General features: G+C 43.5%; 1 protein-coding gene across 4 annotated transcripts; it reads left to right on the top strand.

The window, feature by feature from the left end:
- Positions 1 to 2,434: 2,434 nt before the first annotated feature.
- Positions 2,435 to 99,174, top strand: LOC137518305 (ATP-binding cassette sub-family B member 5-like). Of its 4 annotated transcripts, none has more exons than XM_068235974.1 (28): positions 2,435 to 2,490; positions 11,689 to 11,796; positions 19,858 to 19,921; positions 20,039 to 20,189; positions 24,473 to 24,515; positions 35,974 to 36,165; positions 37,109 to 37,280; positions 38,700 to 38,824; positions 40,392 to 40,566; positions 42,444 to 42,557; positions 45,516 to 45,626; positions 48,032 to 48,157; positions 55,435 to 55,638; positions 58,931 to 59,101; positions 59,196 to 59,357; positions 62,686 to 62,838; positions 65,305 to 65,448; positions 72,802 to 72,906; positions 73,742 to 73,819; positions 74,657 to 74,740; positions 78,983 to 79,186; positions 83,289 to 83,389; positions 83,996 to 84,136; positions 85,847 to 86,003; positions 86,089 to 86,286; positions 90,834 to 91,040; positions 95,215 to 95,361; positions 97,888 to 99,174. In XM_068235974.1, the coding sequence occupies exons 2-28, from the start codon at positions 11,723 to 11,725 to the stop codon at positions 98,083 to 98,085; spliced, it is 3,801 nt and encodes a 1,266-aa protein (XP_068092075.1). In that variant the 5' UTR covers positions 2,435 to 2,490; positions 11,689 to 11,722; the 3' UTR covers positions 98,086 to 99,174. The 4 variants fall into 4 exon arrangements, with proteins under 4 accessions (XP_068092075.1, XP_068092074.1, XP_068092073.1 ...); XM_068235973.1 differs by lacking the exon at positions 2,435 to 2,490 and adding an exon at positions 5,912 to 6,136; XM_068235972.1 differs by lacking the exon at positions 2,435 to 2,490 and adding an exon at positions 6,657 to 7,172.
- Positions 99,175 to 124,076: the final 24,902 nt, after the last annotated feature.

The following is a 124,076-nucleotide window of genomic DNA, read 5'->3' as shown; positions in this document are numbered from 1 at the left end:
ATTTCCATCCACTTCGGGTTTACTTTATGGTATAAATACCAGAAAGTTAATGCTAGGTACACAGGATGCAATTTTCTGACAGATTTACTGTCAGATCGACTATTTACAACTAGTCTGATTTTCTTTGTTTCCCTCTATGAAAAATCTTTTGAAAATCAGATCGGACATGTTGGAAATAGTCGATCTGACAGTAAATCTGTCAGAAAATTGCATCGTGTGTACTTACCATAGGGATTATCTGACACATAAGGCATATGTTTAAGTATCAGACTAAACAATTAATCTAAATAGCCGTGTATCATATACAGAGGTGGGACAAGGTTCTCCAGCACCCAAGGCTGAGACAGCAAAGTGCGCTCCTCCATACCTGTCACCTCAGCCGTCACACACTGATTGCTATTAGACTAAGAGGGCCACAGGGCCCACAACCTCCCCAACACCTTAATATCTAGTTATATGTCTTGCAGTCACTGCTATGTATCCCCTTTTCTTATTTCTTTCTGCTTCAAACACAATTAGGAATGACAGCTGAAAGAATTGTGCGCCCCCTCCTACACTGCGCCCCGAGGCTGGAGCCTCTCCAGCCTATGCCTCGGCCCGGCCCTGATCATATAATTCACTCACTCATGCATATTTCATCAAGTTTAGATGGCCACAAACAATACAAAAAAAAAAAAAAAGATCAATTTTTATGGCAACTTGATAAAAAAATGATCGGTTGTTCCAAAAAATCAAAAGTTTATTTTTATTCAAGCAAGAAATCGGATTTTGCGCTTTTTTAAAAAAAATATAAGTCGATCAGGAGTGGTGCATTTTTCTGATCATTTCTATGAAAATTGCATAGCTTCCAACTGTCCCTCTTTTGGAGGGACAGTCCCTCTTTGGGAACCCAATCCCCTTGTCCCTCTTTTTTCCTCATTTGTCCCTCTTTCAGGACTCATGTACAGATCTATGTAAATATTTGTATTTTTCTACTGATAAAATGGCTGTAATAAACTCAAAATGTTTTTATATCCTTTAAATTGATATTTTTCTTTTTTTCAAATGTTAATATGAAGGGAAATGAACCAGGATAGAAATGACCAGTGTGCAGGGCCGGGCAGAGGCAGAGGCGAGAGAGGCTCCAGCCTCAGGGTGCAGTGTTCCTCAGAGTTTTCAATCTTTTTTCATAATTGGGGAAAACTGAACAGGTTTGTCCTGTGCTGTGTGACAAGCTGATCTGTGACAGAAAGCAGATGGCAGCAAGAGGTTAGCGCTCACAGCAAAGTATTCCTACCAGGCTCCTGTCACATGTGTAGCACCCGTTCGCCTCCTCTATAACAATATGTCAATGAACTTTTCATAGAGGTTGGCGCTCGTGGTGCTTTTCAGGAATTGGTCACTGTATGCATATCATAAAAAACTAAACATTCACAATTTAAAGTCCATCCATCAACAAATAAAACATTAACGATTCTTCATAAAACCGGGTTGCAAATCTTCAGATGTATAGAGGCCGCCACCACACCCTTTGTGTGCCACTCACCGCAACAAACAGACCAACCAATGGTCTATATGCACATCGGGACCGTTCCCGGGTCGTCCCCCACCTCTCTGGCACCAATGAGTTGCAAGGTCCTCCCTTTAGTCCGACAGTCCTCTTGTTTACCTCAATAAAAAGCCTCATATAGTGCAATATTGCTTTAAAAGGTTTATTGATAAAAAATAATACAGCTTGCACTCACATGCTCCTCCTTAAAATGCTCGCTCAGAGTAATTTGTTTAAACGGGACCATACGTTTATCCGGAGCCTGCCAGCCCTGGCCATCAATCACGGGGGAGAGCCCGTTTAAACAAATTACTCTGAGCGAGCATTTTAAAGAGGAGCATGTGAGTGCAAGCTGTATTATTTTTTATCAATAAACCTTTTAAAGCAATATTGCACTATATGAGGCTTTTTATTGAGGTAAACAAGAGGACTGTCGCACTAAAGGGAGGACCTTGCAACTCATTGGTGCCAGAGAGGTGGGGGACGACCCGGGAACGGTCCCGATGTGCATATAGACCATTGGTTGGTCTGTTTGTTGCGGTGAGTGGCACACAAAGGGTGTGGTGGCGGCCTCTATACATCTGAAGATTTGCAACCCGGTTTTATGAAGAATCGTTAATGTTTTATTTGTTGATGGATGGACTTTAAATTGTGAATGTTTAGTTTTTTATGATATGCATACAGTGACTAATTCCTGAAAAGCACCACGAGCGCCAACCTCTATGAAAAGTAGAAAGCAGATGGGATCCAGTGAGACACCCTTTGCTCTTCATACATGTGTTCTATCCCAGTACTGTACTCGGTTTCTTTTTTTATGTAAGTGTTGTAAACTCCACCCTTCTGCATCATCACAGCCAGAGCCCCCTTCCTGCTGTCAGCTCTCACTTCCTTCTTTCCCTGGTGGGAGAGGAGACTGCAGAGCAGAGCTGTGAGCACTGTGAACACAAACCGCTATTTGCCAAGTAAGTCTGGAGGAGAGTGTTGTTCTGATGTTGAGAAGAGCACAGTGGGAAGTTCAGTGACACTGAGGAATATATCTATTGTATCAACTTCCCACCACCACTGTCATTTACCAGACCTTGTGTAGTGCTGAGAATACACAGTTCGTTTTTTTAGGTGATGGCTCGATAGATCATTTCCGACATGTCCGATTTCCTTTTTGATCCTTTCGCCGCTCGATTTCTGACAGAAGTGAATGAAAAAAAGATAAGAAAAACGAACAGAAAATAAGAGAATCGACTGCAGAATCGAGCGGCAACAACGATCGAGAGCTGAAACGAGAAAATCTCTTATAGTCAGTAAAAAGCTGGCCGTACAAGTATCAATATTGCAGCGCTGGGTCCCCAGTTTGAATCCCAGCCAGAGCACTATCTGCAAGGAGTTTGTATGTTGTCCCGTGTCTGTGTGGGTTTCCTCCGGGTACTCTGGTTACCTCTCACATCCCAACAACATACAGATAAGTTAATTAGCTTCCCTCTAAATTGGCCCTGGGCTATGATACATGCACTACACGATACATACATAGTCATATGACTATGGTAGGGATAAGATTGTGAGCCCCTCTGAGGTGAGGGACAGTTAAGTGACAACATAATATGCTCTGTACATCGCTGTGGAAGATGTCGGTGCTATATAAATACTAAATAATAAAATAAGAATATACATTTTTTTCCAGACAGTCCGAATTTGCCAAGGTTCTGTTGGCCAATATGCCCAAATGATCCACATTTGATTAATTTTCCTCAGTTTATCAATAGATAGTGTAACTGGGCAAGTTGGGAAATCCGCATAGAGCAGACTGGGTAAGGAGCTCTTTGGGACTGACAGTCAACTAGCATTGATGTACATTGAATGGTTCATCACTAGCATATCAATGGATTTGTGATTTACTTCCTGCTGAATTGAGATTGAGAGGACAACGTGGTAAAATGACCAATTCTAACCTACGTGGTCCACGTCCATCTGCTGTGTACTGTATTTAGCATGTACCGAAGAGCTGATAACAATCTTCATCGCAAAGATAAAAAGTACAGTGGGATAATTTTCAAGCAGGGAGGGGAAACAGCAGGGTCGGCCTTAGGTTTCAATGCACCCTGAGCGAAACTGGATTTTGGTGCCCCCCCCCCAAACCTCTTTGCGCGTGTACACACATACGCACGCACACACACAGGCCCAAATATAGCACCAACAATTTGCTCGTTATAGCTGTGGTGCTTCCCTCCCCAAAAAATGCCCTCAGCCTCAGTATAGGTAGGTAGGTAGCCAGGTATGGGTGCCCTCAGTATAGGATCTCATGTGTAGGTGCCCTCAGTGTTGGTAGCCAAGCATAGGTAGTATAGTTGTCACAGTAAAGGTAGCTAGTATAGTTGCCCCCAGTGTAAGTAGCATAGTTGTCCCCATATAGGTAGCATAGTTGCCCCCAGTGTAGGTAGTATAGTTGACCCATATAAATAGCATAGCTGCCCCCAGTGTAGGTAGTATGCCCCCAGTGTAGTAGCATAGCTGCCCCCAGTGTAGGTAGTATGCCCCCAGTGTAGTAGCATAGCTGCCCCCAGTGTAGGTAGTATGCCCAGTGCAGGTAGTATGCCCAAGTGTAGGAAGTATGCCCCAGTGTAGGTGGTATGCCCAGTTTAGGTAGTATGCCCCAGTGTAGGTAGTATGCCCCCAGCGTAGGTAGTATTCCCCCAGCGTAGGTAGTATGCCCCAGTGTAGGTAGTATGCCCCAGTGTAGTAGCATAGCTGCCCCAGTGTAGGTAGTATGCACCAGTATAGTAGCATAGCTGCCCCAGTGTAGGTAGTATGCCCCAGTGTAGTAGCATAGCTGCCCCCAGTGTAGGTAGTATGCCTCAGTGTAGGTATTATGCCCCCGTGTAGGTGGTATGCCCCCAATGTAGGTAGTATGCCCCCAGGCAATCCCCCCCTTCTTCAGCAGCGGGCTGGGCAGAGACTGACTCACCTGACTTCCACGCTCCAGCGCCGACATCACTCTTCACTCCCCGCCTCCGCTCCATCTGTAGTTAGAGCAGGGCTACAAGAAAATGGCCGCCGATTGTCCACATTTGTAGACCACGGCGACCACGTTCTTGTAGCCCTGCTCTAATTACAGACAGAGAGGACACAGGGAGAGACAGCGGGGCGGCAAGGGACGACAGGGCGCATGCGCCCTTGAGAGCTGGCGCCCTGAGCAACCGCTCCGGTCACTCATATCAAAGGCCGGCCCCGGGAAACAGGACACTTCAGAACCACACATTTAAAGTAAATATCACCACTCATGGTCGGCCAAAGCAACCCTGGGACCCCGGGGCAATTAGATGAAACACATATTAGCCCTTATCCAATTAACATTTCTCCTGAGTTCTCTCCTAGGAGATCATTTTTCATCTTATAAATACTTTTTACCACTTGGCAAATTAAAAAATAATAAAAAGTAGGTTAAAAAAGGTAATACTTTATCAAACTTATTTTTAGTACTTTCTTGCTTGGTAGGAGCGTTAAAGCGGACCTGAACCCAGAATTTCCTCTCTGCTCTAAAAAATAAGCAACAGCATAATAACAAATTGCAAATTAGCTGTTGTGTCGAGGCAGCCAGCTGACATAGCTGAGAGATTAATTACACTGGTGATTAGCCACAGATGAGGGGAAATTAGACAGGCTAAACTCCCTGAATACACACAGGGTGCATTTCTCTTTGTTTTACTTCTGTTCTGTGCCAGAGTTCAGGTCCACTTTAAATGTATTTTACTGGTAAGGTTTGGGAATATCTCAATGGAAAAAAATCAGGAGGAATGGTAACAGGATATGGATCATTGAGTTGTGCTTTGCTCACTAAATTCCATAACTTGGAATTTTTATAACAACTGAAATAATTAATCAAGTGCACTAAACCCATATCAAACAATCAAAAAGTGGTTATAATCACAATAGGGTCATAAGATGTGTATGTAAGACAGCCAAAAAAAAAGGTTAGAAGTTCAATCTTTATTGCTATTCCATAAAAGCCTATCAAAGGCCAATACCCTAACATACAATGAATTATACACCCTTTGACTACCAAAGTGTAGAAAGTAAACAATCAGTTCCACTGCCCTGAGACACTAGATGGGAAATATAAGGGGTGCTGATAAGTTGCTGGATTTGTCCAGAAAATATAGAACCAGTGTAATGAAATAAAAGATTTATTCAACACTAGTAAAAAGGCCCGCTCGTTAAAAAAGGGGCAATAGGCCATGGCCGCTACCATCCACAATGCGAGCACAGACGTGTCCCACTTGCCCATCCCCCACCGCTGCCCAGAGTATATGCAACTTTCTTAGCAGTTGGAAAAAGCTGTTATTTCCCACAATGCAATGAGGTTCACAGACAGCAAACTGTCAGGTCTGGAAGCAGGGACACACACACACAGGGACAGGACACAGAGACACAGGGGTTTTATTATATAGGATATTTACCCCTGAGACTGATGCAGTTGGTACAGTGTAGTCACATCTTTTCTAGACCATTCAAATAAAAGTATTTTGGTTGGGCCCCAAACCAGCTCTCATCAGGATGTTTGCTGTCAGAAATGTCCTCAAACCAGGTGTTTCTTCAACTCTGAAGGGGCCAGATCATGTGAGTAGGGGTGATGGTGGACCAGTTGGAAACCCATGGTGTTAAATTTGATAGTCATGATGTTGGCCAGGTTCATTGCACAAAAAGTATCCCCTTGCTCACTTTTCCACGACGTTTCCTCTTTCGTAGGAAGTCCACCAACAGAATAGTGTCCTAGTCACTCCAAGACCTTTTGGGCCAAATTCTGTATGTGGTACTCTTCGGCCGTGGGGACCCACTGTGCTGGTTGGTTGAGACTGCTGGTTAGTTGAGTTCTGGACTATACTGTACTATTATGACAAGATGACCCATTCAGTTATGATGGAGGAGGGAGCGATAATGACCACCTAACACAGCTATTTGTTGGGGGGGGGGGGGGCTGAAAGTGGGGACAAGCTGATACTGCTATCGTGGGAGGGTACAAAGCTTCCCTAATGGTTTCTGGAGTGGTGGGGGCAAAGGCCACCAAATGATGCTGCCTGGGGGGAGAGGGCACTTATTAGTACTGCTAAACTATGAGAGTCAGGGGGGGGGGCATGATAACGTTTGCCCATTTTATCTAGAACTGAATCCTGTCCATTAATCAACTTTCTTATACACAGATACAAATAAGTTTAGCCATTGAGTTCCTACACAAGATTAAGCAGTATTTGCTTTGGATGCTCAATAGACCACCTGTTAAAAGAGAGAGCGATGAGACTGTTACTGTCATTATAACCACTGAACAAATTATATAAGCTCATCCGATCATAAGTGAGATGATTATCTGGCCATGGGATGAAGCGGAACAGTAAATGTCTATAGAAAATAACTGGCATCCTTTGTAGGACAAGCACAAGCTCGTAGTATAGCACTACCGCAGGATAGGAAATGACATCATACTCTGCTGAGAATGAAGAGCTGAAAGCATTGCATCGGGCTTGCACAATCTTGGCCTTTGAACACCTTCCATTTAATAATTAAATGAGTTGAGTCATCACATGCGGCATATCTATATAAAATTGTGAGGCTGATGGATTCTTGGTTATTCCCAGGACAAAATCTCCGCTAGAAACAGGTCTGTAGCTAATTCCATTTTATCAATTGCTGAAATTGGAAACGCTTTATTTCTAGCCTTGCATTTGTTGCTGTGTCATGTGTGGCCGGTCATATTACACCACGATGTATAGAATATGCCAAGTCACAAAACAAAAATACTCACTTTATTAAGATGTATTCATATTATGTATTCATATTATTAATACTTAGATCACAGCCAATATTGCAACTTTCCTGATGAGACTTGTGAAGGTTTAATTGCCGAGATTATTTGTATCGTTTTAGTCTTGGTAACCCAGAGGGAAGATTTCATCAATCATTCATAAATAAACATTTCTTTCTGTTTTAGTTTTGGGTAGAGGTGTGAACAATGAGTTTTTATTGCTGTTTGTGCCCCCATACTGCTCTTGTGACTTTTGAGGTACAGCTGTCATAGCAATTCAATCTAGTTCTTACATGCATTGCCAGGGGTAAGGTTAAGGTTTGTTTCAACATGCAATTAGGGCTAGTGCAATGTTATTGGTTTAAGTTATGAGTACGTTTAAAGTAGACCTGAACTCAGGACTTCCTCTCTGCTCTAAAAGATAAGCAACAGCATAAAAACCTTTAAAGAAAGACATTTCTTTGTTACAGCTGATACAAATACTGCAATCAATCTGCAATGTGTCTAGTTACTGCTTTCATAGAAGCAGACATGTTGTTAACATCCTGTGTTTACAAATTAGCTGCTCTGCCTTGGCAGTCAGTTGACACAGCTGGGAGATCAAATTACAACTTGTGATTAGTTAAAAATGAGGCGGGATTAGACACGCTGAGCAGTGAAGAAGAATGAAACAGAGAGCAGGGTAGGGGTTTTCTCTAATGTTCCCACTGATATACTGTATATGGTAAAATACATGAGGGTGCTTCGTCACTGTTGTCAGATTTCTACTACCTTTTGCAAGTCACAGCAACATAGTAGAGAAGTAATCTAATGGTAGCCATACATGGTACAATTTTTTTCATACAATCTTACCATTTCTATGTAATATAAGGGAACTGCCTGAATTATCCTTTCAGTATATTCACTTAATTTACGCTTAAACTACAAAGAAATGGTAAGATTGTATGAAAAAATTGTACATGTATGGCCACCATTAGACTCATTTTACTCAGGAAGAAATGTACTTCTTATTTGTATGCGTTAACATGTATTTTAAATTTTAAGATTTTCGCGACAGTGGTCCTTTAAGCCAAGGATTGAACTTCATCCCAATCAGTAGCTGATACCCCCTCTCCCATGAGAAATAATTTTTTCTAGAATAGACCATTAGGGATATCTACATGGCTGATATTTTGCCCCCCCCCCCCCCCCCCCCCCCCACCCCACCCCCCCCCCCATGTGATGTCATGACCATGGTCCCTGACAGTTCCCTGTCTGTGAACCTCGTTGTGGGAAATAATGGCTTCCATCTGCCAAGAAAGCAGTGTCATGCTACGTACACACTTGCGACTATGGTCATTTGAAACAGCAGCTTAACGATCGTTCTGCGGCAATCAGGTAAAGAACTTTACCAAACGATCATTAAGTACAACGACAAACGAACGATATCGGCCCGATGAGAAAATTCAACAGGATGGATCGTATCGAGCGACAATCGTTAGAAAAAACTATAGTGTGTACAGTTATCTGCCGAGAACGATTGTTACAAGGTCCAATACGCCTGTGTTGGATTCTGCCCAGCTTCCGTACTTCTTGTGTAGGGCGACCCGTAAAGATTGTTACATTACAAATTTAAAAAAAAAATTGTTTTCAAGTTAACTATCATATATTTTTATCTATATTTAATTCCATTTTCGTGGGTTTTTTTTATTTTATTTTATATAAACATGTACGCAACATTTCCCTCTGATCGTTCTTTTCTGCAAGAACGATCGTTAAAATGTGTATGATGATCGCTGCATCCCATCGTTGCATTCCAATCGTTCCAATATTGTTCATCGGGTAACTATCGTTCCTTGCAAACGATCGTTATCGCAAGTGTATACGTAGCATTACGCTGTGCATAGAGCTCTCAGTAAGCAAATGTACCACAGAGATCACCTGGCAGGACTAACGATGTCACCATGTGATAAATGTCAGAATGTAAATTAGAGAGAGGAGAGATTTTACAATGAGCAAACACTGACTACATCATTTATACATAATTATTGTAAAAAAAAAAAAAAAAAAGTTATATCTCTTTTTTTTATTTATCTAACTCATTTATATAGCACAAATCAGACAATTGGCTTCACAGGGAGTTAAGTTTGCAACTGATAATTGAATGACTTTTTAAAAAAAAAATTCTAAATTACAAATGATATTTCATGGCAAAGGTCAAGGGGCCCATCACTGTAAAGCCTCATCTACACAATACAATTATCCATCAGATAGATGGATCTGATAGATAGATCTAATAAGAAATTGCATCATGTGTAGATGTCCAAATTGTTTCAGATCAATTTTGCGATAGATTTTGCTTTGATAAGTACCCAAAATCTATTGCAAAATGTTGGACCAGTTGGAAATGATCTAATAGATCAGTCTAATAGATCCAGATCTGATGGAAAATTGTACCGTGTAGATGAGGCTTTACACTCTTGATTGTAAAAACTTATGAAATCTTATATTGTAGAATTGGTAAACTGAGTGAATAAGTGGTAAGATTGTACAATCAAGATTGTGTTATTAATGGTCACCTTTATACCTGATACACACCATGCAATTTCCTGTCAGATAGGTGAGTCGAATCGATTATTATCGACAGGTCCGCTCTGATTTCCAGTTGTTTTTCTGATTGATTTTCCGATCAGTTCTATACAAAATTGATCAGAAAAACTATCGGAAATCAGATCGAACCTGTCAAAAATAATAAATTCGACCCGCCTATCTGATGATAAATTGCATGGTGTATACCAGGCATTAGTCAGAAGAGGGGAGATAAAGTTAGTGTTAGGCAGAGGACAGAGTAAAAGTAGTTAAAGTTAGTTAGTAAAAAGTTAGCAAAGGAGAGGTAGACAGAATTTTATTAAGATGCCCATTAATGCCACAATATTTTCTTTAGATGTGATCATGCAATCTGATTTTTACTATCGAATTGTACAGAAAACCACGCAGTTTGTGGAGAAAATCGACCTAATATGATTCTGTGGTCGGTTGGAATACAGAATTTTGTTGATTGGAATGTTGGATTCTATGATTGTATCTGAAGAGAGAAAGTGCTCTGATCAACCTAAATGGTTTAAGGAGGCGCCCTGGTGGTTTATAAAACCGTTTAAAAACGTTTCTATGTCTTTTCCTAGAAGGGGTCCTTACACCCACTACCCACTACTCTGCACTACTCTGATTAACCACCCTGGCGTTCTGATTAAATCGCCAGGGTGGCTGCGGGAGGGTTTTTTTCAAATAAAAAAAAAACTATTTCATGCAGCCAACTGAAAGTTGGCTGCATGAAAGCCCACTAGAGGGCGCTCCGGAGGCGATCTTCCGATCGCCTCCGGCGCCCAGAATAAACAAGGAAGGCCGCAATGAGCGGCCTTCCTTGTTTTGCTTATATCGTCGCCATAGCGACGAGCGGAGTGACGTCATCGACGTCAGCCGACGTCCTGACGTCAGCCGCCTCCGATCCAGCCCTTAGCGCTGGCCGGAACTTTTTGTTCCGGCTGCGCAGGGCTCAGGCGGCTAGGGGGGCCCTCTTTCGCCGCTGCTCGCGGCGAATCGCCGCAGAGCGGCGGCGATCAGGCAGCACACGCGGCTGGCAAAGTGCCGGCTGCGTGTGCTGCTTTTTATTTGATTAAAATCGGCCCAGCAGGGCCTGAGCGGCGACCTCCGGCGGTGTTGGACGAGCTCAGCTCGTCCAGACCGCTCAGGTGGTTAACCTGTTTATGGGAACAATCAATAATTACCTTAAGATTACTTACAGAGTCTCATACTGTTTCCAGTACAGGAAGAGTTAACTATGCAAAAGAGGTTCTTTGAGCTCTGCCTAAAGTTGTTGATAGCACTGTCTTTTGAAGCTCTTATCTCAACTGTCTGAGATTTTCTTCTTTGTTTATGGTTTTTCTGCAGAGAAAAGTTCAAAGGGTCACTAGCCTGCTCTGTGAAATCATTTAAAATGCTGAGTGTATTGTGGAAACTGCAATTATTAGAGAATGATGCAACGTTATAAAAAAAAAGCTATATACCTGATATTGCGCGCAGTGGGGTGCGCCAATAATAGTGCGTGGTGCGACAATGCGATGTTAACATCACACCACGCACTATCATCGGCGCAATGTAACTTTGTGCGGCTGTTAGTGCACGCAAAGCTACTTAAGGGGCACTAAGTGGCTTTTCACTCTGGCGCTAACACTTAGCGCCATTTAGTTAATCAAGCCCAGAGTGTAAAAGGGGCCCGCAATTCAACCAATCAACCAACCAAACAAGATCAATCATTTGAACTTCAAGATTAATCGACAAAGGAATTCAATAAAACATTTTTCAGTATGTCACTTTATTCTTTTTCGCCTTACAGCTGTTTCCTGTATTAGCGCTACATAAAGAAGAGGATGACTGACGTTAAGGCAAATGGCTTTGAACTGACTAATGGTCAGCCTATAACAGAGGATGAGGAGGACGTCATGTATGTATAATTTTCTGCGACGCCTGTATATGTACAGAGATAAGAAAACCAGAGGCCTAACCCAGCTTCTAAGTATCACCTTAAAGGCTTTATTAAAATGGGCCTGTATGTTTCTAATTGTGTGAAACCGATCACAACAAACATGCCAATGGATATTATGCTAACCTGTTCAGGCCCGTAGGATTACACCCCCCTAGTGACCAGGCTATTTCTTACACTTCAGGCCACTGCTGCTTTAAGGCCTCGCTGTAGGGCCGCACAAATCAGCACACAAGTGATGCCCCCCCCCCTTTTCTGCACACCAACAGAGCTTTTTGTTTGTGGGCTCTGATCGCTGCTGGGTTGTTTATTTATTTATTTGTTTATTTTTTTAAAATAACATTTCCTATTTTTGTATTATTTTTTTTCCCTCCCTCCCCCCCCCACCAGCCAATGATAGCGATCGGCTGTCATAGGCATCAGACGAGTGGGGGACAGCCGAGTGAAACAGCTGTCCCCAGTACAGCGCTGCCGTAGATCACAGTGCAGTACAGTGTAAATAGACAGCGCCCTCTAACAGTCTCCTAGCGGTGATCGAGACTGGGTGCGCGATCCCCTGCAATCTCCGACCCCAGGACTTTATGCCAATTGGCGTTAGGCAGTCCTCAGCAGGTTAAAGTGAACCCAAGCTGAGAGTTACATGGAGGCTGCCATATTCATTTCCTTTCAAGCAATACCAGTTGCCTGGCTGTCTTGCTGATCCTCTGCCTCTAATACCTTCAGCCATAGCCCATGAACAAGCATGCAGCAGATCAGGTGTTTCTGGCAATATTGTCAGATCTGACAAGATTAGCTGCATGCTTGTTTCTGGTGTGATTCAGACACTACTGCAGACAAATAGATCAGCAGGATGCCAGGCAACTGGCAATTGATTAAGAAGAAACAAATATGGCAGCCTCCAGATCCCTTTTACCCCGTCATGTACAGACAGAAATGTCCATTCTGTCCAATGTTCATTGCAGCAACATACAGTAATTTAAAGTTGCAACCTGCTCAATAATTACAGACACCAAATTCAAGTCAAACATGTCATAATAGCAATGCTATATGACATGCTTGATGTAATGGAGACACTGAAGGATTAGCACCCTGTACAGTAACAGGGATCAGGGCATGGATCTGTCATAGTGTGGACCAGGACCTCACCAAGCCTTTGAATCGAGGTGGCGTATCACCTGTTTCTGAACCTTGATTGTTATCCATGAACCCACCTGGAGAGGCAGTTAGGTCTGAAGACGCGCTGTGAGCCAGTGGTGTAGCTAAGGAGCTCTGGGCCCCAGTGCAAGTTTTACATTGCCACCCCCCCAACCCCCCCCCCAGCCCCCCCCCCCCCCCCCCCGCAAGCACTCTATACATAACAATTGATATGGCGCACCAAAACCTGCAAAGGACAACAGTGTCAGAGGTGCAAGAAGGTGGTGGGGTACAGCTTGTTATTGATTATTATCAATCAAAGCATCTATAGAAGTGATCATTAGCAGCACAGGACCAATAAAGAGCTAATACTGCATTTGAGAGAGGGCCCTACAGGGCCCCAATGCGGTGGAGACCTCTGCAACACCTATTGCTACGCCACTGCTGTGAGCAGTTGAGTGCAAGTTCAGCATTGTAATCTGTATCAAGGTCCAGGACTGTTGCTATAAACATGTCAGATGAGTGCAGAACAGCCTGGTATGTAGATTAAAATTTAACTATTGTCCCTGATAAGTCATTATCAAACACAACTGTTAATTATAAAACACTAGTGAAAAGCTTAGGTGATAGATTACTGGAGATCCTCCAGAGATTACACAGCAGAACAAATGAAAAACGTTGCCTTATGCAGTAGTTTTCCTAAAGCAGCCCAAGGAAAATGTTTGACTCACTTGAAAAACCTAGTAAGTCATAGTTGGCTATAAACGAAAAAGTAAATGCTTTGTTCACATGCTAGATGGTTCTTGGCCAAACAGTCGGTAGGAGCTGTGTCTGCCAAGAATCTAGTGTGTGTATAGTGGCCCCCAATGCACTGATCATCTTGTGCAGCTTGAGGACATTGCTCTCCTCTGTACCCCTCCTGCAACAGAAAGCACCACTAGACTAGCGGCGCGTCTTGGCCCTAAACTGTCAGCTAAGGGATCAAGTTCTGATCCTTGTGGGTGACAGCTCTAATAAGTGTGTACAAGACTTATAGTGTACCTACACGGGATGAAAAAGTATATTTATACTTACCTGGGGCTTCATCCAGCCCCATGAGGTGCGTCGGCTCCCGGTTGCCCTGTTGTCTTCTAAACACCCCCTCCCCCGGTAATATGGTCATCCTTGGCCAGTCATACACTTCTGTGCATGCGCGGCCTACTCACGCACGCACCCCCGCCGTGCTCCCTAACACAGGAGCATTCTGCACCTGCACACAGTACTACTGACCGGGCCATGCATGCGCAGGAGCGTATGACTGGCCACGACTGGCCATATTACCAGGGGGGTTCGAAGACAACAGAGCAGACAGCAAGGGAGCCCACGCACCTCATTAGGCTGGATGAAGCCCCAAGCAAGCAGGTTTCCTGTGTTCAATTTCCATTTCTCAATAATACTGCATGTGAACTTACTGCCCGTACGAATGTAATTCTGCATTATAATGGATTGGGTTATCCTAACTTGCTGTATACAGTAGGTAACTGGATAATGTGTGACTATGTGCTCATTGCATAGACACAGACCAGACTTTGTAATAACGTGTGTAATAATAACCTGTGTTGTGTGCACTGCAGGACACACTGGGCTTGATTCACTAACCAGCGCTAAGCCGGTTAGTGAGCCCTAACAGGTAATTGGTGCAAATCTAAATCTGGGCGTTAGGTGATTTGCGCTCAAACATTGAATAAAGTCCCGCTCAGTGCGTGCAAAGCGCGTATCGCGTGTAATAGTGAGCGGTGCGACTATACGTCGCACCCACTGCCCTGTAAACCCCACACCCGGTGAAATGAAAACGGCGCATTTGGTGCCCCGTAACGGAGCATCAATGCGATGCTTTAAGCGCACCCAATGCGCCATTTACAGAGCAGCTGGTGCGCAGTTATCGTTGCACCGCGCACTAATACCCGCGATGCGCGCGCACTGAGCGGGGCTGTGCGCGAAGTAGCTCTGCGCGGCCGTTAGTGCGCGCAGAGCTACTTATGAGGCACTAAGAGGCTTTTCACAGCAGCGCTAACACTTAGCGGCGCTTTGTGAATCAAGCCCATTCATTACAATGCACATTCTAAATCGTGTACAGCGTGAACTGAGAATGCAGCTTAAAGAGACCCCGAGGCGGGGTTTTGACAATGCAATCCACGTACAGAGGTTGTGTCTGCCTATACTGCCCAGCCTCTGTTGCTATCCAGATCCCCCCTTAGCCCCCCCTGCGCTCTGCTATTCCCCATAAATCCCTCCAATCAGCGGGGAGGGAAGGGACACGGGCAGGGACCAGAGCTATGCAGGAGGCGGGGGGAGCGCCGAGACTGACAGTACATAGGTAAACACAGCCCGCTGCGACACGCTGGTTGTTGACAGCACGGCTGTGATTTATGGGGGATAGTAGAGCGCAGGGGGGGCTTAGGGGGATCTGGATAGCAACGGAGGCTGGGCAGTATAGGCAGACCCAGCCTCTGAATGTGGATAGCATTGTCAGAACCCCACCTCGGGTTCTCTTTAAAGAGAACCTGAGGTGGATCTTCGGGGGGCAGATGGGACACAGAGCCATGTTCTCTGCCTAATGACATGGCTCTGTGTCCCCCAACCACCACTCTCTGCGCTTGTCACTAACTCAGAGGTAAACAGAGGGGAGAGGAATTCCCTGTTTAATATGCCCACCAGGGCATTCCTGCAGGGTTTCCTGAGCTGCCTTTGGGCAGCTCTCTCCCCCTGGCCGCGCCTCCTGCCGCTCATCCGCCTCCCTGCACGCTATGAGAGACACACAGTCTCTCCGTGCAGCGTGGTGACCCAGGGGTCACGCAAGTGAAAGTGGGCCATTGCGGCCCATGGGAGCAGCGGATCAGGTAGCCTACTTTCTTTTTTTTTTTTTTTTTTTTGAGCCCACCTCGAGCTTTCTTTAAAGTGAACCTCCAGACTAAAAATCTACTCCGCAGTACTGAAAAGGCTTGATGTTTAACAGTTTCACAGCATCAGAAGTTTGTTCTTCTTACTCAAGCTTAATTTTTAGCTGCACAGAAGAAAACTGCCCGGGCATTTTTCCCCTGATGCTGTGCAAAGCATGATGGGATTGCTGATGTTGTTGTTCTCGTTCTGCTGTTTTGGTGCACATTTTTTTTTTTTTAATTTTGAATTTGAGATGTGAAGCCTAGCGTGTGCAGCTGGGAGGGGTGACCAGGACACAGGACAGTTGGAACTGTGTCTCATGCTCCCCGTCTCCTCCTTTCAACCAAAAAGATGGCTGCCCCATGACAAAGATGGCTGCCCTTATGAAATCACAAACAGTTGCCTGTTCTTTTAAAACAGGGTGGGTGAGAGGTTATATTACCCATCTATTTTAATTAACATAACTGATGTAACTTAATGACAGTATGTTTGTTTAGGCTGAACTTCCCCTTTAAGGACCTGTCTCTACTCCTCAGTTTTTCTGTGCATTTTGTCCACAGGAAAACTCCAACCAATGTTATTCAATGGCCTAGTTCACACTTGAATGCATTTTTCACATGCAGAAAAACAATTGAGTGCAATACAAAACTGTCAGGCTGGGTGCACATTTAGCAGAAACGCTAGCGTTGCGGGAAACGCTGTGTTTTTCCGCTAATAGAAGTCCATGGGCCGCTGAAAAAACGCATATAAAAATGGATATGCCTTTTCTATGCGTTTTAAAACCTGCGTTTTCAAAAACGCTGGTTTTGTTGCATATTATGCAGGAAAACTGCCAAAACGCACATAATAAAAATCAATGGGAACGCAATGGTATGCGTTTTTCATGCATTTTTATATGCTTTTTTTTTTTTTTTTAATTATTATTTTTGCTGTATTTTCGCTTTCTGCTGTCTTCCAAATGATTTGCATCAATGGAAATTTAAAAACGCATGGAAAACGTGGATATGCATTTTGTATATGCGAACCGCAAATGCATTAAACCACACGCAAAACGCATAAATAACGCATCGCAAACACACCCAAAACGTGGTAAAACCATACAAAAAACGCACACAACATTACCATAAAACTTGACATAAAACACAGCCTTTTAGGCTATGTCATATCAGCCTCACACCGAGAAATTGCGTTCTCTGGAAAAACGCAACAGAGTTGCATTGTGTGTAAAGGCTCATACACACGGGGCACAACTGTCGCCACAAACACGTGGCACGCGCATGTTGCGGCGACAGGTCCCCTGTGTGTATGAGGCGCGCGCCACGAACTGTCGCCAGTTAGAGCTGTCGCCAGGCGATTGACGTGGCCAATCGCCGGCAACAGCTGTCGCCGCAACTGTCGCTAGTCCACAACGCGTACTGCGTGTGTATGCGGACTAGCGACAGCAACCCATACACAATGCACGGAGCTTCCGGCAGAGGGGAGGAACCTTCCGCGACAGCTTCCACCGCATCTCTGTCCCTCTGTGCGCCGTGTGTACGGAGGGACCTGGCGACGAACTGTCGCTGCTTTTTTTTTTGTCTCTTGTGAGACATCTGTGCCTCGTGTGTATGAGGCTTAAGACATCTAAAGCAACACATACAGTGATGCTTACAGTCAATGAAAAGTATACTTTGCTGCAACTATAAAAGCGCATGCTGTCCGTTACTGCATTGTATGCCTTGGGCTATGCCAACAGATCCCTCACACCCCTCTGCTCAGGGCCGGATTACCGACCAGGCAACAAAAGCAGTCACTTGAGGCCCCATTCAGAGTCAAAGGGGCCCCATCAGCACATAAACCAGCCCTTGACATCCTGTCAGCGGTGGCTGGATGGTATAATGGTTAACTCTGAGCAGTGCAATAACTATGGAAAGATGCATATCATTTTAAAGGGAACCAGAGAGGAACGGGGGGTTGAAAAAAGAAAATGATTTTATACATACCTGGGGCTTCTTCCAGCTCCATAAGCCTGAATCGCTCCCACGCCGCCGTCCTCAGCTTCCTGGATCCGCCGGTACCGGGCCCGTCACTTCCGGCGGACGCGGCCAATTGTCCGCATCACAGGGGCTCCCTCCATACATGTACGCATGCGGCAGCGCAGTAGGCAGCCACATGCGTATCTGTATGGAGAGAGAGCACCCTGTAATGCGGAGAATTGGCCGCGTCCGCCGGCCGACTTGCCGACTCGCGGCAATGACGGGACCCGGTGGCGGCGGATCCAGGCAGCGGAGGACGGCGGCGTGGGAGCGATCCGTGCGTATGGGGCTGGAGGAAGCCCCAGGTATGTATATTGAATCCTCTCTGGTTCCCTTTAAAGCTCTTTTTCTCCTCTTTCTAATGATATATAAACCGGCGCCCTTTGCCTTTTAGTTTTCGCTATTTTCACGATCGAAATAGCGGCCACGGCAATTTCGAACGCGAAAATAGCAAAAACTAAAAGGCGTAGGGTGGCAGTTCTATCATTGTAAAGAGGAGAAAGAGAGCTTCAAAATGATATGCATCTTTCCATAGTTACATTGTATTACACAGGATGACTTTTCTCCATAGTCGGCAGCTCGATTCAGCACAATGCAATGAAATATAAGGAACCCAGGGGGATATAATTACAAACACCATGCTGGTAGGTGTGAGGATGTAATTAATTAGTTGAGGGTATGCTTAAAGGCATACCCACAGGCACTGCTCGGAGTCCCTTTAAGGGCTCTGCCTTTGACACAGGAGGAGGCACCTATTCAGTAGGAGACCTTAGGCAAGTCTCTCTAACATTGCTACTGCCTATAGGGCGCGTTCTAGTGGCTGCAGCTCTGGCGCTTTGGGTCCGCCAGGAGAAATGCGCGATATAAATGTTATTTGTCTTGTCTTGTCAAATGATGCCGTGCGCTGCTGATTGTCTTTAGAGCCAGGCTCTCCTCCTAGGTCTCCTTCCTGCTACTGTGCGCTCTGCGCTCTGCCACTGCCCACTCCTCCCCTTCTCACAGAGAACCACAGCTGCAGCAAGAATGATAGCAGCAGATGGCAAACACTCACTCACCTATCCATGATCCAAGCGATAGAGATCCCGTCATCTTAAACCAATCTGTCTCTTCTACAATGCAGCCGCTCGCTCTGAACTTTCTGATTCTCAGATCAGACAGGAAGTAGTAATAGTAGTAGTAACAGAGAGGCAGCACTCTAGAGGAGACAGATGGGCTCCGGATGATGGGACCTCTATTGCTTGGATCGCAATAGGTGAATGTAAGTCATCTGGTGCTGTCATTCTCTCCCGCTGCGTCTGCCTTCTCTGCTGCATGGTGGCTGTCTAGTTTGGGAGGAAATCAGTTGTTCGGTGGTGGGGGTGGTTATGTAATTCTGTCTGGGGAACGGCTTCCAATTTGGTGGTGTCCAGAGCTTTCTGCTATTGCCAGGCTGGAGATGCAGGGGGAAAGTGCTGCTGCTGTGATATCTGGCGCCCTCTCCACAGGGGTGCCCCAGCCCCTGAGTGCAAATGTCCCAGCCATTCATCTCTCATTCTGCATTTTGCCGCTGCTATTCCCTGCATTGTGCACCCACAGAGGAAAGCAGGCTGTTGCCCATAGCAACCAGTAGCTCGGCTGCCCCGGTGTGTGCGGCATGTTGCTGTGCAGGTGCATCTTCTGATTCTATTACGACATGATGGGGGGCCCAAATCAGTTACTTTGCTTTGGGCCCCATTTAGCCTTAATCCGGCTCTGCCTCTGCTAACCTACTGAAGCAAATGCCTAAGCTAATTACAGTTACGCAACATGTGCTTGTCACTGTAAGTTATGGTAAAATTGCTGTGCATTTCCTAAAACTATGCGGTGCTAGTTTACATGATGCTTCCAGTCCATCATTTTCACTTGTATATCTGAATATCAGTAAGTCAAGATCAGTGAAATCCTTTCTTCAACGTATTTGTCTTTGTTTTCCTAGGAATGAAAAAATGAAAAAGAAAGTAAAAAAAGAGAAAATCAAGACTGTTGGTCCAATTCATATTGTGAGTCAATTAAAATATTTCATGACAAATGTGATTTGTGTACATCTATATAGCTATATTTGTCCGTGTGGCATTGAGTTTTTATATTGTCTTCCATTCTTCTTTGGTTCTTGCTAGTTTCGGTATGCCACTGGGCTGGATATTTTCTTTATGATCATTGGAATCATAGGAGCCATTGGAAATGGAGCCTCCCAACCTCTCATGCTCCTCGTGTTTGGAGAAATGACAGATAGTATCCTGTGTTATAACTCATCCCTGCAAAACACATGTAAGTTTTATTTTATGTAATGCTAGGTACACACCATACAATTTTCTGGCAGATTTACTTGCCAGATCGATTATTTCCACAATGTCCAATCTGAATTTTGCTACATTTTTTTAATTGTTTTTCTGATCGATTTCAGTAGAAGTGAACGGAAATCGATCGGAAAATTGATGGGAAAAATGATCGAAACATCGAATAATTGATCAAAATACAGATTGGACATGTTGGAAATAATTTATCTGGCAGGTAAAACTTCCAGAAAATTGTATGGTGTGTACCTAGCATTAATATAAGTTTATCAGATGTCGGAAATGGGCATTATTCAGCTGGTTAAAGGGGAACTTCAGCCTAAACAAACATACTATCATTAAGTTACATTCGTTATGTTAATTAAAATAGTAATTAGTCTCTTACCCACCCTGTTTTAAAAGAACAGGCAAATGTTTGATTTTATGGGGGTAGCCATCTTTTTCATGGGGGCAGCCATCTTTTTTGTTGAAAGGAGGTGATAGGGAGCATGAGACACAGTTCCAACTGTCCTGTGTCCTGATCACTCTCCCAGCTGCATGTGCTAGGCTTCAAATGTCAAATTAAAACTTTAAAAAAAAATATTTTGCACCAAAACAGCAGACCGAGCACAACAACATCAGAAATCCCGTCATGCTTTGCACAGCATCACGGGAAAAATGCCCGGGCAGTTTTCTTCTGTGCAGCTAAAAATGAGCCTTGGGTAAGAAAAATAAAATTCTGATGCTGTGCAACTGTTAAAGAAACACCAAGCCTTTTCAGTGCTCCTGAGAAGATTTTTAGTCTGGAGGTTCACTTTAAGGAATAAATAAAAGCTTTCCAAGATATTCAAGTATAGCTTTTCCAGTCTGCAATGCTTCCTTGAATCTCGCAGTTTGTTTGTGGGACAGAGATTGACAAACTCATTTGAAAAAAAATTGTGGTCAACTACCAGATACTAATTCCTTTGCGTTACCTTTCCTGCTAATAACTGGGGTGAAATTTAAATACAGTAGGAAATGTTTTATGAGAAACAAATGCAATTTCTAACCATTTAGGGCCCTTTTCCACAGAGAGCGATTTGCTTGAATTCACAAATTGCTAGCGATTTTTAAATTGCTCAGGTTGCTACTTTAACATAGGAATTGTGGAAAGTGTTTTCCACTATAGCGATTAGATTTTCTGTAAATTGCATTTGATTTTTGGAGTGATTGTGCTTCAGTGTTAAATGTTAAGTGTAAAATAAGAATCGCAATCGCACAGCAAAACTGATGAAAAATCGCAATCGCTTGCATTTGTGATTTTCTTTTGTGATTGCTTCTGAAAAAGGGCCCTTACTGCAATGGTCTATTAAAGCCTCATTTCATATCTTAATTGTTTTCATAAATCTGTCTAGCAGCAACTCTAGATCATACAGTGGCTTGCAAAAGTATTCAGCCCCCTTGAAGTTTTCCACATTTTGTCACGTTACTGCCACAAACATGAATCAATTTTATTGGAATTCCACGTGAAAGTCCAATACAAAGTGGTGTACATATGAGAAGTGGAACGAAAATCAAACATCATTCCAAACATTTTTACAAATAAATAACTGCAAAGTGGGGGTGTGCGTAATTATTCGGCCCCCTGAGTCAATACTTTGTAGAACCACCTTTTGCTACAATTACAGCTGCCAGTCTTTTGGGGTATGTCTTTACCAGCTTTGCACATCTAGAGACTGAAATCCTTGCCCATTCTTCTTTGCTAAACAGCTCCAGCTCAGTCAGATTAGATGGACAGCGTTTGTGAACAGCAGTTTTCAGATTTTGCCACAGATTCTCGATTGGATTTAGATCTAGACTGTGACTGGGCCATTCTAACACATGGATATGTTTTGTTTTAAACCATTCCATTGTTGCCCTGGCTTTATGTTTCGGGTCGTTGTCCTGCTAGAAGGTGAACCTCCGCCCCAGTCTCAAGTCTTTTGCAGACTCCAAGAAGTTTTCTTCCAAGATTGCCCTGTATTTGGCTCCATCCATCTTCCCATCAACTCTGACCAGCTTCCCTGTCCCTGCTGAAGAGAAGCACCCCCAAAGCATAATGCTGCCACCACCATATTTGACAGTGGAGATGGTGTGTTCAGAGTGATGTGCAGTGTTAGTTTTCCGCCACACATAGCGCTTTGCATTATATGCTTGTGGCAAACTGCAAACGGGACATCTTATGCTTTCCTGTTAACAATGGCTTTCTTCTTGCCACTCTTCCATAAAGGCCAACTTTGTGCAGTGCACGACTAATAGTTATCCTATCGACAGATTCCCCCACCTGAGCTGTAGATCTCCGCAGCTCGTCCAGAGTCACCATGGTCTTCTTGACTGCATTTCTGTTCAGCACTCTCCTTGTTCGACCTGTGAGTTTAGGTGGACGGCCTTGTCTTGGTAGGTTTACAGTTGTGCCAAACTCCTTCCATTTCTGAATGATCCCTTGAACAGTGGTCTGTGGAATGTTCAAGGCTTTGGAAATCTTTTTGTAGCCTAAGCTCGCTTTAAATTTCTCAATAACTTTATCCCTGACCTGCCTGGTGTGTTCTTTGGACTTCATGGTGTTGTTGCTCCCAATATTCTCTTAGGTCCAGTGCACACCAAAACCGCTAGCAGATCCGTAATACGCTAGCGGTTTTGGGAGCTGATTTCAGAGCGATTCTAGGTATGTTTAGAGAGGTTTTCTAAACATACCTAGCGGTTTTGGGTGCGTTTTTGTGTAGCAGATTACACATATTGTTACAGTAAAAGCTGTTACTGAACAGCTTCTGTAACAAAAATGCCTGGCAAACCGCTCTGAAGTAGCGTTTTTCAGAGCAGTTTGCGTTTTTCCTATACTTTACATTGAGGACGAAACGCTTCCGAAAACCGCAAACGCGCAGCAGGAGGCGCGTTTGCGGCTTGGCAAAAACCGCAAACCGCCGGTGTGCACCATCCCATTGCAATACATTAGCCAAGCATTTTTCCAGGCGGATGCGGCCGGCTGATCGCTCCACAAACCGCTCGGTGTGCACTAGGCCTAAGACAACCTCTGAGGCCGTCACAGAGCACAGCTGTATTTGTACTGACATTAGATTACACACAGGTGCACTCTATTTAGTCATTAGCACTCACCAGGCAATGACTATGGGCAACTGACTGCACTCAGACCGAAGGGGGTTGAATAATTATGCACACCTCACTTTGCAGTTATTGATTTGTAAAAAATGTTTGGAATCACGTATGATTTTAGTTCCACTTCTCAAGTGTACACCACTTTGTGTTGGTCTTTCACGTGGAATTCCAATAAAATTGTTTCATGTTTGTAGCAGTAATGTGAAAAAATGTGGAAAACTTCAAGGGGGCCAAATACTTTTGCAAGCCACTGTATGTTTTCAACACGTGCTATGTGTACCCCAGGAGCAGGGCCGGTCCACCCATGAGGCGGAGTGAGGCGGGTTCCTCAGGCGGCAAAATTTGGGGGATGGCACCCGCCTGGCCAAGGGTGGGGGCGCCGAGCTGAAGGGGGTAGCGAGCAGGAAGGGGGTATCGGGCACAGTGGCGGGGAGGGGTCACTTCCCCATTGCAGTGTGATTTGCGGGGATGACGCAATACAAAAAGGTGCAGCAGATGGACAATGTCTGAAACCTGACTCATTAAACTCAATGCTTTGGACCATCACTGGGTACTCAGAACAGAAGGATGCATATATAAAGGGTACTAATGAGGCCTGTTACACATCTACAAAGCGTGCAGGAGCTGTTCTCCTGCACGCGTTTTACTAGCCTGCGGCTGTCGTCGGGAACCTGCGGTGTGACGCTGAGTGGCGGCGGTAGTATCAATTAACCCGACGAGGAAACGCCGATTCCCGACGATAAAATGTGCCGTCATGCGTCGTACCGCAACGCATCGAAACGCAGCATCGGGTGTGAAAGGTAAAATGAAAGTCTATGGACTTTCCTTTTACCTTGGTTAACGCAAAGTATAGACTTTGCGTTAAAACGCCGAAAAAGGGCTCTGGTGTGAAAGAGCCCTGAGTATGGCTCTAATACCTATTTGTAGTTAATGCAGTGTGTAAGTTTGATAAATTATTTGTAGTTTGAACTATATAGAACATTACTTCTGAAAAAGGCATCTTTGTGTCCAACCGTGGTTCAGTCATGGCCTTGTCAGCGCTGATTGGCCACCCATCCTCTTCTGTATACAGTGTTGACCATTGTTTGTATAACCAGAATAATATCTTTTTAACCGGAACATGGAATTTTCTCATCTATTTCACAGCGGCATGTGAGAAGTTCAAACCCCTCCCAGAACAGATGACTGAGTGAGTTGATGTGCCTTTTTGGGGATATTTTGTTTGCTTGTTTACAATAAGACATGCCTGTAAAATCTCTCATTTTACATCGATTTTTGCCATACACTGTGCAGTTTTCTGTACAACTCGATCATAAAAAGTGTGTGTTGTCTGATGAAAAAAACTGTACTGTTAATAGAAACTTTAAGACCTTTTTCACAAGAGATATCCTTCCACAAGTGGACATCAGTGTTGTAGATGGCACTGGTGGCAGTGGCATAGCTAGAGATCATGGGGCCCCATAGCGAAACTTACACGGGGCCTTTAGATGGAAGCACTCTTAAAGGAATCATCAGGCAAAACAAAAAAAAACTCTTTACTCACCAGGGGCTTTCTCCAGGCCCTTGCAGCCACCTGTCCCATGCTGATCGCTCCACTCTCCACCTCCGTCCCGGGCTCCCCGCACGGTGCAGAGGCTGACCTCGAGGTCGTCCTTACTGCGCCTGTGTGAAGCACCACTGTCATTCAAGCCCACATTGTCTGCGGCGCAAGCCATGGTTAGCGTGGGATAGTCGGCTGCAAGGGGCTGGAGAAAGCCCCAGGTGAGTAAAGTATTTTTTTGTTTTGTTTTGCCTGATGATTCCTTTAAGCAATGCCACCTGCCCATACCCTATGGATATGAGTTAAAGGAAGTCTAAACTGAGAGGGATATGGTTGTTTCCTTATAAACAATACCAGTTGCCTGGCAGTCCTGCCGATCTCTTTAGCTGCAGTAGTTGCTGAATCACACACCTGAAACAAGCAGGCAGCTAATCCAGTCTGACTTCAGTCAGAGCACCTGATCTACATGCTTGTTCAGGGACTATGGTAAAAGTATAAGAGACACGGGATCAGCAAGATAGTCAGGCAAATGGTATTATTTTAAAAGGAAAAATCCATATCCTTCTCAGTTTAGGTTCCCTTTAATTGGGCAATTTTATATTATCATGCAATCAAAACTGCACATATGCACCGATACAAAGTCAGGGGGTGGAGAAACACCAGAAAGTTAATGGTGAATACATTAAGTACCCAGTATACCCCTTATGCTCCAGGGCCCCATAGCAGCTGCGATGACTGCTATAGCTATTGCAACACGGCGGGCATGTAGCGCCTGAGCAATGGTGCTCTTGAAGGCAGCTACATTTCTGAGTAAATCTAGGGCTCTGTACCGGAAGCAGGAAATTTGGGCGCATGAGGCAACTGGACAAAAAGGGCGCCGCCATTCACTCCCATAATAAATATCGTTTAAATCGGCGCCCAACAGGAAAAAAGGGCGCCGGAGAAAAATAACGTTTTAAAAGCGGCGCCCGGAGACTTTTAATGTTTTATAACTGTTTCTCATGATTACACATTATTTAATGATTTATAATTTTTAAAACATTATTTTTAAACGAAAAACAGTACAATATTTTTTAAAACATTACTTTTAAACGAAAAACCGTACAAAATTTTTTTTTTTTTTTTGCATTTTTAAACGAAAAACCGCACCATATTTTTTTAAAACGTTATTAATGCTTATCACAGGGGGGTCTTAGGTTTAGGCACCAACAGGGGGGTCTTAGGTTTAGGCACCAACAGGGGGGTCTTAGGGTTAGGCACCAACAGGGGGGTCTTAGGGTTAGGCACCAACAGGGGGGTCTTAGGGTTAGGCACCAACAGGGGGTTCTTAGGGTTAGGCACCAACAGGGGGGTCTTAGGGTTAGGCACCAACAGGGGGTCTTAGGTTTAGGCACCACCAGGGGGGTCTTAGGGTTAGGCACCAACAGGGGGCTCTTAGGGTTAGGCACCAACAGGGGGGTCTAGGGGTTAGGGATAGGTACAGGGAGGGTTCTGTGTGAGAGTAGGGTTAGGTATAGCTTTAGTAAAATTCTTATTAATGTTTTATAAAACGTTATTATAAATTTCAATTTTTAAACAGGGAAGATTAACGTTTTTTAAATTGCCGATTTTATACACATTATTTAATGATTTATAACTTTATAAAACATTATTTTTAAACGAAATATAACACAATTTTTTTTAAACGTTATTCATGATTATCTTTTAAAACCCTGCGCCCTTTTTTCCCGGCGCCCTTTTTTAACGTACGCCTCTGTACCTCTGAAGCCTCATACACACATACGTTGTTACTGGGCCAAGGCAGCAAGTAGATTGTTCCTCTCCTTACCCACACCAGTCGCAGCCACTCCATGGTGTGTCATGCCAGTGTTCCTCCTCCTGCCCAGGCGATGGCGACACATATTGAAGGACCATACGCACCATGGAAGGTGCATGGAGCTGTAATGTAATAGATCCTGCTGAGAAGTGTTTTCATTCATGTGTTTTGTTAGAATGCAAATTTGCATGCGCCAGGGGGTTGGTTTCCATTGCATGTCAATTTTCACTTGCATTTTGCTACATAGAAAAAAACTGACAGACTCCTGCATTTTTTGCATGCCGCGCTCCTTCGTGTCTAAATCGAGCATAATGATTTTCAATGTCTCCGCTTATGAAAAGTGAAATTTCACATAGATCAGAGTTGTTTAGATTTACTTTTTATTTTTACCTAATTTTTATATTATATCCAAGTTTAAAAACTTATGATTTATGTTTTGTTTGAGTTATATGTGGTAAAACATACATATAATTGAATGTAGGATACAGTAATGTTATTTCAAGTCTCATGGATGTTTGAAAAACACAGCATAGCAGTAGTATGTGCCTTGGATAACATTTTGGACATTAAAGGGGCACTATGGCGAAAAATTGTAAAATTTAAAATATGTGCAAATATATACAAATAAGAAGTCTTGTTTTTTCTAGAGTAAAATGAGCCATACATTACTTTTTCTCCTCTGTTGCTGTCACTTACAGTAGGTAGTAGAAATCTGACAGAAGTGACAGGCTTTGGACTAGTCCATCTCTTCATAGGGGATTCTCAAAAAGGCTTTTATTCTGTATAAAGATACTCCCTATGCTACATGATTTCTGTCATTTGGCACTGTATTGGCCTGAGGAAGCGGGCTCAGACCCGCGAAACGCGTTGCCTGTGCTCAAATACAAATATTTTGTAAGTTTACAGAGATTTCGTCATTGAGGTAAGATACCTCATTTTTCTTTTTCGTTTTTCTAAATAGGATTTAAACAATGATGCTGGCCAGCTTCCCTGCTCGCTACACAGTTTTTTGGCAGTTGGACAGAGCAACTGCCATTCACTAAGTGCTTTTGAAGATAAGTGTAACGAGCGCAGCCGCGGCGGACTGCATTGCCACCGCGGCTGCCTCTGGGCCCCTGCCCGTCCCTCCGGCGTCTAGGACGCCAGGGACGGGACTTTCTTTTCCCTGCAAGGTCGCTGTCTTGCGCGGGCACGCTCATAGACAGGACCTTTATGTAAGGAGGAGGCTCGTCAGCTGACCTGCTGGTCAACTGACATCAGAGGAGACTCACGGCGCCCCGGATTGGCTGGCAGCAGGGGGCGTGCCAGTGAGGTCTCCTCTGCTTCTTAAGCCTTTGGGCTTCAGTCTAGCGCTTCAGTCTAGCGCTTCAGTCTAGCGCTGTCTGCTGTCGTGAATACATTCAGCAGTAGTACCGTACTACTGCTGAACCGCCCGCTGCCCGCCCTCCCTCAACGCATCACTCTCCGGACTCCTCCTCCTCAGTCACTCACTTCACAGTGCCGCCCACTGCCAGCCACCCACTAGTACCACCGGTACTGTTTTACTTCCTGAAACTTTTGTATGGGGAAGCGGGCAGAGAGGGGGAGCGCTAGCGGAGGGGGTGGGGGGAATTTCCAACACCCCCCCCCCCCCCCCCCGCGATCGGGGCATGCTCCCCCCTTATGCCTGCGACCCCATAGGGCCCCCAAAAGCGGGATGTTCAGGGAGTTCGGGGTTCGGCCCGAACATGCCGAACATTGCGGCCATGTTCGCCCAACACTACTGTTAACTAGTCCCTTGCCAGCTCCTCTGGTAAGAACTAGTCGGTCCATTCAAGTAGTCTCCTAGTAGAACTTCCCGGCCATCTAGTAAAGGTCTGTTATTATCTGTCTGATTGGTTCTTGTCTTTCGCCGGCTCCCCTGGCAGAGACCAGCTATACTACCTCTGTATTCTCTGTCTGTACCTTTCCCAGCCCCACTGGGGAGGTTTTGGTCTAATCTGTCCTGTTAGTGTACTGATTGTACCTTACCAGCTCCTCTGGTAAAACTATTAAAGTTACGGTTGCACCAAACATTACACACTCAGCTCTTGTGTTGCTATACTGGTATTATTGGTGATTCTGCAGATCACACATAATCAGGTATAGCGTCTGCATTATTGGTGATTCTGCAGATCACCACATAATCAGACATCTGAGTTGCGGCACTAAACCGTTACAATAAGTAAATCCCTGAGAATCCCCCCATGAAGAGATGGACTAGTCCAAAACCTGTCACTTCGGTCAGATTTCTACTACCTGCTATAAGTGACAGCAACATAGGAGAAAAGTAATTTATGGCTCATTTTACTCTGGAAAAAATGTACAGTACTTCTTATTTGTATATGCTTGCACATATTTTAAATTTTACAATTTTTCACCATAGTGCCCCTTTAAGGTACCCATACACTTATAGATGTGTGGGAGATCAGGTAAATAAACAATATCTTCCAGATATTGATCGTGCACTTGTTCTACCACTCTGCACTGTCAAAGTGGCCATATATCTGATACGGAAGCAAACCACTCCACAGATTTTATCTAGGTGTTCCATTTTAATAGTTAGCCATGCATTCAAGTGGTTGAATCAAAACAGACACAGGAGATATTTGTTTGTTTCAGAGTGATTAACTTCCTTTATTCCTCCCGCTTAAAGCCAATGGGAATCATTAAAATAAAAATTACCCACATACTTACCTAAGGAGAGGAAAGGCCTATAGAGTCTTCCTGTTCTTCTCTCAGTCCCCGGTCCAGCGCTGGCTCCCTGCTAGCAGTATTCAACCAGTGTGGTCAAATATTGCTCTCTCTGTCGCTGAAGGAGGCTGTGGAAGCCCCAAGTGCTCCCGCATGCGCAATATGGAGGTGCAAATCTTGTGGGAGAGCTGGCAGGCACTCGGGGAAAGCTGTATTTAACTGTTTTAGAAAACACCCGGCAAACCATGTGCTCAAGACAAAGGCAGGGATAGATGCAAGCAATCAGGAGGACAAGAAAGATCTGGCACTATGGTTTATTCTGAGCAGCAAAAAGGACCGTGCACCTTCTTGGCGCCCACACCTGCCACCTCTCTCACACCCAGGTACAGCTCAACACTGTGTGATGTTTCTTTGATGTCTGTTCTAGCCATGCTTGTTGCAAGTTGAACGCACTACACATCACCCTTTTGTTTTTTGCTGCTCAGAATAAACCATAGTGCCAGATCTTTCTTGTCCTCCTGATTGCAATATGGAGGTGCCTGTCTTTGGCTCTATACGACCCAGAGCCTTCCCTTTCCTTAGGTAAGCATCTGGCTGTATTTTTTTTAAAATCAATTCCCATTGACTTTAACATAACTTTAAATAGCTTAATTGACGTAAGAATGTAGGGGAGGGGAATTTTAATTAGTAGGGGATTTTTATATACAATTGTGATGAGATCAAGAATCCATGGCCCATATGCAATTCACTTTTTCTCCTAGGGGATCATTTTTCATCTTCTCTTTAAAATAATTTGTTTAGCATTTTGCAATTAAAAAAGTACTACAAGTAGTAGAAAAGGTACTATCAAATTGATTTTGTGTATTTTTTTGCTTGCTGGGTGTTTAAAAGGCATTTAATGGACAAGGTGTGGAAATATCGACTTGGAGAAAACGTGAATTCCATATGGGCCCATATGTATTAATATATTGTTAGTATTTCTGTTCTGCTGGCGTTGCGTCTCTGTGGTCAGATTTCCTGTAGCATGAAGTAGGTTCTTGTGGTTGCCGCCATTGTGAAGAAAGAAGACATCCACAGGCGCGTCTACAGTCTATTTCTGAATAGCTTGTTGCTGTGTCAGTTGGAAGCTAGCTGGTCAGTTCATGGGCATTGCTGTATTTGCTCTGAGCTTAGTAGGTTAAGGCTCAACACACACCATACAATCTTGGTTGTTCAATCTTACCACTTTCATGTAGTATAAGAGCTCATCCAATTACTCATTAAAAGTATTTTCAATCTGTTGGCCCTTATACTACATAGATTTGGTAAATCTGTACAACCAAGATTGTATGGTGTGTGTTGAGCTTTAGGGTGATCACTTCAGACGGTAACATTATGCAAAGCATATAAGCATATCGCAATACATACATACATACTTCCAACACATTGGGCAATTCCCAATCGATTGCAGCATGACATCTCTCAAGAACTGGCCTCACAACGATGTGGCTCAGTCCGCCTGTCTGCCCCCCAAATGTTAACTGCCCTCCCTGCCCTGCCATATTTATTTCCTTGTAAACAATTCCAGTTACCTGGCAGCCCTATTGATTTTCTGGCATAAGTAGTGTCTGAGTCCAAACCCTGGAACAAGCATATAGCTAATCCAGTAAAACCAGCTGAGTCAAAGTACCTAATATGCTGCATGCTTGTTATTATTTTATTATTATCATTATTATTTAGTACTTCTATAGCACCGACATCTTATGCAACGCTGTACAGAGTATATATTGTCTTGTCACTAACTGTGCCTCAGAGGGGCTCACAATCTAATCAGTGCTATAGTCTTATGTCTAAATACCGTATGTATCATGTAGTGTATGTATCCTAGTCTAGAGCCAATTTTAGGGGGAAACCAGTTAACCTATCTGTATGTTTTTGGAAGTGGGAAACCAGATTGCCCAGAGGAAACCCACGCAGACACGGGGAGAACATACACACTCCCTGCAGATGTTCACCTGGCTGGGATTCGAACTGGAGAGTGGAGACCCAGCCTTGCAAGGCGAGAGACCGCTAAGCACTACGGCACTGTGCTACTTGTTTAGGGTCTATGGTTTAAAGTGTTATAGACACAGGATCAGGACTGCCGGGTAACTGGTATTGTTTAAAAAGAAATAAATGTGGCAGTCTCCTTATCCCTTTTACCTCGGGTTCCCTTTAATATTGAACTTACTGCATGCAACTGCTAGCTTTGCACTGGCCAGTGTAGAACCTCAATAATATGCTGAGGCTATCTGTTGCCTCAACATGATTCTGGGGGTCCCAGTCAGGACTGATCCAGCAACGACCCAGTATTTCTTATCTTTATACTGTATACAACGTAACTTTCAATTGTAATACCATTTGAAAATATCATAGCTCCAAAAGATTTTCATATCGAATTTAAGGTCTAGTAGTCTACTGAAACAGTTGAGTAGTGATTGGGTACTTCGTAACCATACAGGATACAATCGAATCAAAACATTTTCCATTTTTTTTAAAATGAAAATGATTGTATTAGAATAGTAATCAACAAACATTTTTTTTCGATCAAGAAAAAACTATAAATTTTTCATCAATCAGATGAGTTGTAAAAATGAGATAGGAACTTATAAAAAAATCTATATTTTATTTGATCGTTTATTTGATATTTTTGGAAAAATCAATTATAAGTTTTTGGTATATTGGTTAGATTTTTCTGATTATTCGATCAAGTGAAAAAATCAAACAGATTTCTCTGGTAAAAAAAAAAAAAGTAAAAAAAAAAAAATGTAATCATTAATAGCCACCTTACACAGATTAATTTAATCTTGCATAGTCATTCAGTAGTATAACCTCACACAAGTCAAAAATTAATTTGATTTGTTTGGTGTCCAATTTTGATTAGATCTTGACTTTCTATTATAAATGGCATTTTCTATGGCAAAATGGCATTTTCGATTTCAAGAAAATTTTCGAGAAAATACAATGTATTTCCGCAATATTTCCAAAATCACAAAAAAAAAAAAAAATATTTTTACCACAAAAACATGAAAAGTTGATATTTGTACTGCAAAAACGCGAAAAATTACAAACTTATTTGAAAATTATTTCATGTTTTCACACAAAAGTCGAATTTAACATTATTTTTTGTGAAAATTAATGTGAAAAGAATTTCAGAATCTTCGTTTATTACTATACAAAATAGTATTTTTATTAGTGAATATAATAAATAAAACATAATATCACTACAGATTCCCTTGAACTACATGTATAAACAGTATAATATGAGCATTAAGTGAAATTATCTTATGCTTCAATATTTTAAAATTTAACAGTGAAACTAAAGTCTTGTCATGATTTGTGGTAAAAATGATTGTGAAAGCAGAGTGAGGTCTCACATGCCACAAGGCTTCATATTTCACAAGGTCACGTGCCACATGGTCTCATATACCACAAAGCTTTGCACATGACAAGGACTCACACACCACATGGCTTCACACACAACCGCCGCTTGAACATCATGCTTGTCCAGGGAAGTGGGAAAGACAGGATGAGGTCAAGAAAACTCCCAGCATCACTATTTAATGAACTAGAAAAGGGGTGGTAATCTCCTTGCTCAGACATCCTCCAAACCCACCCCAGTTAAGTCACTGTTCGCACACTGCATCTTATTATTGTTGGCGACCCAGCATGTTGCACTGCAGAATGACACTGCAGGGACTTCTCCAATCCACAAAGCCTGGACTAAAACTTTGGGGAATCCTGGATTGTCAAAGCAGTAATCACTCGTCTCTGGTCACCTCTTCTCACTCCCGCTTACAAGACTTCTCTCAATCCTCTCCCCTCCTCTGGAACACCCTCCTTCAACACTTACCCTTTTTAGGCACAACTGGAAAACTCCTACCTAAGACACTTTGGCAACTGACTACCTCTTCTACCATCTCATACACAGCTTCCCTTTACCTACTGTCGTATCCCTTAAACCTTTAGACTGTAAGGTCTTTTGGCCAGGGCTGTCTTCCCCTTTTTTCTCACAATGCTTTGTAATGTGTGTGTATATTTTTCACGCCATGTAAAAATCTGTAGTTGATTTGTTCACCGCAAAATCGGTAAACTACCATTGTCTTGTATTAAAGGATACTAGAGCTCAAATCTTTTTGAGAAATGATGGGAGCAGGCATATACTGTTACCTATGCTGATGCCTACAGCCCCCATTCTCCTCTCATCCTCCCGTAACTCACCTAAAAAGCACCCCGGGATTCTCTTCCGGTTGGCCGTGTCGGGACTTACTGCACTGGCGCCGGGCTGCGCGTGTCCTACATCGTGCGCCCGTGGCGGAGAGCGCACTGCGCATGCGGATGAAGTCATGTGCATGAGGTAGTGACATCATACGGATGCGCAGTGTGCTCCGCAACCCGGCCAGCGCCTGTGCAGTGAAGATCGACCCGGCCGCCCAGAAGAGGATCCCGGGGGGGCTTTCAGGTGAGTTAGGGTGAGCTGAGAGGAGAACATTTCTCAAAAAAATATGAGTTTTGGTATCCTTTAATTGTTGTATTGTTTATTTTGTATTGTTGTATGTTGTTGAACAAGGCTATGGAAGATGCTGGCGCTATATAAATGAATAATAATAACTGTGTAGGAAATATACTGCTGGTCAGTCCTCACTGGCTCTTGTAGCCTGCGTTTATTTGTGTAGCCAAAGGTGAGGGTGATGAGCAAGCACCACTGTATAAGAATATGGTATGCACACCCACAATCAAGCATATGCCATCAGTGTAACTGGGTGCTAGGTATGATAAATAAGGCTAATAGCCCCTACAACACTTTAAAAGTAAAGTACACCTGCACACCAAAATGTATGTTGCAAAAAGTATTTGTATTAAATATACATAATCAAAAAGATAGACAATCACATTTAACAACAATATTGCACAAGCTGAGACAAACACTCAATATAGACACTCTGTCAATGGTAATACATCATAGAAATCAGTATAATTTGGAGCATTAAGCAGTTAACAGCAATAAGTCCAACATAAATAGGACAAAGTGATGCCGGGGATGCCAAAAAGTAGAAAACTATGGTAATAACCAGACAGACCCTGGAAATACAGCAATTTTAGATTCTATTAAAGCAGGCGTAATGTAAGCTGGGAGGCACAGGATCCTATAGAGTCTGTAGCAGAGTGTCAAATGTACAGACTCTATAGGATCCTGTGCCTCCCAGCTTACATTATGTCTGCTTAAATAGGATCTAATCAGTATTCTCTCATATTCATGTCTTATATACTGTATATAAATAGCAGAGATATCAAAAGTCATGGAATGTCTATTGGGGAAGGATGGGCTACTTTGAAGTACAACTTAGCACCTTCTGGAAGACCCCCATTAGTTAAAGGACAACTTAAAGAGGAACTGCAGCCTAAACAAACATACTGTCATTAAGTTACATTAGTTATGTTAATTAAAATAGATAGGTAATATAATCTCTTACCCACGCTGTTTTAAAAGAACAGGCAAATGTTTGATTTCATGAGGGCAGCCATCTTTTTGGTTGAAAGGAGGTGACAGGGAGCATGAGACACAGTTCCAACTGTCCTGTGTGCTGATCACACCTCCCAGTTGCTAGGCAACGTGAATAACAACATAGGAAATCCCATCATGCTTTGCACAGCATCAGGGAAAAAATGCAGCTAAAAATGCAGCTAAAATGATGCTTTGGTAAGAAAAACAAAGTTCTGATGCTGTAAAACTGTTAAAGAAACACCAAGCCTTTTCAGTTCTGCTGAGTAGATTTTTAGTCCGGAGGTTCACTTTAAAGTGAACCTGAGCCGAAGCTTGGGTTCAAAACAAGATCTTAGCCTGAAGAGAGGGAAGCCTCAGAATCATACTGATGCTTCCCTCACTTGTCTAAAGGGCCCCGTTGCAGAGCGCGGCAATGAATAAGAAAGAGGAGCTGCTCTGACCCGATAGGATTAGTGACACTGCCTTGTCACTAATCTTTCAGGGGGGGCCGTGCTCAGCGACAGAGGACATCAGACCACCGAGAGAAGCCTCTATAGTATAGGATCCTGAGGCTTGCCTCTCTTTAGGTAAGTATCTGATTTTGTGTCCCTCAGCTTTGGCTCAGATACACTTTAAAAGACCACTCCAGCGAAAAAAGTTAGTAGTTAAAATCTGACTGAACCTATTCTACATATCCGTTCTACATAAATGCTATATATTCAGTGTAAACTTTATTGGGGAAAAAAATGGCTTACTTGTCAATAAAAAAATAAATTACATTAAATTTTTTTTTTTTTCCTTTTTGAACTTAGATGTTCAAACGTACAGCTTGATCAGCATTAAACAAAATTCAGAATAGAGCAGGTCGGGGGAAGGGACAGGCATGGTGAAGTGCATTATTATCCAGAAGCGTCTATAATCGTAGTCACAGGTTGCTGATTTTGAGGGCAACAGAAACTTGGATACTTGGTGTATATGTAATAAGCATGTTTCTTCCCACATATGTAGGTAATATCCACAACACTGTGTTTTGTGATTTGACAAATGCTGTTTTCTCTGCTCTTTCCTCTCTTCAGGTATTCCCTGTATTATGTGGGAATTGGAGCAGCAGTTATACTTTGCGGATATGTCCAGGTCTCTCTCTGGGTTTTGGCTGCTGCAAGACAGACCAGACAGATGAGGCAGAAGTTTTTCCACTCCGTCTTGTCACAAGACATCGGCTGGTTTGACGTCACTAAGTCGGGAGAACTGAACACTCGTCTCACAGAGTAAGAGGCTCTATGTTTAGATTTTTATTGTTCACATAGTCCCCGGTTAACGAAGAAGATAAAGACTGTAGGTTCATTCTTAACCTGAATCCGTTCTTTGGACGGAACCAGTGGCATAGCAATAGGGTTTGCAGAGGTAGCGACTACACCGAGGCCCCTGCATTAGAGGCCCTCCTTCATCCATCTTATTAGCTTTTCATTGGTGCTGTGCTGTTAATGAACACTTCTATATGTGCACTGAATAGTAGTGATCCTTAACAAACTTTCCTTACTCTAAAAACACCTCTCTGACACTGCAACTGTCCTTGCTAGGTTTAGGGGCCCCATATCAATAGAGTGCTTGAGCCCCTTTTAAAACTCGCACTGGGGCCCCAAGCTCCTTACTGCTCGGAAATCTGTGACATCTCTGTCCCCTGTACCTCCTCTGTGCCCCCCTGTGCTTCCAGTGTCCCCCTCTGTGTCACCTCTGCCCCCTGTACCTGCTTATACAAGTTTAAAAGGCATTTTTTGTTTGAATTGAGTTTTCTCCTAGGTCATATTTTTTCAAAATTATTTTGATAGCGCATTTTCGCCAACTTTTTGGTACTTTTTCAATTGCAAAGTGCCAAAAAAAATTTTTTAAATACCAGATTAAAAATGATCTCCTAGGAGAAAACTCAGTCAGGAAATAAAGTTAATTGTATATGGGCCCTGGTGTTGTTTCTACTTATTTCGGAACACACATCAAATAAACATTCCGCAGTGATGCTCCTTGACGGAGGTAAAGATTTCGCCACCTGAAATAAATGTAAGAATGTAAATCAAGCCATTTATTAAGCAGCATTCAGTAAATTTTTTCTTCAAATTTATAGTGTGATATATACAGTATATATATATATATATATATATATATATATTTGTGTGTTAGTTCAGAATAATCAAGTGTTCTGTTGTTTCTTTCAAGGGATGTTAACAAAATAAATGATGGCATCGGAGATAAAATTGGACATCTTGTTCAGAATGTTTCAACCTTCGTAGCAGGGCTAATAGTTGGGTTGGCCAAAGGCTGGCAACTTTCACTGGTAATCCTGGCGACTGGCCCCTTGTTGGCAGTTTCATCTGCCATTTCCGCTAAGGTAAGGGGAGATATTTTATAGTGAGCATTGTAGGCATTATGGGTGAATTTTTTTGGAAAGAGGAAACCTGTGGTGTTTACAGTATGTAACATTTGTGAATAGGAAGGTAGGGCTGAATTAGGAATAAAGGGCGCAGGAACCCTTATGGAATGCTATGGGGTGCCAAAGTTTGCCTTGTTTGCTGCAAATCGCAGCTTTTATAAGGGTCGTGATATGTGGCAAAAGAGGTAAATTTCAGCGCGTGGAGGCGCCCAATTCTCGGCACAAAAGATACATTTCTGCACCGGAGGCTTGCAAAAATGCAAATTGCGGCATTGCATAGCAGCTATTTGCATTTCTGAAAGCCTCAGTGCCTGCAATTCTATCAGGCGTTTTTGGGTGCCAAAATTAAGCTTGTTGGCCAATAATCAGGCACCGAAATTTACCATGTTTGCCGCATATCCCTGTTTTGTGGCGGGGGGAGGGTTAAGGTTTGGGGGGGGGGGTAGGCACCACCAGGGGGGTCTTAGGGTTAGACACCACCAGGGTGGGTGAGGGTTAGGCATTGGTAGATTGAGGGTCCTGTGTGAGAGTAGGGTTAGGTACAGCCATAGTGAAATATTGGTAAACATTGCTGATATTTTACTGTTGGAATCTATCAGTAGAATATTGCTGATTTTAGCAGCTGGGTTACCAGGTTTTGGGCTTTACCAAGAAGGGTGTGGGGGGGGGGGGGGGGGGGATACAGATGTGTGAATGTTGTAGGGTGTATCAAAGTTTTACTGGGGGCCAAGAAATGTGTAGTCACTCACCTAAACAGAACACAGGAAACTGACACTTACACCAGTGGATGTTTTTGGAAAAGGAAATGCTACTGAATGGGTTCCAGTTTTAACTAGGTACTGTAAAGGTACATGCACACATTTGATGATTGCTCAACTACCTAGTATGTGCACAGCTTACGGCCGATGGTGCTTAAAGATCCAACTTGTTGGATCCCTAACGACCCCGGATGTCCGAGCATGGCCAATCGCAATGATGTTTTCACCCCCCCGGTCCACACTGATTGTTGTCCCTCCACCTCCTTCTATAGCTACAGAAGGAATGGCTTGCCTGTAGACTAGCAATGCGTCTGTATAGCATTGGTTACCAATTTGTCACCTGAGGAATCATTTCCCAATCCCCAGTGTGTGACAATCATGGCATGTGCGTACTTAGCTTAAAGGAGACAAACTCAACAACAATTATTCAGGTCATTTTTGTGAGTATAAAAACGCTGTCTTCTACTGAGTGCCTGTGCAGGACTATAATAACATTTGGGTTGTGACATTTTTCAGCTTGAAATCTGAGAGATGCAATTAAAGACACACGCATTCACACATGGAAAGTAATTTTGTAATTGTAACACTGGCTATGTACTAACAATTTGCAATTGTTTAGATGCTGGTATCCCTGACAAGCAAGGAACTTTCTGCATACGCAAAAGCTGGTGCAGTGGCTGAAGAGGTCCTCTCCTCCATACGGACTGTGGTGGCATTCGGTGGACAAGAAAAAGAAATACAAAGGTTTGGAAAATCTTAATTTGTAAATAAGTATACAGAAGCTTATAGAATTGATGTATCTTCCATTGGGCTCTGAAATCTATTGGTGGTGGGATTCTGCTGATGTTTACTTAGCAAGTGGGGGGACCTGCTGTATCTGTTGTCACCTGTAGCTTCTGATTAGCCCTCCTTAGCATGTTAACGGAGGATCATCATAGTGACCATTGGTCGGCACTTCCCAATGGCAAAAGTGCTCAGGACTAAATAGAGAATATACATGACCCACATAGCTTAAAGAACAACTGAAGTGAGAAGAATATGGAGGCTGCCATATTTATTTCCTTTTAAATAATACCAGTTGCCTGGCAGCCTTGCTGGTCTGTTTGGCTACAGTAGTGTCTAAATAACACCAGAAACAGCTATGCAGTTAATCTTGTCAGATCTAAAAATAATGTCAGAAACACCTGATCTGCTGCATGCTTGTTCAGGATATATGGCTGAAAGCATTAGAGGCAGAAGATGGACAGGATAGCCAAGCAACTGGTGTTGCCTAAAATGAAATAAATATGGCATCCTCCACACCCCTCAAGCTACAGTTGTTTTTTTAAATAAACCTGAGATGATCAAATAAAAAAGTTTCATGCATACCTGGGGCTTCGTCCAGCCCCCTTCACGCTGATTAGTCCCTCGTCATCCTCTTCCGCTGCCTGTAGCCTCCACAAACTGGCCCGGAGTTGGGGGCTTATTGCGTATGCACAGCCCGGCCGTGCGCGTTCCCCCATCACGCTCCCATAGTCAGGAGAGTTCTGCAGCTGCACAGTACTACTGCGCAGCTGCCATGGGAACGAGACAAGGGGGGGGGGGGGCACTTGGCCACACTGCGCCGACTGTCCCCAACTTGCCAAATTACCGGGTCCAGATTGCAGAAGCTGCAGGCAGCGAAGGAACCTGACAAGGGAGCGATCAGGCCGAAGGGCGCTGTAGGAAGCCTCAGGTATATATAAAACTTTTTTTCCTTTGTCTCAGTTACACTTTAATGTAGAGAAAAGAAGAAAGATGTAGTGTGCTGCTTCCAAAAGTAGGTGTGGTCACAAAAGACTGAGGGTCTTGGTGTATCTAACCAGGTTTACATACTGCAGCCGCTATGTTATCATATGTGCCCAAATAATACATCTCAGATGTTAGGCTAAGTTCACACTTGCAATTCGTATATATTGGTAAGCCTCAGCGCCCAGGAGTTTATCACAGTGCCTCCAGGCAAATTTCCCTTCTTTGCCGCATTTTATAATGGGCGCCTATGGTGTCTCCCGTTTTGAAATTTGTTTAGAAACAGTTACCATGTATTACTTTTAAATATATCAGTCAAGAGGTACCCTAGATAATGTTTTATCTAGGGTACCCCCACTTCAGGGGGTACTTGGTAAGTACAATCTTTTAAAAGAGCTACTGATATAATGCACTTGATCTCCAACACAATATTCCTCTAGAATAAAGGGTTTCAGCAGACAAGCAAGCCTATCCCATGCTGTTCTTGATATTTTCTTAGAAACAGTTACCTGTATTTAATCAGTTTATCACTTTGTATATTCAGGTATTCAAGTAATTTGAGAGAGGCCAAAAACTTTGGCATCAAAAAGTCCATCACATCCCAGCTTGCTGTTGGAGTAATGTTCTTTATCATCTATGCCTCCTATGGACTTGGATTTTGGTATGGAACTGTAATTGTGCTTAGTGGAGAAGGATCCACAATCGGAGATGTCCTAGTGGTAAGTTCCAAAATTTCTACCGAAGAAAGATAATGCTTCTTTTAGAAATTGCCGGTCCAATAATGATTGAACCGTACTTTATATACATTTTATAAACCAGTGTATTATAGCCGAAAGTGTACAATGGAAAGCAAATGTTCAATATGTTCTTTATCACAGCTCTTCACCATATTCCGGTACGTGAAGACCTCCTGAAATTTTGGGGGCAAAACTACCTGGCTGCTATGTACAGCAAGGTGTTCTTTAATTAGCCAATAAACTTTGTAGGATGTGACTAAGCATCATGCTGAGCGACCAATGAGATAGTGGGAGAGTATTACACCTTTGTTTACAAAAACTTGGATGGGAGTTGACTGTGGTGTCTCCAGATGATGCATGTTGTGGTTTAGAACTTTGCAGTTGATTACTGCCAAATAACTCCTGACCCCAGCTGCCTTTGTGGAAAGCCCCACAGAGATGCATGTGCTGCAACTGAGTTGGGTGGATCAATGGCTTCTGGTTACTTGAGCCACATAATAACCAAGTTTAACCACTTGCCGACCGCACACTCATAACGTGCGTCGGCAAAGTGGCAGCTGCAGGACCAGCGACGCAGTACTGCGTCGCCAGCTGCAGCCTAATTAATCAGGAAGCAGCCGCTCGTACGAGCGGCTGCTTCCTGTCAAATCACGGCGGGGGGCTCCGTGAATAGCCTGCGGGCCGCCGATGGCGGCTCGCAGGCTAGATGTAAACACAAGCGGAAATAATCCGCTTTGTTTACATTTGTACGGCGCTGCTGCGCAGCAGCGCCGTAAGGCAGATCGGCGATCCCCGGCCAATCAGCGGCCGGGGATCGCCGCCATGTGACAGACCACATCCTGTCACTGGCTGCACAGGACGGATAGCGTCCTGTGCAGCCCGGAACACCAGGGGGAGGCAGCAGGTAGGAGAGGGAGGGGGAATTTCGCCGCGGAGGGGGGCTTTGAGGTGCCCCCCCCGCCACCCACAGCAGGCAGGAGAGATCAGACCCCCCCAGCACATCATCCCCATAGGGGGGAAAAAAGGGGGGCAATCTGATCTCCCTGCCTGCACCCTGATCTGTGCTGGGGGCTGCAGAGCCCACCCAGCACAGATCAATCAAACCAGCGCTGGTCCTTAAGGGGGGGTAAAGGGTGGGTCATCAAGTGGTTAAAAGCAAGTCAGTAGCAGAAAGTGTCATTCAATGTCCTATTTATAAAGCTCTGCTGTCATAATGTCCGCAGTGCAGGTGGGTTGCGTTGGGGACAGAGTGGCGGGACTGCACGGCAATGATTGTTGAAATCTATGTCCTGTCAGAGCTGCGCAGCCACAAGCAGGGTGTAGATTTCAACCACGCTTGTCTGGAAGTGGTTAATAAATGTTTGTTAATTGTTTTATTTACTTTAAGGAGTGTTAAGTAGTGAGAAGCCTCTGGATCGTCCAGAGGCTTCCCTGATCCTCCTGCAGCCCAATGATCCATGACAGGGTCCCTCTTCACCTATTTAACAAAATTGGTCTCATAGATTTGTTCTGGTCCTGGATGGAAGAGTGCATCTGGACTGGGCATGTGCAGCCAAGGTCCGCACATGTCCAATAGAATAGAACACTTGTGCATAGAGGAAAAAAGCCATGCACAAGCAGCATCTTTGTACTGAGCATGTGTGGACCTTTCCTACACATGCCCAGTACGGACACGCTCATCTGAACCTGGGAGCTTGGCCAGAAGATGAAGAGTAGCTTGCGCTGGAATGGTGAGCTCTGTGAAGATCTGAGAAGCTTCTGGACTATTCAGAGGCATTAAAATATTGAGGTAATTATCTAGCTTTTTCACCTCTCCCCACTGCAAGTTTGCTTTAATTTGGTGTTTATTTCATTCACAGGTTTTCTTCAGCATCATATTTAGCAGTTATTGCATTGGTCAAGCTGCCTCTCATCTTGAAGCCTTTTCAGTGGCAAGAGGAGCTGCTTATGACATATTTAGGATCATTGATCAGGTAAGAGAATAATCATTTTTATCTTAAAATAAAATGTCTCCCTTTCGAGGTTTTACTGTTGTTCCCACTGTTCAGGCATTGAATGGATTTCCTGTTGATTTATCATGACAGAAAGTGAAGATAAATGCCAACACTGTTTTTAATAGAGCAGGGAAAAGTTATCATTTCTGTCTTGTTTACCATGCTGACTAGTAGAATTGCTCATGTGCAGCACAACTCATCAAAATGCATGTGATCTAAATGACAAGGGGATAGATTTGTACAGCACTGATTTGCAGTAATCACTTCCTGTTTGACCACATGGTCAAAGCATCATGGTACCCAGACCTACTGGATTAGCCATCTAAAGCACTTTGAGTCCTATGGGAGAAAAAGCGCTATAGAAATGTTATTTTAATGTTAAAGAAGTCTTGTGAAATCAAAGCTCATGTAACTAATGCTAGATGTGTAAATGCCCAACGACCACTGATGGGCAGTCCTATCCATTGCTTGTGACTTCTGTCAGGGTGGAAACTTTTTACCAAAGTTTGTCATTGTTGGTGGTTTGTGAATTATATGGTGACACAATGCCAGCAAATGCGCAAAAGCATCATACTTGTCATTGGGATTTAAACAACTAATGGTTGTGTCATCCATCTACCTTTACCTTCTCCCTTTGGCTCACTGGCTACCTATGCAAAGGGGAGGTGGGCTTACTAGCTATCTATAGTTACCTGTACTAGGCATCACAACAGGCTATTCATATTGGCGGTATCTCTGGCTACCTAATACTGGGGGCTACCCTCAACCACTTTTGAGTTGAAAGTACAGCCAGAAAAAATAAAAACCATTACATCCAGTTATATGTTAAAAAAAGTTTTTAAGCACCTGACGTTTGCCTTCTATAGTCTAAATCAGGTATGTCAAACCGGTCCTACGAGGGACGATATCCTCACACATTTTTGATACAGCTCAAGTGAATTGGTGGGTCTGAATCAGGAAAGGTGTGGTCCATCAGGTAGTACACATTCCTTTCTTTCTCAGTCCATCCTAAACACTGGCATGGATCTGGCCCTCCAGGCCTGGAGTTCAACACATGTGGTCTAAATGCACTTGAGAGTGCAGACCAGGGAGTAATCACACTTTTGAAGCCAGGCTTACAAAGTGACTGAGCATTATTATAGGTAGTGGGAGTACATTGAGAGGACTGATCAGGAAGCCCTACTTGTGTTCTGTATTAGACAGTGTCAAGCCCTCTGCTCAACCCGCGCTTTAGCAGTCTCTGCTCAGTCCACACTGGACTCCACCCTACCCATGCTTGTCCCACTTCCCTTCAGTCTCACTCTTTCCCCTTTAATCTGCGTGCCACTTCCTGGTTGAACTTGACGGATGTAAATCTTTTTTTCAACCACACTAACTGTGTAATTTAAAGGAGAACTACCACTAAATATTTATTAATTTTTGTTCTGTAGCCAAGACTTTCTGGGTGAGAATCAAGGCGCTAATGTACAGGGTCATTATTAAAATGGACCTGAACTCTTGCACAGGACATAAGGAAAACATAACAGAAATGCACCCTGTATGTATTTAGAGAGTTTAGCCTGTTTAATTCCCCCTCATTTGCGTCTAATCACAAATTGTAATTTAATCCCCCCGTGTCACATGACTGCCTATGGCAGATAAGCCCATTTGAAAGCACAGGCTGTAAACAATAGGTCTGCTTCCATGAATCAGGAAGTAGAAACTGTGAAAAATTATTTTAGGATTTGTAATAGCTGTTAGAAATGCATGGGTTTTTTTTGTTTAAAGGTTATTATGCTGGTGTGTATCTTTTAGAGCAGAGAGGAGTTCTGAGTTCAGGTCCGCTTTAAGAATATACTCCCGGGCCCCTTGGTATACCTCCTGGATAAGCCCTCTGGAGGACTGAGAACTTATACTCAAAGAATGTTAAATCACATTTTCAACAATTCTCAACTCTGCCTCTGAAAATGAAGATGATAAGGAAAGACTCATACTGTCATTAAGGGGGTTCTCATGAGGTCTTTATTATTATTATTGACAAAAATGTAACTCCTGATTGAACTCCTATTTGATGACCATTGCCCAGCCTAAGCAGTGGTGTAGAGTCCAATATGTGTGACCGGGGATTGGGTAGGGACATAGCTGGAATTATCTCAAGGGCCAACCTAATTTAGAGACCCATCTGAGGCACATTACTAATTATTGACAGCAGGAACTGAAACTGAGGTGACAAAGTTTATTAAAATGTTTAAAACTTTCAAAAACCTGTGGTGCTATGTTCCCCAGCTGAGTCTCTACAAGGGATTCCCTTGTTAGCCACTCAGATCAAGTGAAGAGAATAGAGGGATTGGTCCTAGTAAAATCAATCCGAAACTTTAATAATTCACAATGATAACATAAATAATATTGAGTAGGTACTTACCTCTGGGCCCTAAGGGAATTAGGACCCTGCTGTTAAAATGCACCTCCCCCCTCCCCCCACACACACACCTACCTTTATATTTCCCCCGTTTATAATGAAAAATCTTGTATTGAAGACATCTGATGGATGTTACCACACTCTCACCATATATCTACCGGACAAAACTGTCCCTTGAAAGTACATATATTTTTAGAAGTTTGATAAAAATGGAGAATTAGATTGTATATGTGTATTAGAAAATCTTTAGAAATTACACTATGTTCATTGCGGACTATATTAATAGCTATTATACAGTTTTACATTCCATGGCTTGTACTACTAATGACTTCTCCACTAATAAAAACTGTTTTCAAAAAATGCACCTTCCACAACATGTTGTTAAATGCACAATGACAACTATTACCCGCTCTCACCCGACCTGTTTCGGCCTAACACTGTCCTTAATCGATTGCTGCCTTACTGCCAGGGTACTATGGAATGATCAATCATTTTTAGCAAACTTAACTATAACAATTTAACTTTATTGTATTTTCCAGTCTTCCAAAATCAACAGTTTTTCAAAGGAAGGATACAAACCAGATAATATTAAAGGAAACGTGGAGTTTAAAAATGTGACTTTTTGCTATCCTTCAAGACCAGGTGTCGAGGTAAAAGATTTAGTTGCAAATAGTAGTTGTTTATATTTCATTATATCACTAGTTAAGCTGAGCACACAGTTACTGACGGAAGCGGGAAAAAAGGGCGCAGGCAGCTAGTGGACAAAAAGGGCGCCGCCATTCACTCTCAGAATAAATAACGTTTAATGGGCGCCGAGCGGGAAAAAAGGGCGCCGGAGATAAATAACGTTTACAAACGGCGCCCGGAGATTAACGTTTTCACAATTGCAGATTTCATAAACATTATTTAATGATTTATAATTTTGTAAAACATTATTTGTAAACGAAATATAGCACACTATTTTTTATAAACGCTATTAATGATTAATAATTAATTAGCGTTTACACCCCGCGCCCTTTTTGTCCGGTCGCCCTTTTTGAACGTACGCGTTACTGACTGCTAAGCAATATTTTTATTTTGTATTTGAACTGGGTAAGTGATAGGGATGGCAAGAGAAATTTATTTAGAAAAAATAGTCTGGGCCCAATTCTGGGGAATGACAATTAACCTTCTAGTACGTTTTTGGAATGTCAGATAAACTCAGGAGGAGAAACTTTCTGGAGGAAACCGACGCAAACATGGGGAAAACATCTCATGCAGAGAGTGTTCTGTGAAGAAGGAAACCTAAGACTCTAATGCTGCAACTGCCAGTCACACTGCCAGCGCGCTGTTCATACTTTGTGGTTTTCTTTCTATTAATATTTGGCTTTACAGAAATACTTCAGAATCCTGAAGTGCTTTAAAAAATCTCACCGTTCGCAGTGCATATAACACAAACTGTGTCATTGAAATGCGGTGCTGTTAGAAACATGTAATCGTATACAAAAATGCATTTGATGTTGTAGTGTGTATGAAGCTTGAGGGCGGTTTCACACCTGATTTTTGCGTTGGGGACTTGGGGTGCAATGCCTTGCTACAACTGCATCCCACCGCTTCGCATGAAATGACAAACATTTGATTCTTTGTCAGAGTGCGCCGACTGGATCATAGCACCGCCCCCCGCCCAGTAACATACTCCCTGCTAGACCAGAAGTATGTCACTGGCATTCCCGTTATGCGCCCATTGACTTCCATTACCCCAAGCACAGTAGGTTAAGCACACTCCTTGCTGTAACATGCTGCAGGCTTTCCATCGGTATTGCAGCAAGATGAACACTTCCGGCGCAACATGACGTGGTAAGTGTAAAAGGCCCCATTGACTAGCATTGCCATTGCATTACTCTGCGGTAAAACCGGGTAACGCACAGAACACTTGCAATGCAAGTGGAAAAGGGGCCTCAAGGAAATCTGAAATGAGAGGTATATGGAGGCTGCTATATTTATTTCCTTTCAAACAATACCAGTTGCCTGGCAGTGCTGCTAATCTTTCTGGCATCAGTAGTGTCTGAAAACAAGCATGTGGGTAATTCAGTCCGACTTAAAGAGGAACTTCAGCCTAAACAAACATACTGTCATTAAGTTACATTAGTTATGATAATTAAAATAGATAGGTACTATAATCTCTTACCCACCCTGCTTTAAAAGAACAGGCAAATGTTTGATTTCATGAGGGCAGACATCTTTTTGGTTCAAAGGAGGTGACAGGGAGCATGAGACACAGTTCCAACTGTCCTGTTTGCTGATCACCCCTCCCAATTGCTAGGCAACGTGAATAACAACATAGGAAATCCCATCATGCTTTGCACAGCATCAGGGAAAAAAAGCCCGGGCAGTTTTCTTTGATGGGTGGAGCTTAGCTAAAAATGCAGCTAAAAATGATGCTTTGGTAAGAAAAACAAAGTTCTGATGCTGTGAAACAGTTAAAGAAACACCGAGCCTTTTCAGTTCTGCTGAGTAGATTTTTAGTCCGGAGGTTCACTTTAAGGCCATGCACACATCACATTTTTAATAGCAGATTTGATCACTCTGGTCGAATCTTCCAGAAATCTTTAGCAAACAAGCCCCATCAATGGTCATTTTTAATCAATTCACAGCAAAAATCAGTTGAAAATTTCATTGGAGTAAACTGAAGATTTTGGTCGATTGGACGTGGCAGTAGTTCGATGGCCCATAGCGCTGCACTTTATCAATCAGTGCAACGCTGCAATTCAATAGATTGTCAATAGATTTCATGGTGAAATCTATTGAAATTCTGTGTGCAGTGTATAGGGGATTCGATTCCCCTAGAATCAGATTCAGATCAGAGTGGGATTGATCTGTTTGCCACATTGGGTAGTAATCTAGATGTGTATGGGCACCTTAATGTAAGGCCCTGCTTTTTACCTCATACCAATCTGTGATATGGAGAGAATTCTGCTGCTGTGGTTTTATCTAGGCATTGTTACTGGAAGAGTTTCTTATGCTGCAATCACTGTTTCAGTGACAAAAGTCTAACTTTCATTTCTGTTTTGTGAAGGTACTGAAAGGGCTGAACCTGGAGGTGAAATCTGGCCAGACAGTGGCTCTGGTTGGACAAAGTGGATGTGGTAAAAGCACCACAGTGCAGCTGCTGCAGAGGCTGTATGACCCACAAGTAGGAGAGGTAAGCAAAGATGCACTATCCCTTCTATCTGTATTTTTATATATATCACCTGACCTTTGTGCAGGTTCTTGTACTTTATTATTGCAGTTCTCCCGCTCAGAAATGTAGCTTTTGTTAATAACCTGTTTCCACAAGCCATTGCAGATCATCTTCTTAGTAAAGTTACAATAAACCATTGCAGATTGCTGTTAGTGCTTTATTACCCCACAGTTTTGTTCCCAGTATCAGCAGCCCTATTGCTCTAAATCAGTGTTTCTCAACATTTTATTGGTATGTACCCCTTTTAAAACCCTGTACTCGCCAAGTACCCCCTAGCATAGTAAACATTATCACAAGTACCCCTTGACAAATATATGTTTAATCGTAGTACATGATAATTGGTTGTAAACAATTTCCTAGCATTTAATATTGCTTTTAATTAGCTAAAATACTAATTTGGTATTGTTTAACCACTTAAGGACCAGCCTATGCTGGCCCGATCTGTGCTGCGTGGGCTCTCCAGCCCACCGCACAAATCGCTTTGAAGCCAGGGCGACCAGACTTCCCCCCTTTTTTCCCCACTAGGTGGATGTCCTGCCGGGGGGGTCTGATCGCCGCCGGCCATCTGCGTTTTGCGGGGGGGGCTCCTCAAAGCCCCCTCCGCAGCCATTTCCGCCCTCTGCCTCCTTACCTCCCTCCCTTCCTCTCTCCGTAATGCGCAGGACAGAACTCCGTCCTGCGCATTGAAGGATAGGCTTCCGCCTATCAGATGCCGGCGATCCCCGGGCAATCAGAGGCCGGGGATCGCCGATCTGCCTTATGGCGCTGCTGCGCAGCAGCGCCGTATAATGTAAACAGCGGGGGTTTCTTCCCCGCGTGTTTACATTTTGCCGGCGAGCCGCGATCGGCGGCTCTCCGGCTGTTCACGGAGACACCCTCCGTGAACTGACATGGAAAGGCCGCTCGTTCGAGCGGCCGTTTCCATGGTAACCCACTTAAGACCTGCTGACACCTATGGGCGTTAGCTGGTCGTTAATTTAAATAAGATTTATCATTTTCTAAAACTCTAAATTTGTTATTCTTGGTTAAGTATATCAAGCCCGAGTACCCCCTGGAACCATCAGAAGTACCCCCTGGGGTACGCGTACTACACGTTGAGAACCTAGGCTCTAAATCACAGGTGTCAAACACAAGGCTCGAATGCGGCCCTCCATGCCATGCCATATGACCCCCGAGAGCTTCACACGTGCATCATTGTAAGCAGTAAAAGAACGACAGTACACTGCCTAGAGGTGGAGTGCAGGAACAAGCTGTGGGACCCCTCAGCAAATTACCATGTGGCCCCTCTTGACAACAAACACCCTTGTGTGCCTAGCAACCCCCCACCCTCCCCAGCTTACCAGAAAGACTATGTGGAAGGAAAGTATCTTGCCTTGGCCACATTTCATTTTGATCCTTTTCTGCCAAAGCTGCACTGATGCAGTTAAAGAGACTGAAGCGAGTCTACATTCTCTTTTTTAACTTGTATTAATTTTAAGCCCCATAAGCCAAGCTAAACCGCCGCTATCCCACGGCAAAACGAGGAGTTTATACCGAAAAATCCCCTCTGCAAAATCCACGACTTTCTTGGTCGCGGATTTTGCTGCTCATGGAGGCAGAGCTCTGAGCTGCAGCTCTGCCTCCATGCGCGTCAATCTGCCGGCAGATCTCCGCCTCTCACCCGCCCCTCTAAGTGAAGAAAGACTGAGAGGGGAGGGGAAAGACGGCGATCAGCGGGGCTTGATGCGCGAAGAGGCAGAGCTACAGCCCTAACCTCTGCCTCAAGCAGGAAGCACTCCCCGGACACAGGGGAGGGGATTTGGGGGGTATAAACCCCTCATTTTGCCGCGGGATAGCGTCGGTTTAGCAAGGCTTATGGTGCTTAAAATGAATACAAGTTAAAAAGAGAATTTAGACTCGCTTCAGAGTCTCTTTAAATATTAACCAGTTCAGCCTTCAGTCGTTTTCACTTTATGAATCCGAGCAATGTTCACCTCCCATTCATTAGCCTATAACTTTATCACTACTTATCACAATGAACTGATCTATAGCTTGTTTTTTCCGCCACCAATTAGGCTTTCTTTGGGTGGTACATTTTGCTAAGAGCCACTTTACTGTAAATGCATTTTAACAGAAAGAATAAGAAAAAGACGGAAAAAAATCATTAATTCTCAGTTTTCAGCCATTATAGTTTTAAAATAAAAAATGCCTTCATAATTAAAACTCACGTATTGTATTTTCCCATCTGTCCCGGTTATTACACCATTTAAATTATGTCCCTATCACAATGAATGGCGACAATATTTAATTTGGAAATAAAGGTGCATTTTTTCCGTTTTGCATCCATCACTATTTACAAGTTTAAAAGTAAACAAAAAAAAGAACTATTTCATCTTTACATTGATATTTAAAAAGTTTAGACCCTTAGGTAAATATTTACATGTTTTTTTTTTTAATTGTAATGTTTTTTTTTTATATATATTAAACATTTTATTTGGGCATTTTTGGGAGGGTGGGATGTAAATAGTATTTGTTTGGGGTAAATATATGTGCATTTTTATTTTTTTTTACATTTAGTTGTTGTAGTTTTACTTTTTGGCCACAAGATGGCAGCCATGAGTTTGTTTACATGACGTCACTCTAAGTGTAACATACGCTTAGAGGGACGCATGAAGCCAGAAAAAGCGAAGCTTCCGAGAGAAGCTGTCGCTTTTTCAGTGGGGGAGAGGAATCAGTGATCGGGCACCATAGCCCGATTCACTGATTGCCTGGATAAGGAACTACGGGCCGGGAGCGCGCGTGCACGCGCGCGATCTGTCGCGGGAGTGTGCGGACGCGCACGTGGCCTCCTGGACGTAGGTACTACGTCCTGGAGGCATAAATGGTTAAACTGCTCCACTGCAATAATTCCCCCCCCCATGTTCGCTATGGTTATGCCACTTATTTTAAAATTGGTCAATAAATGTTATATCTTAATAAACAATTTGGCCCACGGCTTACACCATGTTTTAGATTTTGGCCCCTTATGTGATGGAGTTTGACATCCTTGCTCTAAGTAGTCCTCTTAATAACATGAATGTTATTTCAGAAGACACAAACAGACAAAAGGGAACACGAGGTAAAAGTACTGAACGTACACCTCTGACATTCGCTTGATTTGTTTGGATAGCGCAATAACTGTGAGGCAATCCATGTAGATTTGTTCACACTTGCTAAAGTTCTTGCACCCAGCATTAATCAATATGTGGTTCACTGCGGTTCACATTACGTGCAATTTTTTGTTTGCGTTGTATGCTTATAAAAAATAAAGACTTCACTGTCCGCACGAGTTCTATTTTTCTACATTGTGCTGCTGTGGAAAAACAAGAACATAGTTTACATACAAAAACATGAGGCAATACGTGCAAAGTTTCCACACATACAAATTTGAATTCAGCAGCACTGCTACTGGTGTCTGAAGACACTTTGGGGGCTTGTTTTGTTTGAGGCTCCATCCGTGCTATGCACCAAACGCTAGGTGCATAGGTTGAATAAATTATGTAAAGAAATGATTTGCTTGACCCTACTCACTGCAGACAGTGACTGCAGCCATGAAGTAAAAAGACATTTACTCCTTGGAAGGAAAGCAATGACAGCTTGGTCAATGTAATAAAAAGCAGAGATGTCACCTCGTCGAAAAAAAGGTTTGTATGGTCAAAGCCATGGTGTTTCCAGTAGTAATGTATGGTTGTGAGAGTTGGACCCTAAGGAAGACTGAGCGCCGGGGAATCAACGCCTTCGAAATGTGGTGCTGGAGAAGACTTCTGAGAGTCCCTTGGACTGCAAGAAGATCAAATTAGTTAATCCTTAAGGATATTAACCCTGACTGTTCATTGGAAGGGGCAAGGTTGAAGATGAAATACTGTGGACATACAATGAGAAGGCAGGATTCATTGGAGAAGAACCTGATCCTGGGGAAGATCAAAGGCAAAATGAGGAGGGGATGGCAAAGAATGAGTTGGCTAGATAGTATCATAGAAGCAATAAGCATGAGTTTGAACAAACTTCGAGAAGCAGTAGAGTATGGGGGGGGGGGGAGGGGGGTTGGCGTGCTGTGGTCTATGCAGTTGCAAAGAGTTGAACAAGTCTGAAAAGTGACTGAACAACAACCCACTGCCCTTACACGAGGATTACGGCCTTGTTTTTTGTATGGTAGAAGGATGACTGTATCTCAAAGGAAGTCTTTCTCGAAGAGCTGGAATATGGCAGAGTACTGGCCATCCTTCCTTTACCTCAGGATGTCTGTGAGCGACATATAAGGGTGCTGGTTATTGACATCAGATCCTGTGAGGTGATTCCTGCTGACTGGGACAAATGGAGTATTGTCATGGATCACCCAACAAAAGAGCATGACTAATCGTCACCCAGCTTCGACCAGTAATGGCCATAAATCAATCTTATTGACCTGTTACACATATATGTTTTGTTTGTGAAAGCAGTACAATTGTGAAAACTCGGACATGCTCGGGGGTTGCCTGTTGTCTGATTAGTTGATAGTGATGAAGTTCCAGGGTCAATAGTATTACATGGAATCATGGGAGTCCTAATATGGAGTGAAATAAAATTAGTTCCTGTTTATTGTCACATTTTATGAAAAATGTTTTTATTGTTTTTTTTATCTTTGTAAAACAGGTAAATATAATATCAACATTACATTACTCCATAAATCTCCCCGATCCCCACCCCCGCGCCACAGCAATGTACATTGTTCAGGAGTATATTATTTGGTTATTAATAAATCAGATGCAATGCTTAGGGTAGGAACACACTAGGCAGAATCGCATATGCATTTTTCACAATGTGCTATGGAAAATGCATATGCGATTCTGCCTAGTGTGTTCCTACCCTGAAAGTTATTGGGAACATGGTTTAAAAAAAAAAAAGCCAGATACTTACCTAAGAAGAGGGAAGGCTCTGGGTCCTATAGAGCTGTCCCGCTCCTCTCCTAGGCACCGTTGCAGTGCTGGCTCCCTGGTAGCAGTATTTGACCAATTTGGTCAAATACTGATGTCTCCGCCGTTGAAGGGAGGCTTCGGAAGTCTTCGAGAGCCCGAGTGCAGAGGCAGAGGCGAAAGAGGCTCCAGGATCATAGCGCAGTGTAGAAAGGAGACACACAACTCAGTCAGCTATCATTCCACTCTTGTATTTGAAGCAGAGAGAAATAAGAAAAGGGGATACATGGCAGTGACTGCAAGCCAGATAACTAGAGATTAAGGTGTTGGGGGTGCCTCTTAGTCTAAAAGCAATCAGTGTGTGATGACTGGGGTGGGAGGGAAGGAGGGGCTCACTTTGGTGTTTCAGACTTGGGTACTGGAGAGTGGAGAACCTTGTCCCGGATCTGCCGAGTGCTCCCGAAGACGGACCGATCCACACTGCACACATGTGAGCACCCTCACTTGCACACTCGCACATGCCCAGAATGGAGCCGCCTGTCTTTGGGAGGACTTGGTTTCCAAAGACTTCCAAGGCCCCCGTGGCGGGGGATTCAAACGAGGAAGCTAGCGCTGCATCGGTACTGGAGAGGAAAGGCTCTATAGGACCCAGAGCCTTACCTCTCTTTAGGTAAATATCTGGCTTTTTTAAAAAAAAAAATTGAATCCCAATGACTTTAATACAATTACGTCCATTTTGAACATGGATAACTAACGGGTCCAAATCTTATAGAATTTTTTCTTAAAACCTCTGTTCTCATATACATTTTTATAAATAAGTAGATTTGTGTGGACATAAGCTAAAAATTCTGCATTAGTTGGCGCTGAGGCATTATTTCCATTTGAAAGTACCACTCTAGCGAGAGGGATGTAGAGGCAATACTAGTTTCCTGGCTATCCTGATAATTAATCATCTGCCTCTAAAATCTTTAACTGTTTTTTATATAAGCAAATATACCATACAAAACATTACATTAGCCCAGACATCTCCCCATACCCCCCCTCCCCCGCCAAAGCAACATACATAATACTTTTAGCTCTAGGCCCTGAACAAGCATGCAGCAGATTAGGTGTCGCTGACATTATAGTCACATCTGACCAGATAAGCCGGATCAGTGAATTGGCGCACAGCGCCTATGCATAAAAATGGCGCCGCATTAAAAAGATACGCTTATCGCCATTTATCGTTTGTACTGCATAATAATGACGCACAGGGAAAAAAGAAGAAAAACCGCACACACTATGGTTATTTATCAATAGTGCCGTACATATGCCAAACAGCAGACGTTATTGCGCACAGTAACTTTATTTATCAATAGCGCCCTACATAAGCCAAACTGCAGAAGTTATTTAACTGCAAAACGGTGAATGGATTTAATGTAACACTGTTAGGCACCACCAGGGGAGATTTAGGGTTAGGCACCACCAGGGGGGTGCTTAGGGTTAGGCACCACCAGGGGGTGCTTAGGGTTAGGCACCACCAGGGGGGTGCTTAGGGTTAGGCACCTCCAGGGGGTGGTTAGGGTTAGGCACCACCAGGGGGGTGCTTAGGGTTAGGCACCAGCAGGGGGGTCTTAGGGTTAGGCACCACCAGGGGGGTCTTAGGGTTAGGCAACTCCAGGGAAGTGGCTAGCGTTAGGCACCACCAGGGGGGTGGTTAGGGTTAGGCACCACCAGGGAGGGGGTCTTAGGGTTAGGCACCACCAGGGAAGTGGTTAGGGTTAGGCACCACCAGGGGGAGTCTAGGGGTTAGGGATAGGTACAGAGAGGGTTCTGTGTGTTAACGCTAATTTTTAATAAAATAAATAGAGCCACATAACGATAAGACTTCAACGTTTAATAGCGATAAGCGACAAACGGATTAGCGGCAACACTGTGCGCCATTATTCGCAGGCGCCATTTTCAGATGGATCCAGATAAGCTGCATGCTTGTTTCTGGTGTTATTCAGACACTGCTGCAGCAGGACCTGGTATTGTTTAGAAGAAAACAAATATGGCAGCCTCCATATCCCTCTCACTTCAGTCGTCCTTTAAGCGTAAAACAGGAGTAGCCTAGCTAGGGACATTTTTCAAAATCGAAAATAGCATTTTCAATGCGAATTTGACTTTGGTGAATATTGGAGCTCAACACTACTAGAAAACGCAAATGGATCCTAGAAAGCGATTAAAATATATATGTGACATTTAGCTGCTTTAATTGTGTAGCAATATTTAAAGCAAGTATTTACTACGATTGTTTGGGTTCTTTCCATCTATTGATTATGTACTGCATATCCTCTCTTTTATCAGATACTGGTGGATGGCCATGATATACGATCTCTGAATGTCAGACAATACAGGGAGTTAATTGGTGTGGTCAGCCAGGAGCCGGTACTGTTTGGGACCACTATTAAGAACAACATTACATATGGAAGACTAAATGTGACAGATGAAGAAATTGAGCAGGCAGCTAAAGAAGCCAATGCCTATGACTTCATTATGGAGCTTCCAGATGTAAGTACACAGGAGGTGTCCACAGTATAGAATTCCATCACATTGGAATTATACATCATCCCAACATGCAGAGACAGCCTGTTTCCCTGCCATGCACTGAGTGAGGAGAACCAAAAGTCTGAAACAGGCTGTCTGCATGTTGGATTGATGAGGCTCTGTACATTTTTTTTTAAGCTATAGGCTTGCTATACACCAGCGGTTCTGGATGTAATCCTGGCTTCAGGGGCTTAAAGAGATCATGCATATTCAGTAGTGATGTATTGTGGGTAACCACAGTTGAATTATCGCAAATACCTTCTGTTTTAAGAAGGCACGTTACACTGCTTTTTAGTAGGAGGGCTTTTTGGTCTCTTTTAGTCCCCTATACTTTCCTAGTGGTTTTGGATCATGCCGAGCTGCTTGGGTATTCTGTTAAACTAAGAACAAGCTTATGACAAAAGAATATCTTCTTTTGACAAGCATGGGGTGTGTACACAGCCACTACATGGTATCATCCTTATTCAGAATGTTCTGCTTTCACTGATGGGTAACTCGATACAATTCTATACAATAAAATGCAAGTGTCCCTGCATCATCAACTGAATGGTTGTGTGTCCCTGGCTTTTTTGTGCTGAGCATGTGCGCAGCCAGGGCAGTTAGGACACAGGGCCGGATCTGACAGTTTGCTGTGTGTGGTTCACAGAGGTTCTCATTGCATTGTGGGAAATAACAACTTTTTCCAACTGTCAAGCAAGCAGCTCCCTCTGTGCATATACTTCAGACAGTGGTGGGGAACGAGCAAGCGGGACGCGTATGTGCGCGCATTGTGGGGGGTAGCGGCTGTGACCTAGCGCCCGTTTTTTAACAGGCGGGCCTTTTTACTAGTATTATATATTACACTAGTGACCTTAGCCCGTTTAAAAAACGGGCTAGGTCTGTCACCTCTCCGCGCACGTACCCGCCGCGCACGCACACACGCCTGCACTTTCTGGCCCCGTCCTCCCTCAGCTCTCCTCAGTGTCTCTGCATCCCTCCCTGCACATGCGCAGTGCAAAAAAGCACTAACACAGGGACATAGCAGACGCAGAGACACAGGGATATTATATGAAGAGATGCACATCAAGAATGATGAGCCTGTGTTTCTGTGTTTACTGGCACAGGTTGCACTGCAAATGACATTGACCTGACAAGCCCTAAAATGTGCTGCCAATGCAGGTCCAGACCGTCCAGCCAATTGTAAAGTACAGTTCTCAGTAAGCCTTTGTAAATAGAGCAAAGTCCAATACGGTCACAAAAGACAAGACCTTTGTGTCTTGTGTATTATTGCTTTACCCCATGTCCCAGAATTGCACATATTGACACATTTGCACGTTTTTTTTTATTTTAAACATTAAAGCTGTGTTATTCAAATAACATGACTGCTACATGTAAATCTTGCTTAGCAAAACCAAAGAAATAGTGCATGCCAATTTTTTTGCATCCCTCACCTGGTTCACATGAGACTATATAGTGAGGGGTTAGCTTTATTCATGGCTGAGCCATTACAGTCAAAAGAAAATAAATATGGCAGCCTCCATGATCCTGTCACTTCAGGTGTCCTTTAAAGAATTAGGTCCAGGCCTGATGAATTACTTGTGTTGTCAAGTGCTCTTTGTTGCTCTCTAACTTTAGTAAGCCAACCTCAATACAGTTTCTTATATAACCAGCATCTCACATAGGAAATAGAGCTCATTGGATTTTTATGGAATTTGTTAGTGAAGAATGATGAAACTTTGTAACACGGATACAGTGGCGCCAGAAGAATAAAAATGTCTAAAACGTTTAAAATTTGTGGAGGCAGTGGTGGACTTACTACCTCCAAACAAACACAAAATATGCCAACAAAGTTTAGCAGAACAAATGTATTTACATACTCCAGGGGAGAATGCAACGCGTTTCGCAGGTATGACCCCACTTCATCAGGCAATAGGTAGGAGTAGGTACAGCGCAGGTCTGTAGCTGGGCTGTGATGAAACTTTATAAACTGGGTGACTTTTCTAATGACGAATGACACGGTAGTAGGTCACTGTGTTCTACAGTGGCACTGCATTGTATTATATCTTACCACCATAGCAGCTCTTGCTGCCATTATTAATGGCCAGCACAGGAGGGCTCCTAGAGGATTGGGGAAGCCTCTGCATCATCCAGAAGCTTCCCACTGCTGAAGCATCTAACTTTTCTTTAGGGGGGAGCATTCTATTTGCCTTCTTCCAGCACCGCGGATCTCCGTACATCACAGCATCAGCACTCTCTGCTACCCTTCCCCGAGCTCCCAATCACATGACTGGCATTGGTCATGTGATAGGGTGCCAATGAATGGCAGTATAAAGAGTGTGCTGTGATGCATGAAGTAGACCTGAAGCAATGGAACAGGTAGTGGGTGTAATATGTGTAATATTACCTGCTTCCAGTGGCGTTCCTACCATGGGGCGGCAGAGGGCGCCCCGCTCCGGATGTCGGGTGCCCCAGGGGTTGTCATGAAGGCCTCCCACAGAGGGGGAAGCAACACAGAATGGAGGGGTGGTGGGGAAAGCGGCGGAGAGGGGGGACGGACCCCCACCTCCCTCACCTGGGTCCCCTCCTTCTTGCGCTTCCCCACCTCCTAATTAGTAGCAGCTTTAGATATGCGGCAGGAGCGAGCGGAGAGGACTTACTCACCTGCTTCCTGCGTTCCAGGCGATGGCGCACAGCGTCATTGTCATGTGACGCTGCTCTCCGCCTTCTCCACCGCCCACTGTGCTTCCTGATTAACGGAATCACGCCGCAGGTTGTGGCCACGCCCATTTTTCCAGGGGGGGGGGGTTCTTTTAATACCCAGCGCTGGGTGCCAAAAGCCCTAGGTACGCCACTGCCTGCTTCCAGTGCTGTGAGTCTCCTTCATGCATCACAGCACACTCTCTCTGCTGCCGTTCACCGGCACCCTATCACATGACCAATGCGAATCATGTGACCGGGAGCTCGGCAAAGGGCAGTAGAGTGTGCTGATGCTATGATGTAGAGGAGATCTGCGGCACTGGAAGCAGGTAAATATACCACTTCCTGCACTACTCTGCATGCAGATGGGAGAAGGGCCTCCAAAGCCCCTGCAAGCTACCCCTTCTCTCTTCTCCATATCAACATCAAGGTCTTCTCCAGCAAACTCTTTGTCTTCACATTATGTGGCCAAAGTGTTTAAGTTTTAATTATCCAGCTCATTCCAGACTATGCTAAAACATTTTGTATCATTATAATTCAATTCATTGTAATACATTTATTTGTTATTTCACTTCTACAGAAATTTGAGACTCTAGTAGGAGAAAGAGGAGCTCAGCTGAGTGGTGGCCAGAAGCAAAGAATAGCCATAGCCAGAGCCCTGGTCCGCAATCCCAAGATACTGTTACTGGATGAGGCCACCTCTGCGCTGGATACCGAGAGCGAGTCCATTGTGCAAGCTGCTCTCGATAAGGTTATTCCACCCCTCCCCTTCACTAATTGCCTTTTCTCAGCTACAAGTTTACTAGTGACCTGAACCTGCATTATATCTGTATATACTTTTTCAGGCCAGTGAGGGTCGCACGACCATTGTCATTGCCCATCGTCTGAGCACAGTGTGGACTGCAGATAAGATTGTGGTCATAGAGAAAGGCTCTGTGGCTGAAAAAGGAACCCATTCTGAGCTAATGAAGAAAGAAGGAATTTATCATTCACTGGCAACAGCTCAGGTACTGCTATTGGGAGAACTGATAGACATCAGGAGTTTATCTACCTGTACAATCACCCTTCCCACGCACACACACTGCTATTTTAATACTTTGGGGAAATGATTTGCCTAGGAGTGTGACTTGCAGGGATTTGTCACATCTACAAATCCTCTTGTGTGATGTGCCGTAAGGGCCATGATGTCACAGGCCGGACCTTGTTGCAGCAACTAGTCTTTGCAACAAGTTGTTAAGCAACCTCTTTTTACCCAGTGGCTGGAGATTGAGAAATGACAGTCACTACTAATGTAATGGTGTGTACTCACTGTGTGCGTACACCAATGGACCGGACTGCACAGACGTGTGTCAGTTGTGTAGCTGACGATGCACTATGTTGCTATACTGGGAGGCGGAAGGACAACAGAGCAGCGTCTGTGTGACATCACGCGTGGGGCAGGGAAGCGGCGTGAACAAAGCAATTGGCCATTGCTGAGGGGGAACTGGACACACGCCTGATTACTGGCTGAGGTGGTCGTTAGCCAACTTTAGTCAGGCATGTGTACGAGCCTTAAAGTGAACCTCCAGACTAAAAATCTACTCAGCAGCACTGAAAAGGTTTGTTGATTATTTAACAGTTTCACAGCATCAGAACTCAGTTTTTCTTACAAAAGCCTCATTTTTAGCTGCACAGAAGCTAAGCTCCGCCCCATCAAAGAAAACTTCCTGGCCATTTTTCCCCTGATGTTGTGCAAAGCATGATGGGATTTCTGATGTTGTTGTTCTCGTTGCCTAGCAACTAGGAGAGGTGATCAGGACACAGGACAGTTGGAACTGTGTCTCATGCTCCCTGGCTGTCACCTCCTTTCAACCAAAAAGATGGCTGCCCTCATGCAATCAAAAACATTTGCCTGTTCTTTTAAAACAGGGTGGGTAAGAGATTATATTACCTATCTATTTTAATTAACATAACTAATGTAACTTAATGACAGTATGTTTGTTTAGGCTGAAGTTCTCTTTAAGTCTACTGCCAGTAGTTGTTTGAGAGTCGCCCAACTAGTTGCAATGATTATTTTATGTGGCGGAAGATGTGTAGACACTTTATACTTTCTAATTTAAGAAAGGAGAAGAAAGCGCCGGCACTGCTGTCATACACTTTATTTCAATATTAACCTCCCTGCCGGTTATCCCGAGCTCAGCTCGGGGTAACCTGCCGCGGAGGATTCCTCAGGCCCTGCTGGGCCAATTTGCATAATTTTTTTTTTGTTACACGCAGCTAGCACTTTGCTAGCTGCGTGTAACTTACGATCGCCGCCGCTCCGGGCCGATTCGCCGCAACCCGCCGCATCAGAGGGTGCCACCCCCCCCCCCCGAGACCCGTGCGCTGCCTGGCCAATCAGTGCCAGGCAGCGTCGAGGGGTGGTTCGGGACTCCCTCTGACGTCACGAAGGCCGATGACGTCGGTGACGTCATCGCGCCCGTCGCCATGGCGACGGGGGAAGCCCTCCTGGAAATCCCGTTCAGAACGGGATTTCCGGGTGGGTATATGCGCCGGCGGCGATCGGCGCATTCGGAGGGACGCCGCAGGGAGGGGGGAAGCATGTAGCTAGCGCTAGGCTAGCTACATGCTAAAAAAAAAAAAATAATGCCAAAAAACACCCTCCCTGCCGTGCGCAGCAATTTTTTATAACGGCAGGGAGGTTAATAAAATCGTAATCCATACAAATTGAAGAGACACATACCGTGGATGGCTGTGGAAGATGCGGTGGGTGCGCGGTGGGTGCAGAGCCTGACTGCCGTTTCGCGCGATTTATATGCGCTTCTACGGAGGCTACTGGTATAGCCTCCGTAGAAGCGCATATCGCGCGAAACGGCCGTCAGGCTCTGCACCCACCGCGCACCCACCGCATCTTCCACAGCCACCCACGGTATGTGTCTCTTCAATTTGTATGGATTACGATTTTATTAATATTGAAATAAAGTGTATGACAGCAGTGCCGGCGCTTTCTTCTCCTTTCTTAAATTACGCTGTGACCTTGGCCTGAGCACGCTGAAGATGCACTCCGCATATACCTCCGTCTGAGGCTGTGTAGCGCTCCCCCCTCCTCTTTCCCTCTTCTCTCTTGGATGTGTGATGGTCTCTGCAGTGCCAGCAATTTCTGCTTCTCTTCTACTACCATAACTTTATACTTTCTGTGACCAGGAATCTAAAGAGACCTTTGACTTTGCTAGTCTTCCTTCTAGCAATTCACCCATCTGGATCTCTGTCCTCCAATTTCTTACCTGCGGAAACTTCAAATGCAGTTTCCACAGCGTGGTGTCTCTGCCCTCCTTGTACATCTTAAAGGACATCTATTGCAAAAAATGCCTATGTTGCTGTCAATAATAGTAGGTAGTGGAAATCGGACAGGTTTTGGAATAGTCCATTTCTTCATGTTGGATTCGCAGGTATTTTTTTTATATACAAAAGCGCTTACTGAACAGGAGTCGCTAAGTACAACTGCCACAATAGTGTGCAAACAAGTAGGGAAGCTGACACCTTTGTATAGATACTTTCCAGGGAGTTCGTTTATAAAGTATAAAGGAAATACTGAGACTCTTCAAAGTGGAGATGGACTAGTTCAAAATCTGTCAGTTCTGTCAGCATTTTACTGCTTACTGGAAGTTCATCAACATAGGAAAAAAGTAATTTATAGTGCATTTTAAGGTAGGAGTAATTAACATTTTAAATTTTACAGGTTTTTTTTTTTTTTTTGCAACTTTCACAAGAAATTGTAACATTTAAAATACATGTACAAATAAGAGCTACTACGTGTCTTCTAGAGTAAAATGAGCCTTAAATGACTTTTCTCCTATGTTACTGTCACTTACAGTAGGTAGTAGAAATCTGACAGAACTGACAGGTTTTGGACTAATCCATCTTTTAATGGGGGATTCTCAGCATGGCCTTTATTATTTTTAAATACACTCACTGAAAAGGATTTATACAAGGATACAGGCCAGCCTTCCTGCTCACTGCACACTAATTTGGCAGTAGGACAGAGCAATTGCCATTCACTGAGTTGTTTTGAAAATACAGATACTTTTGAGACTCCCCCATGAGGAGATGGGCTAGTCCAAAATCTGTCATTTCTGTCAGATTTTTACTATCTATTGTAAGTGACAGGCACATAGGAGAAAAGTAATTTATGGCTCATTTAACTCTGGAAGAAATGTACTTCTTATTTGTATATGTTTAGATGTATTTTAAAACTTTACGATTTTCATGATAGTGGGCCTTTAAGTGTGAGTAGACTCTTTCATTCTGTATATTGCAACAAAAAGTTAGCTCTTTTCTGTTGTTGTTATTTTTCAGACCATACAAACAGCAGTGGAAGGTGAGGCAGAACCAGGATCACCAGATAAGCCATTTGTAGGCATGCAGAGGCTAAACTCCAACATATCTTCTGGAAAATTCTCCACGTCTGACAGTGGGGAGGAGGAAGACGTACCAGAGGAAGTGGAAGAGGTACTCCCTTTATTAGAGCACAGATAATGTACTATTGAACTGTGAATAAATGCTGTACATCAGCTTGACTGACAATATTTACTATTTCAAATTATGGTTAAAGATGTCAAAAGATATGCTCAACCTTAAAAGATTGGAATGTATAGTATTGAAGTAAATTCTATGCAAGTGTAGCTGTGTATTGCATAGCGCAGAGTCTCCTTTCTGGTGTCACAATTTTAAGAGAACATTTAAAGAGGAGCTGTCAGCCATACTATCTCAGAAAACAAAACACATATATAAGTAGATAAATACTTGCTCTACTTACATAACATACCGTATGTATTGTGCTGTCCACGTTTTGATTGTAGTGATTTTTCTACAGTAAAAGAAAAAATAATCCTTCTTAGCATTTCCCATTTTAACTGTGGCTATTTGGAAGCCAATCCTGATGTAATTTTTTCCACCCTTACTCTCCTCTGCCTGCTTTGCCTGCCCTTCTTTACTATAGAAAGTGCATTGTCTTAGCATGAGAAATATTGGCCAATCAGAGATGAACAGAGGTGTGGGAGGAGAAAACAGGAGGGAAAAAAGCTTCAGCCAATCAGGCTGCATTAGTTAAGTCGGAAAGTAGAGAAGCAAAAAAAGGACAACCCAGCATGCCCTGCAACATCCTTTATGTGGTAATGCACCAAATAAAAGTCAAGTAAACTGGGGAATGATTATTTATCAACAAGAAAAGTAATAGTGATTTTAACTTTTGGATTGCCTGGTTAGCATCCCTATTACTTGTTTACCAGATAAAAATAAAGAATTGATTGTTTTATTTTATGCCAGACAGTTACACTTTAAAGTTTGACTCCAGCCCATGGGTCAGTCTTCTTAATGTGGACACAGCCAGCAGCAAAAGCCTAACATTTGTTCTAACAGCTTTTTACACTACTAACATAAGTATACTGTATTTAGTTCTGTTTGTGTTTACCCTGTTCATGTTTTTTGGTGACTCAACAGGAATGTAGGGGAAATCTATTAACTCAGATAAATATAAAAGCCTGCTCACTCTCCTCTTATGAAAGTTACTTTTTTAGGCTGAAGATAGCCTTTGGACCTGATTTACTAAGCCAAAGATCACAGATCTTTCAGCTTAATCATCCAACGTTATGCAGGAGAACAGAGGCGCCAAAAGGATAAAAGGAAGCTAAATGAGCTTAAAAACCAAATTCTTGGTAAATAGAGGAGGTAGTGGTGGACTTACCTCCTCCAAAACGGAGCAATAGCATATGTGGTCAGTAGAAGAGCCAGGCACCTGGCTCTTCTACTGACCACATATGCTATTGCTCCGTTGCTATTGCCTGGTGAAGCGGGATCAAACCTGCGAAATGCGTTGCATATTTGGAGTTCATAAATAAAATATATTGACTGTCTTTACTACAGCCGTTGTGTGTCTACTTGGAGGAGGTAAGTCCACCACTACCTCCTCTATTTACCAAGAAATTGGTTTTTAAGCTCATTTAGCTTCCTTTTATCCTTTTGACGCCTCTGTTCTCCTGCATAATATTGAGTCCACCCTGGGTGGAGGGTTGAACCCCCTTTTTCTCATCTACAGAGAGCGACTTCTTATTCCTGAGTGGGGTCAGGAAAATCTCCCCACCTGCCTTTACAGTGGTTGCCTAATTGTAACCCTGGTTTGTGAGTATTAATATTTACTCTATCTAGTAACCATTTACCAGTACATATTACACTATTGGGGCTCTTACTGTTCCTTGTTTTAATCATCCAACGTGGCAGTGATCATACCTCCCAACTTTTTGAGATAGGAAAAAGGGACTCTTAAGCCCCACCCCTGCCATACCCCTAATCACACCCCTGGAACATCCTTAGTCACGCACACAATAATGATTTCATAAGAAAAGTACATTGTTTTATAATTCAAACCACAATAACCCTTTCTATCTTGGTTCATTTTCTTTCATATTATCAACTGAAAATAAGAAACATATCTATTTAAATCATGAAAATGAGATTTAGAGTCAATTAAACACTTTTTTTCAGTAGAAAACATATATATATATATATATATATATATATATATATATATATATATATATATATACTCAGATCTGTCAATCAGTCACTGAAAGAGGGTCAAATGAAGAAAAAAGAGGGACAGGGGGATTTAACTCCCAAAGAGGGACTGTCCCTCTGAAAAAGGGGAGCTTTGGTGTGCATACTTCATTAACTGCAAAATGAAAATAGCTAATTTTCCTAATTAAAGAACTTTTTGGGGGGGAAAGGGGCGGGACTTGGGATTTTTATATAGACAACATTACTCTAGTACAAAAGACGTTAGGATAACTATATACTGTATAAGCAAATGGGAATAAGAAATAGGCTTTGATTGTATGTTATGTCACACTGTGATTCCGTATGAGAACTCACCAGCACATCCTGCCTGTGCATTTATTGCTTGTCTCATTTTTCTTACAGAAAGAGCTTCCAAATATTTCATTTTTCAGGCTCCTTCAGTTAAATAAATCAGAGTGGCCTTATATGTTAGTGGGAACCCTTGCTGCCGCTCTCAACGGAGGAGCCCATCCCGGGTTCAGCATTCTATTCTCCAAATATGTAGCTGTAAGTATTTTCACTTCAATGTATGTTATAATAAAGAAAAAACTACTGCCTGTATGCAATGCAGGGGATTTCTGCTGTGTCTCTCAATGTAAAGCATAGTTTCCAGCTAGATTTTTTTTTTTTAATTTTTAGTTTTGAATTACTGTTTATGAAAATGGGTCAGGCACATGTTTGAGGGGTGGGGGATTTATTGCTGTCTGTCTCCCCAATGGAGAATAATTCCATGTCTTCTCGTCACAGGGACCACTTTGTAGCTTTCTGACTCATATATACCAACTGGTAGTCCAGGGGACAGCGAATGAGTGATAGAACAGCAATACAAATTGCTCAGGGATTGTAACTTTTACCTACTCTCCCAAAACTATTTTATGTACTGTGCTGCTATATCTGTCTCTTTTGGAGACATTTCCACACTTCCTTTCTGGACATGAAGTGATAGAAATTTCACTGGTGATGATGCAGGATAGAAATAAAAAAATACAAAACAGGTTCTAACCCCTTTCCACACTATTACAAAAGTAAAATGTATTTTCTCTGCTGGGCTAGCACCCTAGGCAGTCTCCTTCCTTCATGACAATCATATTCTGGCTCCTCCTCCATTGTGCCTCCCCAGACACATGTGTGATGTTGGTGACTGACTTGTTTGCTTTTCACAGCTCCTGTGAGTGCCTGATCTTGCCCTGCAAGTTGTCAGTCCTGACCTCAGACTGTCCCTGACCCTGCTCTGCCACTTCAGTCTGTCAACATGTGCAGGAGCCGTTCTCCTGCACGCGTTATACAGCCTGCGTCGTGTCGTCGGGATGTTGCGGTGTGACACAATCAGCGAGGGTAGCTATTAATTCACCCGACGAGGAAACACTGGCTCCCAACGATTAAAAGCTACCGAGTGCGTCGAACCGCAACGCACCGAAACGCATCGTCGGGTGTGAAAGGTAAAATGAAAGTCTACGGACTTTCCTTTTAACTTGGTTAATGCAAAGTATTGACTTTGCGTTAAAACGCTGGGAATGAGCTCTAATGTGAAAGAGCCCTGATCTCAACCTGTGACCTTGACTTCTCTTTGCTAGCTTCCAGTCCTGACCTTGATCCTTCTCTGCAAGATGCCAATCCTGACTTTAGCCTATTACCCTTCTCTGCTGCGCCTCTCACCAGCCTGCTCTTGGCTGGCCTTCTGCCTTCTTCACACTTCACTCTTCTATCCTACTTTTCTCCAATTTGGTAACACAACCTGAGAGGTTTTTTTTTCAGCAAAGGTAGCCCACATTCCATTGAGGGTAGAAGCCCATTGACTACTTAATTCTGCATATAGAGGGACTGAGAAAAAAAGAAATTGAATATTTTTCTTGAGGGTCTGGGTATAGTGAGAGTTAACCTCCCTGGCGTTATGATTATTTCCAGATTTAGGCGTGCAATTTTTTCACAAGCTTTTAGACCCTAAAAACAAGAAAAAAACATACCACAGAGAGATCTGCAGCAGCTCCTGAGCTTTCGGATTTCTCTCCTGAGCCTGACTCGGGATTACCTCTAAGGAGGATAAAGTGGAGGAGGCTGTTTATTTCCAAAAAATCCTAGTGGATAATTGTGACTCTCCAACCATTGAAGTGGTGGTAATGTCCAAGAAATTGACCTCTGCGTTGAAACAAAAGTCATCTTAATGTTTTACTGTATCAATGGTGCTTAAAGGATACCCAAGGTGACATGTGACATGATGAGATAGACATGTGTATAAAGTTGAAGAGAAATCGAGAGCCCAATATAGTGTAGTATGTCAAAATTGATTGGATAAATGAAACAGTGAGATGGTAATACTCACAAACACGGGTTACCACCTAGGTAACCACTCATTAGGCAGGTGAGGAGATTAGACCTGTCCTCACTCAGGATTAAGAAGTCGCTCTCTGTAGATAGGAAGAAAGGGGGTAGATCACCCCTCCACCTGGGGTGGACTCAAATATATTGGTAGGTGAACAGAGGCGCCAGAAGGATAAAAGTACATAAAATTTTTAAAAAATTGCTGGGAGGAAGTGGTGGACTCGCCTCCGTTAAAGCAGACACCAAGGACTGTAAATGTATAGATATACACATTTATTGAAAATACCCCAAAGATGCAACGCGTTTCGCGGGCACAGCCCACTTCTTCAGGCAATAAGCCGGGGATAAACAACAGCAATTCAGTTATAGCAAGCAGAGCACCTCTGTAAAGGTGCTCTGCTTGCTATAACTGAATTGCTGTTGTTTATCCCCTGCTTATTGCCTGAAGAAGTGGGCTGTGCCCGCGAAACGCGTTGCATCTTTGGGGTATTTGCAATAAATGTGTATATCTATACATTTACAGTCCTTGGTGTCTGCTTTAACGGAGGCGAGTCCACCACTTCCTCCCAGCAATTTTTTAAAAATGTTATGTACTTTTATCCTTCTGGCGCCTCTGTTCACCTACCAATATAGACATGTGTATGTACAGTGCCTAGCACACAAATAACTAGGCTGTGTTCCTTTTTTTCTTTCTCTGCCTGAAAGAGTTAAATATCAGGTATGTAAGTGGCTGACTCAGTCCTGACTCAGACAGGAAGTGACTACAGTGTGACCCTCACTGAGTAGAGATTCCCCTTGTTTTACCTCTTTCCTGCTCTCAGAAGCCATTTTCTGCTAGGAAAGTGTTTTATAGTTGGAATTTCTTATCAGTGAGGGTCACACTGTAGTCACTTCCTGTCTGAGTCAGGACTGAGTCAGCCACTTACATACCTGATATTTAAGTCTTTCAGGCTGAGAAAGAAAAAAAGGAACACAGCATAATTATTTGTGTGCTTGGCACTGTACATACCCATGTCTATCTCATCATGTCACTTGTCACCTCGGTTATCCTTTAACTCCTGTATAAATCTCTCACAGAGGGACCTGGGTCACCCCCCAACGACACCCCACCATACAATCAGGATATCACCGGTAAAGCGATACCACCCTAAAATATGGGGGTGGTACCGGTCCACTGATGTGCCCCACACTCACTCCCGTTGCCACCACCCCAAGAATAAATTGGCCACCATTGGATTTATATGATTGGTAGATACATTTTGTTACATTGAGACGCCGTTCCCATACTCTATTAAAGCAGAATGAAACCCAGCATTTCTTCTTTACTCTAAAACATTTTTTACAGCATATTATATACAACCAGCATTTTTTTTTTTTACGAGAACAGCATTCAAAGGGTTACACACAGGACTTGAAAGTTCAGTGCAGAGAAATCTGGACGCACCTCGAAGTGGTGATAATGTTATCTTGTGTTTACTTAATTGTATCAAGTGAGGAATGTGACACATTCTCTGACTGTGCAGAAGCTCCTGGACACAGACAGAAACTCAAAGCATTTCTGCCTTCAATACATAATGAATAAAACCAGTTATTAATAAAATTCAAAGTCAGTTCTCAAAGCAAAAAACTGTACTTTTAGGAATTTGTAATTTTTAATAATACTGATGCACAAATGCAAATACGATAACCGTATGGCATATAAAAAGTAGGAAAACATGTTTTTATTGAATATTATGTAAGGCTTTTATATGGCTTTAAAATGGCAACTGCTGCTAACTGATGGGGTTATAACTATATGAATGGTTGAAAAATGTATCATTTACATATGTATTGTAGAGCGGTTCTCTATATGCATTTGTCGTCATTAGTTTTGTTGTTCGAATTTGGCATTGCAGTGTTCGGGAAGCATTCAGCACTGAACAGCTGAATGGGGTGCACTTCATTTAGCCCCAGCACTTCCTTCTCTGAGCTGAGAGGAGGAAATATCAGAGGTAAATGAAACACCCCATGCAGCTGTTTAGTGCTTAAAAAAAAGACTGAAGCCATTTTAAAAATAGGTTTTTACCTTTTATTTAGCTTAAGCATGTAGGTCCCTGCTAAAAGGCAGTTATCCCGCGGCAGAACAAGGGTTTTATAACCCCCAAATCCCCTGGCCAAAAATCGGGAAGCGCTTCCTTGTAGAGGCAGAGCTTTGCGCTGTAGCTCTGCCTCTACTCGCGTCAATCCCTGCTGATCGCCGTCTCTCTCCGCCCCTCTCATTCTCCTTTCACTGAGAGAGGCGGAGATCCGCAGGCAGATTGACACGAATGGAGGCAGAGCTACAGCCCAAAGCTCTGCCTTCCCGGGCAGCAAAATCCACGACCATGAAAGTCGTGCATTTTTGCCCTAGGATTTGGGGGTAAAAAAACCCTCGTTCTGCCACGGGATAGCGACATTTTAGCAGGGACCAACATGCTTAAAGGTAACCAGAGACCATCCTAAAGAAAAGATTTTATACATACCTGGGGCTTCCTCCAGCCCCATACGCACTGATCGCTCCCACGCCGCCATCCTCCGCTGCCCGCAACTACGAGAACGGCTCTCGTCGCTGACGTCATCGGAGCCGGGCTACGCAGGAGAAGTGCGCCCTCTACGCAAAGAGCGCACTTCTCCTCCGCTAGACTGGCTCCGACTGACCGAAGAGCGGGGAGCCGGTTCTCGTAGTTGCAGGCAGCAGTGGATGGCAGCGTGGGAGCGATCCGTGTGTATGGGGCTGGAGGAAGCCCCAGGTACAGTATGTATAAAATCTTTTCTTTAGGATTGTCTCTGGTTCTCTTTAAGCTAAATAAAAGGTAAACACACAATTTTTAACTGGCTTAATTAGTCTCTTTAAATAGTGATAATGAGTGCGTTCGCACAACACTATTTGTTACACTGGGGTCACGCCATCTGCGCTCATGCACCTTTATACCCTGTTAGTTGTCTGCTTATCATGAATTTTTTTTTAATTTCTGTATTTTTGCACTTTTTTATGGATTTTGATTTTGTATTAATGTTTTCCTTGTTTTTATATAGCCTTGAGTTACTCTGTTTATTAAGCACTTTCTTCAACCTTATTGTCTTAAAGCATTTACACCTTTTTGGCACATTGCTTTGGTATATACAGTATAGATAGATAGATAGATAGATAGATAGATAGATAGATAGATAGATAGATAGATAGATAGATACTGTAGATAGATAGAGTATAGAGAACTAGTAAGATAGATAGATAGATAGATAGATAGATAGATAGATAGATAGATAGATAGATAGATAGATAGATAGATAGATAGATAGATAGATAGATAGATAGAGATTCCTTTTATCAGGCTATATATGTAATTATATTAATATAATTATACAGACAGATAGATAGATAGATAGATAGATAGATAGATAGATAGATAGATAGAGTATAGATAGCTAGATAGATAGATAAAGATAGCTAGTTAGATAGATAAAGATAGCTAGATAGATAGATAAAGATAGATAGATAGATAGATAGATAGATAGATAGATAGATAGATAGATAGATAGATAGATAGATACTGTAGATAGATACTGTAGATAGATAGAGTATAGATAACTAGTAAGATAGATAGATAGATAGATAGATAGATAGATAGATAGATAGATAGATAGATAGATAGATACTGTAGATAGATACTGTAGATAGATACTGTAGATAGATACTGTAGATAGATAGAGTATAGATAACTAGTAAGATAGATAGATAGATAGATACACTGGCGAACTGAGGGGGCTATTCCGGGTGTCTGGAACCTCCCCCCCTGCACTGAGCTGTGTATTCAGCCAGGGAAGCCCGCATAATATAAACAGCCTCATTCTCCCTCCATTCTTACTTCTGGTGCTTCCCTCCAGCTAATAGAATGAGAGAAGCAGCCCAGCTTCCCTCACAAGAAGATGCAGCCTGCAGTGAGAGAATGTTGATTATGGAGTCCTGGACTCTCCACAGCACAGAAGTGTCCGACATGATGAAATTAGAGTGCAGGCAAGCTGGTAAATATGCACAGCATGATGCAGAGCTTGCCTGGACTCAGGGTCCGTGGGCAAACATCTGTCTGGTCTCTCCCCATTGTTATAATGACTGCATGTGTGGGTAAGGTGTTTAACAAGCTGAAAAGTTTTTGACAGTCCCTAGACTCCAGGAGGGCTTCTTTCTGACTTGTGTGAGAGACTGACAGGGACAGGAGTCCGATTACAGGCAAGTAGCCTGTCTGATGTGGGACTGCAATACAGATAAGTTCTCTGCTCCATCTTAGGCTATTCTCAATTTCTCCACTCCTCTCTCTGGGCTAGTGCAACGCCAAAATGACAATAGCAATCGCTAGCAATTTGTGAGTGTGATTTTGTGAAGTGATTTTCAGAGCGATTTTTGAATGAATTGCTCAAAAACATGCTACATGCAGTATACCTGCGATTTTGAAAAAATCACAACGCTGCTGTGGGAACACCCACATAGGGTAACATTAGTCAAGCGCTTTTCAAATCACTGTTGATTTGAAAAACGCTCAGAAGCACTCTTGGTGTGCACCAGCCTCCTTCATTCACCTTTGTTTCCCTCTTCCCCTAAAGCTGGCTGTGTGTTCTTGTCATACAGGAAAGCTAAATAAAAGTGGAATCCTGGTGAGGCAAATTATTATTATTTAGTATTTATATAGCGCCGCCATCTTCCGCAGATGCATATATCCCTGCATCATATGGGTAGCTCTTGCGCTATGTGACACTATGTGGCATATTCCACTGAATTGTCCAAACTAAGTCTATCTCCTGTTCCTCTCTTGGGGAGTTGTTCCAGCGCTGTACCCCGTTCACATTTGCTGCTACCGGAAGCCCTCAGAAACACTCGTGTCCTTGAGTACTTCCAAAGATAGGCAGCTCCGTAATACGCCAGCGCACTTTTGTGCATGGGCAGTATGGAGCCACCTGTATTCGGAAGCACTCGGGGACATACGTGCTTCTGGACCTTTCAGGAACCCCCCCCCTTAAAAATCCTGCGTTTGCCCCTGAGATAGATAGATAGATAGATAGATAGATAGATAGATAGATAGATAGATAGATAGATAGATAGATAGATAGAGATTCCTTTTATCAGGCTATATATGTAATTATATTAACCAGTCCTATTTTTGTATTTTCCAGCATTATCGTATGTGCAGTGTTGTGTTGTCCATATTATATGGTGTATTGATGCCAACCTCAGTTATTACACAGCTACCTAAAATTGCTTTGTTTCTACTTAGATTTAAATGGTGTGTAGGGTATTCTCCTTTAATAAAATATATGATTTTGATTGTTACAAGTCGCTATTGGGCTTGATCTTTTCCTGCTTTTCTCAGTATGTACTTGCACTACCCATTAAGCAACTCATATGTATTTATTTTTAAATGTGTTTTGAAAGTTATCCGGAGAGCCCACATGGTGCCACAATCATCAGTAGCCTGACAGTGTCCGTGGACATATATAATCTTTATTAACAATCTTGTATTTCCATTATAGGTATTTGCAACTAATGATAACGATTTAATACAACGTGAAACAAACCTCTACTCCCTCATAACTGCTATGCTCGGTGTAGCGTCCTTCTTTACATTCTTCTTGCAGGTAAAAACATTTATATTAGGCTTATAATGTAGTGTTTCATCAATACCTAGGGCCCCATTAATAAATGGGATCTACCAGTATATCCACTTGCCTCTTTCCACCTTAAAGGGGCACTATGGCAAAACAATTGTAAAATTTAAAATATGTGCAAACATAAACAAATAAGAAGTAAGTTTTTTCCAGAGTAAAATGAGCCAGAAATGACTTTTCTCCTATGTTGCTGTCACTTACAGTAAGTAGTGGAAATCTGACAGAAGCGACAGGTTTTGGACTAGTCCATCTTTTTATGGGGGTTTCTCAGGGATTTATTTATTTTTAAAAGCACTTAGTGAATGGCAGTTGCTCTGTCCAACTGCCAAAAAACTATGTAGCGTTCCAGGAGGCTGGCCAGCATCATTGTTTAAATCCTTTTTAGGGAATATCTTTATAAAGAATTAAAACCCTGCTGAGCCTGAGAATCTCCTATTAAGAGATGGACTAGTCCAAAACCTGTTGGTTCTGTCAGATTTCTACTACCTACTGTAAGTGACAGCAACATAGGAGAAAAGAAATTTATGGCTCATTTTACTCTGGAAAAAACGTACTTCTTATTTGTCTGTTTGCTCATATTTAAAATTTTACAATTTTTCACCATAGTGCCCCTTTAAAGTTTTCAATCAAGAGGAAGGTCCCCAATTGCCCTCCAACAGCCTATAATGACCCCAGGAGGAGTGGGGGTATGCATGTCATTTCTGTTTTCTCCTGAGTCTCATTAATGCTCCTGAGGGTGGGGGAAAGAGGAGTTTAATCGGAATCCAGGTAATCTATCCTTACTTCAATATATTTGTGTTGACAGGGATTTATGTTTGGAAGATCTGGGGAAGTTCTCACAATGCGGCTACGACAGATGGCTTTCAAAGCGATGTTACGCCAGGTTAGTATAGAAGTACCAACTCCCTCATCTCTATGGCTATCATTCATAAAGCATTCCCGCATGCGGTAATGCTGAAAACAGCTGACGTTACCGAGCACTTAGCAAAATGTACATTCATAAAAGCTGTTACCGCATGAAAAGCTGACATTCCCGAGCAGAGCAATATATTACCGTCTTGTGCAGTGATTATCTCAACACATGTCACTAAATGTCAATTCATAAAGATATCAGGACGTAGAATACCGATCCCTTGGAAGAGGCAATAAGCATGCGGATAACAGCTAAGTTAATGGAGACAGACCTCCCAGGCAGCAGCAGTGAGAGCAGAACAAAAAAGGGCTTTCCAGAATACCCAGGCTGTGTTTTTTAACCTCTTGGGTACCTGTTTTCAGATATATTTCACATCAGAAAGCCTGCATGTGTAACATTTCTTGAAGTTCTTCTAAGCTGTGTCAATTAAATAGATTGTTTAGAAAGACTAATAGACAGATTCAGTGCAGATTCAGGCAAACAGAGGCAATTTAAAAAAAAACTGCACATCTAAAGGGAAGCTGGGGCTGCCTCTTTTATTGTAAGACTGTCTCTGCACGGAGAAAATGTATCAACTCAGACAGCTTTTCATGTTACGCCAGCCTACCGCCAGCCTAGTTCGGAAAATAACCGCAGTGCTATCGCAACTGTAAACATTTTTATGAATGAGCACACAGAAGTCTAAAATACCGAATGCTGTATTTTCCCGCCTGGATTTTTTTACTGAACACACTTTTATGAATGATAGCCTATGTGTAAACTACATATACTATTATTATACTCGCTATACTCTTTTCTTTCTTGTAGGAGATCTCTTGGTTTGATGACAAGAAAAATAACACAGGAGCTCTAACAACCCGACTCGCCACCGATGCTTCTCAGATACAAACTGTAAGACCACCAGATATGCTTTTGTTGTTTTTGTTGAGTCTTGAAGATGCTGTCCAAAGAAGGTTCTGGAAACTTGCCATTTGTAGTAGAGGTCCAGCACTGAGTGACCTGTGTTCATGGCTGAATTAATACATTTTCCACCCCTAAGCCAGCTTTCTTGTTGCTAACCTTTCATGTTCAGCTCTCTTTATCCATGAATAACATTGCATGTACACAATTCCCTCTCCTTCATATATCGCTGCCTTGGGCAGGTCCCTTCTTCCATGTGTGGCTCCCCATTTACAGCCTCCTTCGTCTACTCGCAGTCTCCTCCTCCATATACAGCAATTTATATTCCATGTCACAGGCCAGCAGCCACCCAAGATCCAGGCCTCAGTGGCCTTTCCCAGAAATCTGGCCCTGCCTGTATTTCAAGTTCCGGGTTATTGTGTTCATCAGTCTACCAACCACTGACTTAGTCAGGCATCTGCAGTCGCGTCTATCAAAAAAGGGCGCCTGGAAAAAAGGGCGCGGAGTGTAGCCGAAATTGTACGTTTGAATGCAAAACCATATTTTCGTTTAATATGTTATAAACGATAATTTAGTGCTAAATAGGTTAAATAAACGGAAATAAAATGGCAAAATACCGTCTATAACAGTAAACGAATTCTGAAATAAAACGTCAAATAGCGTCTATAGAAAAAAACCGCTATTTACACTTGTATTAAGCATAGTATTAGAATGGTAGGTTTTACAGGTATTTTACTACAATTATACCTAACTTTAGGGTCACAGATATATCTCCTTATCCCTATCCCTCTCACCTAGACCCCCCCTTTGTGTAAATACACATAATTTAATAAATTGTATATATGACATATATTGTACTATAACTATACCTAACCTTACTCTCATACAGAGCCCTGCCTGTACCTATCCCTAACCCCTAGACCCCCTGGTGGTGCCTAAACCTAAGACTCCCCTGGTGGTGCCTAAACCTAACCACCCCCCTGGTGGTGTATATTGCACTGTAAGTATACCTAACCCTCCCTGTACCTATCCCTAACCCCTAGACCCCCCTGTTGGTGCCTAAACCTAAGACCCCCCTGTTGGTGCCTAAACCTAAGACCCCCCTGGTGCTGCCTAAACCTAAGACTCCCCTGGTGGTGCCTAAAACTAAGACCCCCCTGGTGGTGCCTAAAACTAAGACCCCCCTGTTGGTGCCTAAAACTAACCACCCCCTGGTGGTGCCTAAACCTAACCACCCCCCTGGTGGTGTATATTGCACTGTAAGTATACCTAACCCTCCCTGTACCTATCCCTAACCCCTAGACCCCCCTGTTGGTGCCTAAACCTAAGACCCCCCTGGTGGTGCCTAAACCTAAGACCCCCCTGGTGGTGCCTAAACCTAAGACCCCCCTGGTGGTGCCTAAAACTAACCACCCCTCTGGTGGTGTATATTGCACTGTAACTATACCTAACCCTCCCTGTACCTATCCCTAACCCCTAGACCCCCTAGTAATGCCTAAACCTAACCATCCCCACTGCACAAACACGCTAAACACATATAAACAATAATATATTTAAACTTAAAATACTTCACTCCAAATAACATGAATAAAATAATTTATATATTTGTCATGGAATAGGTAGCCTTAAAATCACGTATACATTAATAATATTAGAAGTAGAAAAAGGTATATATAATATATATACACATACAATACAATAGATAACCTTACAATCACTTATGCATTAGAAATCTTAAAATAACAGTAATATTTAAAGCGATATTTTAGTAACTATAATCAACGCATTATAAGTGTAAAAACAAAGTTAATACCAAAAGCGATGTATTTCTAATACAATCAGGTTGAGAAACGTTATTTAAGCATTATACATATGAAAACAAATTTTAAATGCTAAAAGAAGTGTAAACGAAATTTTAGTTGTAATAGGTTTGTAAGCGTAATTTTAAAACGAAAAAACTAGTTAAAACTCATATAAGCGAAATTTACAAACGAAAAAATAAGTATAATACAAAGTCAAAACGAACTTGTAAACGATATTTGTTATAAACTTTATCCTGTAAACGGAGCCTTTTGTTAACACGATCCCTGTAAAACGCTATTTCTCGGGCGCCCTTTTTTCCTGTCGGGCGCCGAATAGCCGATATTTTGCATTGCAGTCTATGGCGGCGCCCTTTTTGTCCACTATCCCTGTGCGCCCTTTTTTGCTAGCCCGTCTGCAGTCAACTCCAAATATCTGTGGTGGGTCATACCAGAAATTATACAACAAGGCTGTACTAGTTTGTTTTTTACCAATTTTTCTGCTATTAAGTGGTAAGATTCACATCTTGCCTCAGTTATATTGGATTGCAGTGGCTGTTTATAAACTGTTTATTATTGCTTATGTAATTCCAGGGACTTTTAATGGGCCTTTTTTCATGAATAACCCCACACTGTTCAGGGTTTCTTTGATGCAAATCTGAACTAAGCTTTCCCTCACTTAATCTCATCTCTGCCATATTATTATATAATAACATTTCTTGCAATAGCAAGCAAGTAGGGTCCGCACGATGTCTCCGCAATTCAAAAGTTTATTCAGGACATATCCCAATCAGATAAAAGAGTACTCCGACTGACATGACATGCTGGAGACATCGTGCGGACCCTACTTGCTTGCTATTGTGTCCGGGCTGGGCAGCCCTTGTTCCAGCACTGTCCCCCCCTTCTGTGAGTGGAGCGGTATTCTTTTTTGGTTTACTTGGAACATTTCTTGCAACAGTGTATTAAAAGGTGGAAAAGGGTGAGGCAAAAGGAAACTAGAAGAAAATACTGTGCCCTCTTAACAAATCCCACTTTAGTACTATTCTTCTTATAGTCATCCCATAATAGGGCTGTGTTTTAGTGGGATTTCAAAAGACACTCTGGTTTCCTCACACTGCCAAAAACATATTGGGAGATTCATTGGTGTAACAACAATTAGGCCCACCTGCAAAGCTTTGATGCCCCCACTTCCATTGCCTCCCCTTGTTGCCCATTATGGCCTTGGGGCCCAACTCACAAGGGTCATTAAACAAGTGTGGCCATCATGATCTTCATAACTATAACAAGTGTAGCCACAAAAAACACCTGATTTGAAGTATAGTCCCCTGTATCAGAGGAAGGTTATGATATATTCATTGGTGCCCTCAGATTTGCCTTAGACTATGATGGGGAGGTTAAAGTTTGACTATGGTAGGGAGTAGATCATGACATGAGCTCCTTTGAGGGACAGTTGGTGACATTTATTCTGTAAAGAACTGCAGATGTCAACATTATATAAATACAGTACACAATAACAATAATAAATGTTTATAAATACATTTTTGATAAAAAGTAAAGTTATACCTCATAGCGTTATAGAGAACCTATACTGGGAGAAATATTAGGGCTGGGCTGCCATTGCTGGTCTTATCTAAAAATTGCTATTTGCCAGGTTTTATGGTAATACAGCTGCTTGTAGACTGGAAATGATAATTTTAATCTCCTAAAGAAGAATGCATGGAGATGTATGTGATCAGCAGGGCCGGATTTAGGCCAAGGCCTCCTAGGCCATGGCTTAGGGCACCACAGGAACAAGGGCACCAAAGCAGCAGGCTAAACTGGGGCAGCATTTGCAAGTTTGCAAATGCTGTAATGCAAGGAGATCAGGCGAGTAACTGATCGCAGTACTCTGCTGCTAGCCGCCTGTGTAGCAGACACCTTGTTCCCTGTGCACGTTTGCATTGTGGCTGGTGGCTATGGACTTGGGCAGCATTGGAGATGGAAAAAAGAGGAACCTTCTGCACTGGAGATGAGCTGATGGCTGCCGTGGTGTGAAGGCGAGCTGGCTACCTATACTTAAAGGGGGGGGGAGGAGGGATTAAGGGAGTCATCTGGCTACCTATAGTGAAGGGAAAGGGGGTATAGGTCACCTGGCTACCTATATCACGGGGGGGGGGGATGTCATCAGGCTACCTATACTAGAGGGAAGGGGGGAGGGGTCATCTCACTACCTATACTGAAGGGTGGCAGATGGTGACAGTGGCCTTGGGCGATAAAAAGTACAAATCCGGCCCTGGTGATCAGATGACTGATTTGTAAGTCTTAGATTGGCTGTCCATAACCATGTGATTATGTTTCATTTCTGCTTGCTGTTTTAGTGTTCAGAGGAAGCAGAAGATGGATATGCAAAATTTGTTTATGTTATTTAGTAAATTTATATAAATTTTCTCTTTAGGCAACTGGATCCAGACTTGGTTTGATTGCAGAAAACTTTGCTGTGATTGGGTCCTCCATTATACTGTCCTTCGTGTATGGCTGGGAGTTGGCCTTGCTGGTTCTGGCAATGGCTCCTGTCCTTTTTGCCTCTGGGTTTCTGGAGCTTAGAGCTCTGACTGGCTTCGCTAATCGAGATAAGAAGCAACTTCAGCAAGCAGGCAAGGTAATGGTATAGAAGTCCTTTTCCTCTATATCACTAATACACCTAAAGTAAAATGAGACACGTCAACTATATCTTAATATGTTGACTGGATATGGAATCTTGCAGATGTACAGTCAGCTTAAAGGTGCGTACACACCTTTGACTCAGGACCCCGGATCCCCTTGGGCGACATGTAAAAAGGTGTGTTTTTCAGCTGTGCAGTCGACAACTCTTTCTGTTGCTTTGTGGGGGTGGAGGGACCATGGAGCGATATGGGGGAATGGACGTGTACAAAGAAGTTGGCCGTTGCTTCGCCAAGTTGATCCGCCCAGTGGATCGCTTGCAGATTGGTGGTTGGGGGCCGCTCTACACATGCTTGACTATAGTCAGGCATGTGCACCAGTGATGCTTGCGAATTTTTGCTTATAGAAAATGATATTTTTGATTTCAAGAAAAGAAAAAAAATGACTTTTCAATGCGAAAATTTGCTATTTTTAGCACGAAAATGAAAATCGATTATTTTAACACAAAAACAAAATAGAAAAACTGCAAACTTATTACAAAATTATTTTTGATGGCATTTTCGCTCGGAAGTCAAATTTTTAATTATTTTGAGAAAATTAATGCACAATAAATATTGTCATTTTCACTCATCACTGGTGTGTACGAGGCTTTAGAGAGCTTTAGAAAAAATTAAAATGAAACCTACAGAATAATACTGATGATGTTTTGAGATGGTAAAAATGAGTGGGATTCTGTATTTAAATGCCTTATGTGAATGTATTTCTTTTAAATCACATGCCTCAAAAATTGCATTGAAGGCATTGGGCTCGATTCACAAAGCGGTGCTAACCCAGTTAGAGACTTTAGGCATGATAACCATTGCACCATGCTGGTGAAAAGCCAGTTTAGGCGTGATAAGTTTAGGTGTGATAAGTTTAGGTGTGATAAGTTTAGGCATGCTAAGTTTAGATGAGTGTAGATAGTGTGCAAAGTCCCGCATGCAAAGCAGCACCATTAAACTCTATGCAAAGTGCACCAGACTTTGCTAGCGCAAAACTTTTGATCAGCTGTGCACTGCGGTGCTAACGCAGTTGGTGCTTAAACTTATCATGCCTAAACTTATCACACCTAAACTTATCATGCCTAAACTTATCACAACTAAACTTATCACACCTAAACTTATCATGCCTAAACTGAGTTTAGGCATGATAAAGGGCTTTTCACCAGCGTGCTAACTGTTAGCACCGCTTTGTGAATCAGGCCCATTTTGTTAATGTCATGTTAGAAGATACACTATCATTGGTGGTCGCCTTCACCCCACCAACAGCCTGACTGCCCCCTCCTGTCCCTGGTAATCAACTAAGCAGTCTGCCAGGTCATGTGGTGATTCACATGGTACATATAATGGAGAAAGAAGCCAACTAAAATCCCTGCTGAAGTGATGTCTCCTTAGGGACTAGCAGTCAATGGACTGGCTGTTGAGATGCGTGCACACAAACAATTACAGGCATTGGGACTCAATCCCACAGACAACAGTTTGGGGTCAAGTTCTAATCAGTACAGATGCTTCACTAGCCTACAGGCTGGCACTCTGTTGTTATGGAGCGGGGAGGAGGGCCAACATACGGTGCACGATGGAGAACAAAGGCCTCAGTCTGTGGTGATCTGGCACTCAGGATTCATCTAGCGTATGTACAAGCTTTTATTTACTAAGGAGTTCAAGCAGGGGGATTGCAGTCAGCCCAACACCAATTTGAAAGAAAAGAATGCTATTGGCTGCAGTGGAGCAGAGTAGACAATAAAGTATTTTCAGACATCTATTTGCACCTATTGCTATACATTGCCATTTTAAATAGTAGCTATCCACAGCCACAATTAAAGTCAGGTGCAGCCATTTTTTTTCTTGGTGAACAGCTGTCTGAGCCTTTATCTAAGTCCATGGAGCTGCAAATTGTCACTTTAGGGTAGGGTAGGAGATCATCAAAGATAGCTTTATTGGCATGACCAAGATTCATACAGGCATTGCCAAAGAAGGGGGAAATGGGGGACATGCAGGGCCGGTTTGAGCAACAATGGGGCCCCAGGGCAAAATAAACCTGGGGGGCCCCCCCAACATATACCCTGGAACAAAAATCGGCATTAGGGGACCTTTTTTGCAGCTGGTATAGTCAAGGTGTCAAGTCCCAAACGGTCGGAGCTCGACATTCTGGCTATCCCAGCCTGCATGGGGGACAAGGGGTTAAAAAGTTTCAGAAGGAGGGACCCCACATAATTTTTTTTTTTTTTTTAAATTCCCACACTCTAAACATAAAAAAAAAATTGGAAAAATAGGAAAAAATGCCAGGGATCTTCATACAGCCATATTGCGGCTGTATAGCGATCCCTGGCCAAAGCGCTGCGGCTGCGTATAGACCCCCTGGAAACCCCATCAGGAAATTTATTGCGCTTTCGTTTGATGCATGTAAAATTACATTACCGTTAGGTTTGCTACTAAAAGTGACATTTACCGCATTTAAAAGTATACTTTTTTCCTTCGAAACTTTAAAATCGGTTTTCTCAAAAACCATAAGGTCTTTTTGAAAAATTGTTTTTTCCTCTTATTCCTAATGATCTCCTTAACATATCCTGCAAATTTAGGGTTTCTAGCATTTAAGGTGGATTTGCTATTAACCATTAAAATCGGCAGGTTTTTAAATGTGTATATTTTTTCCTTTGACACTTTAAAATTGATTTTCTCAAAAACTATAAGGCCGATTTGAAATTTGTTTTCCTCTTGTAGCCACTGGGGGCCCCTACAAGCTCTGGGGCCCTGGGGCAGCTGCCTCCTTTGCCTCTATGGTAGCGCCGGCCCTGGGGACATGGAAGGGGTGGGATAGGGGTACAGTGGGTTAGTAGTTCCTGGACATTTTTAGGTTTACAGTTTATTTATGCGCCTCTTAGTCTGTGGCATGCTGTGACATAGTGTGCAGTGATTGTCACTGTGGATTCCTCTTCTCCTAGTAGAATATAGAGGTTTCTCTCATCCTCTATGTGAAGCAATGATTAAAGCACTGATTGCCAATGTAAAAGAAAAGACAAAAAAAGCTTTTTACAAATGGAGATCTTAAAGGAGGCAATATGATTTTTAAAAGTGTAAAATAACAAAGTGGCAATTTGTTAGCAAATCACTACTTTTGTTTATGAATAGGCCCCTTAATAGTCAGTAGGCCTAGCCACCTGGGAATTATTATTATTGATTTATGAAGCGCCAACATATTCCGTGGCACTGTACAAAGTTGTAAACAAATATGGGGTACTAAATCATACAGACAATGGTATATACCAGTATATAAAATACAGAGTTGGTACAAAGTACAGAATCGGTACAAAGTACAGCATTGGTAACTGTGACAAAATAAATAAAAATGAATAAATGTGTAACAAAATCCAAGACACAAAAGAGTGAGAGAACCCTGCCCTTGTGAGCTTACAATCTAAAGGAATGGGGGGGGATCAAGAGGTGAGGTATACAATAAACATACCTACAGGCAATGTGTTTTAGGTTATCTAATAGGAGTACAACTTGACCAGATGTGAAAAGGGAAACTGGCCTAAGGTAGGGCGTATGCTTGACGGAAAAAGTGAGTTTTGAGGGCATGCTTAAAGATATCAAAGGTTGGAGAGTGACGGATGGGTTGTGGCAGATGATTCCAGACGAGGGTTGAAGCACATGTGAAATCTTGTATGCGTGAATGCGAGGAAGTAATTCTAGAGGAGGACAATGGAAGGTCATGTGCAAATCTGAGATTTTGGTTTGGTTGGTATTTGGACACTACTGATATGTACACGGGACAGAGATTGTGGAGAGCTTTGTAAGTTAGAGTTAAGAGTTTAAACTGGATCCTCTGGTTACAACGGGAATATCTATGAGACATTTTTTCAGGTTTGCATTTGAAAATAATCCATGTTTGATAACTTGTTCTCTGGTTGAACTCGATGGATGTTGTTCTCTGGTTGAACTCGATGGACGTTGTTCTCTGGTTGAACTCGATGGACGTTGTTCTCTGGTTGAACTCGATGGACGTATGTCTTTTTTCAACCCAAGTAACTATGTAACTTTTTTTTTTGGCTGAACAATCAGATCGCTACAGAAGCTGTGGACAACATCCGGACGGTGGTGTCACTGACCAGGGAGAGCACATTTGAGGAGATGTATGCAGAGAGCCTGCAGAAACCTTACAGGTCAGATAGTTGTATTGTTATATATGCAGAGATTGGCAGCCGAGGGGGAGGGGTCAACACCTTCAAAGGGAATACGGAACATGCACACAAACTATCAATAATTATTTTTAAAAAAATCACAATTTAAAAATCAAATTAAAACTGACAGACCCAGGGCATAACTACAAATCACGGGGCAGAACTTTGATTGGGCCCCCTATATTCACACCGTTTCACTTGCCTTCCCCTTGGTGACCCTCACAGCTAGGGGGCCCATCTCACAAGGGTCATAAAACGAGTGTAGACATCATGATTTTCACACCCATGACAAGTGTAGCCACAAACACTTGATCTGAAGGCTGGACTCCTTTATCTGAGGCAATGAAATAATTGTTGGAGCCCCCTTACAGCTCTGGGCCCCCTGAGTTGCAGGGGCTGCTTCCCTGTAGTTACGTCCCTGGACAGACTACTTGTCATAGATATAACAATTAAAGACAAACAGCAATTTTTTGCGATAGTGATCCTTTAAGTATTTTATCGCTAAAGAACAATATATTACTCTACCAGTGCGTCTGATCAGTCAGCACTTAGTGATGTGTCTTTTCTTCCTTCATGCTTCTTTTTCAGGAATTCTCAGCGAAGGGCTCAGGTATACGGCATCTGCTTTGCCTTCAGTCAGTCATTCATACATTTCACCTACGCCGCAAGTTACCGCTTTGGAGCTTATCTGATAGAAGCGGGAAGGATGAATGTAGAAGAAGTCTATATGTAAGTATTTGCTGCATTTTTTATTGCCTTCTGTTATTAATGTAGCTATTTCACATATAAACATGTCTTGATACTAAAGCCTTGAACACACACTAGATGAAACTCAGCTGAGGTGGCCAATAGTGCCCTCCTCTCCCCAGAATCCAGTGCGTGTACAGCTTCCTTAGCCTTGGTCAGCCTGCTGAATGGACTCAGCTGAGCCCTGGTCGAGTGCATTGTTCTTCCCGCTCACTTTGCCTGCCGTGCAGTGCTACTCGTGTGCCATCCGTTCGCCCTCCTCCCCGCAGAGCAAGAGTACACATTGCTAGCTTCGTACATTTGAAAGCACCGCAAGCTAATTTGGGCTTGGACAAAAACAAAAAAAATGTATCACTATGAAGGGTGCAGAAAATAGCTGGTAGTAGAATATCGGAAAATGTACAGATAATTCAGTACCTTTTTCATACAGTGAAATATTGGTAATAATTTCAGATATTTGACTATAATCTAACCTGTCCCTACTCTCACAGAGAACAACTCTGGTAGTGCCTAATCTTAACACCCCCCCCCCCCCTTCCCCGGTAGTGCCTGACCTTAGACCCTCCCCTCGATGAGCAACAAGCCTTTACCCTACAGCCACTTAACCTTCACCCCCCCGCCGTACCTTAAAGAGGAACTTCAGCCTAAACAAACATACTGTCATTAAGTTACATAAATTATGTTAATTAAAATAGATAGGTAATATAATCTCTTACCCACCCTGTTTTAAAAGAACAGGCAAATGTTTGATTTCAAGAGGGCAGCCATCTTTTTGGTTGAAAGGAGGTGACAGGGAGCATGAGACACTGTTCTAACTGTCCTGTGTCCTGATCACCCCTCCAAGTTGCTAGGCAATGAGAACAGCAGCATAGGACATCCCATCATGCTTGGCACAGCATCAAGGGAAAATTGCCCGGGCAGTTTTCTTTGAGCTTAGCTTCTTTACAGCTAAAAATGAGGCTTGCCGCTTATGTAAGAAAAAGTTCTGATGCTGTGAAACTGTTAAAGAAACACCAAGCCTTTTCAGTGCTGCTGAGTAGATTTTTAGTACGGAGGTTCACTGTAACTACCGGCGTCAAAAGGGTGCCTGCTAAAAAAGCGAATGACGGGCCACCTGCTATGCAAAGAGCAGCTACAAAAAGTTGGTGCAAAAGTTTGCAAAGCGGGTGGCCCACGTTAAGCCTCAGCACCAGGCATGGTACTATATAGTGGGCCCCCAAATTAGCTTGCGCTTCTTTTAGCTGCTCTGTTCTAGCCTGCAGCCTTGGCCCCTCAATGTCACCCGAGGGATTTACCGTAGTCCCGATGCCTGCTGGGTGACATGCCTTGTACGGTGCTTCATGTGGTACAAAGTTACCATTTTCCAAAGTTTTCTGAATGCTGCTACAGACATATGGTCATGGTAGGGATTAGATTGTCAGCCCCCCTTCGGAACAGTCAGTGACATGACTTTATGCGGTGTAAAGCGTTGTGGAAGATGTCAACGCTATATAAATTAATAAACACCGTGATTAGGAATGATTGTCAGATGGGGCAATGTCTTCCCTTCAAGTTTTATTTTTTGGGGGGTGGGATTGTCTTGCATTTAACTGTTGCTTTACAGTGTTGTGTGATAGGCTGCTACTTTGACAATAAAGCATAATAAAAATAGCAATATTATGAAATGTTTTTTATTTTTTTATTTTGATACAGTGTGTTCTCCCTTGTGGCTTATGGTGCTATGACAGTAGGACAGACATTGTCATTCGCTCCTGACTATGCTAAAGCCAAGTCTGCAGCTTCTCACTTGTTTGCCCTCTTCCATTCTGAGCCAGCCATAGACAGCTACAGCAAGGAAGGAGAAAAACCAGTAAGTGCAAAACTACCCTATTGCCCTTATTCTTAATATGTTGTATTTATGTTTCTAAGGTTAACATCGTTTTTATTTTCTGTAGGAAATGTTTCAAGGAAATTTAGAGTTGCGTAAGGTCACCTTTAACTATCCATCTCGTCCAGATGTGCCAGTGATTCAAGAATTAACGGTTAAAATATCCAGTGGTCAGACTGTGGCTTTTGTGGGCAGTAGTGGATGTGGAAAGAGTACTTCTGTCCAGCTTCTGCAGAGGTTCTACGATCCCCTCCAGGGGGCAGTGGTGAGTTTCGTTAACTCTGTTGGTTAGGGGTTAAATTGTAATTATTACGTTAAAAAAAGTTAGATACTTACCTAAGTAGCGGGAACCCTCTGGAGAGCTCAGAGACTTCCTGATCCATCCAGGAGTCCACCGTTCCTGCGCAGGGTTCCTCTGAATATCTGACAAGAGCCTACTGCAGTAGGGCCGTGTTTGTACATGGATGGGAGCACGGCCTCAAACAAGAAGAGGGTCTCGGCCAGCAGCGGTGGGGTGGAGGAGGACATGGGAAACCGCTGGACCATCCAGAGGCTTCCCTCTACTTAGGTGAGTAGACGACTTTTTTAAAGTTACAGGCAGGGTTGGTTCTCTCATGAAGCAAGGTGAAACACTTGCATCGGGCACAGAGATTGTAGGGGCAGCATGTTTGTACTGTGTGTTTACACTTACAGCATGCAGTCAGAGTAGGAGGAAAAGCGAGAAGAAAGCGAGCGAGGGGAATAGGTCATCACTGGGGAAAAGCAGGTTGTTGTGCTGTGTGAGGGGTCTGAGAGTGAGTGAGGAGGGGGGAGGCAGGAGAGCAGCAGTTTTCCATTTGACTTGCACAACAGAAGGGAGGAATGAGCACTGCTGTCCTGACTGAGGAGGAATGGAGTGGCTGAGGGTGAGCAGTTTGTTTGTCACAGACTCATAGCCAGCCAGTGTGTTTAGAGATGAGCGTAATGACCTAATTAAGATTTCGCGAAATTTCGCGTAATTAGTGTAATTACGATTATGGCCGTAAGTACATAATCGTAATGAAGAAGGATTTCGCGAAATTTCACGTAAGCGTAATTTTCGCGTAATTTTCGCATTACAATGGTTATTTGTTCATGCCGTAATTTCGCATTAAACGCTACCGTAATTTCGCGTTAAACCGTAACGCTCCGTATAATATAAAAAAGCCGCCGACTTTAAGGGTTAATAGCAAAGCCCCCTTAAATGCTAAGAGCCTCAAATTTGGAGAATATATTAAGGAGATCAGGAGGAATAAGAGGAAAAAAATTTTTTCAAAAAGACCTTATAGTTTTTGAGAAAATCGATGTTAAAGTTTCAAAGTAAAAATGTATACATTTAAAAACCCGCCGACTTTAACGGTTAATAGCAAAGCCTGCTTAAAGTTTAGGAACACCAAATTCCTAGCATATATTAAGGGGATCAGTGGGAATAAGAGGAAAAAAAAATTTTTCAAAAAGACCTTATAGTTTTTGAGAAAATCGATTTTTTTAATTTTTAAGGGCAAAAATGTCTTTTAAATGCGGAAAATGTCAGTTTTTTTTGCACAGGTAACAATAGTGTATTATTTTCATAGATTCCCCCAAGTGGGAAGAGTTTTAATTACTTCGTTCTGAGTGTGGGAAATATAAAAAAAAAACGACGTGGGGTCCCCCCTCCCAGACCTCTTTAACCCCTTGTCCCCCATGCAGGCTGGGATAGCCAGAATGCGGAGCACCGGCCGCGTGGGGCTCCGCACCCTGACTATACCAGCCCGCATGGTCCATGGATTGGGGGGTCTCGGAAGGGGAGGGGCAGCCAAGCTTTCCCCTCCCCCTCCGAGCCCTTGTCCAATCCAAGGACAAGGGGCTCTTCTCCACCTCCGATGGGCGGTGGAGGTGGAGGCCGCGATTTCCTGGGTGGGGGGTTCATGGTGGAATCTGGGAGTCCCCTTTAAAAAGGGGTCCCCCAGATGCCCACCCCCCCTCCCAGGAGAAATGAGTATAGAGGTACTTGTACCTCTTACCCATTTCCTTTAAGAGTTAAAAGTAAATAAACACACAAACACATAGAAAAAGTATTTTAATTGAACAAAAAACATAACCACGAAAAAATTCCTTTAATATTCTTAATTAACCATTAATACTTACCTGTCCCTTTAAATAAATGATCCCACGCAATATCCTCGGAAATGTTCTATCAGTTACAATGTAACAAAGTTATTACAATGTAACAACTTTGTTACATTGTAACTACGCCGCACCCGACGCCACTCGCCGCTCAGCCGCCGCATACGCGTCCGTGCAGGACGCTAAGTCCCCGCAGCTCCCGCTGTCCACCCCGCCCACATCTGTCACCCACATGTCACCCACATGTGGGTGACATGTGGGTGACATGTGGGAGAGGCGGGGAGGGCAGCGGAGCCGGCGGGGACTTAGCGTCCTGCACGGACCCGACAGAGCTCTGAGCTATATAGCTCAGAGCTCTCTAAAGCATCTTTGTATTTGGGCTCCAAGGAGCCCCATTGGTCCTTAGCAGACCAATGGGGTTCCTTCAAATCAGAAGGAACCCCATTGGTCTGCTAAGGACCAATGGGGCTCCCTGGAGCCCAAATACAAAGATGCTTTCGAGAGCTCTGAGCTATAGCTCAGAGCTCTGTCGGGTCCTGCAGCACAGACGTGGTGGCGGCGGCGGCGGTGAGTGACGTCGGGTGCGGCATAGTTACAATGTAACAAAGTTGTTACATTGTAATAACATTTCCGAGGATATTGCGTGGGATCATTTATTTAAAGGGACAGGTAAGTATTAATGGTTAATTAAGAATATTAAAGGACTTTTTTCGTGGTTATGTTTTTTGTTCAATTAAAATACTTTTTCTATGTGTTTGTGTGTTTATTTACTTTTAACTCTTAAAGGAAATGGGTAAGGGGTACAAGTACCTCTATACTCATTTCTCCTGGGAGGGGGGGTGGGCATCTGGGGGACCCCTTTTTAAAGGGGACTCCCAGATTCCACTATGAACCCCCCACCCAGGAAATCGCGGCCTCCACCTCCACCGCCCATCGGAGGTGGAGAAGAGCCCCTTGTCCTTGGATTGGACAAGGGCTCGGAGGGGGAGGGGAAAGCTTGGCTGCCCCTCCCCTTCCGAGACCCCCCAATCCATGGACCATGCGGGCTGGTATAGTCAGGGTGCGGAGCCCCACACGGCCGGTGCTCCGCATTCTGGCTATCCCAGCCTGCATGGGGGACAAGGGGTTAAAGAGGTCTGGGAGGGGGGACCCCACGTAGTTTTTTTTTTATATTTCCCACACTCAGAACGAAGTAAGTAAAACTCTTCCCACTTGGGGGAATCTATGAAAATAATACACTATTGTTACCTGTGCAAAAAAAACCTGACATTTTCCGCATTTAAAAGACATTTTTGTCCTTGAAACTTAAAAATCGATTTTCTCAAAAACTATAAGGTCTTTTTGAAAAAAAATTTTTTCCTCTTATTCCCACTGATCCCCTTAATATACCCTAGGAATTTGGTGTTCCTAAACTTTAAGCAGGCTTTGCTATTAACCGTTAAAGTCGGCGGGTTTTTAAATGTATATATTTTTACTTTGAAACTTTAACATCGATTTTCTCAAAAACTATAAGGTCTTTTTGAAAAAAAAAATTTTCCTCTTATTCCTCCTGATCTCCTTAATATATTCTCCAAATTTGAGGCTCTTAGCATTTAAGGGGGCTTTGCTATTAACCCTTAAAGTCGGCGGCTTTTTTATATTATACGGAGCGTTACGGTTTAACGCGAAATTACGGTAGCGTTTAATGCGAAATTACGGCATGAACGAAACGCGAAATTTCGCGTTGAAAATTACGCCTACGGTATTTAAAATTACGATTTTAATGGCAATTTCGCTACGCTAATTTCGCATCGTAATCGCAAATTTCGCATGCGTAATTATAGTAATGCGAAATTACGAAAATTTCAGCTCAACTCTAAGTGTGTTATTGTGTTGAGCTGCAGCATGTCATGTGAGAACATTAAATGAAGCAGTGTAAAATGTCAGTTGCTGTATGATCATTCCAAATGAGGGGGGGGGGGCATCCTCACAAGTTTGCCTCAGGCAGCAAAAAGTCTAGGACCAGCCCTGGTTCCGGGTTTGTATTTGGCAGGTGTTACACTGGATTTGTGCTTGCACTGCATCGCAATGCAAATATAAGGCTTTATATGACCCTGCGCCATGGTGCGGCAACACAGTCATATGCATATGCCCGTCCCCTGGCTAGTGCCAGGAAGTACGTCACTGGGATTCTCGTTGGTCTGCGCTGCACTGCACTGCGCTCCTGTCGTGCGCACTGCCTGTTGCCCATTTACTTTCATCACTGCATGATCCGTGCAGTAAGCGTGGTTCAGATCGAATGTATTCATATCATATGCCAGTATTTTAAAAATGCCATCATGTTTCCTTTAGTAAAATGTTCTAAAGAGACCCTGAAGTGGAAAAGTGTTCCTGGGGGGCACTTACCTCAGGAGGGGGAAGCCTTTGGATCCTAAAGAGGCTTCTGTCGTCCTCCCCTTCAGCCCTGCCCCAGAGGAGTGACCCCCTTTAAAGTCCATTGACAATAGCTTTTTGGCCCTGCGTGCACGTGTAGTAGTGGCTTACTGCTCGGGTTCTGGCACAAATAGCTGAGCCCGATCCGGGTATCTGTTTTTTTAGTTTAAAAAAGTAACGAATTCCCTTTAATCAAAAGCCTGTTTTAGTAGGACTGTACTGTACTGTATGTATTTTAATTGAGTAATAGTAACACTTCTGTTTCCTTTATCACAGTTATTTGACAGTATTGACGTGAAAAGGATGAATGTCCAGTGGCTCCGCTCACAGATTGGCATCGTCTCCCAGGAGCCTGTGCTGTTTGACTGCAGCATTGCTGAGAATATCGCCTATGGGGACAACTCCCGCCTGGTGTCCATGGAGGAGATACAGCAGGCCGCCAAAGCTGCAAATATTCACGCTTTCATAGAACAGCTGCCAGAGGTATCCTTATTACTATTGTGCCAATAACAGTTGTTTCGGGGCCTGTTTATAAAGGGATAATGGATTGCTGCTTTATACCTTGCCCTGCTTTGCACTCACATCACAGGTGCTGTTTATACAAAAATCCTGTGTCTTTGTGTTGAGCTGTGGCTGACTGCTTGCCCCAGGCTAGCTGGTCCTAACTACAGGATGTTGGAAAACATCATGTGACCCATCTGACCAATAAGAGAGACAGAGTATTCCACCCACTCGTTAGTTGCGATTGCAGGCCAGGAATTGGCTGAAGATCAGTTCCCAAAGTGGGAAGGGTCTGTGATTGCAAATCTCCCCATAGAAGAAGGGACTTCGTAATGACTTATAGTGGTAGTAAAAGGAAATAAAAACATCCTTCAGACTATCAGACCTCATGGAGAACTAGGGTATCGGGTGCCAATGACGAGCAATAAATAATGCACGCTATGCTGACAGGAGTGTCTTGTGACAGTTGGATTTCAGTCAGTCTGATTCAATGATCTGCTCTTGCACAAGACACTCCTGTCAGCATAGTGTGCATTGTTTATTCAAGCAGGACAGTGTGCAGAAGGAAGGAGAGAGTGTTTTATGGTGCCCATTCATGGTACAATTTTTTAATTTTTCTTCGATTAGATTATTTAAATAAAAGATTATTTTCGAGTCTATCATTTTGGTCGAATAAGCGGGAAAATATGACGTTTTTATTGTACCATGTATGGGCACTATTAACCACTTCAGTCTTCAGTCTTTTTCACTTTATGCATCCGAGCAATGTTCACCTCCCATTCATTAGCCTATAACTTTATCACTACTTATCACAATGAACTGATCTATATCTTGTTTTTTCCGCCACCAATTAGGCTTTCTTTGGATGGTACATTTTGCGAAGAGCCACTTTACTGTAAATGCATTTTAACAGGAAGAATAAGAAAAAAACGGAAAAAATGCATTATTTCTCAGTTTTCAGCCATTATAGTTTTAAAATAATACATGCCTCCATAATTAAAATTCACGTATTGTATTTGCCCATATGTCCCGGTTATAACACCATTAAAATTATGTCCCTATCACAATGTATGGCGACAATATTTTATTTGGAAATAAAGGTGCATATTTTCCGTTTTGCATCTATCACTATTTACAAGTTTAAAATAAAAAAAATATGGAAATATTTCATCTTTACATTGATATTTAAAAAGTTTAGACCCTTAGGGAAATATTTACATGTTTTTGTTTTTTCATTGTAATGTTTTGGTTTTTTATATTAAACATTTTATTTGGGTATTTTTTGGGAGGGTGGAATGTAAACAGTAGTTTCTTAATGTAAATGTGTGTTGAGTTTTATTTTTTTTACTTTTTGTTGTAGTTTTACTTTTTGGCCACAAGATGGCGGCCATGAGTTTGTCTACATGATGTCACTCTAAGCGTAACATACGCTTATAGACGCATGGGGCACGCAACAGCCAGAAAAAGCGAAGCTTCCGAGAGAAGCTGTCGCTTTTTCTGTGGGGGAGAGGAATCAGTGATCGGGCACCATAGCCCGATTCACTGATTGCCCGGCCTATGAACCGCGGGCCGGGAGCGCCTAGTACGTCCAGGAGCTAGTACGTCCAGGAGGCCAAAGTAGTTAAACATTCTTTTTGCCGGCCCGTCACCGTCACCCGACCCCTCGCTCTCCATAAGGTCTGATAAGGGGAAGGATGTTTTTTTTTCCTTTTACTACCACTATATGTGATTATGAATATAAGAAGGAGGGAAACCGAGAGCCCAATATAGTGTAGTAAGTATTGGAATAAAGTGAAAAATTAAAAATTGTAAGCAATTATACTTACAAGCCAGGGTTACCGTACAGGCAACCACTGTAAAAGCAGATGGGGAGATTAGGCCCGTCCCCACTCAGGACTAAGATGTCGATCTCTGTAGATCAGGCAATAATAATGGCAGTTTTTGTATAGCGCCTTTCTCCTGTCGGACTCAAAGCGCTTGCGAGGCAGCCACTACAGCGCACTCAGTAGGCAGTAGCAGTGTTAAGGAGACTTGCCCAAGAATCTCCTTACTGAAATAGGTGCTGGCTTACTGAACAGGCAGAGCCGAGATTTGAACCCAGGTCTCCTGTGTCAGAGGCAGAGCCCTTAACCATTACACTATCCAGCCACTGCTTAAAGGGGCACTATGGTTAAATTCTTTGTTTTTAAGTCACTGTAATATTTGTAGGTGTATGTAGAGCATAGTAGGTTACATGTAATGAGGCATTTTTTTTTTTTACACTGACATACTGCTTGATTACTTTTAGAGTCACGTCGGCAGATTTAGCTTACCGACGCGACTCAGGGCAATCCATTTAGTTGTAGGAGGCATCTGTACCTGCTGAGTTTTGTCGTTACTGGTTACCCCTGTGTGCTGCGCTGTATGGCTTGTTCCTAATCTCAACCGCACAATCTGCACGTTACACAAATCCCCCATCCGCCGTAAAGAGCAGAATTTCATCTGCTGCGCACACTGGACTACATCATCCCTCCTTGGTGGGACGCAACTGCCGTGTGAGGAGGAACGCTGCGCAGCAAGGACCCCTGTAGCGAAGCTGGCAACAATAGGTGTCCGTTTCATTGCCAGCTTCGCTACAGGGGTCCTTGCTGCACAGCGTTCCTCCTCACACGGCAGTTGCGTCCCACCAAGGAGGGATGATGTAGTCCAGTGTGCGCAGCAGAAGAAATTCTGCTCTTTACGGCGGATGGGGGATTTGTGTAACGTGCAGATTGTGCGGTTGAGATTAGGAACAAGCCATACAGCGCAGCACACAGGGGTAACCAGTAACGACAAAACTCAGCAGGTACAGATGCCTCCTACAACTAAATGGATTGCCCTGAGTCGCGTCGGTAAGCTAAATCTGCCGACGTGACTCTAAAAGTAATCAAGCAGTATGTCAGTGTAAAAAAAAAATGTCACCTGCCTCATTACATGTAACCTACTATGCTCTACATACACCTACAAATATTACAGTGACTTAAAAACAAAGAATTTAACCATAGTGCCCCTTTAAGGGTATAAACACCCCTCCATTCCGGTGGACACTGATATAGTAGAAGGAGGACAGAGGCGCCAAAAGGATAAAATATGCTAAAAATGTTAAAACATTAGGGAGGCAGCGGTAGACCCACCATCCCCAAACAGACACCAAAGCTGTCGATTAATCAGCACAAAAATGTATTCACATACTGCGATTATAACAAACGTGTTTTGCAGGTAAATTCCCACTTCCTCAGGCAATAACAGTTGGAGTATCACACAGCAAAAGGTCTAGTATACGCCTAGTGCCTCTGTGACAGAGGTGCTAGGCATATACTAGACCTTTTGCTGTGTGATACTACAACTGTTATTGCCTGAGGAAACGGGAATATACTTGCGAACCGTGTTTGTTATAATCGCAGTATGTGAATACATTTTTGTGCTGATTAATCGACAGCTTTGGTGTCTGTTTGGGGATGGTGGGTCTACCACTGCCTCCCTAATGTTACACAACACAATAACACAGGATCACGGTAGGTAAATATTGCAGGCGCTATTGAGCCTCAACAGACATCCTTGTCAGCTGTATTTTCGGAGGAGACAGTGCTGGATCCCGGTGGCTTAGGAGGGTGAAGGAAACCTCATTAGGATCTAGAGCAGGCATGAGCAAACTTGGCCCTCCAGCTGTTATGGAACTACAAGTCCCACAATGCATTTGCCTTTATGAGTCATGACTGTGGCTGTCAGACTCCTTCAATGCATTGTGGGACTTGTAGTTCCTTAACAGCTGGAGGGCCAAGTTTGCCCATGCCTGATCTAGAGGCTTCCCCCTCCCGAGGTAAGTACCCCCCCAGAGGCTGTTTTTTTTTTTTTGTTACAGATTTTCTGTAAGTTGATAGTAGAATATCAGTTACTGCAAGGCTTTACCTATCACAGCCATAGCCTGCCATAGATAGTTCCATCTTTCTGCCCTGGATAGCCCCATTATTAGATATCTGCTGTTCTTGATGGGAAAGGAGTCGAAGCAAAGATCATTTCCTAACATTCTGATATCTTTGAGTAGTTGTGATACAGAGTTCCAGTGAGATTTGTGAGCCCGGGATACAGATCATACTACATTTAAAGGAAGCTTCTGATATGTTTCTCTTGTCAATAGAAATATAAGACGTCGGTGGGCGGAAAGGGAACTCAGCTGTCAGGAGGACAGAAGCAGAGGATAGCCATCGCCCGAGCTCTTATCCGATCTCCTAAACTATTGCTGCTTGATGAAGCCACCTCAGCTTTGGACAATGAAAGTGAAAAGGTAAGAGCAACATATTAGAATGTGTCTACAAATACCCCCACTGGCCCAGTGTGAAAGGGCCCTTAACCAATCAAGCATGTTTAAGTGTTCAGGTCTATTCACACTGCAAGGATCAAAAACTGATCCGTGTAAAAACTGATCTGTCATCCGTGAACCTCCATTACGTTTGTGCATGGTCAATGCGACGCATCCATCGATCTGGAAAAATCGCTGCCACCCCAAACTGCACTTTAACAGGAATCAGCGCATTCTGTTTCCTATTTTTAAATGACTATACTGTACATGCCTGTACCCTAAGGCCTCTTTCACACCAAGACGTTGCGTTTTAGGGGACGTTAAGGTCGCATAACGTGCCCCTAATGCAATGCATGGTGGTGGTGAAGTTGGACGTCAGATAGAGATGCGTTATGAGGCTCTTGGTGCTATCCTGGGAAGTCCGGATCTTTTCAATGATTCGGATGATTCAAATCGGATCATTGAAAAGATCCGGATCTTTGAACCGAATCTTTGAATCATTTTACTACTGAAGCAGGAAGCAGGGGTGCAGCAGAGTGAGAGGTGCAGGAGAATGAGGGTGTTAATGGGGAAGGGAGAGATGCAGCAGGAAGATTGTGCTTGTGCACAGAAGCTGCAGTTCCCGTTTCTTCCAGACATCCACTGTGAACCGAATCCTTCATTGTGATGATCCGGATGATTCGACTCCGGATCAAAGATCCAAATCGTTCATGATCTGGACAACACTACAATGCAGTGAATATTAATTAGCCATGTGGCTAGGAACAATAGCGGACTCTCCCCTTACTGAGCATGTGCAAACAGTCTAACGCAGCTAAAACCGCGTATAACGCACAGCATGCTGCACTTTCTTTGAACGTCCAGTGTTACACTGTAACGCAACGTGGGCACTGTGAACAGCCCATTGATTTTTAATTACTGTGAGTTGGGCTGCGTTACAGGCTGCTCTAACGTGCGCCTGTAACGTCCCACTGTGAAAGCAGCCTAAAAAGGGGGCAAGTCTAACAAAAGCTTCTTGCACTGCTTGCCCTTATGGGCATTCAGATTTTTTGTACATTTATCTGTTCACTTGGATGTTATTCATACTTCACATATGCACGGGAATATATAAACAAATACTGACAATTGAGGCAGCTGCGTACATTTGAAAATGCTGCGCGCTTATTTGGGCATGACGTTAAAAATTGAAAAAAAATTGGTGAAATAGCAGTAGTAGAATACTGGTAAAATCGACAATATTCTACTACTTAAGTGATGCAGTAAAATATCAGTGATATTTGCCAATATTTCAGCTTCATACAAAAATTAAATGTGTGAAAATGTGTGTTATTTTTGTATTAAGTTGTCATTACTGAGGTAAGCCACCTTCTTATTCTATTTTAAGTGTTTTTAACCCAATTGTAGATACACATGGGCACCTCTTACCCCAGTTGGGAGAGTTAAATGTGTGCGATCTGAGAATAAATTGCAGTTCCAGCCTAAACCTACCTAAATTGCTCCAAGTCCGAAAGTCTGCCATAGCTCCTCCTGGTGTAACATATCATCCCCCAACCAACACCAAAGAAAACATACTACAATCTCTTGGTGCCATAACTAGTATGATCCAGGTGCTAAATACTAAAATACTATTCTGCCCTTCAAAGCTAACACTCTCCCCTTGGTAAAACCAGAAAAGAACCACCTACCGAGGGGCATAACTACAGAAGAGCAGCCCCTTCCCAGAGCTGTAAGGGGGCCCCAACTACTACTTCACTCCCTCCGAAATAGAGACTTTCAGATCAGGTATTTTTGTTTCTACACTTGTTATGGGTGTGAAAATGATGATGTCCACACTTGTTTTATGACCGTTAAGTTGCAAGACAGGTTCCCAGGCTGTGAGGGTCACCAGGGGTAAGCAAGGGAAAGCATATGAACATTTAAGTGCCCTATCAATGTTTTTCTGGGGGGCCAATGATCTGTACGCCCCACTCCTAACTAACAATAAGCTCCCTCTAACAGCCTTGGAGAAGATACTCCCAGAATGCACCAACAATCTCAGTCCTACATGCTTGTGATGTTCTTCTCAGTGCAGGTTCCTCTTGTTGCTCTGGAAACTTCATGAATTTGAATGGGGTAGTCTCGGAACTGAAAGGGGTTAGACACTGGTGTTCTCACGGCGAAAATGGCAGCTTCGGATATAAAGTCACCTTTGTAATTGATTACAGAGATATTAGTGGCACATGTCTGCAGACACATGGGAAGCCTCTGTATTAGTGGTCCTGTTCTATAAATAACTGAATGTAAATGTCTTAACTACAAAAGGGAAGAGCAAAATGGTGGGTTAATCAGTTAGCTGCTGACCTGCGCTGTACAGTCAGCTGGCAGGGGGAAAGGCTTTGTCCATTTTCCAGTTCTTGTGGCTGGTCAGGGAGCTGATATATGCTACTGTATTTCATTTGTGCATTTACTGGTTTGTTTGGACTTCATCAAAAGTCGAAAGTATTACTGACAAGTAATTTCTATGACATGCAGGTTGTCCAGCAAGCCCTGGATCAGGCCAGGCAAGGAAGGACCTGTATTATGATCGCCCATAGACTGTCTACAGTGCAGAACGCCGATCTCATTGTGGTCATGAAGAACGGCAGGATAATAGAATCCGGAACCCATCAGCAGCTGTTAGCACGCCGCGGAGCGTACTTCGATCTTGTGAATGCACAGACAATAACGTAATTCGCACAAAATATTCAGAGCGCAGATATAAGTCTATGGCCTTTGTCATAGCAGAGGAAATCTACTGGGAAGACCATCTGAAGATCCAATAGCACCCTCCGATGCCAAGGATAGCTCTGTACTGTCATATGGTGCAGATCTGGAACGAAACGATTCACGAGAAGAGATCTGTCCTGATGGGCATACACAGCACGGCTTAAACCAAAAACCGAGCAATCTGAAGCCTGCCAGATTACGCTTGTCCTTACAACTGACATACATTACTTAGTTATTTATGAAAATTAGGATATTACCTAATGTATAACTCTACAAAGATGGCTATGACCTTGGCTGTCTGTATTTAGCCTTTATGCTTCTTCATTCAGTTTGTTCTTGTAATTCTGTTGTAAAAAGAGCCTTGTGTGCCGTCCTCCCCCTCACAGGCAACAGAACATGCTGCTTCCCTAGAGGCTAGTGACACATCTGTACAGACACGCCCTGGATTGAGTGATCAAGTCCTGATCCCTGCCAGTGTGTACAAAGCTTTACCTGTAAGAAATATTTTTGTTATTTTCCTCCCCTCTTCCCTGTATACAGGTTGCACTTCTGTATGTCCTCTTCCGCATGACAACCGCGGTGAATTATCTACAGGCAATCTAGGTATCTTAGGGAGCCTAAGCTGGTATCTTGCCCAAGACCCCACTACACCATTGATTCAGCTACAGCTAGAATAACTTTTCAGCAACCAGCAAGCAAAAAAGTAAGGCAGGGCAGCAGTATGTGCAGAAGAGGCAGGGCGGGGCCAGCCAGGAGAGCAGTGAATAATAATTAGGAGGCGGGATCACACACTCCCAGCTCTCCCTCCTGTGTGTCTTCTGCAGTAGCAAAAGGAGTGTGTGAGAAAGATCCTCTAATGTACCGGTGAACAGTGCTGCTGCCCCCTAGAGTTTGCTGCCTGAATCACATGATTTAGTTTTGCATGATAGCAGTAGGAGAACAGAGGCGCCAGCAGGATAAAAGTGGATAAAAACTTTAAAATTTGCTGGGAGGAAGTGGTGGACTTACCTCCATAAAGCAGACACGAAAGACTGTCTGAATAGTAGTCACATTTATTAATTAGTACCCCAAAACAGTGCAACGCGTTTCGCAGGCCCAGCCCGCTTCATCAGGCAATAAAAATGGGGACAAGACAGAATTTCAGCAATAGCAGGTGAGGCGCTACACCTGCTATAGCTGAAATTCTGTCTTGTCCCCATTTTTTATCCTGCTGGCGCCTCTGTTCTCCTACTGCTATACCGTGTCCACCCCTGGTGGAGGGGTGATCTACCCCCTTTCGCATCTACAGAGAGCGACTTCTTATCCCTGAGTGAGGACAGGTCTAATCTCCTCACCTGCCTATACAGTGGTTGCCTGTGTGGTAACCCATGTTTGTGAGTATAATTTTCTCACGATAACCTTTACTTCATTTATGCTTAACATACTACACTATATTGGGCTCTCGGTTTCTCTACACTTTAGTTTTGCATGATGGTAATTCGGGCAGCAAACTCTAGGGGGCAGCAGCGCTGTCCACTGGTACATTAGATGATCTTTTTTACAGACTTTCACAACCTTTTTCACTCACTCTCCCTTTGCTACTGGAGAGCTGCAAGTGGTTGATCCCGCCTCCTAATTATTATTCACTGTTCTCCAAGTGGTTGATCCCGCCTCCTCTGCATGTGCTGCTCTGACAAGAGAACCATAACAGCTGGGCGCTCAGCAGAACTAGCCGGGCGGACTTGGGGAGAACACTGTATTAGTTACACCAACAAGAGAACAACTTATGCTAAAGCACACCCAGATTTTTTACTTACCTGGGGCTTTTCTCAGTGCCCTATAATCCATGAGGCACCTCCGCATCCTTTGGGTCCCCTCTTTTCTCCCACTGTCAGCCCTGAAATGCCTGCCACTGATGTTCCATTTCGCATATGCGGTCCATTCTTTTGCAAACTGTGCGTGCACAGAGGCTCCCGGGAAGGGAGCATGATTGTGGGGTGTGTGAACAGGTCCACACATACACAGTTGGCACAACTGGAGCTCTAGTCGCAGAAATTTCAGAGCTGCCATCAGTGCATTGGAGGGGGCTCAGAGGGACCTGACACACTACAGGCGGCTGAAAGAAATACCAGGTTAAGTAAAAGACCCTTTAGTTTAGTTCAGGTGTGCTTAATGCTGGATACACACGGAGCACTCGATTTTCCCGTCGATTCCCGTCGATTCGTTTATTTCCAACATGTCCGATTTGGATTTCGATGGATCGTTAGGTCGATTTGGCATACTTTGCATGCGAATCGACCTAACGATCCATCAAAATCCAAATCGGACATGTTGGAAATAAACGAATCGACGGGAATCGACGGGAATCGACGGGAAAATCGAGTGCGTGAACGCACCGTGTGTATCCAGCATTAGTATTGTTTTGCTCTCTGTGGGCTGTAAAGGTATTTTATTGATAAGCTGTCAAAACATTTCCAGTGAGAAAACTCTTGCAAGTGCATCATAAAATTGCTAAAATTAAAGGGGCACTTTGGTGAAAAATTTTAAAATATGTCCAAAGTGCAAACACATACGTACATTTTTCCAGAGTAAAATGAGCCATAAATATATTTTCTCCCATGTTGCTGTCACTTACAGTAGGTAGTAGAAATGTGACAAAAATGACAGGTTTTGGACCAATCCATCTCTTCATGGGGGGATTCTCATGGATTTATTTATTTTCAGAAGCACTTAGTGAATGGCAGTTGCTCTGTCCAACTGCCAAAAAAACTGTAGTGAGCAGGGAAGCTGGCCAACATCATTGTTTAAATCACTTTTAGGGAATATCTTTATAAAGAATAAAATCCTTGCTGAGAATCCCCTATGAAGAGATGGGCTAGTCCAAAACCTGTCGCTTCTGTCAGATTTCTACTACCTACTGTAAGTGACAGCAACATAGGAGAAAAGTAATTTATGGCTCATTTTACTCTGGACAAAACATACTTCTTATTTATCTATGTTTGCACATATTGTGCATTTTACAATTTTTCGCCATAGTGCTCCTTTAAAAATAGGTGCAAGATATCATGGTTAGTAGAGTGAGTATCTGAAGTTTTACTGATATTCCAGTATATGGTATTCTGCTATGTATAGTAGAATATTGGTAGTGTTACTGATATTCTTCTGTCATCCAATTCAAATTATCACGCTAACCTTCCCTGTATCTATGCCTAACACTAACCTCACCCCTACCTACACCTAACACTAACCCCTCCCCCCCACACACACACCTGCACCTAACACTAATTTTTCACCTACCTACACTTATCACTAACCTCCTCCCACATACATCTAACACTAACCTCCCCACTACCTACACCTAACACTAACCCCCCTACCTACACCTAACACTAACCCCCCCCCACCTGCACCTAACACTAATTTATCACCTACCTACACCTATCACTAACTCCCACCTACACCTAACACTAACCTCTTCCCTACCTACACCTAACTCTAACCCCCCCCCCCCCCCCACACACACACACACACACCTGTACCTAACACTAATTTTTCACCTACCTACACCTACCACTAACCTCCCCCCACATACATCTAACACTAACCTCCCCACTACCTACACCTAACAATAACCCCCAACCTGCACCTAACACTAATTTATTACCTACCTACAGCTATCACTAACTCCCACCTACACCTAACACTAACCTCTTCCCTACCTACACCTAACACTAATTTATCCTCTAGCTACACCTACCTCTAACACCGCCACTGTCCACACCGCTATAGAGTGGATAAATTAGCTGCTATAATGCTGACCTCTGTAACAGAACTCTGTAGTTTTCTTGTTCTTTTGTTATTAATAAATGGCAATACATCTGCTGTTCAAAAAAAATCATACCTGACAGGTTAGCCTGTTGTGGTGGCACAACAGACATAGCCAGACACGTTAATATGGACATGTGTGAACAGGCCTATTGGAAAGCATAGGGCTTTTCAACGTTGGATCACTACCATTGGTTTGTTGCCGTCCACTATGCGAAATGGCCTGACAGGACCCAGTGTGACCCGAGCTCCTATGTACTGTGTTTTTAACAATGGTGCTATTTGTTGGAAATCTGTCTCCACCCATGAATTCACTACACTGCAGCAGAGGCGGGACAAGGTTCTCCAGCACCCAAGGCTGAGACACCAAAGTGCGCCCCTCCATCCCTCCCACCCCAGCTGTCACACACTCATTGCTATTACACTAAGAGGTGCCACAGGGCCCACAACCTCCCCAACACCTTAGTATCTAGTTATCTGGCTTGCAGTCACTGCTGCTATGTATCCCCTTTTCTTATTTCTTTCTGCTTCAAACACAATTAGGAATGACAGCTGAATGAATTGTGCACCCCCTCCTACACTGCGCCCCGAGGCTGGAGCCTCTCCAGCCTATGCCTCGGCCCGGCCCTGCACTGCAGATAGGATAATATATCCCTTCTGTAGGGGAAAACACTCTCTGACAGCCACTTACAATAAAGACAATTTTAGGGCTGCTTCACATGTGCGTTAAATTTGGCCTGTTCGGCGGCCGACTAAAGTCTTGTTTGAAAGGGATCTACCAGCGTTCGTGTAAACGTCACAGTAAATCCCGTCACATCCTCACATCTTGGACTGTGTTTGTGCGGTTCCATGTCCCCCTGGGGGCTCAAAACGCAGTGTGATGATGTAACGATTGGAACTACAAACCGATGGCGAACTTTTCTACGTGGTAGCACAAAAGGGTTTAGCATTGGCCAAACAAGGCACCCTAAGCTGTCCCACCAGCCGCCCGTCTCAACCAGCCCTAAATTGTTGCATTTAAAGTTAATGGGAACCGCATTTAAAAAAATGAAGCACATACTTAAGGAGAGGGAAGGCTGTGGGTCTTATAGTGTTCCCGTTCCTCTCCTTAGGTATCTGCCTCATATTTTTAAATGCGGTTCCCATTGACTTTAATTTGCAATTAATTTTTTCCATTGGACTCAAAGCTGATATTTCACCTGGCATAATCAATCTGTCAATGTACCTGCAGAGGAACAGAAATCATTTAGCCAGGGATCACACTAAGGGCTGGTTCACATCTAAAATTGCTGACGCCAGCGGTTTTTGATTTTTTTGCGCGATGTACCTGCACGCTGCGTTTTTGTATAAATCGATTTTATAAGCGCTTTTACAGAGATTCCTTTTTTTTACTTTTTTTTTTTTCAAGCGCTTTGTGGTTTCCCTATACCTTCCATTGAGGCAAATTGCCCCCAAAATAGTACAGGCAGCGCTTTGCTGAGCGGATCGGAATCGAACCGCTCAGTTGTGAACACTCTCATAGGGAATCATTGCACAAGCGCTGTTAGGGCGATTTTGAAAATCGCTGGTGCTTAAAAAAGGCGAAAACGCCCTAGGTGTGGACAAGCCCTCACAAAGACACTCATGTTTTGTTTGCAATGCAAGGGAAGTGGGGGGTAATGTGTGTTTTTCAGCTCTTTGTTGTTTGTATTGTGCACACCAGGTGCAATTCCCTATTGCAGCTAGCAGCTGGCTATCGGACAAAGGTGTGCTGAGACTGCAGAATTGCAGTCATTTTCCACGGATTCAAGTTTCACCCCAGCCTTAAGGCCCATTCACACTTAAAAGTGCAAAACAGTAGCGCTTAGTGCTACCGTTATGCGTGGGTGATTTTACCGCGATTAGCCTGGTAAAATCATTATACACTTCCGCGATTCCCAACGATCCCAATCAGTGGCAGCGCTTGTTTAAGCACTGTACAGTGATCGCTCGAGAATCTCGGCAAAATACTGCAGGCAACACATTTCACAATTGCCGTTAACGCCCGCGATCGGCAGCAATCACTGCCATTCAGTTATATTTGTGCTAGGGTTTTAAAAAGCGCTAGCGCTTCAGCTATTAGCGGGAATCACCCGCTAATCGCTGTAGTGAGAATGAGCCCTTAGGCCCCACTTACACTTAATCAGTTGCTCTCAGTTATAACTGAAAGGACAACTGATTTTCAAAGTAATGCCCATGTTTCCCAATGGCTCAGTTGACACTATACGCATTTCAGCTGAAAGATTTTTCATAATGCACTGCTATGGAGAAGAAAAAATGTGTACCAACTGATTAAAGGGATACTGTAGGGGGGGTCGGGGGAAAATGGGTTGAACTTACCCGGGGCTTTTAATGGTCCCCCGCAGACATCCTGTGCCCGCGCAGCCACTCACTGATGCTCCAGCCCCGCCTCCGGTTCACTTCTGGAATTTCCGACTTTAAAGTCAGAAAACCACTGCGCATGCGTTGCTGTGTCCTTGATCCCACTGATGTCGCCAGGAATGTATAGCACAATCCCAGTATGGTCTGTGTCTGCGCAGTACGCTCCTGGTGACATCAGCGGGATTGAAGACATGGCAACGCAGGCGCAGTGGTTTTGTGACTTTAAAGTTGGAAATTCCAGAAGTGAACCGGAGGCGGGGCCGGAGCATCGGTGAGTGGCTGCGCGGGCACAGGATGTCTGCATGGGACCGTTAAGCCCCGGGTAACTTCAACTCATTTTCTCCCGACCCCCCTACAGTATTCCTTTAAGTGTAAATGGGGCCTTAGGGTCCTTTCACACTGCATCCATTGGTTTCCGACTCAATGGAGGAAATCATTCACCACATCCTAGCACGATAAAATTATATTTCTATGTTCACATCGGGTGCGTTGGGTTCCGTCGTAGTAACTTACTAACGTAGTAACGCACACTGTATGCATCGTATCACACTTCTAAAGTGCAATGCAACTTTTCACCACCATCCTATTGCAACGCAACTAGTATACTGTGAAAGGGTCCTTAAAACGTATTTCAGTACTTTATAAACAAGCACCCAAGTATACTTTGAGTTAAATTCCCAAACGTCTTCCTAATGTGATTTTTTTTTTTATGTATCATGGTATAACTTGCCAGGCAATAAAGTTTGAGGAATCTGATTACAATATTCTTTCTCTTTAATTTGAATTTTGTTTTGGCGTAACATAATTCTAGCATGCTGACTATGAGTACATGTGGAATAAAGGGAAAACAAAAATTTGCTTTCCTAAAACAGAAAGAATTTGCGATAATTCAGGTTGGAGTGAGCTCGAGATGTCTCCCAGAGCACCACTGCTGAATATATGCAAATTAACCATTGTACCCTTAGAAGCTAAACACACCTCCAGAACCGCTGGAATGCAATGATGTGTCAGCTTGTTTTTCTTAACATCTTAGTAAGGGGGCTTTTAGGACCATTGTAGTCCCTTACACACTCCAATGAGTTCTGGGTCACCATGAGCTTGCTGGTTAGTCTGTACCTCGTGGAATAAAGGGCTCACCCGTGCAATAGGGCGCACATTAGATGAACAGAGCTGTGGAGTCTATTTATAGCTGACATGCTGGCTGCTATTTTTACTGACTTGCATAGGTAACGCCAGAAGTATCCAAATCGCCGCAATGCCGACGCAAAGGCTGCAGGTCGTTACAGAATGATCTGCGCTTACTGCACAGATAATGCAGGAATGCAAGCCAATGGGCGACACAGGCAGTGTGTACCTCTGGAACATGGTGTGGTGCGCATGCGCAGACAGATGGGAATCCCAGTAAAAATGAGTCTGGAGGAGGCCCAGGTACTGTATGTATGGTACATAGTAGCCAGCACAGCAGACAATCACGATACTAGAAGCAGAATGAATACTGTGACAGTGTTACAACTGAGCTGAAACTTTTCAGTGACATGCTGTTTGTGCCATCTAATGGACAAATGAGGAAACTGCAACAAATCATTTTTACATTTGCAAATAAAAGTTACTTAAAACAGAAGTTTGCCTTCTTAAAGGAAACATCAGGTTTTTTTTAAAAAAAATGTTTTTTAAAAAAAAAGCAGATTTACTTACCTGGGACTTCCTCCAGCTCCTTGCAACTTATGTGTCCCTCGCCGCAGCTCCGCTCCCTGACAGTCCCCCAGGGTCTCCTCCATTGCTGCAGCCGACCTGGCGAGGTCGCCCCAGGTAAGTAGATCTGCTTTTTTTAAAAAAAAAAAAAAAAAAAAAACCTGATGTTTCCTTAAAGGGAACCCGAGGTGAGAATAATATGGAGGCTGTCATATTTATTTCCTTTTAAGCAATACCAGTTGCCTGGCTGCTCTGCTGGTCCTCTGCCTCTAATACTTTCAACCATAGACCCTGAACAAGCATGCAGCAGGTCAGGGGTTTCTGACAATATTATCAGTCCTGACAAGATTAGCTGCATACTTGTTTCTAGTGTTATTCAGGCACTATTACAGCCAAATAGATCAGCAGGACTGCCAGGCAACTAGTATTGTTTAGAAGGAAATAAATGTGGCAGCCTTCATATCTCTCTCACCTCGAGTTCACTTTAAAAACAGAAGGTATTTGTGATTATTCAGGTTGGAGTGAGCGCTGAGGTGTCTACCATTGCATCACTGATGAATATGCAAATCACCCAGTGTTGTCCCTGATAGCTGAACACACTTTCAGAACTGCTGTAATGCAATGATGTTTCAGCTTGTTAATATTTCTGAAGGTGTGTTTAAATATCAGGGAGTACAAAGAAATGATTTGCATATTCAGCAGTGATGCATTGTGGGACACTTCAGAGCTCACTCCAACCTGAAAAATCGCAAATACCTTCTATTTTAAAGGACAACTGATGGGTATATAGAGGCTGCCATATTTATTTCCTTTTATTTCCTTTTAAACCATTTGCCTGGCTGTCCTGTTGATCCTCAACCTCTAATACTTTTAGGCTGCTTTCACAGTGGGACGTTACAGGCGCACGTTAGTGCAGCCTGTAACGCAGCCCACCGCACAGCAATGAAAAATCAATGGGCTGTTCACAGTGCCCACGTTGCGTTACAGTGTAACGCTGGACGTTCAAAGAAAGTGCAGCATGCTGTGCGTTATAAGCGGCTAAGCCGCGTTAGACTGTTTGCACATGCTCAGTAATGTTGGAGGAGGAGTTCTCCTCTTCTCCTCCTCGGCCAGCCACATGGCTAATTAATATTCACTGCACGGTGTGAGGTGCAGTGTTTACTTCCTGGAGCGCCGCTCTGTGCGGCGATTGGCTGGCAGGAACACGTGATGCCGTTTGCGTCCAAGAGTACGCATCACAACATCACAGGACGCATGAAGAGCCGCTTAACGCGGCTCAATGTAACGTCCAGCTTCAAGCCCACTATGCGTTGCATTAGAGGCTTTTTGACCTATGTCAGCTCCTAACACACTCCTAGGAGTTCTGGCTCACCATGGGCTTGTTCCTTGCTGGGCAATCTGTAACAAATAAAAGTTCTCAGTTTTCCTTACTAGTCCAAATCAGTGATCATCAGCACTAAATAAAATCAAATTGACATTTTATTTTACTGCCTTTTATAGCCTGCATGTATGTACAGGTAAATCTTCTTTTAAAACTTTAGTGGGTTTCCACTTGTGCTGGTAGCCACCTCTGTAAAGAACGCCAGCAGTTGGTCTGATGCATACCTCCCAACTTTTTGAGATAAGAAACAGGGACACTTAAGCCACGCCCCTATCACACCCCCAACCACGCCCTTAGCATACCCCTAGTCACACATACCATAAAGATTTCAAAAGAAAAATATGTTGTTTTATAATTCAAACCACACTGGGCATTCCTATCCTGGTTCATTTTCCTTCATAATAACATTTGAAAATAAGACATGTATCAATTTAAAGGATGGAAATTAAGTTTAGAGTCAATTAACCACTTGAGGACCCTGGGCTTTAACGCCCCTAGTGACCAGGCCATTTTTTACAAAATAGGCCACTGCAGCTTTAAGGCCTAGCTGCAGGGCCGCACAACTCAGCACACAAGTGATTCCCATTGGCGTGAGGTGGACGCTAAGAAGTTAAACACATTTTTCAGTAGACAAAATACATATATTTACATAGATCTGTACATCAGTTCTGAAAGAGGGGCACATGAGGAAGAAAGAAGGACAGGGTTCCCAAAGAGGGACTGTCCCTCAAAAAGAGGGACAGTAGGGAGCTATGCTGATGCAAGTACGCATCTAAATCCCTCTAGCTGTGCACAGCTAGGTGGCATCACATGCGAGATGCGAAAAATGCTGCAGACCATCCACTCCACTCTCTCCACAAGCGACTTCACATTACATGATCTAGAATCCGTAATCTAGCACACCGTGGTGTTTAATTCAAATGTTTTTTGCCCACTTCAGGGCAGGGACGGATCAAGACCAAGTTGCACCTGGGGCAAGGTCAGGTTTTGGCGCCTAAAGGTCAGGTTTTGGCGCCTAAGCTGCCATTCATTTTGCCGCCTTTTTAAGAATTCAACAAACTGCGCCTGAGGCAAGATACCCGCTTGCCCCCCCCCCCCCCCCCCAAAGATCTGTCCCTGCTTCAGGGGCACTGGAATAGCTATGGGGTCAGCAGGGGACACCCGCTCTGCATGTGGGTGAGAAATGCTGTTGTTAGGCAGAAGATTAAGGTTAGGGATAACAGAGGGGAGTGGGTAGGATGAGGTTGAGGTGAAATACTGGTAATGCCAGGTGGGGTGCAATGATAGATTAGGCAGGAGCAGCAGGAAAAATGTGGGCAACAAATTTCACCAAGACGTCCTGCAGCCAGTAAACAGTATGGAAGCTCAGCACCTACCTAAATCACACTGTGCATTTTTCTCCACAAAAAGAGTGCTTTCAGTTGAGCTCTATATAGTGCAAGGATGAAACATTATTTCAGTTTCTTATTTTCTTTTTTTTTTGTGTGCATAAAAACCATAGCTCGCAACTGTCCCTCTTTGGGAGCCCTGTCCCTCTGTCCCTCTGTCCCTCTTTCCTCCTTGTTTGTTCTTCTTTCAGGACTTTGTCCCTCTTTCTATGTAAATATATTTATTTCTCTACTAAAAATGTGTTTGATTGACTCTAAACTTTATTCCCATCCTTTCAATTGATATATTACTAATTTTAAAATGTTAATATGAAGGAAAATGAAGCAGGATAGAGAGGCCCAGTGTGGTTTAAATTATAAAACATATTTTTCTTATGAAATCTTTATGGTATGGGTGACTTGGCGTGTGGTGGGGGCGTGATCAGGGGTGTGGCAGAACCGTGGCTTAAAGAGAAACGCCGACCAAGAATTGAACTTCATCCCAATCAGTAGCTGATACCCCCTTTTTCATTAAAAAATCTTTTCCTTTTCACAAACAGACCATCAGGGGGCGCTGTATGCCTGATATTGTGGTGAAACCCCTCCCACAAGAAACTCTGAGGACCGTGGTACTCATGGTAGTTTCCTGTCTGTGAACCTTGTTGCATTGTGAGAAATAGCTGTTTACAGCTGTTTCCAACTGCCAAAATGGCAAGTAGCAGCTACATCACCTGCCAGCAGTAAGAATGTCACCATGTGATAAATGTCAGAATGTAAATCAGGTATTTAAAAGATTTTACAATGGGCGAACACTGACTAAATCATTTATACATAATTATTGTAAAAATGAAGTACTTTTTTATTGCATTATTTTCACTGGAGTTCCTCTTTAAGTGTCCCTCTTTCTCCTCTCAAAGAGTTGGGAGGTATGACAAACCACAGCCATTCCACAATGTTTCTTACAAGAAATTCTTAGCTGCAAACTGAAACATTTACTAGAGGACTGGGGGAGTACTGATCTAGGAGCTGGGAAAAAAGGGCGCAGGGAGCTAGTGGACAAAAAGGGCGCCGCCATTCACTCTCATAATAAATAACGTTTAATGGGCGCCGAGCAGGAAAAAAGGGCGCCGGACATAAATAACATTTACAAACGGCGCCTGGAGATTTTTAATGATTTATAAGTGTGCTTGTGGTGATTTACGTTTATAAAATGCACCCGTGCCGAATAACGTTTATAAAAATACTAAACATATTTATCTTATTTAACTAATTAAAACATTATTTAAAGTTTTATCCCTTACTGTTTGTAAAACATTATTATTCACAAAATAAAGCGATCAGTACGTAACGTAAATTGCAATATATTTTTTGCAGCCACAATTAGTAAAACATTATTATCCACATAATAAAGGGGGGTCTTAGGTTTAGGCACCACCAGGGGGGTCTTAGGTTTAGGCACCACCAGGGGGTCTTAGGTTTAGGCACCACCAGGGGGGTCTTAGATTTAGACACCACCAGGGGGTCTTAGGGTTAGGCACCACCAGGGGGGTCATAGGTTTAGGCACCACCAGGGGGGTCTTAGGTTTAGGCACCACCAGGGGGGTCTTAGGTTTAGGCACCACCAGGGGGTCTTAGGGTGAGGCACCACCAGGGGGGTCTTAGGGTGAGGCACCACCAGGGGGGTCTTAGGGTGAGGCACCACCAGGGGGGTCTTAGGTTTAGGCACCACCAGGGGGGTCTTAGGGTTAGGCACCACCAGGGGGGTCTTAGGTTTAGGCACCACCAGGGGGGTCTTAGGTTTAGGCACCACCAGGGGGGTCTTATGTTTAGGCACCACCAGGGGGGGTCTAGGGGTTAGGGATAGGTACAGGGAGGGTTCTGTGTAAGAGTAGGCTTAGGTATAGTTTTAGTAAAATTTTAGTAATACTTACTAATGTTTTACAACACTTATTACGAACGTAGTTATATTTATATCATCGTTATAAAGAATATTTTCAGATTTTATTATAAGAACAAACCATAAATGAAGGTTATTCACAATAATATACAATTATAACAATTAAACATATATTATTGTTTTTTTAATAAACGTAATTATAAGTTTAACTTTTGAAACAGGGAAGATTAACGTTTTCACAATTGCCGATTTCATAAACATTATTTAATGATTTATAATTTTGTAAAACATTATTTGTAAACGAAATATAACACACTATTTTTATAAACGCTATTAATGATTAATGATTAATTAGCGTTTACACCCCGCGCCCTTTTTGTCCGGGCGCCCTTTTTGTACGTACGCAGATCTATGTCATGGGAATCTCATAATGAAAGTGTAGTTTCCTTGTAATGTATTAATGATAAATGTATTGTGGGAAATTAAATCACATGCTGGAATGCTGGAAAGTCATGGTCCATTGGTATTGGTACAATGAGTTCACAAATATAACTCAGCAGGCACGTGCTCAGCTTGTGGAGAGAAACACACTATTCTACAGAATGTATTCTTACACTGCCACCTAGTGGCCATACATGTCAATAGCAGCAGAACTTTGGAAAAAGGTACACTGAAACATTCCTCGGCAGATTCATTTACTGTGAACGCATTGTTGCCCCAACATGCCGCCTGATCGTAATATTTCATCGATTTCTAGCAGAAATCATCCAGCATTATTGATCGGACAGGATTTTTTTATGTTAGTCGATCAGGGGCGCTGCAGGGGGTGCGGCGGTATCTGTGCGGAGGACCTAGAGCAGGTAATGCATCACCCCTGCTAATGCTGCTCTCCCAGGGGCCCTATGCAAAATATTAAATGCACAGCAAAGCGCTCTCACTCACCTCTCCAGCCGGGACACGTCCATAGCGACCCTGTGAGCTGGCAATGTAATAGTACAAGCCTCTGGGTCAAGGGGTACAGGGAGACAGGACAGCACAGAGGAAGGAACTTTTTGACACGCTGGGAGAAAGTCTGCCAGTATATGGCAAGTTTAAGTTAATGTACTTCAATTCAATCAGTATTTGTCTGTAAACCTCACGAAACCTCACGAAAGCTGATTAGCGGAAAAGCAGAACTCGTCAGTTCCAAACCTTCTCACTAGCAGTGCTGGATGAGAATAGTGGTTTGTGAAAACACAATATGAATGAACATTCTGCTATATACTGTATTGGCTACTGTTGTGTTACATGCAAGGGTTGCAAAACCCCCGCCCCCTCCCCCAACCTCCCCCCCCCCCCAAAAAAAAAAAATAACTTACCTGGGGCTTTTTGCAGTCCCTTGGGGTCAAGCTGTGCCCGCGCTGTTTTTATGAGACCCTCCAGCGAGCAGTGCTGACCCCCTCTAAGCTTGCAGATGGCTACTGCGCATGCGTGGCCCTGAGCTGCGCACACCCAGAGGCAGACAAAGTGGTGGGGCACCAGGTGAAGGGGCGGAGCAATGTGCAGCAAGGAGCACCTAGTAGGATCAAGATGGATCGTGGAGAGGTGAGTACTTTAACCCTCCACTGCGCACTCTGCCACCTATACTGGGGGAGGGGTCGGGAGGAATCTGGCCACCTATACTGGTGTGGTCATGTGGCTGCCTATACGGAAGGGGTGGGGGGTCATCTTGCTACCTATACTGGGGGGAGGGTCATGTGGCTATATTGCTACTTGAGGTGCATTTAGAATTATGACTCCATATTTACAGCCCTGATGATAGGTCTCAAAACCTTGTCTTTGTTTTTGAATGTTCAGTAAATTTAATCTAGGATGTGCTGGCTTGTTTGAGAGCATGAATATTAGACGAAAGAGGGCGCTCTTATTTTTCCCTGTGAGCCTAGTGCACACCCTTGAATGTGTTTGGCTTATACCATGCCCGGATGTACATCACAGGAGCCTATAGGCACAGATGTTCTGGCACCCTAGACTTCGCCCTCCATGAACCTACAAAGCCCCGCAGAACCGAACCGCAAGTGTGCTGGCTGTCCCAGCTGTCACTTCTCCCTTACTTCCTTGCCTGTCACAGGTAGCTACAGGTGCCCCTTACTATTAGGTAGCCAAAGGTATCTTCAGTATTAAGTAGCTAGAAGTGCCCCCGACTGAATGGAGATCTGGTCAGTGGAATGCGGAGAGCAAGGTGAGTAACCTCTCATTTACACTTCTCAGGACTCTGCATAGGGAAGACAGAATGGAGGCACTTGGGGAGGGGAGTGAGAAGCCTTTCAATCATCAGGCGCCTGTAGGCACGTGCCTACAGTGCCTTATTGTAAATCCAGCCCTGGCTTATACCGTAAGAAGTGCACAATGCTTGATGTTAGAACATTCTCAGCAGAGACGGCCCAGGCTGGCCGAGAATACTCTAGCATGGATATGTACCGGCCAGGGCCGGATTTTCCATAGCCACAGTAGGCACGTGCCTACTGCCTACAGGCGCCTGATGGTGGAAAGGCAGCTCACTTCCCTCTCCTAGTGACTCCTTTCCTCCTTCCCAATGCAAAGTTGCAAGCAGAGTGTAAATGAGAGGTTACTCACCCAGCTCTCAGCATGCCACTGACCAGATCTCTCTGCAGATGGGTGCACCTCTAGCTACCTAATACTGAGGGTACCTCTGGCTATACTAAGGGGCACTTGTAGCTACCTATAATGGGCAAGGGAATTAACCCTCTGGGCGATACAATTATATCGCCCAGGAGGTGGCGCAGCACTATTTTTTAAATTTTTTTATTTTTTAAATCATGTAGCGAGCCCAGGGCTCGCTACATGATAGCCGCAGCGCAGCGGCATCCCCCCACCCACTCCGATCGCCTTCGGCGATCAGAGTAAGCAGGAAATCCCGTTCAGAACGGGATTTCCTGCTGGGCTTCCCTGGTCGCCATGGCGATGGGGCGGGATGACGTCACCGACGTCATGGACGTCGTGACGTCATAGGGAGTTCCGATCCACCCCTCAGCGCTGCCTGGCACTGATTGGCCAGGCTGCGCAAAGGGTTGGGGAGGGGGGGGCTGCGCGGAACGGCGGGTAGCGGCGGATCGGCGGCGAGCGGCGGCGATCGGAAGTTACACGCAGCTAGCAAAGTGCTAGCTGCGTGTAACAAAACAAAAATTATGCAAATCGGCCCAGCGGGGCCTGAGAAATCCTCCTGCGCGACATACCCCGAGCTCAGCTCGGGATTATCGCTCAGGAGGTTAAGAGAGAAGTGACAGCTGGGCCAGCCAGCACACTTGTGGTGCAGTTCAGTTGGGGTTTGTAAGTTCATGGAGGGCAAAGTCTAGGGTGCCCAGACATTTGTACCTATAGGAACCCATGATGTAAATCCGGGTCTGGCACCGGCCTTTGCCCTCATCAGTCTGATATCTTCCTTTGCTGGAATAACTGTTAACACCATTCCAACCCATTGCTGTAGCCATGTACCCCAAGGGGTTAACAACCGGCTGAGACTCCAGATGAAACTGTTAAGAAATCAGTAAATGCCATGGATTGGATGTAGGTAGGAAGAGTTCATGCAGTAGTAACCAAGCAGGCGGACAGGTTAATCTTTGGTTTACAAAGTCATTATATTTATTCGGTTTCACACTGTTTATTAGCTAACCTAGAAGAAGGAGGTTTAATAGCTTCGACGAGTCCCAGCGCAGCCGGCTAATGTGGCATGTTGATTTATATGTGCGTTTATTCCTGAAAGTCTCATTTATAACAGTGTCTCATAGAAGGGCTTGTCTGGTTGGCATCTCCTGACCTCCTTGGCAGTTTCACCAGCAGCTTCCCGAAGAGTGGGGAATGTGCCGCCCGCTCGCCATTTCATTACGACAATAAATGTGGTGGTTAATCCAAATCTGAGCTTTTATTAGGGAAGAACACGATATTCAGCAGCTCTCAAGGCGCGTGGATTCATAGGTATTTACTCTTTTATTTTAAATCTCTACTAATAATTTGACGTTCGGGGGTGGGACTCATAAATCTCTTTCTCCTCTTCTGTGTCCTGTTTGTCCACTGTGATCAATGGGATTCTACACCCTCCACTTTGAAAATGGCCATTACTCCATAACAGCTTCCTGGTCAGCAGACTGCTAAACAGTAATATCGCCCATGTGAGCCATAGGGAAACATGGACATTACCTAGCTCATCAGTCAATTCAGTTATAACTGGCAACAACTGTTATATAACCGACAGCAACTAATATATTTCAGTTCTGACAAAATCTTGTCAGAAATGGAAGGAATCACTGTAAGAAGATCACACTTAACCACTTAAAGGGGCACTATGGCGAAAAATTTTAAAATTTAATATATGTGCAAACATATACAAATAAGAAGTACGTTTTTTTCCAGAGTAAAATGAGCCATAAATTACTTTTCTCCTATGTTGCTGTCACTTACAGCAGCTAGTAGAAACCTGATAGAAGCAACAAGTTTTGGACTAGTCCATCTCTTCATAGAGGATTCTCAGGGATTCATTTATTTTTAAAAGCACTTAGTAAATGGCAGTTGCTCTGTCTAACTGCCAAAAAACTGTGTAGTGAGCAGGGAAGCTGGCCAGCATCATTGCTTAAATCCTTTTTAGGGAATATCTTTATAAAGAATAAAAGCCCTGCTGAGAATCCCCTATAAAGAGATGGACTAGTCCAAAACCTGTCACTTCTGTCAGATTTCTACTGCCTACTGTAAGTGACAGCAACATAGGAGAAAAGTAGTTTATGGCTTATTTTACTCTGGAAAAAGGTACTTTTTTATTGTCTATGTTTGCACATATTTAAAATGTTACAATTTTTCGCCATAGTGCCCTTTAAGCACTTTTTTCACCACTGCAGTATATCTACGTCCTCTGTGACTTCATCTAAGCCACGAGGACGTAGAATAATTTTGGACTGGACACAAAAAGCTGAGAAATGTTTTTTTCCCCCACAATAATGCCTGTTGTACATGTTCTTATTATCTTTTGGGAGACACCTATGTAATTTCCATTAAAAAAATTACTTGTTGGTTGAATAAAAGTATCTTTAAGTCAAAATTTGCCAGGGGTATGACTAATTATGGGCAGCACTGTAAGCCGTGTAGCTGAAGCACAGCTGTGCACAATTGGGTTTGCTCCTGCGCAAAACCTCCGGCACTATCTGCTGCAGCACTAATTGGTGAAAGCGAATATATGTTCCTTGAGGCAATAAGATTGATGTTTACCATTAAAAAAAAAAACTTTTATTTTCGTAGTTCATAGTGAAAATTACACACTGTAGCATTATTTCAGAATCAAATATCTTCACCATAAATTGTGACAGGAATGTTATTTACATTTTGGGATAAACAGTAGAAATAGCCAAACAAAATGTGTGGGGGTTTTTTTTATCTACAAAAGCGCTTTTTATTTTTGAACTGAAATTGGTAAAACTGAGAAATAATATATTTTTTCTATTTTTTTCCACTTTTTCCTATTAAAATGCATAGAAAACAAAATTGTTCGAGGGAAAAATGGCATACAATGAAAGCCTAGTTAGTCGTGAAACAAACAATATTTATTTCATTTAGGTGTCAAAAGTAGGGATAACGTTATTGATGATTAAATAGGGACATAGTTAAAATGTCGAAACTGCTCTGGTCCATAAAGGAAAAACAAGGGCTGGATGCAAAGTGTTTAAATAATTTTACTCGGTTCAGGTTCCCTTTAAATTATGGTGTAGAATTTCACTTTACGTCTATGAACTTGGTAGAGCTATGTAGTTTGTACTGTGTTCGATTTAGGAGGCAGTTATAGTTATAACTGTTCTGAAATTTAAATAATGCTCATAAATGTCAAACCCAACCCTCTACCTGTCTCGGGTTGCCATGGTAGAAAACAAACGGAGCAAGAGATGGATTGGCCTATAATGGGGCCCCAGGGAAGGAATCAACGTAGACTTCACAGCTTGCCACCTAGCCTTTTAATAAGCATGGCAAAGGAGGGAGGAGACCAGAAGAGGCGGTACCCAGGCCCCTCAACATACACCTGGCTCTAGGCATCTGCCTGCCTCCTTGTGAATGATCCAACCTAATGGAAACACAAAGCACCTGCTTAGTTCACAATGTACACAACGAAGTACACAACAACAAAAAGGGAAAAGAAAATCAAAAACAGAAAAAAAACTGAATACATAAATATTTAAATTGCCATTAGTCCAGCTCCAGTACAGACCACGAATTACATCTTCCTCCGAGTTGCAACAACTCGGAGAGGAATAGTATTTAACGCCACCGAGGAGTTTAGCAGCAGCCCTGCTTCGAACTGCCCGGCGTCGAGACGCAATGACTAGATTCTGCTTTTTTTTTCTTTGCCATTTACCTCATGCGGCCGGAAATAACACACCACAAAGCAAAGAAAATAATTTTTAAAAAATTACGTATGAACAGGGTTATAACCACAAACTATACCCCCCCCCCCCCCCTTTCAATAAAATGTTGCTGTGGCCCCTCCATATATTAAAGAGACACTGAAGCAAAAAAAATAATTATGATATAATGATTTGTATGTGTAGTACAGCTAAGAAATAAAACATTAGCAGCAGAGACATGAGTCTAATATTGTTTCCAGTACAGGAAGAGTTAAGGAGCTCCAGTTGTTATCTATGCAAAAGAGCCATTGAGCTCCACGACTTTCAAAGTTGCAGAGAGCTCTGTCTTCTGAAGCTTATTAGCTCAAGTGTCAGTCATTGTAATTTCTTTTTCTTTGCAGAAAAGGGGTTCAAAAGTTCACAGCTGCTCTGTTAAATTATTTAGAATGCTGAGTAATGTGTAAACTGCAAATATTAGAGACGGATGCAATGTTATAAGAAAAAGTATATAACTGAAAATATAAATACGAGAATATTTTCTTTGCTACTAATGTTCTAGTAATTATTCGTACTGCACAACCAATTCATTACATCATAATTTTTTTTCGCTCCAGTGTCTCTTTAAATCACACCAACCCCTCTACCCCACATGGCAACTCTTATAACAAGTGCAGCCATCATAAACCCTGTTTCCTCACCATAACAAATGCAGCCACCTTAACACCCCCCCCCCCCCCCCATTAAAAATCTGTCCGTTTATCCATCATTTCCCCTCCCCCCCCCCTTCCCCCATAATAAATAGGGACATATAAATGCGAACAAATGTTTTACACTAACTAGCTCCTCCTCTCCATAACACCACAGCAAGTATGGCTATCTTAACCTGCTACTGCCCCCATGGCAAGTGTACTCATTATCTCCACCCCCCCCCTTCCCCCCCATGGTAAGTGTCCTCACCATCTTTACCCCTCACTCAGACCCTGCTCTCCATAAGAAGTTTGCCCACCCATTCCATTTCGTGTCAGTCTACATTCACTCACTGCCTGGCTAACAGTTTTTTGCACTTGTGTCTCTGGAGTGAAATAAAGTCGGTTTGCTTCTTAAAGGACCCAGAGTCTGGGTATTCGTGCTTACTTTGTTCTTTTTCCTGCTGTAAGCTATGTTTGTGAGCTGAAATCCTGGCTAGCTATTCATGCCCAGACACAGAAAAGTGGGCTATGGCTTCATCAAAGGCTGTTTGATAAAAAAGAAAAACAGTTGTTAAAAATTTTTCGTTTGCTAATTCATTAATATTTTCCCAGGTGCGATAGGAGTTCAGTAAATTACCGAAGCCCATAGACAAAAATCTGTACATAACAGCAGAAGAGTCTATGTTGCTACACTGTTCTCCATGCAGTGAGAGCATTACAATGGTAAGAACATCCTGACATCCCTTTAGATATACGTGTTTGTTATACTGCCTCTGCTCCCTCTGAATCTGTCCCATTAGTCTTTCTTAACATTATATTCAAATGCCACAGCTTAGATGAACTGCCAAGAAACATCTACACGTCATGCTTCGGTAATTTCCCACTAGCTCCTCTGCATATTCAAACAGGAATGGAAGAGGTTAACTGCCGAAGGGAGGCAGAGGAAATTTCTTTTGTCCCTTTCTCTCGGCTTGCTGCCTGGGGGGTAGGAAAACTAGACCCTCCCGCAAAGCCTGCGCTTCCTATCACAGAGGAGATAGGGGCTTGCAGGAGAGAAAGAACTGCCCCTACTGGCTCTCTGCAGCTGTCAGTCAGAGGGATATCCACACGGATGCCCTTCGAAGCTGGTCTTCGCAGAACAGCCAGTAATGTTTAAACCCATTCCTGTATTTTACCGCATTTATTATTCCTGTATTTTAATGCATGCTGTAACCTTGATGATTGACATTTACTGACATGTGTTGAGGTATTTACCTCACAAGTCGGTAATTTACCTCACTGCTCGGTAATTCCAGCTTGTCATGTGGTAACAGCCTTGATGAATTGCCTTTTTTCTTAAGTGTTCTGTAAAGTCAGCGTCATCATCAAGCGGTAATGCTTGATGAATCAAGGCCTATGTCTTCTGTTCCTGGTCTAGTACTGGTAGTGGTAATTTGGTACTTACGTATTATGCCGTCCAGGTAGTTACACGCTCAGGAAAAGTTGCAATGTTTTAGCCTCAGCCAGTGTATACAATGTTTTTCAAACCCTTAAAGATAACCTAAAGTAAAAAAAAAATGAGATTAACTCACCTGGGGCTTCCCTCAGCCCCCTGCAGACGTTCGGTGCCCTCGCAGCTCCGCTCCGATTGCCCAGGACCCGCCAGCGAACACTTCCGGTTTGGCCGTCACCGGCCGACAGGAATAGAAACGCGAGTGATTGTTCGCGTTCCCAGCCTGTATATCGCCCCCTATGCTGCTATTGCGGCCAGGAGGCTGCAATAGCAGCATAGGGGGCGATATACAGGCTGGGAACGCGAACAATCACCCGCGTTCCCATGCCTGTCGGCCGGTGATGGCGAAACCGGAAGTCGTCGCCGGCGGGTCCAGAAGCATCGGACCGGAGCTGCGGGGGCACTGATCGTCCGCAGGGGGCTGAGGGAAGCCCCAGGTGAGTTAATCTCATTTTTTTTAGTGGCTTTAGGTTCACTTTAAGCATAAGCAAATGTGTATAATGTTTCAATAGAGTCAAAAAGTGTATACAATGTTTCAATCCCTTCAGCACCAACAAGTGTATACAATGTTTCAATCCCTTCAGCACCAGCAAGTGTATACAATGTTTCAGTCCCTCCAGCACCAGCAAGTGTATACAATGTTTCAATCCTATCAACATCAGTGTCTCAGATTACAGCCTGGAATCTCTTTCAATAGAGATGGTGTGGCTATTATGTGCAGAATGAACACATGTGCAGAATGCTTACATAATAAATTACAGTACATAACTGAAAAGTTACGTTTTTAACCCCTTACCTTATCCCTTCACCTCCACCATCCTTAAAGTGAACCTCCAGACTAAAAATTGACTCAGCAGCACTGGAAAGGCCTGCTGTTTAACTGTTTCACAGCATCAGAACTTTTTTTCTCTTATACAAGCCTCATTTTTAGCTGCACAGAAAAAAACTGCCCGGGTATTTTTCCCCTAATGCTGTGCAAATCATGATGGGATTTCTGATGTTCTCGTTCTGCTGTTTTGGTGCAATTTTTTTTTTTTTTACATTTTGAATTTGACATTTGAAGCCTAGCGTGTGCAGCTGGGAGGGGTTATCAGGACACAGGACAGTTGGAACTGTGTCTCATGCTCCCTGTCACCTCCTTTCAACCAAAAAGATGGCTGCCCCCATGACAAAGATGGCAGCCCCCATGACAAAGATGGCAGCCCCCATGAATCACAAACATTTGCCTGTTCTTTTAAAACGGGGTGGGTAAGAGATTATATTACCTATCTATTCTAACTAACATAACTAATGTAACTTAATGACAGCATGTTTGTTTAGGCTGAAGTTCCCCTTGAACTCTTAACCTTTATCCCCACTCCTTAACCCCTAACTTTAACCACCCCTTCCCCTCCTTAACTCCTAACCTTAACCTCCCTACTCCTTAACCACCTTGGCGTTCCGATTAAATCGCCAGGGTGGCTGCGGGAGGGGTTTTTTTAAATAAAAAAAAAACTATTTCATGCAGCCAACTGAAAGTTGGCTGCATGAAAGCCCACTAGAGGGCGCTCCGGAGGCGTTCTTCCGATCGCCTCCGGCGCCCAGAATAAACAAGGAAGGCCGCAATGAGCGGCCTTCCTTGTTTTGCTTACATCGTCGCCGCAGAGCGGCGGCGATCAGGCAGCACACGCGGCTGGCAAAGTGCCGGCTGCGTGTGCTGCTTTTTATTTGATGAAAATCGGCCCAGCAGGGCCTGAGCGGCAGCCTCCGGCGGTGTTGGACGAGCTGAGCTCGTCCAGACCGCTCAGGTGGTTAAAGAGACTCTGAAGCGAGTCTAAATTCACGTTTTTAACTTTTATTAATGTTAAGCACTATAGCTAGTGCTAAACTGCTGCATCCCCACGGCAAAACAAGGGGTTTATACCCCCAAATTCCCTCTGCTAAATCCAGGGAGTGCTTCCTGCATGAGGCAGAGGTTAGGGCTGTAGCTCTGCCTCTTCGCACGTCAATCCCCGCTGATCTCCGCCTCTCCCTGCCCCTCTCAATCTTCCTTCACTGAGAGGTGAGGTGGAGATCCGCGAGCAGATTGACGCGCATAGAATAATGGATTATATCAGCGCAACCATATAAAACATTAATAAAAATTCAATTTGAAAAGCAGCCAAAGTCCAACACTTCAGTATAGCATCTTCATCAATTGTATATGTAAACCTTCAGCGCTAATCATATACGTCCACCACCATGAACACCATAAAGATAGATGCGCTTACCAGATTGTTAAAGACCTTAATTACAGGGTCTGTAACATAGCATCATAAGGTCAGCGGCCGGTATCTTCCCAGCTGGCCTCCTCTCCACATGCGAGTACCAGCAATAATTCAGGCTCTCACATGCAGTAATTCATCAGTGTTTGCATGAAAAACAATAATAGACTCATCTAAGCGTATCTATTTTGTATTTTAATAAAAGATCCGTTTAGAACAAACAATAAAATCGTTAAAAATCACTCACATCTGGGTCCTTGTGACAGGGACCCAAAGCAGATAACAGCATGTAAATATCAGATTGACGCGCATGGAGGCAGAGCTGCAGCTCAAATCTCTGCCTCCATGGGCAGCAAAATCCACAACCAAGAAAGTCGTGCATTTTGCACAGGGGATTTGGGGGGTATAAACCCCTTGTTTTGCCGCGGGGATGTGGCAGTTTAGCACTAGCTATAGTGCTTAACATTATTAAAAGTTAAAAACATGAATTTAGACTCGCTTCACAGTCTCTTAACCCTATCCTTAATGCCTAACCTTTAACCCCCCCCCCCCTCCTTAACTCCTAACCTTAACCATAACCTTCCCCCTCTCTAAACCCTAACCTTAAACCTTAAAGGGAAGGTCCAAGCAAAAAAAAAAAATGAGTTTCACTTACCTGTGGCTTCTACCAGCCCCATGTAGCCATCCTGTGCCCTCGTAGTCACTCACTGCTGCTCCAGTCCCCCGCTGGCAGCTTTCTGACCTCAGAGGTCAGGGCCGAATTGCGTACATTTTTACACATTCCCGCTAGTGCAGGAACATTAACACATACATTTTTACGCGTTAGTGGTGCAACGCGTACATTTTTGTTCCTGCACTAGCTGGAATGCGTAAAAATGTATGCAATGCGGCCCTGACCTCCGAGGTCAGAAAGCTGCCAGCGGGGGACTGGAGCAGCAGTGAGTGACTACAAGGGCACAGGATGGCTACATGGGGCTGGTAGAAGCCCCAGGTAAGTAAAACTCATTTTTTTTTTTTTGCTTGGACCTTCCCTTTAAGCAACTTCCCATCCTTAACTTCTAACCTTAACCTCCATCCTTCACCCCTAACCTCCCCTCCTTAACTCCTAACCTTAACCCTCCCCCTCCATTACTCCTAACCTTGGGGAGGGGGCTAGGGTTATGGTAAGCAGTTAACCATAACATTCCCCCTCTTTAAACCCTAACCTTAACCCCTAAGCAACTCCCCCTCTTTAACTCCTAACCTTTACCTCCCTCCTTAACCCCTAACCTCCCCTCCTTAACTCCTAACCTTAACCTTCCCCCTCCATTACTCCTTACCTTGGGGAGGGGACTAGGGTTAAGGTAAGCAGTTAAGGAGGTGGGATTAAGGGTTAGAGCTAAGGTTAGGTGTTAAGGAGGGGAAGGTTAAGGTTAGGAGTTGAGGGGGAGGTGAAGGGTTAGGGTTAAGTTTAGGAGTTAAGGAGAGGGAGGTTAAGGTTAGGAGTTAAGGAGGGGGAGGTAAAGGGTTAAGGTTAGGAGTTAAGAGGGTAGGTGAAGGCTTAGGGTTAAGGTAAGGGGTTAAGGAGGGGGAGGTTAAGGTTAGGCGTTAAGGAGGGGGAGGTGAAGGGTTAAGGTTAGGGGTTAAGGGATGAGATGAAGGGTTAGGATTACGGAGGGGGAGGTTAAGAGTTAAGGTTAGGAGTTAAGGGGGAGGGGGAGGTTAGGGGGGGGGGGGGTTAAGGGTTAGGATTAAGGATAGGAGTTAAGGAGGGGGGAGGTGAAGGGTTAGGGTTAAGGTTAGATATTAATGGGGGGTTAAGGTTAGGAGTTGAGGGGGTGAGGTGAATGGTTAAGATTAGGGGTTAAGGGGGAGGTTAAGGGTTAGGTTAAGGGCTAGGGTTAAGGTTAGAAGTTAAGGAGGGGGGAAGTGAAGGGTTAGGGCTAAGGTTAGGGGTTAAGGAGGGGGGGGGTTAAGGGTTATTAGTTTTACTAATCTATGTTTTTCCTGTTACTTTATTATGTAAGTAAATGTGTTCATTGTGCACAGCCATAGCACCTCCTTTGAAAAAGATTCCAGGCTGTAATCTGAGACACTAAAGCTGGCCACTAATAGTACAATCTTTTTCATCCAATCTTACCTTTTCTATGTCATAGAAGGTAACTGCCTAAATTATCCATTCAAATATTCACTCTGTTTACCCTTAGGCCCGGTTCACATTAGCGTTTTTTGTGGATTGGAACCGGAACGTATACTGTATAAACAGAACGGATGTGAATGGATCCAATGTTAACCTATGGATCAATTGACATGCGTCTGTTGGTACAGATATGTTCCCTACGTTCCGGTCCATGGATCTAAAAAATGCTGCAGGGCCTAATTTTGCAGACCATCTTGCCCAGCGGAACGGATCCGGACAAAAAATACTGCAGCATTGGGGCAATGGGAAACGGAACGTTTCTTCATACTAGATCCCCCCCCCCCCCATCCACGGGGATGGGGGCATGTGCCGATGCGAATCTAGCGATGGGAGGGTGAGGGGAGGGTGCAGCAGCCGGGCGGTTGGGTTGAGGGAGGGTTTATACATACCTAATTTTCAGTAGTAGCCGGCGGTAGAGGCTTCTGTCTTCTTCC

Source organism: Hyperolius riggenbachi, chromosome 5 (genome assembly GCF_040937935.1).
Source record: "Hyperolius riggenbachi isolate aHypRig1 chromosome 5, aHypRig1.pri, whole genome shotgun sequence".
NCBI lineage: Eukaryota > Metazoa > Chordata > Amphibia > Anura > Hyperoliidae > Hyperolius > Hyperolius riggenbachi.
Note: the sequence above shows the minus strand (reverse complement) of the source record. Positions and strands in the feature narration are given on the sequence as shown.

Excerpts from the sequence above, each read along its gene's own strand:
- LOC137518305 (XM_068235974.1), top strand. The coding sequence starts at position 11,723 with ATGACTGACGTTAAGGCAAATGGCTTTGAACTGACTAATGGTCAGCCT. Across the intron at positions 38,825-40,391 it reads CAAGAAAAAGAAATACAAAG|GTATTCAAGTAATTTGAGAG; the intron begins GTTTGGAAAATC and ends TTGTATATTCAG. Across the intron at positions 86,004-86,088 it reads GCAAGGAAGGAGAAAAACCA|GAAATGTTTCAAGGAAATTT; the intron begins GTAAGTGCAAAA and ends TATTTTCTGTAG.